A 144,179-nucleotide genomic window follows, 5' to 3' on the forward strand; every position below is an offset into this window, starting at 1 on the left:
ATCACTCAAACTGGCCCTGTGGTAAAGACAGCGATTATTCGGATGGCTCTGCCGTCTCCGAATCACAGCACATCCAGTCTGAAGCAATCAGAATTGAAAGTTGCTTCTCAAACTTGCACTGGTCAGGACACCACAAATGCTGCAAGTTAGAAATCAGATGCCAACTATTTTTTGACAAAAGCCGTAACTCGAATACGAGAAAAATCCCTTTCTGCACTATTGTGCACAGAGGAACAATTCGCACCTTAGATCTCGCGGGATGCGTCCTAACTAGGCGACGTCCAAGTCGAAGTCCGCTCCCTTCGAAGACGTCTCCAAGTCTGTACCGCTCGATAGCTGAAGGCGAAGTCCTCTTTCTCCACAATTCTCCTGTCTTCCACGCGTACGAAAACGCGGCGGAAGAATCCTCAGTTTTGGCCACTGCCGAACGCTGTAACATCGCCGAAATCCCTCCGACGCCATTTTTGAAATTCTACCCAACGATCGTGTCGGTCATATAGGCAAACGAAATTCCCGTCTTCGCCACGTGCTGCCCAGCACAGGTGGCTCCGGAGGCTGCGCTTCCCCCAAAGGCGTCGTATTGTCCCGCGTTTCCGGTGACCGCTACCTGCCGCCCACGGCGGCCCGGCGAGCTACGGCCAGCTGGAGACTATATATTCTACAATTCTCAACTTCGACACTTTGCACCAACGCTTTAAGTTGGTAATTTAATCACGTAGACATGCAGCGAATACTTCTCGAGAGTGCCTCATTTTCATTATAAGTCAATAAAGTCATGACCTGATGCCCTTGCCAATCCCTTTATTATTAATACTAACGTTGACAAGCTAACGTGTAAGTGCCCAAATCCTGGCACCTTACAAGTAAACACTGCAACATCCTCTGTACAGTGCATATCTTGCACTGTGCGATTTTCACGTCTTTGGCGACCTGAAGAAAGATACGCACGGACGTCGGTTTCAGTCAGATGATTGGGTGTAGTTGTGGATCCATCAACGGCCAACTATATCCTACAAAACAGGAATTGACTGTTTCGTCTGCCTGTGGGATAAATGTCGTGCAGTGTGTGGTGATTATTTTGAATGTAACCATTCTGTGATCCTATTGTGGCAAGTGTTCAGTTTTCATTTGACCGGCCCTCACAGGACTGTAGCATCTGGGGTGCTGCTGCACTGGCATGCCATAGCAGAGACTCCAGACACAGTACACGGGACACAATGGAGCCTCCAGCACCTGGCACCTGGCACCTACCTGGCACCTACCTGGCTACGGCAACTCTGCCGTGGAGCCACTGCTGTGTGATTCTTCCAGCCCAGCAGCGCAGCCACGTGAATGCACAGCAGCTTATAGCTGGTGGTGCACAGGGCGACACCACAGCTGCCAAGCACTTCATGCTACTCACCAGTGTGTAGTTTCCTTTTCCCCCATGAGCGTATAACACTCCCTGTCTTCTACTGCTATACCATAACCTTAAAGTAGGAGGCAGTTTGCAAAACAGAATTATTTTGTTATAGCAATTATGGTACAAAGCAACAGAGCAGTGTTACCCTCTGAGAGGAATTTTGTTATGTTGACCGTGTTGTTCCTAACGGAGGTGGCTAATCGGAAGTGAAAGTCAGAATTACGTAAATATTTGAACAGTAACAAACGAAATTTTGTTATCTGCACTGTTTAATGAATAACGAAACCGGTCGCCAGCCTAACTAGACAAAAGAATGATTAACATTCTCGTTGAAGAAAATAGTTATTAGTAATTATAACGCATAAACACAACCTATCCTTGGCCACACGCGAGTGCAATGAACTCTGACACACTCATATGTTTACGGTAAGATTGAAACTAACAGTTGGAGCAGCACAAACTATTTGCAAAATTATAACAGCTACCGAAACACACTATTACTTTCAGGGCTCACACAAAGTGAATGGTGTTTATAACATTACTATTAATATGCACTTCTAATACACAAGAGAGACAAACACGTAGCAAGCAAGAGTGTATAACGTTTCACAACTGCAGCTTTCTCACTTTTACTACATCGAAACACAATGTTAACAAAATTGCAAGAAACTGACTCACCTTTTAGAATTTACTACAGATATCAAGGTGATCATTAGCTAAGCAAAACTTTAGAAGCCTCAGTCTTAAGAACTTTTAATTTTACGGTTGGCAACAGCACTTTAATAAGCAGTTTTAATAGGAAAATTATTTTCAGCAACAACATTTACTTTAACTCACTCTCTCGCCACATTAACTTTAACTTTCTTTTTACTAAGTTCAAGAGGCATTAATTGGCATAGCATTGTTCATAAAAGTTCTTTCAGTAGGGACACTCGGTGATTACTTTAGTTCAAACGGAAAGGAACCTGAGAGGTGTTATGATGAGGAGAAAAATCAAGGTTGATATATAAATTCAGATATAAATTACCTTATATTTGAGCATAATAACACATCCATTAAGCTGATCCTTCACTGTACATCATTATAACGTTCCGATGCAATGATTGCGCAATGTGGTGGCAACTGCATGTTGGCAGGTGGATTCGCAGCCTTGCTGGACTCTGTTATTTCTTGGTGGTGACGACAGATACAAATTCCAGAATAGTTCCAGCTATTTATCCATCCATCCGAGGCCTTGGAAAGTAGCAGGAAAAACCTCTCTCAGAACTAGCACCATATGTACCTTTTTACATAGCAGTGCACGGACTCGTAGCTTGTCCCCGACTGGTGGCTCGTCCCCGACTGCTTGCTCGTCCCCGACTGACTATCAGTTCGACCTTTTCCACCTGGGCCAACCACAATTTGCGCGCGCTACACAGTTCCGTTCCCAAGGGGAACCACACTACCTCTTATACACAAAATTACTAAGATTCCTAAGTGAGGTTCAGCAGTTTACATAACAGCAAACAAAACGCATTGAATAACACAGAACATTTGCACATATTAACATGTCTACAAAAAATTATTCACACAAAATTACAATTATATACAGTAAGTTTTGTTCCCTCCAAATGGGACAAAGCATTTAAACGACAGATACACCACTTTGCATTGAACCAAAACATGATGTCAAAGTTTGTACAAAGAAAGGAGTATACAATTTTGTGTTATCTATTCAATCAAACACATTTACAGAAGCTCAACGAAGTAACATTAAATAAACAAATAGCAAATAAATCAGTAGAGCATTAGAACTATGGTGTTACACATGCCCCATGTTTCGTTGAAGTTTCCTGTAAGGGATACTTCAAGGAAACATCTATAACACCTAAGTGGTGTTGGCTGCAAACTATATCATCCAACTTCAGTTGGGACAAAAAAAGATACATATTACAGATATACAGTACATACACTAAGGAGATTCATACACTTCTTCCAAAAACATTTTCATAGTACAGCATTTACAGTAATTTTCATCCACAGACTGGTTTAAGGAAATTAATTTTCATCATTTCATACACACACAGTTCAAATAAAAGACAAAACAATACACAAATAATCTGCAAATTAGTAGAAAAGGTATAGCCTTCACATAAAATAAAAAAGTAAACACATATACAATAGCACAGAACATTTTAAGATAACAAAGCAGAAATTTGTCTTTCAATATTTTTAAAGGAATGTAAATATTCAGTCACACAAGCATATTAATGATCATAGTACTTTTCACAAGGTTCAGCAGTTAATGTAATGTTCAAAATTTCAGTTTGCATCCACATATGCACAAATATTTACACAAACAGCTATGAGAACTTTTTCTAACTGACTCTTTAAATACAAAAGTAACTTTTCAAGGTTTTCTCAAAACAATCAACTTTACAGCTGCTCTTCATTAATAGCAGTCCAAAATATTTGTTGCACATAAACACACTGACCTATTCAGAATCTATCTTTAATCATCACTGCTGTATTTTTAAAACAGACAGTCCAAAACTTTAAGTTATTCCCAAAAAAGCTAGCATCAAAACATCTACATCCATTTGAATGAGAATGCATATATATTTTTTGATAAATTTTCACTGACTTCAGAAAGAATAGTCAGTTCATAACACATTGACCAATAAACCTAACTAAGTTCACTGCTTGCCTCAGCACTAGCAGTCCATGTTACACATTCTGCCTCTCATTAGCTTGGCAGTCTCTGTCTATAAATATTTAGGCACAAAACACAATTTAGATTAAAAATACTAAAGAAAACACATTTTTAAATTGACACACTGCCCCATCCTCTAGGTTTGGCAGTTCGTGACAACTTATCAACTTTTTGCCCCACAATGGCAAGTCCTTTGGCTACTGCTCACACAGCATATTTGGTAGCCCTCAACTTCAGGACCACAGCATTTTTGGTTGTTTTGTCTTATTTTTCTGCCCAACAGCATATTTTTGAGCAGTTTATTGTCATTATCTCCAGGTTTTTTCATCTTTATATCACATCTTTGGTAAAATTTGCTTTAATGGTACAAAACATAAAACCTGCAACTTTGAAACAGCAATTAGACACTGGCAACAAAACCATTTCTTTTCAAATGACAACATCAGGTAACATATACATTAATCAAGAAACAATTAAATGTCATACTTTGGGTCAAGTCAGGATTAAGAATTTCTTACTACCCCTTTACCATTGCTTTTCCACACACAGTTAGGTCATTACATACATCAAGTCTAGGACAATAATTTTATATCCTATTGCAAGTGCTTTTTGCCTTTAGTGGCACTAAACATATACATCTCATATCCATCTTACACACATTGGCCAAGTTCATTTCCACAGTTTTTTTTTTTTAACACACAAAGTTTTTTCAACATCATATTTATCCCTATTTTCAAAAACATTTACATTTAGTCATAATATAGTATTCATTTACCCTGTTTTCAGTATTCTAACCTTTTCTCGTCTATACTTCTCTTTCCAATTACTTTTCCATTACATTTTTTTCTTGGTCATTTTCTAGTGTACCCATATTATTTATCCATTACTCTTTTCAAAAACATATATCTTTAGCCATATTGCACAAAGAAAATTTAGCATTATTAAAATTTTTATCATTCACATTCACTCAAAAAAATTATATATATATATGGTTTGGGAACCACACTTTAAAATAACTTTCAATTAATGTTAATTTTCAAGTTTGAAGCAGTTGGTTAGAATTGTGGCTTGAACACTGGGAGTTACTTATTTTAAAGTTAAATTTACAGTTTTTAAAACATGATTCAATATAAAAAGGGAAGAAAGAAAGAAGATAGTCAAAGTTCCGAATGAAGAAGGGGAAGGTTGCCAACACGAAAAGAAACGGAAGTAGCGCTGGCAACGACTCGGGTCCCTGGTGCTCGTCAGGCACCTGACAATGCAAAGAGTGCATGTCCCCTGAGGGTGACTACATTTTATTCATCATTGGTTTCTGTGGACATACAATTTCAGGTCGACTATATTTCTAACTCCTAAGGCTTCCTTGACCTAGGGTACACAAGAAAATAAGCATTTGCATGTGGAGTTCCTTGCACTTCAAAAGGCCCATTGTAAATGTATTTGAATTTAGAAATTTCATTATTAATTTCACTAGATTTTTCATGGGTCTTCACTAAAACATAATCTCCAAGCTTAAATTTAGTTGTTTTGAAGTTATTATCATGCCTTTTAGATCTAGCGGCCGCTTTCTCTTTCATTCTTTTCTTAACTAACTCTTTTTTCTCATGCAGGTTAATTCCTACAATAGGCGGGAATTGCAAGATCTCTTCAATAATACTTTTACTTTTATGGTCCAACAGAATTTCTTCAGGGGTAAAACCGGTGGTTTCATGGTATAAGGTGTTCATGGTTTTTTCAAAGTCATTTACAAATCTGCCCCAAGCCTTATGGTTATGGTGACAGTAGGTTCTACCTAACCTTCCTAATTCATGCATATATCTTTCGACAGGGTTACTAGCTGGGTGGTAAGCTGAAATATATTTAACTTGCACCTCATGTTGCTTCATGCCTTCCTTCCAGATTTTTGAGATAAACTGTGGCCCATTATCAGATAAAACTGCTTTAGGTTTACCAATGGTGTTAAAAAGCCATCTTGCTAAAGACTGCTTTAGCAGTGGCTTTCCTAATTGGATATAATTTAATAAATTTGGAGAATACTTCCAACACTACAACAATTTAAGACCAATTACCTGAGGTTTTTGGTAAAGGACCATACAAATCCACTGACAGTAATTCTAATGTGTCCTCTGGTATTGTATTCTGCATGAAACCTTGATTAACTCTATTTGTTACTTTTGCCCTCTGACATACATCACAAGATCTTATTCTCTCAGTAATTTTCTTAGTAGCACCTACATTAATCGCAACCACATCAGTTAACTTTTCAATACATTTCTTGGGACCAAAATGCCCTAAGGCAAGATGAAAATAATCAATCACTTCAGTCTCAAATTGCCTAGGCCAACACACCTTCCATTCTTCAGAGCTGGTATTCTTTCTCCTGTACAAAACTCCATTAAATATCTTGTAAAATCTACTGATTTGTGGGTAATTAGGATTACTAAAATTAATTTTCACTGACTTCCAAATTTCATCCTCATTCTGATGGAACCTCATACTTTTACAAATTTGCTCAATTCTTTTCCTACCTGGAACCTCCTTAATATATCTTATATGAAATTTGCCATCATTACATTCCCTTGGTAAGTTGTTCATACCCTCAGGCAACCGTAACAAGGCGTCAGCTACATAATTGTCACTACCTTTAATGTATAATATCTCATAATCAAACTGTTGTAAGTACAGGGCCCATCGACTTAACCTGCCGGTAAACAGTCGACGGTTTTTCAAAAAGGTTAATGCTTTGTGGTCTGTATGAATTATAGTTTTATGTCCCCATAAATAAATCCTAAATTTCTTTAATCCCCAAATGATTGCTAAGGCCTCTTTCTCTGAAATAGTATAGTTCTTCTCATATTTAGTTAAAGTCCTACTAGCAAAAGCAATGGTATTATGTTCTGTTTCCCCAGATTCTGTGTTTTCCTGAAATATTTCAACACCAATACCATAAGCACTACTGTCTGTAATCATGTGGAATGGCTCACTTAAAACTGGGTGATGCAAAATGTTTTCCCTTACTAACTCAGTTTTCAAATTTTCAAAATCTTTCTGACATTCAGATGTCCAAATATATACACTATTTTTCTTCAACAAGCTATTCAAATGTGGGCTGTTAAAAGCGTGCCCCTTCACAAATTTGCGGTAAAACCCACAAAGACCTAAAAACGCTTTCAACTGTTTCCTGTTCTTTGGAGGAGGGCACTTTTCAATAGCATTAAGCTTTTCTCGATCCTTGCCAATCCCAGATGTGGTTATTATGTGTCCTAAAACTTAATTTCTTGTCTCACAAATTCACACTTTTTTAACTTTAAAGTCATGCCCCCTGCTTGAAGAGCAATAAGGGTTTTGATTAACAGGTCACAATGCTCCTCCCAGTTATCAGTAGCAATCAATAGGTCATCTACATATACAGTCAATCTGGCACAAAGTTCTTTTCCTAATACAGAATCCAAAGCCCTAATGAAAACAGAAACAGAAGTATTCAAACCAAATGGTACAACTTTGTATTGGTAACATTTTCCTGCAAACAAAAAAGCTGTATATTTCCTAGAATCTTTGTGTAATGGGATCTGCCAATATCCAGCAGTAAGGTCTAAACTAGTTAGATATTTTACATTATGGAACTTTTGTAATAAATCATCTAAATTTTCAGGCCTGTCTACTTCTCTCCTGACAATTTTATTCAATGTCTGTGCATCAATGACTACTCTTACACCTCCATCCTTTTTATTGACTATTGTATTCACTATTGCTTCTTTCTATTACCCCCCATTCCAACATTTTATCAATCTCAGCTTGTACTGCTTCTTTCTTAGCTATAGGTATTGGATATGGTCTGACAAAGAATGGTTCATGTTCCAGGATATCCATACGGTATTCAAAGTTATTTACGATACCTGGTTTAGCAGAGAACACTTTCTTATTATTATTCAAGATATTAAATAAATCATCTTTCTGTTCACATGATATTTCTTGGATAACATCAACAATTTCCCTAAAACTGTCAGTTTTTTTATCATCCTGCAATAAACCTCTCACATGGTAGATTTCATATAGTTGGGATAAACCATCATTTTCAGATTCTATTTTTAACAAAATGGGTTCTACATTCACAGCTTGGACCTGGTTGTCACCTTCAAATTTAATTTCTATTGTTTCGGTTTCCCTATTAATCTTAACAGTTCCACTACCACATTCTAAAATTACTTTTTCTTTGTCTAGCCAATCAATACCTAGAATCATTTCAGCACTTAGTTCAGGGACCACTAAAAAATCATGTTCAAATTTTTGGCTTCCTATTTCAAAGTCCATCAATACTTGTTTTTGAATGGGTTTGCTGGACCTACCAGTAGCTCCTATAATTTTCACTCCACTAACAGACATTATTACTAACCCTGGTTTACATGAAATACGATCAAAGAATGTTTCTGATATGGCACTGATTTGGGATCCTGTGTCTAAAAGTACTTGCAGTTCAGTGTTACAAACATTTACAGGTATTATAGTTTGTTTAATAATTCTCTGTTCCTTTTCCTCCTGTTCTTCCCATAACAAATCCTGCTCAACCATAATGTCCTTCCAAGAAATATTACCTACTGCTTTCAGTTGTATATCAGGTGGCTTTTTGGGTTTGTTGACCTTTACATCTTTACAGATCTTTAACAGTTCATGTTCTACTATATTTATCTCTGTACATTCTGTCATTACATTAAGTAAAGCCTGCCCTAATATAGTGTCATCCGGCGGCGGCTCTTTCGGTTTTGTTTCAGTTACACATTCCGGATTCTGTTTCGAAAAGATGTCATTAATTTTTTCGTAACCTCTTTCAGTAAAAGTATATTCACTTTCGTTTACACCTGAGAATTCATCTTCACTCGAGTCATCACTACTCCCTTCCTCACCATCAGATTCAGTTAAGTATGCGACTTTTGAACAATAGGCAAAGTTAGTATATTCATTCTTATCTGTATTCATATACCCTTCATCATCTGAACTATCACTGATTTCATTTTCGTCATCAGATTCGAGCAGGAAAGCAACTTTTAAACAGTGAGGCAGATTATCACTAGATGTTTCAACCACTTCGTTTTTCGACTGATTTTCTACACAATGCATATCGTTTGGAGGCTCAGGTACTTCTGTTGTATCACTTTGAACGATTTCAGCCTTAACTTCATACTTAGTATAATCGTCATATACTTCGATAACTTTCATTTCATTTTCTTCCATGCTGTCATTTTCAGGTAATCGTGCGAAATTCTTACTAGGCCCTTCTGCATTACAATCATTAAACACCTTTCCATCAACAATAATTTCATCTGCACTGCTTATAATGTCATGATTACTAACGTCCTCCTCTACATCATTTTTACCAATTTTTAATTGTGCACACGTCTTTTGCGTGGCATATTCTACCTCCCTTTCCTCTTTATTCATCATAACTTCCCCCACATCTACGTCCTTTACCTCATACACATAATTAACAGTGCCAATATTTCCCTTTTTACTCGCCTTTTCTGTCTCCCTTTCATTCTTTAATAAAGTCTTTTCGCACGAATCCGATACTGAGTTATCTTTATCATATGACATATTAACTTTATTTTCATTTCTACATTCATCTACTACTGAAACCGGCCATCGGAAGTGTCCGATCCCGCCTCTTCTGTCTCTCTCTACGGCAGCCATCTTGTTCTGACGTCTGCCATTTGTGTCTGCTGCCAAGTGCAATGTACGCTGCTCCGGCAACCGCTGGCCCGAGCACGAACGGTCACGTGACTTCGCACTGGGAACGCCACTATGTAGCACTCCGCGCCCGTCTGCTAATAGGCGCGTCCTTAACCTTTCTGCCCCGTAGTTTACATCTTTCCTTCTCGAATCTATTATTTGATGTCTTTTCTTTGGGCCCAAAACCGGTTTCCGCGTGAATCTGGCCCGTAACACACGCGGTTTTTAGTTTTCCATTTCTTCTCTATTTTGGAAATTCCGCGTCATATATCCTCTACCGCGCGTAGTATAATTTCCCCTGCCTCTTGCACGACCTCTTTGAATCGTGTTTACACGATATCTATCGTTTTCAGGTCGTTCGTTTTGGTCATTGCTTTCGCGCGAATAATTGTTGTTATGATGGGGACGGGACTCGCAATTTCTTCGCCAGTGATCTTCATCCTCTACTCTTTCCAGAAACGCAGAAAAACTTCTGTGTGTACTCCCAACATATCGTTTAGAATCCTCAGGCAGTTTTTGCCAAAGAACCCAAACGATCTCAGCTTCAGTCCTTCTAGCCTTCGTATGTATCAGTTTTCTGTACCATGATTCGCAGAATTCTTTCATGGTTTGCCTACCTCTGACATCATACAGTCTGGTCATTAGAAATTCACGCCACAACTGGTCTTGTTTTTGTTCTGACCAGTACTCGTCTATAAATTTTTGTTTAAAGGTCTCAAAAGACATCTGGTTATTATCCAGATTCAACCCCCACCTTTTTGCTTCTCCCGTTAATGCACTGATTACAACATTAATTTTTTGCTGGTCAGATAAATATTCAGGAAAGTTCCTTTCGCAGTTCTTTACAAAATCAAGGGGGTGCCATCCATTATGTCTCTTTGCAGGGTCGAATTTTTCCTCGCCCTCTAATATTTTACTGAAAGGGATCCTTTCTGTAAATTGTGTAGGTCCTGTTTGTATCTTTCTTTCCGTCATACATTTTGCCTTGGATTTGTGAAATGTTATGGTCACACTTCTTTTCGCAATTAACAATCTGTTTAGTTAGTTCCCTACTTTTTTCTGTTACAGATTGTTTAATCTGTGCAAATTCTACGTTACATTCTGTTTGTATCTCGGATTTAATACCGAATACCTTTTCATCCACTTTAGTACAGACTAAGGGTTCTATTTGATCTTGGATTTTAATTACTTCAGTGTCAAATTTTTCGTTAATGTCATCAATTTGTCCTTGTACATTGGCAATATTACCATTGATGACAGTAATTTCGCTTTTAATACTTTTGATTTCATTACTCACTGTTCCTACCCTTGAGTTAACTTCTTCAATTTGTTTACTAAGATTTTTGCCTTGCTCTTGCATTTGTTTACTAATATCGCTACCCTGTGTTGCAATTAGTTGTCTTTGTTCTACATTTTGTTGCCCCAGTGCTGCGATTTGTGCATTAATATTGTCATTTTGCGCAGACAGTATTCTAAGCAAGTCAGTCAGATCAAGTGTCTTTTCACTTTTAGATTCTACTGCCTTTTCTTGTTCAGATCCTACACCCCTTTCTGTTTTTGGTGATTCAAACATATCCCGCGATTCATTAACATAACCACTGTCTTCCACAACATCACTCATATTGTCTTGCTTAGTACGCGCGACACACATAGCTTCGATCTGTTTATTGACGTCTGCGTGATAATGTACGTAATTTAACTCGCGCGTAATGCCATCTGTTGGTGTGCTGCCTGAACTGCTCTCGATCGCATTCTGTTCTCGCGTGTCTAGATTTATTTCTAGTTTCCTGTCCATTTTAGCTATTATTAAGTACTGATACCTTTTATTTTCAATTTAAACTGAACTTTCACTATCCGTTCTGTCAAATAATGTACAGGTTCGTGCCGCTGGACGTTTTATGTTCACTCTATGTTTGTAAAATGAAAACTACTTATACTTTTTTCCGTCTGTAGGTAGAAATTGAACAACGTCCTGTCACTCCCTGTCTTCTACTGCTATACCATAACCTTAAAGTAGGAGGCAGTTTGCAAAACAGAATTATTTTGTTATAGCAATTATGGTACAAAGCAACAGAGCAGTGTTACCCTCTGAGAGGAATTTTGTTATGTTGACCGTGTTGTTCCTAACAGAGGTGGCTTATCGGAAATGAAAGTCAGAATTACGTAAATATTTGAACAGTAACAAACGAAATTTTGTTATCTGCACTGTTTAATGAATAACGAAACCGGTCGCCAGCCTAACTAGGCAAAAGAATGATTAACATTCTCGTTGAAGAAAATAGTTATTAGTAATTATAACGGATAAACACAACCTATACTTGGCCACACGCGAGTGCAATGAACTCTGACACACTCATATGTTTACGGTAAGATTGAAACTAACAGTTGGAGCAGCACAAACTATTTGCAAAATTATAACAGCTACCGAAACACACTATTACTTTCAGGGCTCACACAAAGTGAATGGTGTTTATAACATTACTATTAATATGCACTTCTAATACACAAGAGAGACAAACACGTAGCAAGCAAGAGTGTATAACGTTTCACAACTGCAGCTTTCTCACTTTTACTACATCGAAACACAATGTTAACAAAATTGCAAGAAACTGACTCACCTTTTAGAATTTACTACAGATATCAAGGTGATCATTAGCTAAGCAAAACTTTAGAAGCCTCAGTCTTAAGAACTTTTAATTTTACAGTTGGCAACAGCACTTTAATAAGCAGTTTTAATAGGAAAATTATTTTCAGCAACAACATTTACTTTAACTCACTCTCTCGCCACATTAACTTTAACTTTCTTTTTACTAAGTTCAAGAGGCATTAATTGGCATAGCATTGTTCATAAAAGTTCTTTCAGTAGGGACACTCGGTGATTACTTTAGTTCAAACGGAAAGGAACCTGAGAGGTGTTATGATGAGGAGAAAAATCAAGGTTGGTATATAAATTCAGATATAAATTACCTTATATTTGAGCATAATAACACATCCATTAAGCTGATCCTTCACTGTACATCATTATAACGTTCCGATGCAATGATTGCGCAATGTGGTGGCAACTGCATGTTGGTAGGTGGATTCGCAGCCTTGCTGGACTCTGTTATTTCTTGGTGGTGACGACAGATACAAATTCCAGAATAGTTCCAGCTATTTATCCATCCATCCGAGGCCTTGGAAAGTAGCAGGAAAAACCTCTCTCAGAACTAGCACCATATGTACCTTTTTACATAGCAGTGCACGGACTCGTAGCTTGTCCCCGACTGGTGGCTCGTCCCCGACTGCTTGCTCGTCCCCGACTGACTATCAGTTCGACCTTTTCCACCTGGGCCAACCACAATTTGCGCGCGCTACACAGTTCCGTTCCCAAGGGGAACCACACTACCTCTTATACACAAAATTACTAAGATTCCTAAGTGAGGTTCAGCAGTTTACATAACAGCAAACAAACGCATTGAATAACACAGAACATTTGCACATATTAACATGTCTACAAAAAATTATTCACACAAAATTACAATTATATACAGTAAGTTTTGTTCCCTCCAAATGGGACAAAGCATTTAAACGACAGATACACCACTTTGCATTGAACCAAAACATGACGTCAAAGTTTGTACAAAGAAAGGAGTATACAATTTTGTGTTATCTATTCAATCAAACACATTTAGAAGCTCAACGAAGTAACATTAAATAAACAAAAAGCAAATAAATCAGTAGAGCATTAGAACTATGGTGTTACAAGCGCTATGGATAATTCTGAAACTGAATATTTCAACTGCTAGACTCAGATGAGCGTGAATCAAGGCTAGTGAAGCCTTGGGACACTTAATCTCGGAGATCTTCAAACCAAAAATTAAAAAAAAAAGAAAAGAGTGTTTGGAATCATGAGCAACATAAATGACTCCCATTTCAACGACAGGCACAGGCTGGTTGGAGAAAAGGGCATAATTATCGATCTTCAATTTCCTCACAGCCTGTTCCTGATCCTTCACACTAACCACAATAACTTTATTATCTGAGATGTATACGTTTTCCTCAAAACCTACTTCCTGACCCAAATAACACAGCTGCAACTCCTTGTACAGCAAGTGATTGGTCTGAGACATCATATACAGCTGTGTTATTTTAAGAAATGATATGTAAGTAAATGAGGTTGGTTTCAACCTTATCGTCCAAAATGTTTATTTTTAATACTGAATTTGCTTCTAAAGTAAAGTACGGGGTGTTCAGAAAGTCTCTCCGCAGCTCCGTACGATTGTTCGCCTGCCTGGGTTACTTCCCTTGAAGTGGACTCTCCCAACAATCCAGTGTTTCGTTTATCTCAGCCAGCGTCAGTGGTATCGCTGGTGTTTGTCGTTACGTGTTGACGTGAACGTTCAAGTTAAGCTCCTTTGTTCGTTTGTTTCGTTTTTGTCACTGTTTCAATGCTAACCGTTGAAGAACGTATGTTTTTAGTCGAACAAGTGTGCAAAGCTGGCGGTAAATACACGGTTTCAGTTCGTCAAACGTTTAATTCATTTTTCCCGGAGGCAACACTTCCACATCGCGATACTGTGCGCGATTTGACTAACAAATTCCGAAGTCCGGGTTCAGTGACAGATGCACCGAGAAGTGGTCGTCCTAGCGTTTTGTCTGAGGATAAACTACTCGATATTTCCCATAAAATGTACATCAGTCCGAACAAATCAGTAAGAAAACTCGCCCAGTAAATCGATGTTAGTGTCGGAACGGCCCACACAGCTGTGAGGAAAAAATTAGAACTTTTCCCATACAAAGTGACAGTCGTGGAAGAACTGAAAAATACTGATCATGGCAAGAGACTGCATTATTGTAAATGGTGCAAAAAATCCGTTCAACAAAATGGAACGTTTTGCACTGATGAGGCGTGGTTTCATTTGTCCGGGTACATGAACACGCAAAATTCTCGTATGTGGAGTACCGCAACTCCATTGTGTATGCGTGAGGAACCACTTCATTCTGTGAAAACAGAAGTTTGGATTGCAATTTCTAGACGTCGGATTGTGAGTCTCATACTTTTCACCGAAACAATAAACGCACAACGATACTGCAGTGATATTCTGTACCCATTCATAGGAGAACTTGTGTTAAGTGAAACAATGAATGGTTATTTTCAACAAGATGGTGGAACCGCGCATACAGCTCGCGTTTCAATGTCACTGCTTGCTGATGTTTTTGATGATCGCGTAATTTCACAGGGACTCTGGCCTCCACGATCGCCTGACCTAACACCACCTCACTTTTTCTTCTGGGGTGCAGCGAAAGCAACTGTCTATAAAAACCGTCCAAAACCCACCGATGAAGTGAAAACTCTAATATCCACTTTCACTGCTTCTGTTACAGAAGAAATGTTACAGCTTGTGTTTGGTAACATGATTAGACGAATTGTGTATTCAACAACAGGGGGAGACTTTCAACATTTAATGTGAAAATCTGTAAGTAAAAATGAATATTCAGTAAATTAATAACTTGTATTTCACTGAGTTTCATTTCAGTATATTCACTGCGTCATACGGCGCGCGCGGCTAACAATCATAGGCACTGCGGAGAGACTTTTTGAACACCCCGTACTTTCAAAACAGAAACGGAAAAATAACTTCTGTACATACATTACAGTTACAACTGATATTGTAAGTAAAACTGTAAACAAATAACGACTAGCTACTGATTACACAGGCAGTTAGCTCAACGTCATGAATACCTTTTCTTCTGGTGAGATGACCTGCGTAGAACTGTGTCCTCTTTATTGAGTTCATCACATTAGATCTCCACCAACTTTGACATTATCTCACAATTGAAATTTATCGCTATAATTTGTTAGATCATTGTATATTGTGTGAAATAACCTGTGTGTCATGATCACCAATAAATGGATGTACCTAGAACAGCTGCTTCTTCTTCTGCATTCTTTTTCTATTTTGACGTCACACACAAAGCGTAGCTACTAGCTCCTCTGCGTTGATTTCTATACTGCGTGGGAACTGAAGAAACCACGCTTGGGGCTCTGCTGCCAGATGTTGCATGGTTGCCACATGAGCTGCCCTGGAGTCCCAGTGCGGTATGGCCCCAGCTGACAGTGGGCCACGCCGCTGACCTGTGCGAGTAGCCATAACAGCCGTTTTCCTTGAGGCATTCAGTGCGTAGCGCGCTCCCGAACAGAACGCTTTATCGTTGATGTGCAACATCGACTATGTGGACAGTGAGGTCTTAAATGTGGGTACCAAAATACATGATGTGTATTTTTGACAGAAGGTGCCCAACTATAATAGCAGGTGCAATGCATTGCTATCAATTGCCATAGAACTTAATAAGACAGAGTGGCAGAAAATGAAACTAGAAGACAGGAAGATGATAGACACATAAACAATGAATAAGTTTGATTTTTCTTCTTCTCTTATACGTACAAGCACGTTCGTCTTCATATTCAGGTTAGGAAATCCATTTAAGATTTATTCCTTGCAGCAGTTTCTCCAAGGCACTGACATTACTAGAACACAAACACTCTGCAAAATCATCTGTGACAAATTTTCCTTTGTGTTCCTTCTAGCTCCACATGCAGACATACGTATGCACATGTCAGGGTCTCCTCAGATCTTTAACCATCAACAATCTTCACATAATTGCGATTCACACAACATATTGCAACTATGCAACATTTATCAGCTAGTGTTATATCCGCCACTTACTTGCTGAAATACCTTCAACAAAACTGGTAGATACTGATAATTTAAAAAAAAAACGATCAAGTGTCACGTTTTTGTCTGGAAAATATCTTGAGAGATTTTTTGGTTGGGGCAAATGTCTCATCAGCCATAAATGCAAACAGGGGTCCGGGAAAGACAGTTTGCAAGACTGATAGACCGATAGCGAAAAAATTCGTGTGCGTGTAAATTGTTTTCTCTCTACCAGAAGCCTTGAAAAATTTGTACCCCTTCACGAGCATAGCCTCTCACATTAATATATGTAGAAGAGTAACTAATATCACGCGTACTAGAATGATCGAAAAGAATAATCCTTAAAAAAAAAAACACAGTATTTGTTGCGGAAATGTCAGTTTTGACGACAGATAATAGTGTTTTCGATTGAATTAACTGACATTCGATAATACTGAAAAACATATCGAAATATTCCCTCAGTTTCTAGTTTATAGGCTGTATTCACCATTTCATCCGCTGTCTTTGACTTCCACACTGCGAGTAATAAACAAAGTAGTAGAGGTGAATTCTATCCAACGGACCATTGTCAATTGCTATTCTCCAGACTTTGCTTCATGGCCCTAACAAGAAAATCATCGTGCTATGGGTAAAGGGGCACCATACTATCAGAGGCAATGAACTCGTCTATGCTCTTGCTATGACTGCTGTCCACCATGGGGTAAAGAAGTGTGAACACATTCCTCACGAGGACATTCTGCCTGAAAAAAAAAAATGGAAGTGAGCGTACTGCATTCTCTGCTGGGAGTCCCCCATTCGGGGAAGTTGGGCCGCCAAGGGCAAGTAGTTACTGCATTCGACGGTACATCGACCAACTTGCGTGTCGGGTATGGGGATGTAATGATGATGAGGACAACACAACACCCAGTCCATGAGCGAAGAAAAACTCCGGGAATCGAACCCGGGCCCCTTGGCGTGGCATTCCGCCGTGCTGACCACCCAGCTAACGGGGGCGGACTCAGCTTGACGTGTGGCAGCACATAACTACCTTGTGGAACAATAAGTAGCACCTGTCGTCTCAGCTAAGTGTACATTATTATGCAACAATACTACCGACCATAGCTGTGCGGCCGTCATATCGCCTTCCTTGTTGTTGTTGTTGTTGTGGTCTTCAGTCCTGAGACTGGTTTGATGCAGCTCTCCATGCTACTGTATCCTGTGCAAGCTTCTTCATCTCCCAGTACCTACTGCAACCTACATCCTTCTGAATCTGCTTAGTGTATTCATCTCTTAGTCTTCCTCCACGCTGCCCTCCAATACTAAATTGGTGATCCCTCGATGTCTCAGAACATGTCCTACCAACCGATCCCTTCTTCTAGTCAAGTTGTGCCACAAGCTCCTCTTCTCCCCAATTCTATTCAATACCTCCTCATTAGTTATGTGATGTACCCATCTAATCTTCAGCATTCTTCTGTAGCATCACATTTCGAAAGCTTCTATTCTCTTCTCGTATAAACTATTTATCGTCCACGTTTTACTTCCATACATGGCTACACTCCATACAAATACTTTCAGAAACGACTTCCTGACATTTAAATCTATACTCGATGTTAACAAATTTTTCTTCTTCAGAAATACTTTCAGAAACGACTTCCTGACATTTAAATCTATACTCGATGTTAACAAATTTTTCTTCTTCAGAAACGCTTTCCTTGCCATTGCCATCTGCTTTCTGTACAAATTGTAAATAGCCTTTTGCTCCCTGTATTTTACCCCTGCCACCTTCAGAATTTGAAAGAGAGTATGCCAATCAACATTGTCAAAAGCTTTCTCTAAGTCTACAAATGCTAGAAACGTAGGTTTGCCTTTCCTTAATCTTTCTTCTAAGATAAGTCGTTGGGTCAGTATTGCCTCACGTACTCCAACATTTCTACGGAATCCAAACTGTTCTTCCCCGAGGTCGGTTTCTATCAGTTTTTCCATTCGTCTGTAAAGAATTCCCGTTAGTATTTTGCAGCTGTGACTTATTAAACTGATAGTTCGGTAATTTTCACATCTGTCAACCCCTGCTTTCTTTGGGATTGGAATTATTATATTCTTCATGAAGTCTGAGGGTATTTCGCCTGTCTCATACATCTTGCTCACCAGATGGTAGAGTTTTGTCAGGACTGGCTTTCCCAAGGCTGCCTTCGTACATGCCACAGAAAGTTTCTGGTCATCATGTTCCACCTGCACTTCAGCCATGGACTGTTCTGGTACTCCCTTGGTACATACCACAGAAAGTTTGTGGTCACCATGTTCCCACCTGCACTTGAACCACAGACGATACTGGCTGCATCTGTATCGCCTACACCTGTGTGATTGTGGCGTGGAGGAGGACATCGATCGCATTGTCTTCAGCTGTCCACTGAGATAACAAGTGGTGACCAGTTTCCTGCAGTGTAGAGTGCTTCTGGGACAACAGCTCCCCAAGAGAATGACGACGCAACTCACAGCGCATGATGCGTGTCACTGTATTAACATATACGCAAGGGGTCTCTCCTAATGGTTGTCATGCACACTTTCTCTAGTGTTTCGGCTGGTATTTGCTATTTCGATTTTGCTGTGTGCAGCTGGAACAGCCCAGACAAATGCTGGTCGTCGCATCTGTCATGCAGCTCCCAGTATTGATAGAAAAAGCCTGTTTTTTTTCCATTTACAAACAAAATGAATTTTAAAGCAGAATTTTACATGCTCATTCGACCGAGCGGTCCTAATTCAGTCTGGGGCGATATTTGTTGTATCGAGACGTATTAACAGGGACAGTAAGGCTCGAAGAATAACGAGTACTCTAGCACCGCCCTGGCCCGTGCTGAGCTGCTCAGTCGCTGCTAGAGTACTCGTTATTCTTCGAGCCTTACTGTCCCTGTTAATACGTCTCGATACAACAAATATCACCCCAGACTGAATTAGGACTGCTCGGTCGAATGAGCATGTAAAATTCCGCTTTAACGCTTTCCTAGGTGCATTTTCTGTAGCAAATCAGCGAAGACAATTTTTTTGCTATCCTGATAGAATTGTGATCAACGGACTATATTTATCTTTTGGTAATTTTATTTTTGTGATTTAGGACCAAAAACTATGGTGGTACATATATCACCACTGCACCATTTTGAGGTAGTAAAACTGTGGTAGTAGATGGATTTCCGATACTAAAGTTTACTCACCTCAATGTGAAAACAATCCTTGAAATTTTATCGCACACTAAAGGTATGAGCTGATACAGGTCACAATAATGTATATTGCAGAAGCGAATCAATGTGTTCCGACAACAGTAGTGACCCAACGACAAACAGAAACTGATTATTGTGGTAGTTTTCATACACCTGGTGCAGTGCGCCATCACAAGTTATATATAACTGTGGCAAGACGTACTCCCAAAAGCTTTGCATTAGGCCTACATTGGTGGTCAGTATGGTTCCCAAGGACCACAAGCGACAGATTAATTTTGTAGTAAGCCGCGCGGGATTAGCCGAGCGGTCTCAGGCGCTGCAGTCGTGGACTGTGCGGCTGGTCCCGGCGGAGGTTCGAGTCCTCCCTCGGGCATGGGTGTGTGTGTGTGTTTGTCCTTAGGATAATGTGGCATGCACGAAGGCAGTATGGCGGCCACGCAGCTATGGTCGTTAGTAGTGTTGCATAATAATGTACACTTAGCTGAGACGAAAGGTGCTACTTATTGTTCCATAAGGTAGTTACGTGCTGCTACACGTCAAGCTGAGTCCGCCCCCGTTAGCTGGGTGGTCAGCGCGGCGGAATGCCACGCCAGGGGGCCCGGGTTCGATTCCTGGAGATTTTCTTCGCTCAGGGACTGGGACTGATGACCTTAGCAGTTAATTCCCATAAGATTTCACATACAGTTTTGTGGTAAGCATACTTCCCAAGCCCCTTCCTGAAACTACTTTGGTGCTAACCATACTTCCTAATAACCATTTAAACACCGTTGTTTAGTGGGACATATATTTCCCACAGTCCTGAACGCAACAAACAGAAACTACAGCAGGTGCAGCGGAATGCCACTAGACGTCAGGAGCGTACAGAAGTGTTAACACATACACTCCTGGAAATTGAAATAAGAACACCGTCATCATCATTACATCCCCATACCCGACACGCAAGTTGGTCGATGTACCGTCGAATGCAGTAACTACTTGCCCTTGGCGGCCCAACTTCCCCGAATGGGGGACTCCCAGCAGAGAATGCAGTACGCTCACTTCCATTTTTTTTTTTTTCAGGCAGAATGTCCTCGTGAGGAATGTGTTCACACTTCTTTACCCCATGGTGGACAGCAGTCATAGCAAGAGCATAGACGAGTTCATTGCCTCTGATAGTATGGTGCCCCTTTACCCATAGCACGATGATTTTCTTGTTAGGGCCATGAAGCAAAGTCTGGAGAATAGCAATTGACAATGGTCCGTTGGATAGAATTCACCTCTACTACTTTGTTTATTACTCGCAGTGTGGAAGTCAAAGACAGCGGATGAAATGGTGAATACAGCCTATAAACTAGAAACTGAGGGAATATTTCGATATGTTTTTCAGTATTATCGAATGTCAGTTAATTCAATCGAAAACACTATTATCTGTCGTCAAAACTGACATTTCCGCAACAAATACTGTGTTTTTTTTTTAAGGATTATTCTTTTCGATCATTCTAGTACGCGTGATATTAGTTACTCTTCTACATATATTAATGTGAGAGGCTATGCTCGTGAAGGGGTACAAATTTTTCAAGGCTTCTGGTAGAGAGAAAACAATTTACACGCACACGAAATTTTTCTCTGTCGGTCTTTCAGTCATGCAAACTCTCCTTCCCGGATCCCTGTTTGTATTTATGGCTGATGAGACATTTGCGCCAACCAAAACATCTCTCAAGACATTTTCCAGACAAATACGTGACCCTTAATTTTTTTTTAATTATCAGTATCTAGCAGTTTTGTTGAAGGTATTTCAGCAAGTAAGTGGCGGATATAACACTAGCTGATAAATGTTACATAGTTGAAATATGTTGTGTGATTCGCAATTATGTGAAGATTGTTGATGGTTACTGATCTGAGTGGACTCTGACATGTGTAAACTTAGGGACTGATGACCTTAGCAGTTAATTCCCATAAGATTTCACATACAGTTTTGTGGTAAGCATACTTCCCAAGCCCCTTCCTGAAACTACTTTGGTGCTAACCATACTTCCTAATAACCATTTAAACACCGTTGTTTAGTGGGACATATATTTCCCACAGTCCTGAACGCAACAAACAGAAACTACAGCAGGTGCAGCGGAATGCCACTAGACGTCAGGAGCGTACAGAAGTGTTAACACATACACTCCTGGAAATTGAAATAAGAACACCGTGAATTCATTGTCCCAGGAAGGGGAAACTTTATTGACACATTACTGGGGTCAGATACATCACATGATCACACTGACAGAACCACAGGCACATAGACACAGGCAACAGAGCATGCACAATGTCGGCACTAGTACAGTGTATATCCACCTTTCGCAGCAATGCACGCTGCTATTCTCCCATGGAGACGATCGTAGAGATGCTGAATGTAGTCCTGTGGAACGGCTTGCCATGCCATTTCCACCTGGCGCCTCAGTTGGACCAGCGTTCGTGCTGGACGTGCAGACCGCGTGAGACGACGCTTCATCCAGTCCCAAACATGCTCAATGGGGGACAGATCCGGAGATCTTGCTGGCCAGGGTAGTTGACTTACACCTTCTAGAGCACGTTGGGTGGGACGGGATACATGCGGACGTGCATTGTCCTGTTGGAACAGCAAGTTCCCTTGCCGGTCTAAGAATGGTAGAACGATGGGTTCGATGACGGTTTGGATGTACCGTGCACTATTCAGTGTCCCCTCGACGATCACCAGTGGTGTACGGCCAGTGTAGGAGATCGCTCCCCACACCATGATGCCGGGTGTTGGCCCTGTGTGCCTCGGTCGTATGCAGTCCTGATTGTGGCGCTCACCTGCACGGCGCCAAACACGCATACGACCATCATTGGCACCAAGGCAGAAGCGACTCTCATCGCTGAAGACGACACGTCTCCATTCGTCCCTCCATTCACGCCTGTCGCGACACCACTGGAGGCGGGCTGCACGATGTTGGGGCGTGAGCGGAAGACGGCCTAACGGTGTGCGGGACCGTAGCCCAGCTTCATGGAGACGGTTGCGAATGGTCCTCGCCGATACCCCAGGAGCAACAGTGTCCCTAATTTGCTGGGAAGTGGCGGTGCGGTCCCCTACGGCACTGCGTAGGATCCTACGGTCTTGGCGTGCATCCGTGCGTCGCTGCGGTCCGGTCCCAGGTCGACGGGCACGTGCACCTTCCGCCGACCACAGGCGACAACATCGATGTACTGTGGAGACCTCACGCCCCACGTGTTGAGCAATTCGGCGGTACGTCCACCCGGCCTCCCGCATGCCCACTATACGCCCTCGCTCAAAGTCCGTCAACTGCACATACGGTTCACGTCCACGCTGTCGCAGCATGCTACCAGTGTTAAAGACTGCGATGGAGCTCCGTATGCCACGGCAAACTGGCTGACACTGACGGCGGCGGTGCACAAATGCTGCGTAGCTAGCGCCATTCGACGGCCAACACCGCGGTTCCTGGTGTGTCCGCTGTGCCGTGCGTGTGATCATTGCTTGTACAGCCCTCTCGCAGTGTCCGGAGCAAGTATGGTGGGTCTGACACACCGGTGTCAATGTGTTCTTTTTTCCATTTCCAGGAGTGTATTTCCTTAAAAGCTGTACAGAAATACATTTAGTGGTAAGTATATACGCCAAGCCCTGCGAAAGGGTTAAACTCATTTTGCTTGTAAAGGGAAACAAACCGACGTGTTCCATCGACGTGGGACGTCATGACCAGTATTTCTTTGAGCTGTTTCCAGCTACCCACTGCAAAAACTAAACTGCAAATATCTGCTGAAACCAGAGAAGATCCGCCTGACGAGTCTTAGGAGAGACACGCTGTATAACTTTTTAGTGGCTGAGAGTAGAGTAAGTAAGACCTAACATTCTAGACGTGCTAAGTACCATTTTTTTAAAAATTTATTTTTTTCATTCTAAAGGCGCTGCATCGATGCGAGTATATTATACTAATAGCGCTCTATCATATGCCGAAGGTAACGAATCGTAACAGTGATTAACAGGTGTCGCCGGTGCTAGCTCCACGGCCTCGTTCATTCTAAGCGTGCTTCGGAATTCAATACATCAGTTTAACGCGCGAACGTTTTGGCTGCCATATTGTTTGTCGTGTTGTGTTGGAGTAACACTCGTACATTTTCAATCGATTTGAAACAAGTATTGTTTGAGCCGACTCTTACACACTCGGGTAGGTTCTACTTATTCCAGCTTTCATATCACAACTTCTGTATTCTTGCTAAGATCGACGTGAGGGTGAAGTGTCTCGTGGAGCTAACAGCATAGCAATTTGTCTATCCTATGTCCTGAACTGCGCTAAAATTACCGTCAGTGCAATTGGTAAGAAAAGGAAACTCGTGATTTGGAGTGACAACTGTTGTGGACAAATCAAAAACCGTGTACTTATATATGTGTGTACATGTTCACAGTGTCTTGCGAGCTACTGGGCTGCATATAACCCAAGTATCTGGTTTCAGACCACAGTTGTTCAAAAATGGCTCTGAGAATTATGGGACTTAACATCTGAGGTCATCAGTCCCCTAGAACTTAGAACTACTTAAAGCTAACTAAGGACATCACACACATCTATGCCCGAGGCAGGATTCGAACCTGCGACCGTAGCAGCAGTTGTGATAGGTATTTTGCCATAATAGAAAGGCATGATAAGATAGTCCAGTATTGAGTATCTGATGATTACAGGTAGCAACTACTTCAGCACTCCCTTATTTACCATTCAACACACTCAAGACGGACGAAAAGTACCGACTTCCAGACTGCTGCTGATAAAATCATCAACACAACAAAGCTAGAGAACAGTCTTGGTGCACAAATTAAAAGAACCTTACCTGAAATACTGCACATCAAAAGGACATTCCGTGACGTTGAACAGCGGAAAAGTGTAAACATCCTAATGAAATGCAAAGCTGTTAGCGATATCATTTATACACAACTGTCAGTAGTGGAAAATATTTCACGATTTCCTGCTGAAAAGAAAGAGGATATTCTTGCTATTGTACCCATTATGCCACATCACCATCGGCAATTTTTTACTGTTTTGTTTAATGGCGCTGCAAGCTGATGATTTTTGTTTCGTACTGTTTACATGTCTTAAGATATTTGTATTTAAATATGTTTTGACAATGCTATATTGTCTAAAACTGACATGGTGAGACCGTAGCTGTGTACAGTTAACGTAGGTTGATGTTTACAAAGAAGAAGACAGCAACCAGTCGCTATTAATAATGCTATTTATTTAAGTAAATAGCGCCGTAACCGGTTTCGAACGGACAAGTTCATCATCAGACTGCTGTTCGCAAGAATCACAAGATGCACTTTACATAATCGTCAGTTTTCGATTTTTATTCTCCCACTGCAGCGAAATATTCTTGGTGTGTTTGTGCCATCGAAAATTCCGCGAAATTTTGTTGCAAAGTTGAAGGATTGTATTTTTGAGATACTGCAAAGTATATGGAGCACTTATATGATTTGCATATCACCATATTGTGCAAAGCACCACGCAGACACACACAAACACACCAACACACCAAAAAGTATTTGCTGCATCTTTGTGTCAACTTCACATGAGGCAAATAATTTTTGGTGTGTGTGTGTGTGTGTGTGTGTGTGTGTGTGTGTGTGTCTCGTGCTTTGCACAATATGGAGATATGAAAATCATATAAGTGCTGCATATACTTTGCAATGTTTGAAAATTACAATCCTGCAACTTTGCAACAAAATTTCGCGGAATTTTCTATGGCACCAACACGTCAAGAATATTTCGCTGCAGTGGGAGTATAAAACTCTAAAACTGACGATTATGTAGAGTGCATCTTGTCAATCTTGCGAACAGCCGTCTGATGATGAACTTGTCAGTTCGAAACCAGTTACTGCTCTATTTACATAAATAAATAGCATTATTAATAGTGGCCGGTTGCTGTCTTCTTCTTTTTTAGAATCAACCTGCACTAATATTTTGTCAACTATTACTGTATGATATCTCTATTGGACTTTGCTCATTTAGTCTGAATAGGGCAATGATTAAGACACCTTCCGCTCTCAAGGTTTTAATATTCCTTTTCTAGACAGTTTACTGCAATTTTCTCTCGCCTTGCAGCACAGTTTATATTTCAGGCTGATAATAAATGTTTAATTGTATAAAAACGTGCATGCTAATTTTGCGTATCAGACAATATTGTGTTTTTGTTGTACCTTAAGAAATTAATCTTGGTCCTTAGCATGTTTAGAAGTTAGGTCTTCAATTACTGTATACAACACGTCAGTGTTCTACGTGATTCATGGGTGTATGTGACTATGATAGTACATGCACACTACTGGCCATTAAAATTCCTACACCAAGAAGAAATGCAGATGATAAACAGGTATTCATTGGACAAATATATTATATTAGAACTGATATGTGATTACATTTTCACGCAATTTGGGAGCATAGATCCTGAGAAATCAGTACCCAGAACAACCACCTCTGGCCGTAATAATGGCCTTGATACGCCTAAGCATTGAGTCAAACAGAGCTTGGATGGCGTGTACAGGTACAGCTGCCCATGCAGCTTCAACACGATACCACAGTTCATCAAGAGTAGTGACTGGCGTATTGTGACGAGCCAGTTGCTCGGCCACCATTGACCAGAAGTTTGCAATTGGTGAGAGATCTGGATAATGTGCTGGCCAAGGCAGCAGACGAACTTTTCTGTATCCAGAAAGGTCCGTACAGGACCTGCAACATGCGGTCGTGCATTATCCTCCTATAATGTAGGGTTTCGCAGGGATCGAATAAAGGGTAGAGACACGGGTGGTAACACATCTGAAATGTAACGTCCACTGTTCAAAGTGCCGTCAATGCGAACGAGAGGTGACCGAGACGTATTACCAATGGCACCCCATACTATCACGCCGGATGATACGCCAGTATGGCGATGACGAATAGACGCTTCCAATGTGCGTCCACCGCGATGTCGCCAAACACGGATGCGACCATCCTGATGCTGTAGACAGAACCTGGATTCATCTGAAAAATTGCATTGCCACTCGTGCACCCAGGTTCGTCGTCGAGTACACCATCGCAGGCGCTCCTGTCTGTGATGCAGCGTCAAGGTCAACCTCAGTCGTGGTCTCCGAGCTGATAGTCATTGCTGCTACAAACGTCGTCGAACTGTTCGTGCAGATGGTTGTTGTCTTGCAAACGTCCCCATCTGTTGACTCAGGGATCGAGACGTGGCTGCACGATCCGTAACAGCCACCGTGGATAAGATGCCTCTCATGTCGACTGCTAGTGATACGAGGCCGTTGGGATCCAGCACGGCGTTCCGTATTACCCTTCTGAACCCACCGATTCCATATTGTGCTAACAGTCATTGGATCTCGACCAACGCGAGCAGCAATGTCGCGATACGATAAACCGCAATCGCGATAGGGTACATTCCGACCTTTATCAAGTTGGAAACGTGATGGTACGTATTTCTCCTCCTTACACGAGGCATCACAACAACGTTCTACCAAACAACGCCGGTCAACTGCTGTTTGTGTATGAGAAATCGGTTAGAAACTTTCCTCTTCTAAGCACGTTGTAGGTGTCGCCACCGGCGCCAACCTTGTGTGAATGCTCTGAAAAGCTAAAAAAATGTTTCAAATGGCTCTGAGCACTATGGGACTTAACTGCTGTGGTCATCAGTCCCCTAGAACTTAGAACTACTTAAACCTAGCTAACCTAAGGACATGACACACATCTATGCCCGAGGCAGGATTCGAACCTGCGACCGTAGCGGTCGCTCGGTTCCAGACTGTAGCGCGTAGAACCGCTCGGCCACTCCGGCCGGCCTCTGAAAAACTATTCATTTGCATATCACAGCATCTTCTTCCTGTCGGTTAAATTTCGCGTCTGTAGCACGTCAACTTCGTGGTGTAGCAATTTTAATGGCCAGTAGTGTAGTTTAATTGGTTACATTTCATATATCAAAGGCTGCCTGCGATAAATAAGGAAAAAAGAAAAATATTGCTTCTCCGATGCGTGTGTCTGGCTATCTCACTGCCAACGCCTTACAATTTTTCCTGCTCTTTGTGACTGGGACACTTGCTAAAATTTCGGCCGCGTTTTTTGCAGCTCAGATTGCGCTGGAATAGACGACCACAGCCTCAGTCACGGGATGAAAGGATTCTCTCGGCTTCAGACACCAAAATTTGCACGAAGCACCATTTATTTGCGTCACGTTACAGACGTGAGAGACAGGACAGTTCACTCCTGGCCGCTGGCTGGTGTGGGGCGGAGCCTCAGGTGGCGGTGAAGCCGCCGTCGACCGGCAGAGAGACGCCGTTGATCATGGCCGCCTTGTCGCTCAGCAGGAACAGCACCGCATTCGCCACGTCCGTGGTTTCTGCAACACCACACCACACAGTAACCGACCAGTCTAGATCTCCTCCCCGTACATCAACAGCTTCTATCACACCACTACCGAACTGAGAATCTGATGGGTTTGGCTTTAGGAAACGTAAAGGCACCAAAGCTCGACCCCCCCCCCCCCCCCTCCTAGAACGATGGACCATAGACTTTGCCGTAGGTGGAGAGGCTTGTATACCTCAGCGATACAGAAAACTGTACCGTAGGTGCAACCACCACGGAGGGGTATCTGTTGAGAGGCCAGACAAACGTGTGGTACCTGAAATGGGGCAGTAGCCTTTTCAGTAGATGCAGGGGCAACAGTCTGGATGGTTCACTGATCGGGCCTTGTAACTGTTGTGTAAGATGCGGAACTATGAGCCTCATGGAAAAAGGGTGACCCAGCTGAGTCACGGAATTTGACTCTTAACCTGATCACGACGTGTAGCCATTGCACCCGTTGATCACGTAGGCTGACGTGAGGATCAATGAAGTATACTTGACGGGATGTATCTGGAACATCTTAGGTGCTTAGAAGTTGTTGTTGTTGTTGTGGTCTTCAGTCCTGAGACTTGTTTGATACAGCTCTCCATGCTACTCTATCCTGTGCAAGCTTCTTCATCTCCCAGTACTTACTGCAACCTACATCCTTCTGAATATGCTTAGTGTATTCATCTCTTGGTCTCCCTCTACGATTTTTACCCTCTACGCTGCCATCCAATGCTAAATTTCTGATCCCTTCATGCCTCAGAACATGTCCTACCAACCGGTCCCGTCTTCTTGTCAAGTTGCGCCACAAACTCCTCCCCAGTTCTATTCGATACCTCCTCATCAGTTACGTGATCTATCCATCTAATCTTCAGCATTCTTCTGTAGCACCACATTTCGAAAGCTTCTGTTCTCTTCTTGTCCAAACTATTTATCGTCCATGTTTCACTTCCATACATGGCTACACTCCATACAAATACTTTCAGAAACGACTTCCTGACATTTAAATCTATACTCGATGTTAACAAATTTCTCTTCTTCAGAAACGCTTTCCTTGCCATTGCCAGTCTACATTTTATATCCTCTCTACTTCGACCATCATCAGTTATTTTGCTCCCCAGATAGCAAATAGAAGTTAGTAGACAGGAATACCATTAAATACTTAGCTTTAATTCAGCATCAGCGGTGAACGTCTATCTGTACAATAATTTACAAGTGCAGTTATAGACTGAACTGCGAATACTTCTTTACAATTCTGATTGCTTCACACATATAGATCAATTGTCAATGCATAAACTGAATGTGGCGCCTGGCTAGGCGCCTGAAGGCTGATAACTAGCGTCTCTGCGAATGAGATCTCTGAAGCCATGACAAGTGAACCATTGCTGTTAAAGTCCGCTGTAGAACTGGCCAGTGCGCTAGCTTGTCTCGTAAGACCAGCCGATTGGCGGCGCTCGGTCTGCTAGCGTCGACAGTGGCGACTCGCGGGTCAGATGTGTACTGACGGACCGCAGCCGATTTCAAGCCTACACCCTAGCCAGTGTGGTGCTTTGCGGTGACACCACAGTAACACCTTGTAACATCAACGAAAATGGCCTTGCTGTGCTGGTACTGCGAATGGCTGAAATCGAGGGGAAGCTACAGCTATAATTTTTCCCGACGTTATGAAGCTCTCCTGAACGGTTAAATGATGATGGCATCCTCTTGGGTAAAATACTCAGGAGGTAAAATAGTTCCCCATTCGGATCTCTGAGTGAGGACTACTCAGGAAGACATCGTTATCAGAAGAAATGAAACTGGCGTTCTATGAATTGGAGTGTGGAATGTCAGATCCCTTAATCGTGCTGGTAGGTTAGAAAATTTAAAAACTGAAATGGATAATGAAGTTAGATATCGTGGGCGCTAGTGAAGTTCTGTGGCAGGAGGAACAGGACTTCTGGTCAGGTGAATAAGGGGCTATAAAAACAACATCAGATAGGGGTAATGCAGGAGTAGCTTTAATAATGAATAAAAAATAGGAACGTGGGTAAGCTACTGTGAACAGCATAGTGAACGCATTATTGTGGCCAAGACAGACACGAAGCCCACACCCAGCACACTACCGCAAGTTTAAATGGCAACTAGCTCAGCAGATGTAGAAGAGAGTGAAGAAATGTATGATGAAATAAAAAAAAAAAAATTATTCAGATAGCTAACGGAAACGAAAATTTAATAGCCATGGGTGACTGGAATTCGATTGTAGTAAAAGAAAGAGAAAAATGGTTCAAATGGCTCTTAGCACTATGGGACTTGACTTCTAAGGTCATCAGTCCCCTAGAACTTAGAACTACTTAAAACTAACAAACCTAAGGACATCACACACATCCATGCCCGAGGCAGGATTCGAACCTGCGACCGTAGCGGTCGCGCAGTTCCAGACTGTAGCGCCTAGAATCGCTTGGCCACCCCAGCCGGCAAAGAAAGAGAAGAGATGAAAAATTATAGGTGAGTATGGACTGGAGGAAAGGAATGAAAGATGAAGCCGCCTGGTAGAATTTTACACAGAGCATAATTTAATCATAGCTAACACTTGTTTCAAGAATCATGAAAGAAGGTTGTATACGTGGAAGAGACATGGAGACACCAGACGTTTTCAGACTGATTATATGATAGCTAAGCAGAGATTTCGGAACTATATTTCAAATTCTAAGACATTTCCAGAGGCTGATTGTACTCTGGCCAGAATTTACTAGTTATGAACTACAGGTTAAAACTGAAGAAGCTGCAAAAGGGTAGGAAATTAGATTAGAGAGTAATTGACAAGAACAGGAGAAAGAAATACATTATAAGAATAATGGGTAACTCGGACAGTTGAAATAGTGAAGGCAGCAGAGGATCAAATAGGTAAAGAGCGAGCGCTAATAGAAATCCTTAGGTAAGACAAAAGACACTGAATGGAATCGATGAAAGGGGAAATACAACAATGCTATTCACGAAGCAGGCAAAGCGGAATACAATCATCTCAAAAATGAGATTGAAACTTATAAAATGTTTTCGACAGATCTGACATGAGTAACGACTGTCGAACTGTAAACGTTATATTATCACTTGATAATGTGAATTACCACTTTCGACTGCGAGAGCGCAGCATTGAAAATAACATCGTTGGCTTGTTAGTGTTCCGCGATTTTTAACACACTTGTGTATTCCGTGACTTTACTAATGATTTTTTTCTGATAGTAGACTGGACTACGGAAGGAAGAATATAAGAAGCTGAATATATACTGTAATAGTTGAGCACTGAAAAATACGTTTTTATGAAATAATAATTGTTATCTTAAAAGGTAACATTTTTCTCATTTCTGAAGTGAATATTATGCTCATCTTTCCACTTATAGTAATTAGGATACAAAGTGCAAGCAAGCAGAAGACTTGCTAGTTAGTACTGTGCGATATCTGTTTAATAACACGGTGTTTTGGAATGAACATATTCTCTTTCGTGAAAAGCGAAAATTTGAGGAGCTTGCCCTACCGACACAGGTATCCGTCTGATTTGCTCTTCAATAACAGCGTCAAGAATTTTTCAGAGCTATATTACGACGCAGATCTTGCAAAGCTGTTTCTTACGATGGCTGCTAAGAGGAACTTTAACCTTGGGTGCGCTCGATTGCACCCCGGAGACGCCACGCATTACTGAAAAATTAATAATCTACTATTTTTCAGCCAAGAAGACAGTAATTAAGATCCTCACAGCACTAAATATTATATTTTTGATGAAAAGGTCAGTTTCAATATTTATATTCAAAAGTAACACCAAAGGAAATATTTATTTAAATAATTTAATACTGGGAAGGAAAGAGGACACGGAAAGAATGGGGAACAGTAGTTACAATTAATTTTGCAGCGGAAAGTTTCGAGGCTGCCTGTCTGTTCTTTTTGCTCTTATCAGGAATACTTAATAATTTTTCTAGTGGCCAAGGGAGGGTCATTAGAAGGTTGTTGTTGTTGTGGTCTTCAGTCCTGAGACTGGTTTGATGCAGCTCTCCATGCTACTCTATCCTGTGCAAACTTCTGCATCTCCCAGTACCTACTGCAACCTACATCATTCTGAATCTGCTTAGTGTATTGATCTCTTGGTCTCCCTCTACGATTTTTACCCTCCACGCTGCCCTCCAATGCTAAATTTGTGATCCCTTGATGCCTCAAAACATGTCCTACCAACCGATCCCTTCTTCTAGACAAGTTGTGCCACAAACTTCTCTTCTCCCCAATCCTATTCAATACCTCCTCATTAGTTACGTGATCTACCCACCTTATCTTCAGTATTCTTCTGTAGCACCACATTTCGAAAGCTTCTATTCTCTTCTTGTCCAAACTGGTTATCGTCCATGTTTCACTTCCATACACGGCTACACTCCATACAAATACTTTCAGAAACGACTTCCTGACACTTAAATCTATACTCGATGTTAACAAATTTCTCTTCTTCAGAAACGATTTCCTTGCCATTGCCAGTCTACATTTTATATCCTCTCTACTTCGGCCATCATCAGTTATTTTACTCCCTAAATAGCAAAACTCCTTTACTACTTTAAGTGTCTCATTTCCTAATCTAATCCCCTCAGCATCACCCGATTTAATTTGACTACATTCCATTATCCTCGTTTTGCTTTAGTTGATGTTCATCTTATATCCTCCTTTCAAGACACTGTCCATTCCGTTCAACTGCTCTTCCAAGTCCTTTGCTGTCTCTGATAGAATTACAATGTCATCGGCGAACCTCAAAGTTTTTACTTCTTCTCCATGAATTTTAATACCTACTCCAAATTTTTCTTTTGTTTCCTTTACTGCTTGCTTGATATACAGATTGAATAACATCGGGGAGAGGCTACAACCCTGTCTCACTCCTTTCCCAACCACTGCTTCCCTTTCATGCCCCTCGACTCTTATAACTGCCATCTGGTTTCTGTACAAATTGTAAATAGCCTTTCGCTCCTTGTATTTTACCCCTGCCACCTTCAGAATTTGAAAGAGAGTATTCCAGTTAACATTGTCAAAAGCTTTCTCTAAGTCTACAAATGCTAGAAACGTAGGTTTGCCTTTTCTTAATCTTTCTTCTAAGATAAGTCGTAAGGTTAGTATTGCCTCACGTGTTCCAACATTTCTACGGAATCCAAACTGATCTTCCCCGAGGTCGGCTTCTACCAGTTTTCCCATTCGTCTGTAAAGAATTCGCGTTAGTATTTTGCAGCTGTGACTAATTAAGCTGATAGTTCGGTAATTTTCACATCTGTCAACACCTGCTTTCTTTGGGGTTGGAATTATTATATTCTTCTTGAAGTCTGTGGGTATTTCGCCTGTCTCATACATCTTGCTCACCAGATGGTAGAGTTTTGTCACGACTGGCTCTCCCAAGGCCATCAGTAGTTCTAATGGAATGTTGTCTACTCCCGGGGCCTTGTTTCGTCTCAGGTCTTTCAGTGCTCTGTCAAACTCTTCACGCAGTATCTTATCTCCCATTTCATCTTCATCTACATCCTCTTCCATTTCCATAATATTGTCCTCAAGTACATCGCCCTTGTATAAACCCTCTATATGCTCCTTCCACCTTTCTGCCTTCCCTTCTTTGCTTAGAACTGGGTTGCCATCTGAGCTCTTTATATTCATACAAGTGGTTCTCTTTTCTCCAAAGGTCTCTTTAATTTTCCTGTAGGCAGTATCTATCTTAACCCTAGTGACACAAGCCTCTACATCCTTACATTTGTCCTCTAGCCATCCCTGCTTAGCCATTTTGCACTACCTGTCGATCTCATTTCTGAGACGTTTGTATTCCTTTTTGCCTGCTTCATTTACTGCATTTTTATATTTTCTCCTTTCATCAATTAAATTCAATATTTCTTCTGTTACCCAAGGATTTCTATTAGCCCTCGTCTTTTTACCTACTTGATCCTCTGCTGCCTTCACTACTTCATCCCTCAGAGCTACCCTTTCTTCTTCTACTGTATTTCTTTCCCCCATTCCTGTCAATTGTTCCCTTATGCTCTCCCTGAAACTCTCTACAACCTCTGGTTCTTTCAGTTTATCCAGGTCCCATCTCCTTAAATTCTCACCTTTCTGCAGTTTCTGCAGTTTCTTCAGTTTCAATCTGCAGTTCATAACCAATAGATTGTGGTCAGAATCCACATCTGCCCCTGGAAATGTCTTACAATTTAAAACCTGGTTCCTAAATCTCTGTCTTACCATTATATAATCTATCTGATACCTTTTAGTATCTCCAGGATTCTTCCAGGTATACAACCTTTTTTTATGATTCTTGATTAGAAGGTGGCATGGGTAAAATACACGGAACGAAAGGTTATTTACCATTTATACAGAAACCAGACGGCAGGGGGACGAAACGGAATTAGTAGTTGAGAAGGGAGAGACGGGGTCATAGCTTGTCCCCGATGTTATTCAATTTGTATATTGAACAAGCAGTAAAGGAAAGAAAAGAAAAATTTGGAGTAGGAATTAAAATCCAGGGAGAAGAAACAAAAACCCTGAGGTTTGCCGATGACACTGCAGTTCTGTCAGAGACAGCAGAGAATTTGGAAGACAAGTTGAAAACAATGGACAGTGTCTTGAATGGAGGCTATAAGATGAACATCAACAAAGGCAAAACGAGGATAATGGAATGCTGCTGAGCGAATTAAATTAGGAAATGAGACACTTAAAGTAGTAAATGAGTTTTTTTTATTTGGGGAGCAAAATAAGTGATGATGGCTGAAGTAGAGAGGACATAAAATGTTTACTGGCTATGGCAAGAAAAGCGTTTCTGAAGAAGAGAAATTTGTTAACATCGAATATAGAGTTAAGTGTCAAGAAGCCTTTTTTGAAAGTATTTGTATGGAAGCGAAACGTGGATGATAAACACTTTAGACAAAAAGAGAATAGAAGCTCTTGAAATGCGGTGCTGCAGAAGAATGATCAAGATTAGGTAGGTAGATCACGTAGCTAACGAGGAGGTACTGGGGAGAAAAGGAATTTGTGGTATTACGTGAATAGAAGAAGGGATGTTTAATACGATTCACTCTGATACATCATGGGATCACCAGATTAGTACTGGAGTGTAACATGGGAGTAAAAATCGTAGAGGGAGACCAAAAGATTTATGCAGTAAGCAGATTCAGAAGGATGTACGTTGCAGTAGTTGCTCGGAGATGAAGATCCTTGCAGAGGATTGGATAGCGTGGATAGCTACATCAATCCAGACTTTATACTGAAGATCGCAATAGTAACAACAACAAAGGCACCAAAGAGGCAGTTCTGATGTTGCAATTGATAATGGAAGCAAGACTGAAGGAAATGTCAAGACACCTACACAGGCTCTGCCAACATGGAAAAAGCGTTCGACAGTGTAAGTCGATGCAACACGCCCTAAACTCTTGTAAGAAAAGACAATCCACAGCTGCACGAAATAGTTCGAAATTGTTTGCCGACTGCAAATTCTTTGACATCTACTGTGTTAGGTACTCATATGAAAACTTGTGCCGGATGGGGATTCGAACTCGGATTTCCCCCTTATCGCGAATGGTCGTCTAAACCACTTCTGCTATCCCTACACTCTCCCATGACCGGCCCAAACTACCATAAGTCATATGTCTACATCTCTATGCCGCAGTCCACTAAATTTATGACCTAATGCTCGCCAACATTATTAATTGCATTCGCGGGCCAGGAAGAATTAGGCTACGGGGATTAGAGGCCATTGTTATCGTCGTGTGCCCGTGTAGGCTTGTAATACTTGAATGCATTATTTTCTTGTTGAATGGGTCCACATCTCCCATAAAATTTCTGAAAGATTTCATATTGGTTTTAGCTGTTAGAATTTTATTTCGCGATAGGAGTTTCACCATTAAGCTATTTTCAAGCATCTACAAAAATAATACAACGTGATGAGAACAATCTACAGTGGGATGAACAGTAGGTACAACCAGTTTTGTAGTTTTTTGAGATTCATATACCGAACTTACAAGATTTTAAAATATACACAGAGATAACAACGCCGTATGCACAACTGCACCACATCAGAGAACAACTAGTCACCAATATTAGTCAATAGTCCATTTTATGTGCTCCCATTTTGAGTGGATTGTATATATTACACAAGTGTGCACTTACAATACATTAGAGTATATGTCTAAAACAGTCGAGACGATTTTTATTTCTGGGGTCCATTGTTCACTGGGTACGTATTGAGGTTGTTCTTTGAAGGCGCTATAAATTACAATTTCTTCTAGAGCGTCAATTAATCTGCCTTTATATACCGTGTGTAGTACATTTCCTCAATGGTGTTGGTATTATGATTATAGTTTATGTGATGTGCAGTTGTACATATTACGTTGTTATCTCTCCCTATACGTCAAAATCTTGTAAGTTCAGTATATTAATGTCAAAAAACTACAAGACTGGTTGTACCTCCTGTTAATCCCACTGTAAATTGTTCTCATTACGTTGTATTATGTATTGCAGATGCTTGAAAATGGCTTAATACCGAGACTGCAATCGCAAAATAAAATTCTGCCAGATGAAGGCAAGATGCAAACCATTCTTTAAAACGAACTTGCATGTCTGAAAGAACAGATCTTGGTGACGAGTCACGGGCGTGCGGTAACAACATTAGTCTGGATTCCACGTAGTCTAGCTACCCTTGAAGTGGGAATTGAATTAATAATGTTGACGAGCATTACGTGAGGAATATAGTGGACAATGTCTTAAGGGGACATTATATGTCGCCAATTTTAAATTATCGAATTTTGTGACCCATTATCTTGGAAACTCTTTAAGACACCAACTTACGATTTTCCATAATTATTGAATGCACCTTTCTAGATACACTGAACTAGAATTATTACTTAAGTTGTATTGTGGGGCATGTTATCTTTTTTTTTCAAACACTCAATTTTTTGACAAATTTTATAAATAAGTGAACGTAAAAACCAAACAACTCAGGATATTTTAATTATTCTAGTTCAATATCTGTTGAATCTCACACTTGACATGCTGTGAAAATTTCATGTCTCTACCATAAAGATTTTTTTAGAAAACGGTTCATTTGTTGCAAAAAATATAATTAATTTTAAGCTTAGTCATTTTATTTCCATATTAAAAACAACACAGAAATAGCCGATAATCACACTACTTTCAAGGAAAACTAGTATCAGAAACAAAGGACTGATTTGTTAATTCATAATGCCAACTTCTGAGACGTAGCAGTAGGCACAAAACAAAGTAATTCACAGCCTTCTAGAATGTGTAGTACCCAAGATATGACAGCTCAACTGTGACAGTATATGCGTAGTCGCGAAATTTGACAGTCACACGTCAACGTTCAAAATATTATTTGACAGTCTCACAATAGTCTGATTTTAATGTATTATATACCAAAATGTTCAACGTACATTATGGAGTAGAAATCAGAAAAGTCACATTTCAACGAATTTCATGTATACAATGTCCCCTTAATGATGTGATATGTTACATATAGAGGGTCGGACCGTTCCGGTGAGCGTGCACGGATAGCCGAAGTGGTCCTTGCGAACACTAGGAATAAGCGGGAAATCCGGCAGCCAGTCCTGGGGCGGCACAATTTTTCATAGGCCTAAGTCACTACCATGCACTACATCGATACGTAATGCAGCTGACACAATATGTATAACAACAATAAGAATGGATGGCCAAGAACCAACTACTCGGATTTAAGGGTGGTATGACGTCAAACGGGCCGACTTGGAGCAGGAGAAGCACCACAGGTTCAAATGGTTCAAATGGCTTTGAGCACTATGCGAATTAACTTCTGAGGTCATCAGTCGCCTAGAACTTAGAACTAATTAAACCTAACTAACCTAAGGACATTACACACATCCATGCCCGAGGCAGGATTCGAACCTGTGACCGTAGCGGTCGCTCGGCTCCAAACTGTAGCGCCTAGAACCGTACGGTCACTCCGGCCGGCAAGCACCACAGGACATTTCAATTTCCACTGTCTACACTTTTACAAATAACTTTATAAAGCTTTGTCACCATGACCAGGAAGGATTCAGAAGTCACACTCATGGTTCGAAAACATAACAAAATAAATTTTTTTACGTGTATGAAACTAGAATGTTCCAAATCTTTAAAAATTGAGGTAATTAACTGCAAAATTTGTGTTTTTTCTAAACACGAAGTTTAAAATACAACAGCTCATTCGTTTTTTCATGAATTAAATAAATTCTAGAGTTTCATACACCTCTAAGTATGGTATGTATGCTGTGCAAAATTCATCGAAGAATCTCTCCAACTTACGAAGAAAAGTGTACCTATAGCAACAAATGCAGCCATTAGTAAGTGAAAAAATGATGAAATTCCACACTTAAAAAAAATTATTTTGTTATGTTTTTGAACTTCCACTGCAATGAGTGTGAATCCTGAATCCTTCCTGGTCATGCTGACAAAGTTCTATGAATTTATTTGTAAAAGTATAGACACTGGAAATTAAAATGTCCTGTGGTGCCTCTCCTGCTCCAAGTCGGCCCGTTTGATGTCCTACCCCCCCCCCCCCACCCCCACCCCTCTTAAAAGGCTGTAAGTTAGTGATGCAGCTTTTCTCCCCTACTATTCTATATGTACAGCGAAGAAACACTGACGGGAATAAAGGATTGGTTCAGTAGTGAGATTAAAACTCAGATACGATTCGTTGATGAAATTACTAACTGAAGCATCATATGGACAGACCCACGTAATTTTGTGTAAATGTAGTAACGGAAAGTACAGAAATGCGCATTAGTCTTTGGTTTTAGTGTGTATAACCTCACGTCGAAGTAACTTATGTACAATAATTTTGTGAAATGTAATTATAATTTCATAAATAACATGTCAAATATATCTAGGCTGTCAGCCTGTAGCTGATTGCGATCGATTATAATACGCTTCCTTGTTTTATAAAATAAGTGGAGAGCGTTCCTGCTCTGATCTCTCGCTCTTGTCTGTCAGCCTTTCTAGTGATAGGACGCACTATAGCTGCGTTCCTTGAGTACAAGTTACTAACCTTACTTTCGTGTAGACAGATATCATGCAAGCGTACCTTTAGCGCCATCTGTTATTAAATTAATGTAAATTAGTTAATTGTTGAGGCTTTCGTGGCCACTTGTTGACAAACTGCCTATTGGCTTCTGTCTCGGGTTCTTCGGCCGACGTTCATCTAATGATTTTTCTGACGTTTCGCCAGCACGAGTGGCTGGCATTGTTAAAGCTTCACCCTCCATTGCCGGTGGTGAACTGGAGCCGAGCTCGCGGGCGCAGACTATATGTACCTGGCGCGCCAACGTCCGAGGGCTTCTCCGCGGTCATTTCCGGTGCGGTTCTCCTCTTGCTACCTGCGACGGTCGTTCGCTGCAGTACGGGAAGCCAGGATCCGTTGACCTTAAGGCTTTCCTCTTTCTTGTTCAAACTGTTCGCGTGTTTTTGTATTTCTACAGCTTCTCTGAACAAGCGCGTGTGATAGTGGTTCTCTACAGCCAGAACTTCCGTGTCGGCGAATTTTATTACGTGGTCGGTCTCATTCAGTGCGTGTTCTGCCACGGCCGATTTCTCCACCTGCCCCAACCTGCAATGTCGCTTATGCTCCTTGATCCTGGTGTTAATGGATCGTCCAGTCATCCCGACATAAACTTTTCCGCATGTGCATGGTATGCGGTATATTCCCGACATTGCAAGTGGGTCTCTTTTCTCCTTCGCCGATCTAAGACACTCTTTGATCTTCCTTGTCGGTTTGAAGATCGTCTTTACGCCATGTTTGCGCAATATACGGCCGATTCTGTCCGTCACTCTGGGAATGTATGGCAGAAAGGCCGTACCCGACATTTCTTTTTCTGGTTCCTTACTTCGCCGAATGTTTGGCTCAGTTACACTTCTAATATAATTTGTGGAGTACCCATTGCTCCTCAGGACTGTTTCCAGGTGTTGCATTTCTCGTTTGAGGTGTTGCGGCTCACATATTCGTCCTGCTCTCGTTACGAGCGTACTAATCATGCCCCTTTTCTGGCTTGGGTGGTGGTTTGACAGTTTGTGCAGGTATCGGTCCGTGTGAGTCGGTTTTCGATACACGCTGTGTCCCAGGTTTTCGCCGTCCCTTGTGACCAGCACATCTAGAAATGGCAGTTTCTTGTCCTTTTCTACTTCCATGGTAAATGTTATGTTGGCATGGAGGCTGTTCAAGTGTCTTAGGAAGTCACCGAGCTGTTCTTCACCATGGCTCCACACCACGAAAGTATCATCGACGTACCTGTACCACACCTTAGGTTTGCAAGTCGCCGAGTCCAGTGCCTGTGCTTCGAATTGTTCCATGAAGAAGTTGGCCACCACTGGACTGAGAGGACTACCCATGGCGACGCCTTCCAGCTGTTCGTAGAAGTCGCCATTCCACGTGAAATAGCTCGTGGTGAGACATGCATGGAAGAGCTTTCTGATGTCTAGCGGGAAAATGGAACCGATGTGCTCCAGAGCGTCACTGAGTGGCACTTTCGTAAATAACGAAACAACATCAAAGCTGACCAGGATGTCGTTTGGTGCAAGTTTCAGTTTCTTCAGCTTCTCAATGAAATGTCCTGAGTCCTTAATGTATGTGTCGGTCTTCCCCACGTGTGGTTGGAGCAGAGAGGCCAAGTGTTTTGCCAGCTTATATGTCGGTGATCCAGGAGCGCTAACGATCGGTCTCAGTGGAACGTTGTTCTTATGGATCTTGGGTAATCCATACAGCCGAGGTGGTAGGGCTTCTGTGTTGCGCAGGTTTCTCTGTATGTCCGCCGGCAGAGAAGACGCCTTGATCAATCGATTCGTATTCCGTGTGATACGTTGCGTTGGATCTGCGCTTAGTTTTCGGTACGTCGTCGGATCTAATAGGTCTCGGATCTTTTGCTCATAATCTTCGGTCTTCATTACGACGGTCGCATTCCCCTTATCGGCAGGCAGTACCAATATACTCTTGTCGGCGTTGAGATTCTTAATGGCTTGTACCTCTTCTTTCTTCAGGTTGCAAGCTGGCGGTTTTGCTCGGCGCAGTATCCTGGCTGTTTCCGTGCGTATTTCCTCTGCCCTTTCACAAGGAAGGGCACGAATGGCTGCTTCGGTGTTGGCAATGATGTCCTCCATAGGTATGGTTCTCGGGATGATAGCGAAATTCCCTCCTTTTTGAAGAACAGACACTTCCTCTTCGGTCAATTGTCGTTCAGTGAGGTTGACCACTGTGTGTGACATGTCGGGAGTCGCCTTGTCGGTCTGCTTCCGGCATCTTTCAAACTTTTTCTTCTGTCGCTCGGTGCAGCGCTCGAGTTCGTTCTGCATGCTCCTGTGAGTGATGCTGTCGATCTTGTCCCAGTCGTCTCGATGCATTCTGCTACTTAGTTGATAGAAAATGTCCAGAAGTTCCTGATCCGTTCTTGCCAAGTCTCTCCGTGTTGTATGTATTCGCTCACGAAGAAAAGCTCGTTCCATTCTGTCGTAGATACGATGTGCTTGGGCGGTGGTGAATAGGCGCTTGCATCTCAAGAACTTCGGTGTAGCACATTCATCTCGGCACCGTGACAGAAAGGCGAGAGAGGACATCAGTCGCGCTTTCTTCTTCCGTCGTTGGTCAAGGCGTCGGTACAATCTGCAAATCTCCTCCCCGTAGAGGCGTAATACAAAATTGTTGAGGCTTTCGTGGCCACTTGTTGACAAACTGCCTATTGGCTTCTGTCTCGGGTTCTTCGGCCGACGTTCATCTAATGATTTTTCTGACGTTTCGCCAGCACGAGTGGCTGGCATTGTCAAAGCTTCACCCTCCATTGCCGGTGGTGAACTGGAGCCGAGCTCGCGGGCGCAGACTATATGTACCTGGCGCGCCAACGTCCGAGGGCTTCTCCGCGGTCATTTCCGGTGCGGTTCTCCTCTTGCTACCTGCGACGGTCGTTCGCTGCAGTACCGCATACCATGCAAATGCGGAAAAGTTTATGTCGGGATGACTGGACGATCCATTAACACCAGGATCAAGGAGCATAAGCGACATTGCAGGTTGGGGCAGGTGGAGAAATCGGCCGTGGCAGAACACGCACTGAATGAGACCGACCACGTAATAAAATTCGCCGACACGGAAGTTCTGGCTGTAGAGAACCACTATCACACGCGCTTGTTCAGAGAAGCTGTAGAAATACAAAAACACGCGAACAGTTTGAACAAGAAAGAGGAAAGCCTTAAGGTCAACGGATCCTGGCTTCCCGTACTGCAGCGAACGACCGTCGCAGGTAGCAAGAGGAGAACCGCACCGGAAATGACCGCGGAGAAGCCCTCGGACGTTGGCGCGCCAGGTACATATAGTCTGCGCCCGCGAGCTCGGCTCCAGTTCACCACCGGCAATGGAGGGTGAAGCTTTGACAATGCCAGCCACTCGTGCTGGCGAAACGTCAGAAAAATCATTAGATGAACGTCGGCCGAAGAACCCGAGACAGAAGCCAATAGGCAGTTTGTCAACAAGTGGCCACGAAAGCCTCAACAATTTTGTATTACGCCTCTACGGGGAGGAGATTTGCAGATTGTACCGACGCCTTGACCAACGACGGAAGAAGAAAGCGCGACTGATGTCCTCTCTCGCCTTTCTGTCACGGTGCCGAGATGAATGTGCTACACCGAAGTTCTTGAGATGCAAGCGCCTATTCACCACCGCCCAAGCACATCGTATCTACGACAGAATGGAACGAGCTTTTCTTCGTGAGCGAATACATACAACACGGAGAGACTTGGCAAGAACGGATCAGGAACTTCTGGACATTTTCTATCAACTAAGTAGCAGAATGCATCGAGACGACTGGGACAAGATCGACAGCATCACTCACAGGAGCATGCAGAACGAACTCGAGCGCTGCACCGAGCGACAGAAGAAAAAGTTTGAAAGATGCCGGAAGCAGACCGACAAGGCGACTCCCGACATGTCACACACAGTGGTCAACCTCACTGAACGACAATTGACCGAAGAGGAAGTGTCTGTTCTTCAAAAAGGAGGGAATTTCGCTATCATCCCGAGAACCATACCTATGGAGGACATCATTGCCAACACCGAAGCAGCCATTCGTGCCCTTCCTTGTGAAAGGGCAGAGGAAATACGCACGGAAACAGCCAGGATACTGCGCCGAGCAAAACCGCCAGCTTGCAACCTGAAGAAAGAAGAGGTACAAGCCATTAAGAATCTCAACGCCGACAAGAGTATATTGGTACTGCCTGCCGATAAGGGGAATGCGACCGTCGTAATGAAGACCGAAGATTATGAGCAAAAGATCCGAGACCTATTAGATCCGACGACGTACCGAAAACTAAGCGCAGATCCAACGCAACGTATCACACGGAATACGAATCGATTGATCAAGGCGTCTTCTCTGCCGGCGGACATACAGAGAAACCTGCGCAACACAGAAGCCCTACCACCTCGGCTGTATGGATTACCCAAGATCCATAAGAACAACGTTCCACTGAGACCGATCGTTAGCGCTCCTGGATCACCGACATATAAGCTGGCAAAACACTTGGCCTCTCTGCTCCAACCACACGTGGGGAAGACCGACACATACATTAAGGACTCAGGACATTTCATTGAGAAGCTGAAGAAACTGAAACTTGCACCAAACGACATCCTGGTCAGCTTTGATGTTGTTTCGTTATTTACGAAAGTGCCACTCAGTGACGCTCTGGAGCACATCGGTTCCATTTTCCCGCTAGACATCAGAAAGCTCTTCCATGCATGTCTCACCACGAGCTATTTCACGTGGAATGGCGACTTCTACGAACAGCTGGAAGGCGTCGCCATGGGTAGTCCTCTCAGTCCAGTGGTGGCCAACTTCTTCATGGAACAATTCGAAGCACAGGCACTGGACTCGGCGACTTGCAAACCTAAGGTGTGGTACAGGTACGTCGATGATACTTTCGTGGTGTGGAGCCATGGTGAAGAACAGCTCGGTGACTTCCTAAGACACTTGAACAGCCTCCATGCCAACATAACATTTACCATGGAAGTAGAAAAGGACAAGAAACTGCCATTTCTAGATGTGCTGGTCACAAGGGACGGCGAAAACCTGGGACACAGCGTGTATCGAAAACCGACTCACACGGACCGATACCTGCACAAACTGTCAAACCACCACCCAAGCCAGAAAAGGGGCATGATTAGTACGCTCGTAACGAGAGCAGGACGAATATGTGAGCCGCAACACCTCAAACGAGAAATGCAACACCTGGAAACAGTCCTGAGGAGCAATGGGTACTCCACAAATTATATTAGAAGTGTAACTGAGCCAAACATTCGGCGAAGTAAGGAACCAGAAAAAGAAATGTCGGGTACGGCCTTTCTGCCATACATTCCCAGAGTGACGGACAGAATCGGCCGTATATTGCGCAAACATGGCGTAAAGACGATCTTCAAACCGACAAGGAAGATCAAAGAGTGTCTTAGATCGGCGAAGGAGAAAAGAGACCCACTTGCAATGTCGGGAATATACCGCATACCATGCACATGCGGAAAAGTTTATGTCGGGATGACTGGACGATCCATTAACACCAGGATCAAGGAGCATAAGCGACATTGCAGGTTGGGGCAGGTGGAGAAATCGGCCGTGGCAGAACACGCACTGAATGAGACCGACCACGTAATAAAATTCGCCGACACGGAAGTTCTGGCTGTAGAGAACCACTATCACACGCGCTTGTTCAGAGAAGCTGTAGAAATACAAAAACACGCGAACAGTTTGAACAAGAAAGAGGAAAGCCTTAAGGTCAACGGATCCTGGCTTCCCGTACTGCAGCGAACGACCGTCGCAGGTAGCAAGAGGAGAACCGCACCGGAAATGACCGCGGAGAAGCCCTCGGACGTTGGCGCGCCAGGTACATATAGTCTGCGCCCGCGAGCTCGGCTCCAGTTCACCACCGGCAATGGAGGGTGAAGCTTTGACAATGCCAGCCACTCGTGCTGGCGAAACGTCAGAAAAATCATTAGATGAACGTCGGCCGAAGAACCCGAGACAGAAGCCAATAGGCAGTTTGTCAACAAGTGGCCACGAAAGCCTCAACAATTTTGTATTACGCCTCTACGGGGAGGAGATTTGCAGATTGTACCGACGCCTTGACCAACGACGGAAGAAGAAAGCGCGACTGATGTCCTCTCTCGCCTTTCTGTCACGGTGCCGAGATGAATGTGCTACACCGAAGTTCTTGAGATGCAAGCGCCTATTCACCACCGCCCAAGCACATCGTATCTACGACAGAATGGAACGAGCTTTTCTTCGTGAGCGAATACATACAACACGGAGAGACTTGGCAAGAACGGATCAGGAACTTCTGGACATTTTCTATCAACTAAGTAGCAGAATGCATCGAGACGACTGGGACAAGATCGACAGCATCACTCACAGGAGCATGCAGAACGAACTCGAGCGCTGCACCGAGCGACAGAAGAAAAAGTTTGAAAGATGCCGGAAGCAGACCGACAAGGCGACTCCCGACATGTCACACACAGTGGTCAACCTCACTGAACGACAATTGACCGAAGAGGAAGTGTCTGTTCTTCAAAAAGGAGGGAATTTCGCTATCATCCCGAGAACCATACCTATGGAGGACATCATTGCCAACACCGAAGCAGCCATTCGTGCCCTTCCTTGTGAAAGGGCAGAGGAAATACGCACGGAAACAGCCAGGATACTGCGCCGAGCAAAACCGCCAGCTTGCAACCTGAAGAAAGAAGAGGTACAAGCCATTAAGAATCTCAACGCCGACAAGAGTATATTGGTACTGCCTGCCGATAAGGGGAATGCGACCGTCGTAATGAAGACCGAAGATTATGAGCAAAAGATCCGAGACCTATTAGATCCGACGACGTACCGAAAACTAAGCGCAGATCCAACGCAACGTATCACACGGAATACGAATCGATTGATCAAGGCGTCTTCTCTGCCGGCGGACATACAGAGAAACCTGCGCAACACAGAAGCCCTACCACCTCGGCTGTATGGATTACCCAAGATCCATAAGAACAACGTTCCACTGAGACCGATCGTTAGCGCTCCTGGATCACCGACATATAAGCTGGCAAAACACTTGGCCTCTCTGCTCCAACCACACGTGGGGAAGACCGACACATACATTAAGGACTCAGGACATTTCATTGAGAAGCTGAAGAAACTGAAACTTGCACCAAACGACATCCTGGTCAGCTTTGATGTTGTTTCGTTATTTACGAAAGTGCCACTCAGTGACGCTCTGGAGCACATCGGTTCCATTTTCCCGCTAGACATCAGAAAGCTCTTCCATGCATGTCTCACCACGAGCTATTTCACGTGGAATGGCGACTTCTACGAACAGCTGGAAGGCGTCGCCATGGGTAGTCCTCTCAGTCCAGTGGTGGCCAACTTCTTCATGGAACAATTCGAAGCACAGGCACTGGACTCGGCGACTTGCAAACCTAAGGTGTGGTACAGGTACGTCGATGATACTTTCGTGGTGTGGAGCCATGGTGAAGAACAGCTCGGTGACTTCCTAAGACACTTGAACAGCCTCCATGCCAACATAACATTTACCATGGAAGTAGAAAAGGACAAGAAACTGCCATTTCTAGATGTGCTGGTCACAAGGGACGGCGAAAACCTGGGACACAGCGTGTATCGAAAACCGACTCACACGGACCGATACCTGCACAAACTGTCAAACCACCACCCAAGCCAGAAAAGGGGCATGATTAGTACGCTCGTAACGAGAGCAGGACGAATATGTGAGCCGCAACACCTCAAACGAGAAATGCAACACCTGGAAACAGTCCTGAGGAGCAATGGGTACTCCACAAATTATATTAGAAGTGTAACTGAGCCAAACATTCGGCGAAGTAAGGAACCAGAAAAAGAAATGTCGGGTACGGCCTTTCTGCCATACATTCCCAGAGTGACGGACAGAATCGGCCGTATATTGCGCAAACATGGCGTAAAGACGATCTTCAAACCGACAAGGAAGATCAAAGAGTGTCTTAGATCGGCGAAGGAGAAAAGAGACCCACTTGCAATGTCGGGAATATACCGCATACCATGCACATGCGGAAAAGTTTATGTCGGGATGACTGGACGATCCATTAACACCAGGATCAAGGAGCATAAGCGACATTGCAGGTTGGGGCAGGTGGAGAAATCGGCCGTGGCAGAACACGCACTGAATGAGACCGACCACGTAATAAAATTCGCCGACACGGAAGTTCTGGCTGTAGAGAACCACTATCACACGCGCTTGTTCAGAGAAGCTGTAGAAATACAAAAACACGCGAACAGTTTGAACAAGAAAGAGGAAAGCCTTAAGGTCAACGGATCCTGGCTTCCCGTACTGCAGCGAACGACCGTCGCAGGTAGCAAGAGGAGAACCGCACCGGAAATGACCGCGGAGAAGCCCTCGGACGTTGGCGCGCCAGGTACATATAGTCTGCGCCCGCGAGCTCGGCTCCAGTTCACCACCGGCAATGGAGGGTGAAGCTTTGACAATGCCAGCCACTCGTGCTGGCGAAACGTCAGAAAAATCATTAGATGAACGTCGGCCGAAGAACCCGAGACAGAAGCCAATAGGCAGTTTGTCAACAAGTGGCCACGAAAGCCTCAACAATTTTGTATTACGCCTCTACGGGGAGGAGATTTGCAGATTGTACCGACGCCTTGACCAACGACGGAAGAAGAAAGCGCGACTGATGTCCTCTCTCGCCTTTCTGTCACGGTGCCGAGATGAATGTGCTACACCGAAGTTCTTGAGATGCAAGCGCCTATTCACCACCGCCCAAGCACATCGTATCTACGACAGAATGGAACGAGCTTTTCTTCGTGAGCGAATACATACAACACGGAGAGACTTGGCAAGAACGGATCAGGAACTTCTGGACATTTTCTATCAACTAAGTAGCAGAATGCATCGAGACGACTGGGACAAGATCGACAGCATCACTCACAGGAGCATGCAGAACGAACTCGAGCGCTGCACCGAGCGACAGAAGAAAAAGTTTGAAAGATGCCGGAAGCAGACCGACAAGGCGACTCCCGACATGTCACACACAGTGGTCAACCTCACTGAACGACAATTGACCGAAGAGGAAGTGTCTGTTCTTCAAAAAGGAGGGAATTTCGCTATCATCCCGAGAACCATACCTATGGAGGACATCATTGCCAACACCGAAGCAGCCATTCGTGCCCTTCCTTGTGAAAGGGCAGAGGAAATACGCACGGAAACAGCCAGGATACTGCGCCGAGCAAAACCGCCAGCTTGCAACCTGAAGAAAGAAGAGGTACAAGCCATTAAGAATCTCAACGCCGACAAGAGTATATTGGTACTGCCTGCCGATAAGGGGAATGCGACCGTCGTAATGAAGACCGAAGATTATGAGCAAAAGATCCGAGACCTATTAGATCCGACGACGTACCGAAAACTAAGCGCAGATCCAACGCAACGTATCACACGGAATACGAATCGATTGATCAAGGCGTCTTCTCTGCCGGCGGACATACAGAGAAACCTGCGCAACACAGAAGCCCTACCACCTCGGCTGTATGGATTACCCAAGATCCATAAGAACAACGTTCCACTGAGACCGATCGTTAGCGCTCCTGGATCACCGACATATAAGCTGGCAAAACACTTGGCCTCTCTGCTCCAACCACACGTGGGGAAGACCGACACATACATTAAGGACTCAGGACATTTCATTGAGAAGCTGAAGAAACTGAAACTTGCACCAAACGACATCCTGGTCAGCTTTGATGTTGTTTCGTTATTTACGAAAGTGCCACTCAGTGACGCTCTGGAGCACATCGGTTCCATTTTCCCGCTAGACATCAGAAAGCTCTTCCATGCATGTCTCACCACGAGCTATTTCACGTGGAATGGCGACTTCTACGAACAGCTGGAAGGCGTCGCCATGGGTAGTCCTCTCAGTCCAGTGGTGGCCAACTTCTTCATGGAACAATTCGAAGCACAGGCACTGGACTCGGCGACTTGCAAACCTAAGGTGTGGTACAGGTACGTCGATGATACTTTCGTGGTGTGGAGCCATGGTGAAGAACAGCTCGGTGACTTCCTAAGACACTTGAACAGCCTCCATGCCAACATAACATTTACCATGGAAGTAGAAAAGGACAAGAAACTGCCATTTCTAGATGTGCTGGTCACAAGGGACGGCGAAAACCTGGGACACAGCGTGTATCGAAAACCGACTCACACGGACCGATACCTGCACAAACTGTCAAACCACCACCCAAGCCAGAAAAGGGGCATGATTAGTACGCTCGTAACGAGAGCAGGACGAATATGTGAGCCGCAACACCTCAAACGAGAAATGCAACACCTGGAAACAGTCCTGAGGAGCAATGGGTACTCCACAAATTATATTAGAAGTGTAACTGAGCCAAACATTCGGCGAAGTAAGGAACCAGAAAAAGAAATGTCGGGTACGGCCTTTCTGCCATACATTCCCAGAGTGACGGACAGAATCGGCCGTATATTGCGCAAACATGGCGTAAAGACGATCTTCAAACCGACAAGGAAGATCAAAGAGTGTCTTAGATCGGCGAAGGAGAAAAGAGACCCACTTGCAATGTCGGGAATATACCGCATACCATGCACATGCGGAAAAGTTTATGTCGGGATGACTGGACGATCCATTAACACCAGGATCAAGGAGCATAAGCGACATTGCAGGTTGGGGCAGGTGGAGAAATCGGCCGTGGCAGAACACGCACTGAATGAGACCGACCACGTAATAAAATTCGCCGACACGGAAGTTCTGGCTGTAGAGAACCACTATCACACGCGCTTGTTCAGAGAAGCTGTAGAAATACAAAAACACGCGAACAGTTTGAACAAGAAAGAGGAAAGCCTTAAGGTCAACGGATCCTGGCTTCCCGTACTGCAGCGAACGACCGTCGCAGGTAGCAAGAGGAGAACCGCACCGGAAATGACCGCGGAGAAGCCCTCGGACGTTGGCGCGCCAGGTACATATAGTCTGCGCCCGCGAGCTCGGCTCCAGTTCACCACCGGCAATGGAGGGTGAAGCTTTGACAATGCCAGCCACTCGTGCTGGCGAAACGTCAGAAAAATCATTAGATGAACGTCGGCCGAAGAACCCGAGACAGAAGCCAATAGGCAGTTTGTCAACAAGTGGCCACGAAAGCCTCAACAATTTTGTATTACGCCTCTACGGGGAGGAGATTTGCAGATTGTACCGACGCCTTGACCAACGACGGAAGAAGAAAGCGCGACTGATGTCCTCTCTCGCCTTTCTGTCACGGTGCCGAGATGAATGTGCTACACCGAAGTTCTTGAGATGCAAGCGCCTATTCACCACCGCCCAAGCACATCGTATCTACGACAGAATGGAACGAGCTTTTCTTCGTGAGCGAATACATACAACACGGAGAGACTTGGCAAGAACGGATCAGGAACTTCTGGACATTTTCTATCAACTAAGTAGCAGAATGCATCGAGACGACTGGGACAAGATCGACAGCATCACTCACAGGAGCATGCAGAACGAACTCGAGCGCTGCACCGAGCGACAGAAGAAAAAGTTTGAAAGATGCCGGAAGCAGACCGACAAGGCGACTCCCGACATGTCACACACAGTGGTCAACCTCACTGAACGACAATTGACCGAAGAGGAAGTGTCTGTTCTTCAAAAAGGAGGGAATTTCGCTATCATCCCGAGAACCATACCTATGGAGGACATCATTGCCAACACCGAAGCAGCCATTCGTGCCCTTCCTTGTGAAAGGGCAGAGGAAATACGCACGGAAACAGCCAGGATACTGCGCCGAGCAAAACCGCCAGCTTGCAACCTGAAGAAAGAAGAGGTACAAGCCATTAAGAATCTCAACGCCGACAAGAGTATATTGGTACTGCCTGCCGATAAGGGGAATGCGACCGTCGTAATGAAGACCGAAGATTATGAGCAAAAGATCCGAGACCTATTAGATCCGACGACGTACCGAAAACTAAGCGCAGATCCAACGCAACGTATCACACGGAATACGAATCGATTGATCAAGGCGTCTTCTCTGCCGGCGGACATACAGAGAAACCTGCGCAACACAGAAGCCCTACCACCTCGGCTGTATGGATTACCCAAGATCCATAAGAACAACGTTCCACTGAGACCGATCGTTAGCGCTCCTGGATCACCGACATATAAGCTGGCAAAACACTTGGCCTCTCTGCTCCAACCACACGTGGGGAAGACCGACACATACATTAAGGACTCAGGACATTTCATTGAGAAGCTGAAGAAACTGAAACTTGCACCAAACGACATCCTGGTCAGCTTTGATGTTGTTTCGTTATTTACGAAAGTGCCACTCAGTGACGCTCTGGAGCACATCGGTTCCATTTTCCCGCTAGACATCAGAAAGCTCTTCCATGCATGTCTCACCACGAGCTATTTCACGTGGAATGGCGACTTCTACGAACAGCTGGAAGGCGTCGCCATGGGTAGTCCTCTCAGTCCAGTGGTGGCCAACTTCTTCATGGAACAATTCGAAGCACAGGCACTGGACTCGGCGACTTGCAAACCTAAGGTGTGGTACAGGTACGTCGATGATACTTTCGTGGTGTGGAGCCATGGTGAAGAACAGCTCGGTGACTTCCTAAGACACTTGAACAGCCTCCATGCCAACATAACATTTACCATGGAAGTAGAAAAGGACAAGAAACTGCCATTTCTAGATGTGCTGGTCACAAGGGACGGCGAAAACCTGGGACACAGCGTGTATCGAAAACCGACTCACACGGACCGATACCTGCACAAACTGTCAAACCACCACCCAAGCCAGAAAAGGGGCATGATTAGTACGCTCGTAACGAGAGCAGGACGAATATGTGAGCCGCAACACCTCAAACGAGAAATGCAACACCTGGAAACAGTCCTGAGGAGCAATGGGTACTCCACAAATTATATTAGAAGTGTAACTGAGCCAAACATTCGGCGAAGTAAGGAACCAGAAAAAGAAATGTCGGGTACGGCCTTTCTGCCATACATTCCCAGAGTGACGGACAGAATCGGCCGTATATTGCGCAAACATGGCGTAAAGACGATCTTCAAACCGACAAGGAAGATCAAAGAGTGTCTTAGATCGGCGAAGGAGAAAAGAGACCCACTTGCAATGTCGGGAATATACCGCATACCATGCACATGCGGAAAAGTTTATGTCGGGATGACTGGACGATCCATTAACACCAGGATCAAGGAGCATAAGCGACATTGCAGGTTGGGGCAGGTGGAGAAATCGGCCGTGGCAGAACACGCACTGAATGAGACCGACCACGTAATAAAATTCGCCGACACGGAAGTTCTGGCTGTAGAGAACCACTATCACACGCGCTTGTTCAGAGAAGCTGTAGAAATACAAAAACACGCGAACAGTTTGAACAAGAAAGAGGAAAGCCTTAAGGTCAACGGATCCTGGCTTCCCGTACTGCAGCGAACGACCGTCGCAGGTAGCAAGAGGAGAACCGCACCGGAAATGACCGCGGAGAAGCCCTCGGACGTTGGCGCGCCAGGTACATATAGTCTGCGCCCGCGAGCTCGGCTCCAGTTCACCACCGGCAATGGAGGGTGAAGCTTTGACAATGCCAGCCACTCGTGCTGGCGAAACGTCAGAAAAATCATTAGATGAACGTCGGCCGAAGAACCCGAGACAGAAGCCAATAGGCAGTTTGTCAACAAGTGGCCACGAAAGCCTCAACAATTTTGTATTACGCCTCTACGGGGAGGAGATTTGCAGATTGTACCGACGCCTTGACCAACGACGGAAGAAGAAAGCGCGACTGATGTCCTCTCTCGCCTTTCTGTCACGGTGCCGAGATGAATGTGCTACACCGAAGTTCTTGAGATGCAAGCGCCTATTCACCACCGCCCAAGCACATCGTATCTACGACAGAATGGAACGAGCTTTTCTTCGTGAGCGAATACATACAACACGGAGAGACTTGGCAAGAACGGATCAGGAACTTCTGGACATTTTCTATCAACTAAGTAGCAGAATGCATCGAGACGACTGGGACAAGATCGACAGCATCACTCACAGGAGCATGCAGAACGAACTCGAGCGCTGCACCGAGCGACAGAAGAAAAAGTTTGAAAGATGCCGGAAGCAGACCGACAAGGCGACTCCCGACATGTCACACACAGTGGTCAACCTCACTGAACGACAATTGACCGAAGAGGAAGTGTCTGTTCTTCAAAAAGGAGGGAATTTCGCTATCATCCCGAGAACCATACCTATGGAGGACATCATTGCCAACACCGAAGCAGCCATTCGTGCCCTTCCTTGTGAAAGGGCAGAGGAAATACGCACGGAAACAGCCAGGATACTGCGCCGAGCAAAACCGCCAGCTTGCAACCTGAAGAAAGAAGAGGTACAAGCCATTAAGAATCTCAACGCCGACAAGAGTATATTGGTACTGCCTGCCGATAAGGGGAATGCGACCGTCGTAATGAAGACCGAAGATTATGAGCAAAAGATCCGAGACCTATTAGATCCGACGACGTACCGAAAACTAAGCGCAGATCCAACGCAACGTATCACACGGAATACGAATCGATTGATCAAGGCGTCTTCTCTGCCGGCGGACATACAGAGAAACCTGCGCAACACAGAAGCCCTACCACCTCGGCTGTATGGATTACCCAAGATCCATAAGAACAACGTTCCACTGAGACCGATCGTTAGCGCTCCTGGATCACCGACATATAAGCTGGCAAAACACTTGGCCTCTCTGCTCCAACCACACGTGGGGAAGACCGACACATACATTAAGGACTCAGGACATTTCATTGAGAAGCTGAAGAAACTGAAACTTGCACCAAACGACATCCTGGTCAGCTTTGATGTTGTTTCGTTATTTACGAAAGTGCCACTCAGTGACGCTCTGGAGCACATCGGTTCCATTTTCCCGCTAGACATCAGAAAGCTCTTCCATGCATGTCTCACCACGAGCTATTTCACGTGGAATGGCGACTTCTACGAACAGCTGGAAGGCGTCGCCATGGGTAGTCCTCTCAGTCCAGTGGTGGCCAACTTCTTCATGGAACAATTCGAAGCACAGGCACTGGACTCGGCGACTTGCAAACCTAAGGTGTGGTACAGGTACGTCGATGATACTTTCGTGGTGTGGAGCCATGGTGAAGAACAGCTCGGTGACTTCCTAAGACACTTGAACAGCCTCCATGCCAACATAACATTTACCATGGAAGTAGAAAAGGACAAGAAACTGCCATTTCTAGATGTGCTGGTCACAAGGGACGGCGAAAACCTGGGACACAGCGTGTATCGAAAACCGACTCACACGGACCGATACCTGCACAAACTGTCAAACCACCACCCAAGCCAGAAAAGGGGCATGATTAGTACGCTCGTAACGAGAGCAGGACGAATATGTGAGCCGCAACACCTCAAACGAGAAATGCAACACCTGGAAACAGTCCTGAGGAGCAATGGGTACTCCACAAATTATATTAGAAGTGTAACTGAGCCAAACATTCGGCGAAGTAAGGAACCAGAAAAAGAAATGTCGGGTACGGCCTTTCTGCCATACATTCCCAGAGTGACGGACAGAATCGGCCGTATATTGCGCAAACATGGCGTAAAGACGATCTTCAAACCGACAAGGAAGATCAAAGAGTGTCTTAGATCGGCGAAGGAGAAAAGAGACCCACTTGCAATGTCGGGAATATACCGCATACCATGCACATGCGGAAAAGTTTATGTCGGGATGACTGGACGATCCATTAACACCAGGATCAAGGAGCATAAGCGACATTGCAGGTTGGGGCAGGTGGAGAAATCGGCCGTGGCAGAACACGCACTGAATGAGACCGACCACGTAATAAAATTCGCCGACACGGAAGTTCTGGCTGTAGAGAACCACTATCACACGCGCTTGTTCAGAGAAGCTGTAGAAATACAAAAACACGCGAACAGTTTGAACAAGAAAGAGGAAAGCCTTAAGGTCAACGGATCCTGGCTTCCCGTACTGCAGCGAACGACCGTCGCAGGTAGCAAGAGGAGAACCGCACCGGAAATGACCGCGGAGAAGCCCTCGGACGTTGGCGCGCCAGGTACATATAGTCTGCGCCCGCGAGCTCGGCTCCAGTTCACCACCGGCAATGGAGGGTGAAGCTTTGACAATGCCAGCCACTCGTGCTGGCGAAACGTCAGAAAAATCATTAGATGAACGTCGGCCGAAGAACCCGAGACAGAAGCCAATAGGCAGTTTGTTAAATTAGTTAAGTCTCGCGAGTTTTCATTTAACATGAAATGTTTTATTGTTCCAGTCGACGACCAATAGGAGCTTAACGGATCGTGGCGAAGAGACGCAATGCCCGAATACAATTAGTATTCTGCCATTTATTCATTTCCAAGTTGCTACAGATAGCCTGAGGTTCACTGCCGATCATGACGAAGCGGTTAGCAAACTTGAATGCAAGCGTGGAACCTTAAACGATCTGGCGAATGTCTCCAAGCTGCGATTCTATTGCGCCCATAACTAACAGATACCGGCCGCGAAAAACTGATAGTGGTATTATTAGATGTAATCTTCTCCAAATCTTACAGCATTTTTCTAGAAGTGAATTTGGCCGCCAACGGAAATGCACACACCATCAACAATGACCGTCTGCTCCAGTTAATTTCAATAGTTTTCTTTCCAGCGATTAATTCCTGTTTCTATTTAAAATCAAATTTTAGTTCTCTTGCATGAGCAGGCGCGTCATAATCTAAGTTAAAGCAGAAAGAATTACGCTCTGGTTAGCACAGAATATGGACTCAGAGTAAATCGAACAAAGATGAAAGTGATGAGGAAAAACAGAAATGGAATTAGCAATCAGACTGCAGCGAAATTGCGATATTCAGAGAAGACGAAGTGAAGTGATTCCACTACCTTGGAAGCAAGATAACGTAAATGAAGCAAAGAGGACACAAAAGGCATACTGGCACAGATTTCTGACCAAAAGAGGTCTAGTAGCATAAAAGACAGATCAAAGTTTGATGAAGGAAGTTCTGAGGATTTGTGTCAGGTGCACCAGCAATGTAAGAGAATGAGTCGGGGAAGCTGAGAAGAAGAGAAACGATGGGTGCTGAAAATTGTGAAGGCTGATGAGGAATGAGGAGGTTCTCCGCAGGATCGACCAGATTACAATATGCGGATAGCACTGATTAAAAGTAGGGACAGGATGATGGGACTTGCATTAAGAAAGCCAGGTGTAACTTCTCGGTACTGGAGGGACCAATAGAGGATAATAACTGTGAGGGAAGACAGAGATTCGAATATATCCAGCAAATAATTGAGGACATAGTATGCACGGGCTGCTCTGAGATGAAGACTTTGGCACAGGAGACAAAGTAGTGATGGGCAGCATCAGAGCAATCAGAAAACTGACTGAAGAAAAAACAACGAAAAAAATTCCGTTGTGAATGTTGGAACTTCTTTCTTGTAAAATAAGCACACGAAACCATAAAAAGTTCTTGTCTTAGTATACCGCAACTAGTTTCGACCTAACCAGTCATATCCCAGCAATCAAGAAGCGGATTTCTGTTATCGAGGACTTACTGAACGATTGACAGAACCTTCTAACCGTTCTGTAGAGAGACTTGGAGACTGTTGACAAATAGTGCCACGTATCTGTGTTACTTTAAAGTGTAGTGTAGCATTCAACAAAAGTTACTTGGCCTGCCATATTGATGTGTAACTTACTTTTTGAGGTCCTCTCTTAGTTCTTGAATTTATACATCACCAATAGCAAGTACTACTGCTGATAACATTGTTTGACAGTTGCTTCTAAATTTTATCCTGAACAAAGGTACGAAATTATTCCGGTCGATAAAGTTTCTCAGGAACAAATTACAATCACAGAGTTTGTAAAGCGATACTAACAGTTAAAAGTGACAACGGAGTGCCTTAAAGAGTTTAATTACTACGTCGGCATATATCGACTGAAATTATGTCAGAAAAAAGAGAGATCTGTATTTGGCCCTCTATGGACGAGCTCAACAAATTTGCAACGCATAGCGCATAGCAAATTTGCATCTGCATAGCGCGAAGCATTTTCTCACAATCGCCGTTCGTAACAGATTCGTGACGCTTCAGACTAAAAGCATGGGAATTTGCTTTGCACTGTGAGAATTTCTTGGACTATTTGAACAGTTGAATCTTTGGAGCACCGTCTAGCGTGGCCGCGTGTGTTTCAGCTGTTGACATTTATTGTTACTGATGTTGAAAAACGTAAGTTATCAACTTTAAATAAATATTATGTGATGGAGGTAACTTTGAAGTGTACCAGGACAAAAAATTATTGTAGTAGACATTATTCCTAGAATTTGTCATCCTATTTTTAAAACGTTAGTCAACTTAGGAATTTGCAAGCAAATTGTGTCACGGATGTTTAACGCTGGATAACTGATGCCAGTAAGAACCGAAATTACTAATGTTGCGTAGGTCGACAACACAAAATTTTTAAACTACGGAAACTTGGCGCCACGCTCTCCGATTGTCCCAAAGATTGCCCTGTTGTCGGATGCTCTGGACAACGCATGGCCGCGAAAGCTTTGTCTGACGGAGATTGCGATATTCAGTCCCCACTCTGGGGGACAGCATCCCGACACATGCATTGTAGTTTGATGATAAGACGTACCGGGAACAAACCCGCCCACAGTTGTTACTTCGCGTACAGAAAGTCTTTTACAAATTGTGTCGGCCATGAAAAGAGCCTTTTTGTAGCTAGGACACTGTTTACTTAAAGCAGGTGCTCGAACTGGCGACCCTCTGACGCGACAAAATCTCGATAACGTCGAACGGTGTTTTGCCGAACTCTTTCGAAGATCCCAGGAATTGCACTGATGTGATTGGCAGCACGTTGAATGCTATCCATTAATTCCTCTTCGTTTCTAGGTGGTTCGCGTCCACGTGGGTAAACTAGAACCTTGAAGAATCCCCACAAGAAAGAATCCTGTGGCGTGAGGTCAGGTGATCGCGGGGGTCATGTCCTACGAACACCTCTGCCAATTGCCCGGCCGTCGAAAAGTACATTTAAATATCCGCGCACAGCCCGACTGTTAAGTGCAGGCGCCCCATCACGCTGCAACCACTTGCCCCAGCAAGTCGAGGAGGTAGACGGACCGGCCCAATCAGATGGTCTCCCGCAATGCTTGCCCAAATGTCGAGCGAAAATCTCCTGATGTCCGTGGACGTACGTGACGTGAGGATATCCCCTTGCCCAGTAATGACCGTTTCGTGTGCTGTAAAGGCCATCCCAATGGAAGGTGTAATCTTCGGTAAACAACACAATGGCTGGGAAGTTGGGATCTCGTGTAATACGTCGTCAGAATCGACCGGCAAAATCGTGGCCTGTGTTCATAGTCCACCACAGAATTTACGTTTTGGACAGGTTGGAAAACTAAATGAACGCTGACTCCCTCGAAACCTCTCAGACTAAACGACATAAGACCCCATGTGGTGTCCAACTGCTCGAGTGCTTGTCGTAGCTGCTTCCTCGAAGCGCTCGACAACAGTCTCTTCAAATGCAGCATCCCGTCGTGTTCGAGGTCTTACAGCATCACCATTATATCTTGCTAACGAGCCTGTTTCGCCAAGTCGCCAGTGAATTGCTGTAAACGTTTGCGGGTGTGGATGGTGTCTTGCTGGGTACCGTTCCTCATACAACCGTCGAGCTTCATGCGCATTACCTATCGTCGGCTAGTCCATAAACAAAAACCGTATCTCGTTTCTCTTGAAACGAATACCGTGCCGCCATGTTTACGGTATGACTAAATCGCAGGTGACGTGTGTCTGCTCCGAAACGAAGCTTACGTGTGAATGCCTCTGACGTGAGGTGGAGATAAACAGCAAGAGCTATTCGACACGTGTGCGTATCACGTTCGGGCAGTGACGGGGCGAGGGACGTTTGTATGTGTGAACAGACAACCATAGCGCTGCCCGTCAGACGACGAACGGCAACAGGGCAATCCCACGGGCAATCGAAGCGCGTGGCTCCAAGTTCCGTAGTTTAAAAATGGTGCCTTGTCGACCTACGCAACATTAGTACTTTTGATTCCTACTGGCATCAGCTATCCAGGGTTAAAATTTAGCGCCACAATTTTTCTCCACCCTGTATATTGTGAATGCTGCAGTATATTATGAAAAGAAGAGGAGTGTTGTCGCTCATGAGATTGGTGGAGAGAATGACGACTGTTGCATGGGTGACCCCTCTAGTGATAACGCTAAGTAAGGTGAAACGTTTGGATAAGAAGACCAAAGTAAGGTTTGAATTTGCTATCTATCAATTAGATTTCTCTACAGCGAGTTAATGGGAAGAGTGCATAATTGAATTATACGGAATACAGATCAACGAAGTACTACCATTGGCTTCTGATCCTTGCTATGATGATAGTATATGCATGGCTATTGCACAGGAGGGAATGTGACTATTTTGGTGTACCCAAGAACAAGGCGAGGCGAGGCCAGTTCAAAGTTCAGCGATGAAATAGCTCATGCCCTGTGCAAAATGAACAGGAATGTAAGTGGAGGAAATAGAGTAAGACCTTCTTCAAGTGTAGATACTGAATATGCAACGAAGAAGAAAACAGGGCGTGCATCAGAGGCTGTACCCCAGAAGGTAGTTCGTCAGACAGAGTTGGATATCGGTCGGTAGTGTCTGAGAAGTAGATGCAAGATGTTAAACTGCAAAGGAAGTCCATCAGTTATCTGCAAGTAGAGTAACGTTAATTTGAGTATCGAGAACAAAAGAAAAAAATCTATGAAATTCTTAGATATTTCCATCTGTTCAGAAAAGTACTTATATATATGTAATTATTCACAAGGCAAAATTTAATTCATCTGAATCTTTAAATGCCTGACATAAAAAATATGTAACGCTATAAGATATATTATATAAACATGACTTAAAACATTTTTATCAATATATGTTTATTGTGATTTTTAAGTAACACAAATATAGCAATAATGATAGAAGCTGGACTTGAACCTGGGTCTCCTGCCTAATAGGCAAATGTGTCTGCCATTTCATCTGTGAAGTAGTATAGGTAACGTAGCTACATGCCTCCCCTAACATAAACGTAAAGTCACGCCTTTTATCAGTTTTGTGTTAGGGAGGGCATTGGACTAGGGTTGTCTGTGTATCTGTGTTACCTATGTTGGTATGATGGTGCAAGCCGGCCGGAGTGGCCGAGCGGTTCTAGGCACTACAGTCTGGAACCGCGCGACCGCTACGGTCGCAGGTTCAAATCGGACCTCGGGCATGGATGTGTGTGATGTCCTTAGGTTAGTTAGGTTTAAGTAGTTCTACGTTCTAGGGGACTGATGACCTCAGAAGTTAAGTGCCATAGTGCTCAGAGCCATTTTTTTACTGTGGTGTAATAGCTACCTCATTTGCCTAGTAAGCAAGGAAAAAAAGTAAGCAGGAGACCTGGGTTCAAGTGATGACTGAGGTACAAATCTTAATTCATTTCTTCAGCTTCTATTACTGTTGCAGATAAAGTTGAGAATTGTATGTCTCAAGGAAAATTTAGGTTATCAGATTTGCAGTAAAACATTCAGAATTTTTTATCTTTGTCGTTTCATAATTCTGTTCATTGGTGGTTAAAATAAATAACTGCAAAGAGGTTAAAATGCTCGTAACGAAAGTTTCTGCTGAATTAATGCAGTTTCTAACTGGCCTTATTGAAAACCAGGAGCATGAGTAATTCAGTGGAATCATCCCATACTGGCCTCACATTGGAAGACTCGTGGCTGAAACCCCCAGCCAGTCATACTGACATAGCCTCGTTTCTCCTCCTTCCACTCCTCATCTTCCCCCTCCCCCTCCCAACCCCACCTCAGGATCCCCCGAAACAACTTGTTTCATTCGTGGGCAGAACAGCCTGACTACGTTGCCCAATCAGAGTGGAGTGGACAGTGGTCTGGTACCTGCCAGCTTCCCGAGCGGTATCTTGGAGATCATGGCGGCGAGCTTGTCAGGGTCGCGCCAGCCCTTCTTGGTCATCTCGGTCCAGACGACGGTGGGGTTGACGCAGTTGGTGCGGATGTTGTGCGGGCCCAGCTCGAGCGCCATGGCCCGCGACAGCTGGTCCAGCCCGCCCTTGGTGGCCGAGTAGACCGCGTGGTTGGGGATGGCCACCTGCACAGAAGCACAGGCCGGTGCTCAGCAGTGGCCAGGAGGAGACCCTGGGGATGGCGTCAAGGTGGCGCAGCTGGGGCACCCACCATGGCGGTCTGCGACGACACGTTGACGATGCTGCCACCCTTCCCGCTCTTGATCATCCCGTCCGAGACGACCTGGCTGATGTTGATCACCGCCTTCAGGTTAACTTCGAAGCTCCTGTAAGCGACAAAACATCTCGTTAGGGACCTGGAGCACACGTGTTACAGTTGCAAGACAGTGAACATACTACCACCCAACGGAATAAACAGGCACAGAACTTACAGAAAAGTGGAAGGTTCTAAACATGAGAATCTACATCTGTACACTGAAAGCTACCATACGGAACGTGGCGGAGGGTGCATACTGTTCCAGATACCTTTTACCTACCGCTACATCTACAACCACATCTCTTTCAGAATAAAATTCTGTCGGAAGTTGCAAATATATTTTTATTTCGTTTTACCAATTTCGACATCTTCAGAAGCCTACAAAACTAGGGACTTCATAAATATTTAGAACTTGCAAAAAATGGTTCAAATGGCTCTGAGCACTATGGGACTCAGCTTCTAAGGTCATCAGTCCCCTAGAACTTAGAACTACTTAAACCTAACTAACCTAGAGCCCGAGGCAGGATGCGAACCTGCGACCGTAGCGTCGCGCGGTTCCAGATTGTAGCGCCTAGAACCGCTCGGCCACCACGGCCGGCTAGAACTTGCATAAAAATATATCTGAAAGATAAGAAATCTACACTACTGGCCATTAAAATTGTTACACCTCGAAGATGACGTGCTACAGACGCGAAATTTAACCGACAGGAAGAAGATGCTGTGATATACAAATGATTAGCTTTTCAGAGCATTCACACAAGGTTGGCGCAGGTGGCGACACCTACAACGTGCTGTCATGAGGAAACTTTCCAACCGATTTCTCACACACAGCAGTTGACCGGCGTTGCCAGGTGAAACGTTGTTGTGATGCCTCGTGTAAGGTGGAGAAATGCGTACCATCACGTTTCCGACTTTGATAAAGGTCGGATTGTAGCCTATCGCAATTGCGGTCTATCGTATCGCGACATTGCTGCTCGCGTTGGTCGAGATCCAATGACTGTTAGCAGAATATGGAATCGGTGGGTTCAGGAGGGTAATACGGAACGCCGTGCTGGATCCCAACGGCCTCGTATCACTAGCAGGCGAGATGACAGGCATCTTATCCGCATGGCCGTAACGGATCGTGCAGCCGCGTCTCGATCCCTGAGTCAACAGATTCAGACGTTTGCAAGACAACAACCATCTGCACGAACAGTTCGACGACGTTTCCAGCAGCATTGACTATCAGCTCCGAGACCATGGCTGCGGTTACCCTTGACGCTGCATCGCAGACACGAGCGCCTGCGATGGTGTACTCAACGACGAACCTGGGTGCGCAAATGGCAAAACGTCATTTTTACGGATGAATCCAGGTTCTGTTTACAGCATCATGATGGTCGCATCCGTGTTTGGCGACATCGCGGTGAACGCACATTGGAAGCGTGTATTCGTCATCGCCATACTGGCGTATCACCCGGCGGGATGGTATGGGTTGCCATTGGTTACATGTCTCGGTCACCCCTTGTTCGCATTGACGGCACTTTGAACAGTGGACGTTACATTTCAGACGTGTTACGACCCGTGGCTCTACCCTTCATTCGATCTCTGCGAAACCCTACATTTCAGCAGGATACCGCACGACCGCATGTTGCAGGTCCTGTACAGGCTTTCTGGATACAGAAAATGTTCGACTGCTGCTCTGGCCAGCAATTTCTCCAGATCTCTCACCAATTGAAAACGTCTGGTCAATGGTGGCAGAACAACTGGCTCGTCACAATACGCCAGTCACTACTCTTGATGAAGTGTGGTATCGTGTTGAAGCTGCATGGGCAGCTGTACCTGCACACGCCATCCTAGCTCTGTTTGACTCAATGCCCAGGCGTATCAAGGCCGTTATTACGGCCAGGGGTGGTTGTTGTGGGTACTGATTTCTCAAGATCTATGCACCCAAATTGCGTGAAAATATAACATGATGTGAGTTCTAGTATAATATACTTGTCCAATGAATACCCGTTTATCATCTGCATTTCTTCTTGGTGTAGCAATTTTAATGGCCTGTAGTGTATTACAGAAACTCACTCAGTATTGGTTTAGCAGGTGTTTCTTCCCAAAAGCGCAATGCCGTGATATGTTCAAAAATGTACATATTGTATGTGATTACTGCAATCACAGATAGACACTTTACAGTAAGTGAATCGCATCTACATACATGACAAGCTGTTGTGCTAGCTGCGACGAACATATATAAAAGCACATAAAAATTATAAATAAGATATATAAAGAAGTTATATATAATATATTTGAAAAAAAACATGGCACACAGATCTAATATATAAAAGGAATGTGATAATTTTCAAATTTTATGAGAGATACTATGCAATCAACACAGTGTCTGTTTTTAATGGAAGTTGATCATTCAACAAATCTTTGGAATTTAAGTGGGAATATTTCTATAAAACTTCCTGGCAGATTAAAACTGTGTGCCCGACCGAGACTTGAACTCGAGACCTTTTCAAAGGTCCCGAGTTCGAGTTTCGGTCGGGCACACAGTTTTAATCTTCCAGGAAGTTTCATATGAGCGCACACTCCTCTGCAGAGTGAAAATCTCATTCTGGAGTATTTCTATACTTCAGATTCTTCATTTTATGTTGGGTTGAATCACTTCGTTTATGAGGACAGTGATGAACAGAACACCGCCAGGGGCTCGACGCTAAGTGTGCATTGCAGAGAATATTGAAAGAGTTCGGCAAGCTATATTCCGTAGTCCTGATTGATCTGCCAGGAGTCACCTGCTGAACTGAGCCTCAGCGATCGTTCAGTAAGGCGTCTTTTGCATGCTGATCTAGCATTTCATCCCTACAAAATGGCCAAGGTGCAGCAATTGAACCCTAGAGATTATGTACAGCTTTTAAATTTTGCTCAAGAAATGGAGGACATACTTGAGCAAAATGACAGCATTATTTTGTTTAAGAGTGATGAAGCTCATGTTCATTCGAACAGCATAGTAAATCATCAGAACTATCGTTACTGGGCCAGTGAAAATCCTAAACTAATGCATGAGAGACCATTACATAGTACCAAGGTGACTGTGGTGTGTTGTAACTAGTGCAGATGTTACTGGTCCTTACTTTCCAAGAGGATAATGAGAACACTGCAACTGTAACCTCAGAAAGTTATAGAGAGATGATCACTGAATTATTCCTACCTGAATTAAGAAGAAAACGTATTCCTATCCGGCGAGTTTGGTTTCAGCAGGACGGGGCCACAGCTCACGCAACAAGAATTTCAATGGAAGCTATTCGGACTATTATTCGTGGTCACGTCATTTATCAGCTTGGTGACAGTAGATGGCCTGGTCATTTCCCAGCAAATGCCGGGATGGTTCCTTTGAAGGTGCACGACGAACTTTCTTCCCCATCCTTCCCTAATCCAATGAGACCGATGACCTCGCTGTGTGGTCTCCTCACCCAAACAACCCAACCTAACCCAACCCAACCCCTCATTCCCCAGATGTGTCCATGTGCGACTGTGCTTCATTGGCTTACCTCAAGTCACATGTATACGAGCATGAACCACGTGCACATGAAGAACTGAAGGAAGCAGTTCGTGTGGCAGTCGTTTAAATTGACAGAGTAATGTTGGGCAGAGTGGAAGTCAACTTCTGAGAGCGCCTTGAGAAGTTCATCGCTGACAACGGCTGTCACCTGGGAGACCATGTTTTCAGGCATTAATTTTGTAAAACGGAAACATCATTTGAGTATTATTTTGCTAACAAATGTTTTTGAAGCACAAGTAACGATATATATATATATATATATATATATATATATTAAACGTCCGTCCTTTATCCCTCAGCCGATATAAGCTGACCACAATATTATGGCAGTTGGGAGAAAGTGCGCTCTGGTCGACTAGTCGTGAGTCAGCGCATAGTCGGGGCTGACAGCGTGTACACAACTCACCTGAAAGCATTGACACTGCGATGAGTTTTCCTTAGTGGCCTCTGTAGTTGTAAACTGTAACATCGCCGCGTGTTTCAGACAGGTAATAATTTCGCGGTTAAGTGACAGAGTACGCTGAAAGTGGGTCTTAATCGCAAGGCGTTGTAAAGAACAGTCATTATCACAGAATGAATTTCTTTTATTTCCATCAGTGGTCACAAAAGTACCGGTTTCGGTTAGCAACGATCATCTTCAGATCTGCAGCAAAATATGGGAGAGGAAAGACAAACAATAAACACTTTACATCTTAAAAGAAAAAAATATATATGCGATAATGAATATTATTATTTTCATAGACGTGGGAATACGTACTTAAAATGTAAGGAGGCATACTTATTCTTCAATATGTCCTAATTGAAAGGAAGCAAAATGGCATCGTCACAAATTACACGCAAAGTCAGCCTATCTTCGTAGTGGATACACTGATCAGCCGAAACATCATGACGACTGCCCACAGCAACGCTGGATGCTAACTGGTGCTGTTGCGGGCACGTGACGCGGTAGCAAAAGTATGTAAGTGGAGCAGACACGTAAGGGTGAACACCCTAGCGAAGATATGGACTGAAAACGGGGAAATCAATTGAGAAAAGCGACATTAACAAAGAGCAGACTATTGTTACTCTGAGCCTGTGGAGGACTACCTAAAAAACGGCGAAGCTTGGCGAATGTTCATGTGCTACTGTCGTGAGCATCTACGGAAAGAGGTAGTAGGACAGTGAAACTACCACTAGGTACTAAATGGCTGCACGTCCATGACTTCACAAAACGTGGCGTTTGTAGCCTTGTTCGCTCAACAGAGTAGGATAGATTGTGGCATCACTGCCAAAGGCGTACAACGCTAGTGCAGTCACACGTGTTTCGGAGCACACCATTCATCGTACACTGTCGAACATGGAGCTCTGCAGCAAACCATCCCTATGTGTTGACATGCTGACCCAACGACATCGTCAATTACGACTGCAGTGGACAAGAGACCATCGGGATTCGACCGTCCAGCAATGGAAACGCGTCGGCTCTTCAGATGAACCACATTTCCGCTACGACAGCTCGATGGTCTTCTTCACAAACGCCGTCAACGAGGTGGACGACGGCTCGGAACATGCAGCACGCCGTGGACACAGGCTGGTGGGAGCAGTATTATGCTATGAGAGACATTCTCCTGCAGTTGCATGGCATCTGTGGTAGAAATCGAAGACACGCTGACAGCTGCAAACCACCTGCATCCCTTCATGCTCGATGCCTTCCAAGACGCCTATGTCATCTTTCAGTAGTACAAATGTCCATGTCTCGGAGCCCGAACGGTGGTACAGTGATTCGAGGAACATTATAGTGAAGTCATGTTGGCGTTTCGGACAAATTCGCCTGATGTAAATCCTGCTGAACCCATCTGGGTTGCTATCGGGTGCCATCACCGCGTACACAAATCAACGGTCCATGATTTACGCGAGTTACATGACCTATGCGTAGACATCTAATGCTACATAAATCCACAAATTTGCCAAAAATCTTTCGGATTCCTGATACGCAGAATCAGTGTTATTTTTCGTTCCAGAGACATACGAACAAGCTATTAAGCAGATGGTGTTAATGGTTTGGCTCGTCAGTGTATTTAAAATATGGGGTAAACCAGGCTGGTGGGATCATACTGCTAATAGCGTTACCGCTCACATCAAGCTGTTGTACAGTACCCACAACGTATGTTTGAATCGTAAGCTCTTTAGATGTCGGTACTGAAGTCTACACATATTCCTCAATTATAAAATTGTTCAACATTCAATAAAATGAAAAAGTGTAATAGGTAAAGTCTGTTGTGAACTTACCCAGTGTATAAGTTATATCAGTGATGAAATGCAGTAAATTAAAAACACCAATAAAGGTAGGTTTTAAATTGTTAAGAAGAAATTGGTTCTGAGACGTTCTTGCGGTCATTTTACATAAAAGTAATGACAAATACAAGAAAAAGATTATGTAGTTGATAAAGTAAATAAAACTGATAAAATAATTAGTGAAAGACGCGAAATGGATGACAATAAAAGACTCAATCCAGACAGATCAACGCCATCTGTTGGTACAGCCATTAGAATGCAGCGTAGGCGAGAAGTCGGAGGAAATTAACCACCAGAGGGCCTCTCGTGCCATGAGATACGCCGATCCAAGGAAAGTATAATAAAATATTGAACACTCACTCAATAATGTTATTATGTTGCTAATGAACTACATTACATATACAGAGAAGGAACAATCAAACACGAGAATAATATGTACAATGTAAGAAAACTAATCCAATACGTGATGTACTCTATACTACCGAGCGAGGTGGCACAGTGGTTAGACACTGGACTCGTATTGGGGAGGACGACGGTTCAATCCCGCGTCCGGCCTCCTGATTTAGGTTTTCTGTGATTTCCCTAAATCACTTCAGGCAAATGTCGGGATGGTTCCTCTGAAAGGGCACAGCCGACTTCCTTCCCCATCCTTCACTAATCCGATGAGACCGATGACCTCGCTGTCTGATCTCATTCCCCAAACAACTCCCCCAACCCCCAACTCTATACTAGGCACATAAGGGCAAGATATACACAAGAGAGGTGTTCAATAATTCATCAGGTAATCACCATAGGTCGTACCGCTCGCTCCTTGATTTTTCCCTTGCCAGCTGCGCTCGTCTTGTCCGCCTCTCCCCCACCCTCACCTACCTTGGACTCACCATTGACCGTCACCTCATCTGGATCCCTCATCTACGCTCTATCCAATCCAAAGCTCACAACTGCCTCCATCTCCTTAAACTCCTCTCTGGCCGGACATGGGGTTTGAACCCCTCTACCATCCTCCACACCTAAAAATCCTTAATCTGTCCCGTCCTCTGTTATGCCAGTCCTGCTTGGATGTCCACCCTCCCACCCCACCCACCCCCAAAATTCTATAATTCCCCCCAGATTATTGAGCACCATGCATTCCACCTCGCCTTCTGTATATGCCTCCTGTCCCCCACGCAGATCCTCTATGATCTGATTCCTTTCCCCCATCTGCTCCTTTTGCTTGGACGTGTCAGTGTCCTCTACACCTCCTGCCGACTTGATCCCCCTCATCCCCTGGTTGCTCCTCCCCAACACCCACCAAAGTTGCACCTTCACCATTGTCCCCCCCCCCCCCCAGCCTCCGCCTCGACACCTTTCATCTCCTTACCCAAGGTGGCTCTCGTCAATTCCGCCTCCCAGATGATGCCCTCTCTCCCTCCATTTATCCCTCCGATCAACTATGATCCTCACCTCCTCCTCCGTCCCTCTGTCCTTTTCCTGGGATACCTCTCCCCCCCTTCCATTCTTTCTCCCACTCCTTGGCTCCATTCTTTCCCCTCCACTATCTTCCCCACTCCTTTCTCGCGTCCTCTCTGCTCCCCCCTTTTTCTGTTCCCTCTCCCTCCATCGCCTCCCCCTCTCCCCCTCATCTGTCCGCGTCCTCCCCACCCCCACACCGATATGCCTTTGTACTCACTAGTGCAGTGTTTTCCGTGAGTGTTCAGTGTTGTGCGTCCCCTTTATAAAGTGCTGTGAACAGAAGCCAGATTGTCGCCATGTTTTTTAATTGTTCCTGTCTATTTCCTAAGTGTTTTTAATCAGCATCGCTGACCTCTTTTATATTATGTTCTCTTCAGGACTTTTTCGCCATGTACCAGTCTTAAACAGTCACCGTTTTATCACCTTTTAATTGATATATCCCCTCATTATGTTTTTTTTTAACTTTATCTGTTGGCTACAGAGCGGCGTCTTACGGTGCTGCAAGCCCGACCTCCCTCTAGGGGGTCGGGGGGAGGAGGGGAACCAAATCATAATAAGAAAATAATTCATATGTACGATTATGAAGTAAAGCAAAGTGGGCATTAGGTACAAAACCGCGTTGCCCATTGAGTCTTTTGCTGGCTCCTGTTTTTTTGGCTCTGTCAATTTCATGCTCTTCCAGTAATCTGAGAGCATCTCCTTTTTGCTCTCTGTGAAGAATGAGCCTAATTGTGTCAATACTGCCTCTACTATAGCCGGTTTCTAATAATTCAACCCAAAGGCAGTTTTGTTACTTGGCTGTCAATGCTCAACTTAAACCTTATATTAAAAGAGCGGATGGTCTGGCCAACGTAATACTAAACACAAACATTGATCTCCTGTGTACACCACAACCGTCAAATTTGACATATGCGCTTCTCAACCTATGATTTACGTGAAGTTTTAGAGTTTATTAACTTGAAAACCACATCTAAATTTAGATTTGATGAAACTTGTCTCTATTTGTTTGGCCACATTACTGTGAAATTGCAGCGGGATGGTTTTCATCTTTTCCTTATTAGTACTGTTTTATGGCTGAGCCAAGCTTTTGCCCACTACGATTTACACAATAACCATCGGCTATTGTAAACTGCTTTAAAATACTGAGTTATTTCCGTATTTCATTGTCGGTCAAGGGTGAACGAAAGAGGTCTAGAAGCCTGTTTTATATCGTGGACGAAGGAGTGAACTGACGTTGATGATAAATACAGGATGATTCACCAAGATATACAAATATTTTAATGTTTTATTCTACAAGTAAAACGAAAGAAAAAGTTCATATAAACATACGACCGCAAATTTTTAGTTACGGAGTTTCGGATAGTAAAAGATTTTTCCAGAAATTTAGCAACTTTGCTAATATCAAGGCATCGCAAAACTGTGTGAGGTTAAAGAAAAGCACGATTTCCATTTTTTTATTGTTATTGGTTTGGTGAATCTAATAATACATTTCCCAGATGTGTATCTGGAGTAGTTTTCCAGAACATCCAGAGTAGCAAAGAAGTAATGTCGTAAATTTTTTAATTTATTAACTACTTGGCCCAACTTGTTTTTTTTTTTTTTTTAATTCCAGACAATTACACAAAGTTTTCCACAGAACGAGGTACTGGCAGAAGTGAAGCTGTGAGGACGGGGCGTGAGTCGTGCTTGGGTAGCTCACGTGGTAGAGCACTTGCCCGCGAAAGGCAAAGGCCCGAGTTCGAGTCTCGGTCCGGCCCACAGTTTTAATCTGCCAGGAAGTTTCATATTAGCGCACACTCCGCTGCAGAGTAAAAATCTCATTCGTTTCCACAGAAGTTTTACAGAATTTAATTTAGGAAATATGATGATAATAACATTAACTGAAACTGTATGAATGTGTCAGATAATCTGCTCTTATTAATACCACAGCACACGTGAATTCATGTTAAACCGGAAAAAACAAAGCTCAATGTTAAGGAAGTTGTACAGTGTACATACAATTTTGCAATACATTCACAATAAATGTTCAAAAATGTCTCTACCGAGTTCAATGCATTTAGCTGCACGTGATTGAACAGATGTTGTTGCTCGTATCAATTTCACAGGGTTGTTCTTAATTTCGCCTATTGCATTCATAATGCCAGCAAGTAATGCCTCGCGTGTATTGACTTTGCCCTCATAAACTATGTCTTTCATCCGTTCCCATACACAAAAATCCATTGGTGTTAAATCGGGCGATCTGGATGGCCACAGATGTGTAGCAACACGACCAATTCATTTCTGGGGAAAATGTTCATTTAAATCTGTAGTAGCGGCGTTGGTGAAATGTGGAGGCGCGCCGTCATTTTGAAAATACGTTTGCAATCGCGTAGCAAGTGGAACATCTTCGAGCAAGCGGGGCATTTCTTCTTGAAGGAATTGTAAGTACGTCTCACCAGTTAGACGTCCTAGGAAAATGAATGGTTCAATAAAGTGTATGTTGATTATACCAATCCACACATTTACACTAAATCGCTGCTGGAAATTGCGTTGCACTGTTGCATGTGGGTTTGCTTCAGACCAACGTGCTCGTCACGTAAATTGTTTATACCATCTCGAGTAAACTGAACCTCATCAGTAAACAACATGTACTTGTGTAGCTGTCGATTAGTATTTAATCAGTTGCACAACTCAAAGTGAAGGGCAGGATCTCCCGGATGTAAATGATGCACTTTTGGTTATGGTAAGGACACAGATTATTGTACTTCAGTGTACACTTTACCTTAGATTGTGAAATGTCTAATCGTTGAGAGGTACGTCGTGTACTGGTATCAGGGCTACGATGAACAGCATCCATAATATCCTCATCATCGTCTTTACGTATCGAGCGCCCGTACTGATTATAAACACTATGTAGAAAACCTGTCTCCCGTAACATTCGAAATACTCGAATAACGGTTCTAGCATTCGGAATCCTCCGAGTTGGATGACGTACGTGATATTCGTTAACTGCAGCAGTTGCATTACTATCACATTTGCCATATCGGCGCATTCCTCGTCGTAAATTTGAAAGGCATCCCTATTTCGTAAATAGTCTACAAACTACAACAGTTAGTATTTGGTTTCACTTAAATGCACTGTTGTTATGGTATTTCACTGAACAATACAGAAAACTAACTCGTTTCAAGGTTAGGAAACGACTGAATTAACTCACTAACGGTTGCCAACAATGACATAAAAGTTTCTACATTCTTAATGGAAAGTAAACAAATTTACTTGTATAATAATCTTTGCTTCTCTGAACGTTCTGGAAAACTACTGCAGATACATGCCTGGGACATGTTTTATTATATTCACCAGACCAATAACAACATAAATGGAAATCGTGCTTTAGTTTAACCTCATACAGTTTTGCGATGGCTTCATACTAGCGAAGTTACTAAATTTCAGGCAAAATCTTTTATTAGCCGTTACTCCGTAACTAAACATTTGCGGACATACGTTTATATGAACTTTTGTATTTACTTTTACTTGCAGAATAACATATTAAAATAATTGCGTATCTTCGTGAGACACCCTTTATATGTGCATGTGGGTTTTTTGAAAATGGAAAGTTTATGTCCATTGAAACTTCCTGGCAGATTAAAACTGTGTGCCCAACCGAGACTCGAACTCGGGACCTTTGCCTTTCGCGGGCAAGTGCTCTACCATCTGAGCTACCGAAGCACGACTCACACCCGGTACTCACAGCTTTACTTCTGCCAGTATCTCGTCTCCTACCTTCTAAACTTGACAGAAGCTCTCCTGCGAAACTTTTATGTCCATTGTTTATTTTTTTAATGGTAAGGCCTAGGTAATTAGTAGAGTTCTCGTTTTGTACTTCTGCAGTAAAAGATAGTTTTGGATGCCTACTGCCTATTGTTTGGGCAAATGCGTTTATGTATTTGGTGTCACATTCTATAAGTAATAAGGAATCGTCGACATAATGTTTATCGTATATAGTTTTTTTTCTTTTAGCTGTGGAAACTTGGCAAAAAACTGTCATTATAAATCATTCAAAAAGTATATCAAGGTGCCAGCGCATCTCAAAGCTATCTTATTCATAAACTCTAAAAATTAAATTATTCTGTACATTCTGCAGTAGTAATCTTATTATGGGTTATCAGATAACAACTGATAATTTCAATTACTTATTTTATTAGGATATTACTGGAGAGGATTTTTATCTTCAGAAATGCTATTGTTGCATTATTTGGTATTAGCATATCCTTGATTGCCTTTGCTATCTCAGAACTTTTTTTAATCCTGTAAATAGGTACTAAATCTGTAAACAGATTTATATTTCTTATTACTTCTACCGCAGTAAAAACACTTATTCATAATGTTTACTGGTGTCGGTCATGGTCACATTCTGACCAAAACCTGTACCATTATAAAGACATTTTTTATTGCAGTTGAGACGGTTTTAATCCATTTTTAGCCAGACAGCTGTTACTCCAAGAGAAATGTTCTCAAAAATTATTGTTGCTGTTAAGAAAGTTATCTAGTTTACACCATGATAATGACATGTTGTTGAGGGTCCGGCGAATCATGTGTAGATTATGGGATCCGAAACAAAAGGCATTTTGGTGAAAATGTTCACATTAGTACCGTGCCTACTGAAGTGTGTTGCTCTCGATTAGTCTCTAAGTCGATAACAAGGGCACTCATCGAAAGATCCATATACATGTGTTTGGCATATCTTCCCCTTCAATTCTGTCAGTTATTGCCACACTTTAATCTTACTTTCAAGAGATGTATGTATACAAAAGAACAAGCTGAACTAAACTAAACTCTGTCCGAAAGGGCCATGAAGGCCCAACGATACCGAGCGGTCGCTGTGTGATCCTCAGCCCACAGGCTTCGCTGGATGCGGATATGGGGGGGCGCGTGACCAGCACACCGCTCTTCCGAGACCGGAGCCGCCACTTCTTGATCAAGCAGCTCCTCTGTTTGCCTTACAAGGTCTGAGTGCACCCCGCTTGCCAAGAGCGCTCGGCAGACCAGAAGGTCACCCATCCAAGTGCTAGCCCAGCCCGACAGTGCTTAACTTCGCTCACCTTACGGGAACCGTTGTTACCGTTGCCTGCAATGGAATAACGATTTTGCTTATTTGAGTGACACTTCGGCATTTGTGCCATTTTCAAGCATTTACACTATCTGATCAGAAGTGTCTGGACATCATGTGTATTTCAGAATTGACCACCAGATGTCATGAGAAGTGGACACGCCAGTATAAAAGGATGCGGTGTAAGACGTCGCGGTCTCCTGACCTTCATTGCTTACATATTCCGCCCTCACAATCATATTCCGCACATCAAGACGCTTCATTCGAACCCAAACTCGGTAAGATAAAGTCAACGATATGCAAATAACTAATAAATCGCAAATGCGCTCCAAGATTGAAATACTCGAGGCTGGTGTACACACACACATTCAAGACACGACGGTCACAGGGGCTTTTAGTTCGGGAGAGAAACTGCACAAAGGGACGCCGGTCCCTTCAGATGACGACCCAGCGTATGTCGACCGGTGACCGCCCATGTAGCGACAGGGTGGGCCCGAGTGAAAAGGGGGAACTACCCCGTGTTCGGCTTAAAAGCAAATTCCGCTACATTCTGTGGGAGCGGCGAGCCTATGCATTCTTTACAAATAGCACGCAGTTTCAGAGATTTTCACAGGGAGACAGCAAACGCCAAAAGCTACAGGTTTCCGGATTGGTCGCCTTAAACGAAACGTCATTCTCCAGTTTTAGAAGGGCAATGCTGATTGGCAGACGATATTTCTGACGCCTTGAGCTGAAGGAATAATGGGAGAGACCGAAATATATCCCCCTTCATGTCTGGCGTGGAGAGGCGCCATTCCGTTGTCACTCTTGGAGTGAGGAACAAGTCTCTACTCTTTATTGAGTCCTTGCAATTAAGCGTTGTTCACTGTGTTGGCCGCCACACTTATTGTGCGGTGTGAACGGACACAGTTATAGTTAAACGCCTGCGAGCGAATTTTGAGTGGCATCGCGGTGGACTGGTTATCTGACCGGTGTACCACACCAATAGTTAGACTAGGGGCGAATAGGAGTCCTTGACTTCATCAAGGTGTAGGGAGAGTTTGATTGGCAAAGGTCAATCCAGATAGAACGAGAGTTATCTTATTTTTCAGCAGCGAGCGGCGCAGACAGCAGTCATCGCAGCTTACGGTATTGTGCGCTACAGCTCTTGCGGGCCCCATATTTCCTCCACAACAGTACACTTCACTGCATTTCACACGCGACAGCCTCGACCGTACCTAGCAACATTCTAAAGGATAATTATTCAAGTTGAGTAGGCGTGCCTCTCAGCCATTCTGCCAAGTCAACAACCATCTTAAACTTTGAGAGGTAACTTCACATTCCAAAAAGAACCAGGATATAACTTGTTCAGTTCATAACTAAAAGTGCCATTGTGATTTTTTCAGAATTTTTGCAAGATAAACAATAACTTTCGTTAGTTTCATGTTTTTCTTACACTAACTAGCACTACTCCAGTACCCAAGAATGCCACCAGTTACGTAAGAAATTTTGTGAATTTTTGTGTCATTTCCTTACAGCGGACGACTCCAGAAGATATTTATTGCTGAAAGTTTTTCACGCATTTCTCTTTAGAACGTTAGGAGCGTCTGTCTGACTTCTGTAGTAGTGTGGGGGTGGAAATTGCATCTTGCAGGAGCCACAGGGTAAAGGGTACATCTCAGATTAATCCGTTGCGCAGAATAACAGATCAACCCCACACATGAGAGCGGGTATTGATGCTTTGACTGGGTTCTCTTCTGATTTGCCTTCCATCTCCCACCCCGTCCATCTCCCGCCTCTTCGTGCTCCCCTGACACCCTGTTTTTTCTTTTCCTCTCACCCTGGCGGATTGTGCCGCTGCCAGCCCTCCCCTGCTCATATGGGGCAAGGGAATGGAATCACAATAAAGAAAAAGAATGCGTTGTCAGTAGAGAAGCAGTGAGAACACGGTAGATCGGTCAGGACAGCTCAGTGCACTGGTCGTTGGACGCCACCTGAGTAATCAATCCTTCAAGGATATTTCAATACTTGTAAAGCTGCCCAAGTCAGCTGTTGGTGGTGTGATCGTGAAGTGGAAACGGGATGAAACGGCCACAGCTAAACCGAGATGAGGGGAGACCTGATATACTGATGGGCAGAACCATCTGTCATCGTGGTTGGTGACTGTATAAAGTCGCGCGAAATCGGTGGAAAGAATCCCTCATGAGTTCCAAACTGCTACCAGCAGTCCAGGTAATACAGTGACAGGAAGTTAAAAAAGAATCAGGTCCAACGGTCGAGCAGCTCCGCATAAGTCTCACGTTTCTGCAGTCAGTGCTAAGCGATACTTGAGATGATGTAACGAACAGCGCCACTGGGCAGTGGATGATTGAAACGAATGATTTCGAGTCTCACGCTACACCTAAGAAAACGCTAAATGTGGAAAGATATGAACACATCTAACAGGCTTGTGTACTGCGTGTAGTAGATGAACTGTTTGGAGACGGTGATCGTTTGTGTCAGCATGACTCCCGTAAAGTAGCATCTGCGACGATATGGTTTGTGAACGATAACAATTTAGAAATGGACAGGCCCACCCAGAGCCCTGACTTGAACACCGTGGAATACCTTTTCGATAAATTAGAAGATCGACTCAGCTCCAGGCACCAGTTTGCAACATCACTCTCTTCTCTCTTAATTAAGAATGGGCTACCATTTCTCCACAGAGATTGAGACACTTCATTGAAAGCGCTCACAGCGGAGATCAAGCCTTTATGAAGGCAAAGAGTGAAAACAACCAACAATAATATCCACTAAGAGATCTGCGGATACTTTTGATGAGATAGTGCACAAAGCATGATGCAATATATTGAGAACCATACAGTATCAGGTTAGCAGCAGGGGAAGGTGGAGTGAAGTGAGTTCTCCAAGAAAAATCGAATTTTCAACAACTCGTGTTTCTTGGCAAATGCTTGCTACTTATACTTTTTAAATCTGCATATAATTAGGTATCACACCAAGTATTTTTAATAGAAAATTAAAGGGTCGTGTGGCATTGCTGGCTAGGAGGCCCCATCTGGGAAGTACGGCTGCCAGGTTGCAAGATTTATTGCAGGGACGCCAAATTGGGCGACTTGAGCGTCGGTGATGATGAAATGACGATGAGGGTAATACAACACGCAGTGCATGAGCAGAAAAAAATCTCCAATCCGGCTGGGAGTCGAACCCAGGCCCACTGCATGGTAGGCAAAGACGTTAGCACTTAGCTAAGTAGGCGGACGTTTTAATAGAAAAAATGATATATAGAAACAATACACATTTTTCTGAAGGCTTACACAGTTTCCCCACCCTAAGGGAGTAATGGCCAATGCAAGTGAAACAGGATCCCATGTTTGTTGTTCTCATTTACGGACATATTTTCTACGAATGTTTATGCCCTAATACCTGAAAACAATGCGAAGCAGCTGCAGTAAACCGTTTTCAGTCGAATTTTTGTATCAGACCGAACGTAAGAACAGATTTTAGACAATACAAATTAATCATGTGAAATTCGTCACAAGGGGGCAGAATGGCGGATGACAGCCTTACACACGAGAGAAGTCGATTTGACCTGGAGTGTTAAGCGTGATGTAGGGAAGCAGCTAACTCTTACTGGGCCATATTTCCTGATCGGGCGCCATGTCGGTATTGGTGGTTCACAAATGACTACCGAAACGGGGGAAAAAAACAACCAACTACATATGTAGCGAAAAAGTGTTGTTTGAACACGGCAGTGACCTAGCTCCTCAACCGCTAATTTGCATTTGTCTTCAACGTCCCTTGCTCGCAATGTGTTGTTAGTGCCGTGCGTGTTCGAGTAATACAGTGAAACGAACGACCCAAGGGTGTCTATACAAGTGCAGCCAGAAGAAGATACATCGGAGGTACAGGAGTTGAATAAACCATCAAGAGGTGAAATCACTAACGCCATCAACTACGCTAAAAATTTGCTTCGTCATTTAAATTTTCTAGCAAATATGCCTCCCAGCACGAGCTTTGTTAATTCATTTGCAATTGGCAATGAGATATGTATCGCAATACAAGACCTGTTGGCCCAGAGGCGGATCATCGATGGCGATGAATGAAGAGCACGAGGTGCACTAATATGAGGCGGTTAGTTTCACTTTTCTGTGGACGTTCTCTTTCTTGCGGACTATTCGACATAATACAAAGCTACTTACTTTGCAGTGTACGCTAGTAGAGGGAGATGCCGACTTCGCATGATGGCGACGAATTCGCACATGAACCAGCAGATTATGTGCCTCCATCCTACAAAGAACGAGCAGTCGCTCTTGCAGTAGCTCATCCGAAATGGGGCCTAAAGAGTTTGCAGTCCCGCGGTGTCTCTCCATTACAACATCAATCAATGCTATATCGATGGAAAGAGGGTGTGAAACGAGGTGGAACTCGTCGTGATAAACGGAGTTATCGTGAGACGTATGAACGGTTCGTCGAAGCGAGGCAGAATTTGGAACAGGCAAATCATATCAAAATATATGTCAAATACATTGTAAGAAAGAGACTGGCTTGCGAAGATAATATAATTTCTTCTGCGAGCGGGTGACAACCAGAACTTAACAGCAATGACCGATGAACGCTGCTGTTCCACTGTTATCGGATACCTTTAATTTCGTGGCCAGCTCGTCTTGGGTCGAACGACTTAAACAAAAGCATAAAATCAGACAAAGGAAGGTTAACAAGTTCATCGGTTTCAAAGAATGTTCAACGATGGAAGAAATGTTAGTAGCTGCGGAAGAATTTCGCACACAAGCGAAAATACTTATTGATAATTTTAACCTCGACTACGTAGTCAACACGATCAACGTACAATAGATCCCTCTCGGAAAAAGGGTCGAGAACCATTCTCGTGCAGAGAAAAGATTGAAACAAGATAACTCATTCGTACACAGCACACTACTCTCTAACAGCGTCAGGAAAGGTGATCCAGTACGTTTTTTTATGTATGCAGGAACCGTCGGGAAAATTTGTTTAGAGTGGATGAATTAAACCTCGAACTTAAAAACGTAATTGTGTCCTCCACGAAATCAGGGAAGTTCACGAAACTGGTGTATGAAGACTTTTTAAATCTGTAATTCTCCCGTGCGTGGGACAGGTAAAATTTCTATATAAATTACAATGAAATGAACACCCTTAGCTGCTTACAGGCGTTGACATACGTCAACGGGGACAGATGAAAATGTGTGCCCCGACCGGGACCCGAACCCGGGATCTCCTGCTCACATGGCAGACGCTCTATCCATCTGAGACACCGAAGACACAGAGGATAGCGCGACTGCAGGGATTTATCTCTGGCATGCCTCCCGCGAAACCCACATTCTCAACGTATTGTCTCGCACTACATTCGTAGTGCCGTCGCCCATTAAGCAGGAGATCACGGGTTCGAGTCCCGGTCGGGGCACACATTTTCATCTGTCCCCGTTGACGTATGTCAACGCCTGTAAGCAGCTAAGGGTGTTCATTTCATTGTAATTTAATTCTAACGAGCTGCTTGGTCACCGATGGTATCTGTTCTTTCGGACATGTAAAGAACAGATACCATCTTAGTATATATATATAGTTAAGGCTCACCGGCCACTTGACCATCTTCTTCTTCTGTGCGAATGCACAAACAGTGGTGTCACCGCCAGACACCACACTTGCTAGGTGGAAGCCTTTAAATCGGCCGCGGTCCGTTAGTATACGTCGGACCCGCGTGTCGCCACTATCAGTGATTGCAGACCGAGCGCCGCCACACGGCAGGTCTAGGCTAGAGAGACTCCCTAGCACTCGCCCCAGTTGTACAGCCGACTTTGCTAGTGATGGTCACTGCCTACATACGTTCTCATTTGCCGAGACGATAGTTTAGCATAGCCTTCAGCTACGTCATTTGCTACGACCTAGCAAGGCGTCATTATCAGTTACTATTGATATTGTGAATCATGTACCGTCAAGACCGACGTTCATCATTAATTGATTAGTTAAGTATTCCACCAGCTACGTCCGGTTTTCTGAAATTCTGATTTCCTTGTCCCAGACCTCACGCCAGCCTGCGGGAGCTAAAACGCGTGCCTTTCGGCCTCCTCTAGTAACACGGTGTTGGCTCTCCTGCCAACCACAACACAAACAGTGCCCGAACTCTTACGGGAATCGGCAACGCGCCGCGAGTAATGAGTATAATGGGCGGGGGCACTACGACTGCAGTGCGGGACAATACATTGAGAATGTGGGTTTCGCGGGAGGCGTGCCAGAGATAAATCCCTGCAGACGCGCTATCCTCAGACGCGCTATCCTCTGTGTCCTCGGTGGCTCAGATGGATAGAGCGTCTGCCATGTAAGGGGGAGATCCCGGGTTCGAGTCCCGGTCGGGGCACACATTTTCATCTGTCCCCGTTGACGTGTGTCAACGCCTGTAAGCAGCTAAGGGTGTTCATTTCATTGTAATTTAATTCTAGCGAGCTGCTTGGTCACCGATGGTATCTGTTCTTTCGGACATGTCGGAAAGAACAGATACCATCTTAGTAAATAAATTTCTATATATCGTTGATACGTGGGGAGGGCAAACCGATCTGGCCTATACGATTACATCTTCGTGGATGAGGGGAAAACGTGCACCTGCACAGTAAAAATTATCCCACCGAAGTGTACTCCACTTTTCTAGTCTTGTGGCGTATATTTTTACCGCCAGGTTAAAATTTTCACGAAGAAAATTCAGAATGCTCCCGATTTGTTGAAGCCCAACAGAGTAATAGCGTCCTGAGACGATTCAATAAACCTACACTCATTAATTTTGCATCAATTCAGGGCAGCCATTTTTTCGAATATAATCAAATACGCCTAGTACGCATTAAAGCTAAAGGATGAAAAATAAAACTTTTTGAACGTAAATGAACAATGTCTTCCGCTATCTCTCTTAATAACTCCGTGCGCAAGAAAGACAATAGCTTTTATGAAATGTGCTCGGTGCCGTATGACATTGTGATTCGGTTGCTTTTACGACAAACATCATCCGGATTTCTGTTGTGGCATAGCAAGTGACATAGGCGATAGCGAGTAAGAGTTCGTAATAATGACGTGAAAATTAAATTACTACGGCAAAATAGAATATTTCTTAATAATTTCACACAATGTACACAGTTGATATTTTGTAAAATAAAATGGAAAAATGTCGGACTATTCTGATTTAAAAAAAAAAAAAAACACAAAGGATCTAAACATGGTACCTTCAGCGCGGTAGCTGTAGACCTTAACCGATGCGCCACTCTCGCTGCCTTGGGACGTGCCTAATGTGCATATTACAGCGCGCAGTCAACTTCAAAATCAATTTTCTCTAAAACCAAGGACCGTCGCTAAACAAGCGCATAGCCTTGTACTCAGGGCATGTCCCTCTACAACATATCCGAGACCCATCAAAATATGTTATTTACACTTTTGATGGTCTCCTTGTTTTGATAGTGTAGATGACAGCACTGGAGGCTGCTCAGCCTTTGTCTCGGGTTGGATCTTTCGTAACGACCCACGTCCAATTTTTGTATCGATCTGTTGTTCGGTTTCAGGACACGAAATGCAGAGTACATTTGGCGTCACTGTCTCTGAATGGGCGCTTCATTATTGCATGCACAACGGCTCGGTTGGCTAACTTCAGTGCAAATTAACTCGGAAAGGATGCAGCGTACCCAATTCTTTTCTTAAAAATTATTTATCAGCACCGCCTATCCTCTAATACCCTTACAAGTTTTTCAGACTGGTTCTGACCACCCTGTATAAGCAGCACACACTGCTGTAACAGAGAGAAGAAGGGAGCCAGCTGAAAATTCGTCCTGTCAGTGCGCAAGAAAAGGTGAATATGTTCTCTGCAAGGACTGACAGAAAAGTGGAGAGCCAGCTGCCTGAAACCTCATTCCATTTCTTCACCAAAAACTTTGAAAAGTGAACATATTCATGCTCTTTTGCGCTGAAAGAGACGCTGACGCTGGAAGAAAGAGCAGACAATGCCAGTGGGAGAGAAGCAGACAGTGAAGGATGGAGAGAGAAAGTGGCATTGGAAGAGAAACAGAGATGGATGAAGACAACAGCAGTGGAAGTGAAAGACGGAGGAGGTAATGATAGTCAGTGAGAGGCAGTGGCAGTAAAGGAGAAAAATATATGGATGGAGGCAGCAGCAGTGGGAGCAAAAAAAGGTCAGCAGAAACAAAAAAGAGACCATACATTGGCTTGGGGGTCGTGGGCTCCCCCACACTGGTGAACACCAACACGAAAGGACTTTTCCTCTTTCGTCTACCCTCTATACTTGTTAAAGTTTCCTGGTCTAGGGCTCAAAACCCCGAGCAAAACATCGTGAAGGACGTGTGTGGAGAGGAGACAATGGTGACTGAAGCGGAAGACAGCAGAGTGTAAGCGAGGAAGAAAGAGCTAGTGGCAATGGGACAGAAAAGTAATGGGGCAAAGACAATGGCTGTGGTGCAGAGAGACAGTGAAACTAGCAGAGAAGGAGACAATACTAAGAAGAGTGACAACAAGGGATGAAGGCAGTGACAGTGTGAGAGACAGACGAGAGAAAAAGGAAACAGTGGGAGAGAGACGGATGTGGGCAGTGGTAGCAGGAGGGAAATGCTGGGTATGAAGGCTGTAACCTCCCCACAAAATTTCGTAATACAATATTTAAATGTTAATGGGAATAGAACCTAGTGTAACCTGCCAGCAAATAAAATAATTTATTGACAATGACAATTAAATGACAACTAGCAATCTGAGCCATGTGTAAGCTCCTCACAAAAATGAAAGTCAATTCAATAAAATGAAATCTCAGTGACAATGAAAACGCAAATAGACCGAAATGTCGATCTTAGGCCCTGTTCTTACCTCAGTAAAATTGCATCTGCTCTTATTTTTCACCATAGCTTGGAGGAAATGCATCGCAAAAATTCTTTGAACTTAAGTAATTTTTTTTTTCTTTAAGGAAATGCATGGGAAACTTTCTTTCAATAAAATGATTATTTTCTTAAAAAATTGCTTTCAGAACAAAATTATTATTGGGGCGATTCTTGAACAAATTAATTACAGTTAAGATGCATTACATTATCAGATGAGCGCAATGCTGCTTCATTACCTTATTTAAAAAATATACCTCGTCCTGAATCTTGACCAGAGCCCCATGTCGACGCCCGCCGACCCCTCACACACAACTCCGACTGTCTCTCGCGCGCTACTACATGCTCTCGCGACTCGCTACGTACAACAACTGCCTCGCAACTGCAACTACCGACTCCCTACATGCAACTGAACTCTCGCGCGGTCAAGCGCAGACTAGCAACGATAAATAACTCTCTGGTCAGAGATTCTGTCATGCCTCGCCATCGCTGTACTAAATACATACGCGTTTCAAGGCTTCACTACAAAAACATGCGAATACGTTCACGTGGCAAAATATTTGGTGAGGAAGGCAGAATGAAGGTTCAGGAAGCTGATTCTCTACTTTTCCGTCAGATTCGTTTAAACAGGACAGTGTTTGCTATTTTTGTGCACCGTCACAAGGTTAACTAACAAATAATGGACACGTTAATTATCTCACTGATAAATATAACGAGAAAGCTAATGACTACAGCAAAATTCCAATGGAACCACAGGAGAGTCACTGGAATTCTGGTTTTATTTCGTGTCTAATATGCGTAGTAGCAATAAGTTAAATGCAACAACGGATCGTTTCTATTTAAGGGCGACGGCCATATTGGGTACTTTTTTTTTTTTTTTGGGTTTAAGGGCGCTCAACTACTGAGGTCATTAGCCCCAGTCACCGTTAGAGCACATGGAATCTAGTAAAACTCAAGGGGAGAGGGGGACACCAGAATGACCTGACAAAGATGCAGATAAAATAAGTAAAAAGGTTAGATGTCTTTGGACAAGCCAGTCAAAGTTATAAAACGCAGAACACGAGCAGCTGCTCGAGCGTCATCAGCTAAAATATCCGGTAAAGTAGATGGCAGGGACAGGACAACACGAAATTGACTAAAACGGGGACACGACAATAAAACATGGCGCACTGTCAATGCCTGTCCACAAGGGCACTGCGGGGCTGGGTCACCGGAGAGCAGGTAGCGGTGGCTAAATCGGCAATGCCCAATCCGCAACCTGGTCAGAAGGACCTCCTCGCGCCGAGATGGTCGGGAGGATGTTGTCCAAGGAGTTGGGAGTGGTTTCACTGCCCAGAGCTTGTTTCCTTGGAGGGATGACCAAGCATCCCACCACAACGACACAAGCCTCTTACAGACATCCCCCCGAACGTCCGATGACGGGACACAATGGGAGGCTGGCCGAGGCAGGAGGACTGCAGCCTTGGCTGCAGCATCCGCAGCCTCATTCCCAGGCACTCCTACATGTCCGGGGACCCACAGAAAGCTGACAGAACCACCATTATCAGCGAAAGAATGAAGGGACTGCTGTATCCGTTGAATCAAGGGATGGACCGGATAGGGAGCTCCAAGGCTCTGAAGAGCACTTAGTGAGTCAGAGCAGAGTACATACGATGAATGGCGGTGGCGGCGGGCATACTGAACGGCCTGATGGAGAGCAAAAAGCTCGGCCGTAAAGCTGGAACATTGGTCGAGGAACCGGTATATAAAGGTGGCGGCCCCGACGACAAAGGCACAGCCGACACCATCGTCAGTTTTGGAGCCATCGGTGTAAATAAAGGTGTGTCCGGCAAGTCCAGCACGAAGTTCGACAAACCGCGAGCAATACACTGCAGCCGGAGTACCCTCCTTCGGGAGTGAGCTGAGGTCGAGATAAATATGAACCGGAGCCTGGAGCCAAGGTGGTGTCGGGCTCTCACCCTCTCTGAAGGTGGTAGGGAGGGCAAAATCCAATTGTCGAAGCAAGCGACGGAAGCGGACTCCGGGGGGCAGCAGGGCAGACACATACAACCCGTACTGACGATCGAGAGAATCGGCGAAGAAGGACTTGTAAGAGGGGTGGTCGGGCATAGACAACAGCCGGCAGGCATACCGACACAGCAGTACGTCGCGCCGGTAGGTCAATGGTAACTCGGCAGCTTCAGCATAAAGACTCTCGACAGGACTAGTGTAGAAGGCTCCGGTCGCAAGACGTATCCCCCGATGGTGGATGGAGTTGAGCCGGCGTAAGAGGGATGGCCGAGCGGACGAGTAGACGAAGCTCCCATAATCCAGCTTCGATCGGACTATGGACCGATACAAGCGAAGCAGGACAGTGCGATCCGCTCCCCAAGATGAACCGCTAAGAACTCTGAGGACATTAAGGGAACGTGTACAACGGGCCGCCAAATAAGTGACATGTGGAGACCAACACAGTTTATATATTGGGTACAGACAGCTTGCTTAGAGCAATCACTGAAGAAGGATGGGCGTAGCAGCGGCAGCTTAACTCACTGAAAGTTTTCAGCCAGCACTTTCACGGACTTGAGAAGTTTACTACAGAAAATCTTAAACTTAAAAAGTGTCGGTCGACTGGTAGCATGCTGAACTTTATACAGAATTCTTCATTTGTGTCACCATTTGTCCACATTTGCAGTATAATTATCGAAGGTATTGTAATTGATTCTTTGCAACCACAAGGAAATACGTGCTTTGGTGAACAAATGGGTTCCGTATCATTGATATAAAACGTCATCTATGGCCTGTAACGAGATTTAAAAACAGTTCGTTGCCTAAAAAATGTGCAACCAGAAGGCCATTCCTGGTAAGAGCAGAAACCAGGCTTGAAACTCTGGAAGTGAAATCAACATGGTTTTTAACGGACAGGATTCGATTTAGAAGGAAAGTCGATTTGTAAATACCTCTCATAACATATCACGGATATTTTTTTATTTCAATAATGCAAAATTTTTTGAGCGACAAAAACACAAATTTTCCTGTAGTTACAAAGATGGAATTAAAATACTTTGAATAACTAAACAGAATGGCGTTTGGACTTGTGAATTTTTCGAGATCTAGCTTCAGGAACTTTAAAGGGCGTTTCGTTTGTATTTGTGACTTCTTCATTTAGCTTCATGAACTTTTAACTCTTAACATTATGGTGGTGTGCCAGACTTAGCAACATGTGTGAACATATCAACACATAGCTTCGTGAACTTAAACTCTGAACAGTATTGTTGTGTCGTGAACTTTAGTAGTCCAGCTACACTAAAGCACCAAATGAATTGGTATAGGCGTGCGTCTTCAAATACATAGATACGGCAGAATGCGGCGCTGCAGTCGGCAAAGCCTGCATAAGACAACAAGTGTCTGGCGCAGTTATTAGATCGGTTACTGCTGCTGTAGTGGCAGGTTATCAATATTTAAGTGAGTTTGAACGTGGTGTTATAGTCGGCGCACGAGCGGTGGGACACAGCATCTCCGAGACAGTGATGATGTGGAGAATTTCCCGTACGACCATTTACACGAGTGTACCATGTACATCAGGAATCCGGTAAAACATCAAATTTCCGACATCGCTATGACGCGAAAAAGATTCTGCAAGAACGGGACCAACGATGACTGAAGAGAATCATTCAACGTGACAGAAGTCCAACACATCCACAATTTGCTGCAAATTTTAATGCTGGGCCGTCAACTAGTGTCGCGTGCGAACCATTCAAGGAAACATCATCAATATGGGCTTTCGGAACCGAAGGCCCACTTGTGTACCCTTGATGATTGCACGAGACAAAGCTTTACGCCTCGCCCGGGGCCTGTCAACGCCGACATTTGACTGTTGATGATTGGAAACATGTTGCCTGGTCGGACGAGTCTCGTTTCAAATTGTATCCAGTGGATGAACGTGTACCGGTATGGAGACAACGTCATGAATCCATGGACCCAGCATGTGGGCAGGGGACTGTTCAAGCTGGTGGAGGCTCTGTAATGGTGTGGGGCGTGTGCAGTTGAAGTGATATTTGACCCTAGATACGTCTAGATACGACTCTGACAGGTGAAATATCCATTGTGCATTCCGACGGACTTGGGCAATTCCTGCAGGACAATGCTACACCACACACGTCCAGAATTGCTACAGAATAGCTCCAGGAATACACATCTGACTTTAAACGCTTCCACTGGCCACCAGACTCCCCAGACATAAACCTTGTTGAGGGTATCTGGGATGCCTAGCAATGTGCTGTTGAGAAGACATCTCTACCCCCTCGTATGCTTACGGATTTATAGACAGGCCTGCAGCACTCCCTCAGACATTAGTGGAGTTCACACCACATCGTGTTGCAGCACTGCGTGCTCGCGGAAGCCCTACACGATATTAGGCAGGTGTGCCAGTTTCTTCAGTGTAGTTGGTACACAGTCAGCATACACTGAACGGCTAAAGCTGAGAGGCGAGCGCCCTACTTGTCGACGTCGTCCTTGGTGGCGTTGGCGAAGTGGTTGAGGCAGGCGATGCCCGCGTTGTTGACGAGCCCGTCGAAGGGCGGCTGCCCGCCCAGCAGCTCCCTGGTGCGCGCCCAGTCGGCCACGTCCACACACAGGGGGGTGATGGAGAAGCCCTCGGCCTTAGCCTCGGCCACCAGCGTGTCCAGGTGGTGTTGGGTGCGGGACAGCGCCACCACCTGCGCGCCGCACCGAGCCAGGGACAGCGCCACCTCCCGGCCGATTCCTGCAAGGCACAGGCATTGGCCCGTCACAGGTAAACGGTAACAACAGTGCCAGATCTGAAATCCAAAAAACAATTATTGTCCACAAACAAGTGTTACCACGGTCTGAAGCTGGCCAGAGTGGCCCAGCGGTTCTAGGCGCTACTGTCTGGAACCGCACGACCGCTACAGTCGCAGGTTCGAATCCTGCCTCAGGCACGGATGTGTGTGATGTCCTTAGCTTAGTTAGCTTTTTTTTTTTTTTTTTTTTTTGGTCATCAGTATACTGACTGGTTTGATGCGCCCCCCACGAATTCCTTTCCTGTGCTAACCTCTTCATCTCAGAGTAGCACTTGCAAGCTACGTCCTCAATTATTTGCTTGACGTATTCCAATCTCTGTCTTCCTCTACAGTTTTTGCCCTCTACAGCTCCCTCTAGTACCATAGAAGTCATTCGCTCATGTCTTAGCAGATGTCCTATCATCCTGTCCCTTTTCCTTATCAGTGTTTTCCACATATTCCTTTCCTCTCCGATTCTGCATAGAACCTCCTCATTTCTTACCTTATGAGTACACCTAATTTTCAACATTCGTCTACAGCACCACATCTCAAATGCTTCTATTCTCTTCTGTTCCGGTTTTCCCACAGTCCATGTTTCACTACCATACAATGCTGTACTCCAGACGTACATCCTCAGAAATTTCTTCCTCAAATTATGGCCGGTATTTGATATTAGTAGACTTCTCTTGGCCAGAAATGCCTTTTTTGCCATATCGAGTCTGCTTTTGATGTCCTCCTTGCTACGTCCGTCATTGGTTATTTTACTGCCTAGGTAGCAGAATTCCTCAACTTCATTGACTTCGTGACCATCAATCCTGATGTTAAGTTTCTCACTGTTCTCATTTCTACTACTTCTCATTACCTTCGTCTTTCTCCGATTTACTCTCAAACCATACTGTGTACTCATTAGACTGTTCATTCCGTTCAGCAGATCATTTAATTCTTCTTCACTTTCACTCAGGATAGCAATGTCATCAGCGAATCGTATCATTGATATCCTTTCACCTTGTATTTTAATTCCACTCCTGAACCTTTCTTTTATTTCCATCATTGCTTCCTCGATGTACAGATAGAAGAGCAGGGGTGAAAGGCTACAGCCTTGTCTTACACCCTTCTTAATACGAGCACTTCGTTCTTGATCGTCCACTCTTATTATTCCCTCTTGGTTGTTGTACATATTGTATATGACCCGTCTCTCCCTATAGCTTACCCCTATTTTTTTCAGAATCTCGAACAGCTTGCACCACTTTATATTGTCGAACGCTTTTTCCAGGTCGACAAATCCTATGAAAGTGTCTTGATTTTTCTTTAGCCTTGCTTCCATTATTAGCCGTAACGTCAGAATTGCCTCTCTCGTCCCTTTACTTTTCCTAAAGCCAAACTGATCGTCACCTAGCGCATTCTCAATTTTCTTCTCCATTCTTCTGTATATTATTCTTGTAAGCAGCTTCGTTGCATGAGCTGTTAAGCTGATTGTGCGATAATTCTCGCACTTGTCAGCTCTTGCCGTCTTCGGAATTGTGTGGATGATGCTTTTCAGAAAGTCAGATGGTATGTCGCCAGACTCATATATTCTACACACCAACGTGAATAGTCGTTTTGTTGCCACTTCCCCCAATGATTTTAGAAATTCTGATGGAATGTTATCTATCCCTTCTGCCTTATTTGACCGTAAGTCCTCCAAAGCTCTTTTAAATTCCGATTCTAATACTGGATTCCCTATCTCTTCTAAATCGACTCCTGTTTCTTCTTCTATCACATCAGACAAATCTTCACCCTCATAGAGGCTTTCAATGTATTCTTTCCACCTATCTGCTCTCTCCTCTGCATTTAACAGTGGAATTCCCGTTGCACTCTTAATGTTACCACCGTCGCTTTTAATGTCACCAAAGGTTGTTTTGACTTTCCTGTATGCTGAGCCTGTCCTTACGACAATCATATCTTTTTCGATGTCTTCACATTTTTCCTGCAACCAATTCGTCTTAGCTTCCCTGCACTTCCTATTTATTTCATTCCTCAGCGATTTGTATTTCTGTATTCCTGATTTTCCCGGAACATGTTTGTACTTCCTGCTTTCATCAATCAACTCAAGTATTTCTTCTGTTACCCATGGTTTCTTCGCAGCTACCTTCTTTGTACCTATGTTTTCCTTCCCAACTTCTGTGATGACCCTTTTTAGAGATGTCCATTCCTCTTCAACTGTACTGCCTACTGCGCTATTCCATATTGCTGTATCTATAGCGTTAGAGAACTTCAATCGTATCTCGTCATTCCTTAGTACTTCCGTATCCCACTTCTTTGCGTATTGATTCTTCCTGACTAACGTCTTCAACTTCAGTCTACTCTTCATCACTACTATACTGTGATCTGAGTCTATATCTGCTCCTGGGTACGCCTTACAATCCAGTATCTGATTTCGGAATCTCTGTCTGACCATGACGTAATCTAATTGAAATATTCCCGTATCTACCGGCCTTTTCCAAGTATACCTCCTCCTCTTGTGATTCTTGACCAGGGTATTCGCTATTACTAGCTGAAACTTGTTACCGAACTCAATTAGTCTTTCTGCTCTTTCGTTCCTTGTCCCAAGCCCATATTCTCCTGTAACCTTTTCTTCTACTCCTTCCCCTACAACTGCATTCCAGTCGCCCATGACTATTAGATTTTCGTCCCCCTTTACATACTGCATTACCCTTTGAATATCCTCATACACTTTCTCTATCTGTTCATCTTCAGCTTGTGACGTTGGCATGTATACCTGAACTATCGTTGTCGGTGTTGGTCTGCTGTCGATTCTGATTAGAACTACCCGGTCACTGAACTGTACACAGTAACACACCCTCTGCCCTACCTTCCTATTCATAACGAATCCTACACCTGTTATACCATTTTCTGCTGCTGTTGATATTACCCGATACTCATCTGACCAGAAATTGTCTTCCTTCCACTTCACTTCACTGCCCCTACTATATCTAGATTGAGCCTTTGCATTTCCCTTTTCAGATTTTCTAGTTTCCCTACCACGTTCAAGCTTCTGACATTCCACGCCCCGACTCGTAGAACATTAACCTTTTGTTGGTTATTCAATCTTTTTCTCATGGTAACCTCCCCCTTGGCAGTCCCCTCCCGGAGATCCGAATGGGGGACTATTCCGGAATCTTTTGCCAATGGAGAGATCATCATGACACTTCTTCAAATACAGGCCACATGTCCTATGGATACACGTTACGTGTCTTTAATGCAGTGGTTTCCATTGCCTTCTACATCCTCATGTCGTTGATCATTGCTGATTCTTCCGCCTTTAGGGGCAATTTTCCACCCCTAGGACAAGAGAGTGCCCTGAACCTCTATCCGCTCCTCCGCCCTCTTTGACAAGGCCGTTGGCAGAATGAGGCTGATTATTTATCAAAATTTAGGCAGTGGCAGGGATCGAACCCGGCACCGAAGACGTTTTTTTGATTACGAATCAAAGACGCAACCCCTAGACCATGGGTGCAACCTAGTTAGCTTTAAGTACACTCCTGGAAATGGAAAAAAGAACACATTGACACCGGTGTGTCAGATCCACCATACTTGCTCCGGACACTGCGAGAGGGCTGTACAAGCAATGATCACACGCACGGCACAGCGGACACACCAGGAACCGCGGTGTTGGCCGTCGAATGGCGCTAGCTGCGCAGCATTTGTGCACCGCCGCCGTCAGTGTCAGCCAGTTTGCCGTGGCATACGGAGCTCCATCGCAGTCTTTAACACTGGTAGCATGCCGCGACAGCGTGGACGTGAACCGTATGTGCAGTTGACGGACTTTGAGCGAGGGCGTATAGTGGGCATGCGGGAGGCCGGGTGGACGTACCGCCGAATTGCTCAACACGTGGGGCGTGAGGTCTCCACAGTACATCGATGTTGTCGCCAGTGGTCGGCGGAAGGTGCACGTGCCCGTCGACCTGGGACCGGACCGCAGCGACGCACGGATGCACGCCAAGACCGTAGGATCCTACGCAGTGCCGTAGGGGACCGCACCGCCACTTCCCAGCAAATTAGGGACACTGTTGCTCCTGGGGTATCGGCGAGGACCATTCGCAACCGTCTCCATGAAGCTGGGTTACGGTCCCGCTCACCGTTAGGCCGTCTTCCGCTCACGCCCCAACATCGTGCAGCCCGCCTCCAGTGGTGTCGCGACAGGCGTGAATGGAGGGACGAATGGAGACGTGTCGTCTTCAGCGATGAGAGTCGCTTCTGCCTTGGTGCCAATGATGGTCGTATGCGTGTTTGGCGCCGTGCAGGTGAGCGCCACAATCAGGACTGCATACGACCGAGGCACACATGGCCAACACCCGGCATCATGGTGTGGGGAGCGATCTCCTACACTGGCCGTACACCACTGGTGATCGTCGAGGGGACACTGAATAGTGCACGGTACATCCAAACCGTCATCGAACCCATCGTTCTACCATTCCTAGACCGGCAAGGGAACTTGCTGTTCCAACAGGACAATGCACGTCCGCATGTATCCCGTGCTACCCAACGTGCTCTAGAAGGTGTAAGTCAACTACCCTGGCCAGCAAGATCTCCGGATCTGTCCCCCATTGAGCATGTTTGGGACTGGATGAAGCGTCGTCTCACGCGGTCTGCACGTCCAGAACGAACGCTGGTCCAACTGAGGCGCCAGGTGGAAATGGCATGGCAAGCCGTTCCACAGGACTACATCCAGCATCTCTACGATCGTCTCCATGGGAGAATAGCAGCGTGCATTGCTGCGAAAGGTGGATATACACTGTACTAGTGCCGACATTGTGCATGCTCTGTTGCCTGTGTCTATGTGCCTGTGGTTCTGTCAGTGTGATCATGTGATGTATCTGACCCCAGGAATGTGTCAATAAAGTTTCCCCTTCCTGGGACAATGAATTCACGGTGTTCTTATTTCAATTTCCAGGAGTGTAGTTCTAAGTTCTAGGAGACTGATGACCTCAGCAGTTAAGTCCCATAGTGCTCAGAGCCATTTGAACCATGGTCTGAGAAAACATCTTAAATCTATTAGCTTTTGGTCTGCGTTTTGGAGAAGGAGATATTATCGTCACCTTTGACGTGGCGTTACCATTTGCTGCGGTGCAGGAGCAGCGCCAGGCGGGCGCGGACCGCGGGATGGGCCTCTGACAGCCGCCACGACCGCAGATGATGGACGAGCCGGGCGCGGACGTCCGTGGGAGCACCTGGGAGGGGCCAAAAGCTCAGGAGGAGCGCCAAGCGGGCGCGGACCGCGATGGGAACGCCTGACACAGGACGGGCCTCAGAGAGCTGCCACAGATGCCGACCAAGTCGGGCGCGGACGTCCGAGGGAGCACCGGGGAAGAGACACCTAACCAGCAGCGCCAGGCGGGCGCGGACGGCAAAGAGAGCACCCAACGCACTCTGGGCATAAATACTGGACAAGATCCTCCCTGAGCTGGCGAGGTGAGCGCATCGCTGGTGTTGCGCGCTTCGCTTACTCGGCCGTTGAGAGCTCGTGAAGAGGTTTTCTGTGCTGTGGGCGCTGCGGAGAGCAAATTGTCGTGCGTTGTTTTGACAACGCGTGCAAATTGTCGTGTTCCGCGCCTCGCAGCATGGGAAAGAAGCGTGCGCAGAGGAAACCTGCCGCTACGAAGGGTCCTTCGGTTGTGCAACTCACCGAGTCTGCCGACCGTGCAAGGAACTCTCGAGAAGACGAGTCGTGGCCTGTCCCCCCTTTGTACGTCAAGTGCAAAGGCGGGTGGACAGCGCTGTTCGACACCATGACGAACTGCGCTCGGAACGAGGTGGTCTACGAGTCTGTCGATACAGACTCGCTGATCTGCGTTCGAGCCGCAAACGTGGCCGACCACAGGGCGATCGAGGTCGCAGTGGCCGACCACATCGTCGACGCGCCGCCGGCGCGTGAGAAGGCACCTTCCGTAGGAAGGATGAAGACGACTAAGGCACTCCTCAGGGGGTTGCCTTGGTGCTGTGATGAGGCAGCGGTCCGGGAAGGGCTGCTGCGAGCCGGGTTTGGTAGTGCAGCCGCAAGGTTGCACAACCGAACCAACAGGAAGAGGGCGCCGCTCTATGCCGTGACCGTGCAAACGGTCGACGGCGGGAGTGACATCTTCGACTTGCGGAAGTTGCTGGGCTTCCCGGTTACGACAGAGGCTCTCCCGACCGCCATGGATCCTCAGCCCCAGTGCTTCAGGTGCCAGGGCGAGGGCCACGTTGCGAAGTATTGCCGCAACGCGGCGCGGTGCGTCAAGTGCTCAGGTGAGCACGACAGCCGCGCCTGCGACCGCGGCAGCAACGCTCTGCCGACATGTGTCCGGTGTGGCGGCCCGCACGTCGCCAGTTGGCGCGGCTGTTCGGCTTTCTCAAGCCGCAGCCGTGCCGGGGGCGGCGAAGCGGCCGCGGCCGCACCGACGCAGCAGCAGAAGAGAAGACGACGCCGGAAACGGCGTAGGGCGCAGAACAGCCCGGCGCAGCTGAGGGACGGCGCAGCAGCAGATCCACCTGCCAGGGGCAGGGACGGCCGCTCGGAAACGAGCAGCCAGGACACAGCTCGCCTTCCTGCGAAGAGATGTGACCTCGAACTCGGCACCGCCGTGAAGGAGGCCACAGCAGCCCTCAAAGCCGTCATGGCGGCGGAGAGGGCTGCCTTCGCAGCCGCCGTGACTGCAGAGAAGGAAGAGGCCTTGAGGCAACTGCGAGCAGTTTTCGCCCAAGGCCTCAGCGCAGTCGTACCTGCGAACACTCCTGCGACCTCGCAGAAGGACGTTCGCGCGCCTATCCCAGCTCTTGTTCCAGCAGCAGCGCGGGTGAGAGGCGCGAAGAAGAAGAAGACAACCGCCGCCGCAAAGGAGCCGCTGGCGACGCCGACTGCTACGGGACCGGGCCCCGCAAGGGGTCGAGGAGCCAATAGGCCAGTCTTCATCGCAGAAGCGTCGCCGCCCTGCCGCGCCGAATTTTTATGTTACAGGGAGTAAGCCACTGCGGCCGGCCCAGGAGACTACAAGCGAGCCCAGCCGCAGCACCGGACTGCCCCAGCTAACAACCACGCAGTACATAGGTAACGTTGCACGATACCTCACGCTAACCCCCCTCACCTTGCATGCTCTGTCGCAGCTAGCAAGCCGCTACTGCCATTACCACCCGTCCTACTGTCGCAGTGGTTTTTTTCCCTTGGCGCTGGCCTTGGCACTTTTTTTCCTCTGCTCTTAAAACCGCTACCCTTCGATCGTTTTCGACCACTACTATCTCCTGATGGACCATGTTAATGAGTAGTCTTACCCAGACGCATGGATAACATCACAGCCTGCATCCTGTGACGCCTGATTCAAAACTAACATGCTTACGGAGGTGACAGTAAAACTTTTGTGTTGGTCACCACGTTGGTGCGGGCGTGGAGGGGCCCCATCCTATGCTCCCATTCGAGCCGTGGCAGTCAAAGCGAGCAGGTCGTCATAGCAGAGCGCTGAGGGGTCGCCAGCCACCGTTAACCCCCACCACCGGACAAAGGCAGCAGCGGCCAGCGAACGAGTCGAAGCATCCAGACAAAGGAGATAGGCCGGGAAGCAACGACAGCTGTTGCCGCTAAAACGGTAACATGCACGAAAGCAATTGTCGTGGAATTCAAAAAAATCAAGTGTCGAATACAGTTTTGCGCCGGATTCGAAAAACTATACTCCTAGGAGAACGACCAAAAGGTGCTCGGGGCAGCAATAGTACCTCGGAGACAATTCGACTGGAGGACGATGTATTGAATCGCGACGCAATTTGTGTGTTCCATCGTCATTAAGAGGCTCTGAACGTTACAATGAACTGTCAGTTTTGCGCCTGTTTCGATAAACTAGACTCATAGGAGTACGAACAAAAGGTGCCCGGGACAGCAATAGTACCTCGGAGACAAGTCGGCTGGAGGACGATGTATTGAATCGCGACGCAAATTGTGTGTTCCATCGTCATTATCAGGCTCTGAACGTTACAATTAACTGTCAGTTTTGCGTCGTTTTCGGAAAACTAGACTCACAGGAGAACGACCATAAGGTGCCCGAGGCAGCGCTAGACCCTTGGAGACAAGTCGGCTGGAGGACGATGTATTGAATCGCAACGCAATTTGTGTGTTCCATCGTCATTAAGAGGCTCTGAACGTTACAATTAACTGTCAGTTTTGCGTCGGATTCGAAAATCTAGACTCACAGGAGAAGGACCATAAGGTGCCCGAGGCAGCAATAGACCCTTGGAGACAATTCTGCTGGTGGACGATGTATTGATTCGCGACGCAATTTGTGTGTTCCATCGTCATTATCAGGCTCTGAACGTTACAATTAACTGTCAGTTTTGCGTCGGATTCGAAAAACTAAACTCACAGGAGAACGACGATAAGGTGCCCGAGGCAGCTATGGACCCTTGGAGACAAGTCGGCTGGAGGACAATGTATATAATCGCGACGCAATTTGTGTGTTCCATCGTCATTAAGAGGCTCTGAACGTTACAATTAACTGTCAGTTTTGCGTCGGATTCGAAAATCTAGACTCACACGAGAACGACCATAAGGTGCCCGAGGCAGCAATAGACTCTTGGAGACAATTCGGCTGGAGGACGATGTATTGAATAGCGACGCAAATTGTGTGTTCCATCGTCATTATCAGGCTCTGAACGTTACAATTAACTGTCAGTTTTGCGTCGGATTCGAAAATCTAGACTCACAGAAGAACGACCATAAGGTGCCCGAGGCAGCACTAGACCCTTGGAGACAAGTCGGCTGGAGGACGATGTATTGACCCGAGACGCAATTTGTGTGTTCCATCGTCATTAACAGGCTCTGAACGTTACTATTAACTGTCAGTTTTGCGTCGGATTCGAAAAACTAAACTCACAGGAGAACGACGATAAGGTGCCCGAGGCAGCTATAGACCCTTGGAGATAAGTCGGCCGGAGGACGATGTATTGAAACGCGACGCAATTTGTGTGTTCCATCGTCATTAACAGGCTCTGAACGTTACAATTAACTGTCAGTTTTGCGTCGTATTCGAAAAACTAAACTCACAGGAGAACGACGATAAGGTGCCAGAGGCAGCTATAGACCCTTGGAGACAAGTCGGCTGGAGGACGCTGTATTGAATCGCGACGCAATTTGTGTGTTCCATCGTCATTAAGATTCTCTGAACGTTACAATTAACTGTCAGTTTTGCGTCGGATTCGAAAATCTAGACTCACAGGAGAACGACCATAAGGTGCCCGAGGCAGCAATAGACTCTTGGAGACAATTCGGCTGGAGGGCGATGTATTGAATAGCGACGCAAATTGTGTGTTCCATCGTCATTATCAGGCTCTGAACGTTACAATTAACTGTCAGTTTTGCGTCGGATTCGAAAATCTAGACTCACAGGAGAACGACCATGAGGTGCCCGAGGCAGCACTAGACCCTTGGAGACAAGTCGGCTGGAGGACGATGTATTGAATCGCGACGCAATTTGTGTGTTCCATCGTCATTAAGAGGCTCTGAATGTTACAATTAACTGTCAGTTTTGCGCCGGATTCGAAAAACTATACTCCTAGGAGAACGACCAAAAGGTGCTCGGGGCAGCAATAGTACCTCGGAGACAATTCGACTGGAGGACGATGTATTGAATCGCGACGCAATTTGTGTGTTCCATCGTCATTAAGAGGCTCTGAACGTTACAATTAACTGTCAGTTTTGCGCCTGTTTCGATAAACTAGACTCATAGGAGTACGAACAAAAGGTGCCCGGGACAGCAATAGTACCTCGGAGACAAGTCGGCTGGAGGACGATGTATTGAATCGCGACGCAATTTGTGTGTTCCATCGTCATTAAGATGCTCTGAACGTTACAATTAACTGTCAGTTTTGCGTCGGATTCGAAAATGTAGACTCACAGGAGAACGACCATAAGGTGCCCGAGGCAGCAATAGACCCTTGGAGACAATTCTGCTGGTGGACGATGTATTGAATCGCGACGCAATTTGTGTGTTCCATCGTCATTATCAGGCTCTGAACGTTACAATTAACTGTCAGTTTTAAGTCGGATTCGAAAAACTAAACTCTCAGGAGAACGACGATAAGGTGCCCCACGCAGCTATAGACCCTTGGAGACAAGTCGGCTGGAGGACAATGTATATAATCGCGACGCAATTTGTGTGTTCCATCGTCATTAAGAGGCTCTGAACGTTACAATTAACTGTCAGTTTTGCGTCGGATTCGAAAATCTAGACTCACACGAGAACGACCATAAGGTGCCCGAGGCAGCAATAGACTCTTGGAGACAATTCGGCTGGAGGGCGATGTATTGAATAGCGACGCAAATTGTGTGTTCCATCGTCATTATCAGGCTCTGAACGTTACAATTAACTGTCAGTTTTGCGTCGGATTCGAAAATCTAGACTCACAGGAGAACGACCATGAGGTGCCCGAGGCAGCACTAGACCCTTGGAGACAAGTCGGCTGGAGGACGATGTATTGAATCGCGACGCAATTTGTGTGTTCCATCGTCATTAAGAGGCTCTGAATGTTACAATTAACTGTCAGTTTTGCGCCGGATTCGAAAAACTATACTCCTAGGAGAACGACCAAAAGGTGCTCGGGGCAGCAATAGTACCTCGGAGACAATTCGACTGGAGGACGATGTATTGAATCGCGACGCAATTTGTGTGTTCCATCGTCATTAAGAGGCTCTGAACGTTACAATTAACTGTCAGTTTTGCGCCTGTTTCGATAAACTAGACTCATAGGAGTACGAACAAAAGGTGCCCGGGACAGCAATAGTACCTCGGAGACAAGTCGGCTGGAGGACGATGTATTGAATCGCGACGGGAATTGTGTGTTCCATCGTCATTATCAGGCTCTGAACGTTACAATTAACTGTCAGTTTTGCGTCGTTTTCGGAAAACTAGACTCACAGGAGAACGACCATAAGGTGCCCGCGGCAGCGCTAGACCCTTGGAGACAAGTCGGCTGGAGGACGATGTATTGAATCGCAACGCAATTTGTGTGTTCCATCGTCATTAAGAGGCTCTGAACGTTACAATTAACTGTCAGTTTTGCGTCGGATTCGAAAATCTAGACTCACAGGAGAACGACCATAAGGTGCCCGAGGCAGCAATAGACTCTTGGAGACAATTCTGCTGGTGGACGATGTATTGAATCGCGACGCAATTTGTGTGTTCCATCGTCATTAACAGGCTCTGAACGTTACTATTAACTGTCAGTTTTGCGTCGGATTCGAAAAACTAAACTCACAGGAGAACGACGATAAGGTGCCCGAGGCAGCTATAGACCCTTGGAGATAAGTCGGCTGGAGGACGATGTATTGAATCGCGACGCAATTTGTGTGTTCCATCGTCATTAAGAGGCTCTGAACGTTACAATTAACTGTCAGTTTTGCGTCGTATTCGAAAAACTAAACTCACAGGAGAACGACGATAAGGTGCCAGAGGCAGCTATAGACCCTTGGAGACAAGTCGGCTGGAGGACGCTGTATTGAATCGCGACGCAATTTGTGTGTTCCATCGTCATTAAGATTCTCTGAACGTTACAATTAACTCTCAGTTTTGCGTCGGATTCGAAAATCTAGACTCACAGGAGAACGACCATAAGGTGCCCGAGGCTGCACTAGACCCTTGGAGACAAGTCGGCTGGAGGACGATGTATTGAATCGCGACGAAATTTGTGTGTTCCATCGTCATTAAGAGGCTCTGAACGTTACAATGAACTGTCAGTATTGCGCCGGATTCGAAAAACTATACTCCTAGGAGAACGACCAAAAGGTGGCCGGGGCAGCAATAGTACCTCGGAGACAATTCGGCTGGCGGACGATGTATTGAATCGCTACGCAATTTGTGTGTTCCATCGTCATTAACAGGCTCTGAACGTTACTATTAACTGTCAGTTTTGCGTCGGATTCGAAAAACTAAACTCACAGGAGAACGACGATAAGGTGCCCGAGGCAGCTATAGACCCTTGGAGACAAGTCGGCTGGACGACGATGTATTGAATCGCGACGCAATTTGTGTGTTCCATCGTCATTAAGAGGCTCTGAACGTTACAATTAACTGTCAGTTTTGCGTCGGATTCGAAAATGTTGACTCACAGGAGATCGACCATAAGGTGCCCGAGGCAGCAATAGACCCTTGGAGACAATTCTGCTGGTGGACGATGTATTGAATCGCGACGCAATTTGTGTGTTCCATCGTCATTAACAGGCTCTGAACGTTACTATTAACTGTCAGTTTTGCGTCGGATTCGAAAAACTAAACTCACAGGAGAACGACGATAAGGTGCCCGAGGCAGCTATAGACCCTTGGAGATAAGTCGGCTGGAGGACGATGTATTGAATCGCGACGCAATTTGTGTGTTCCATCGTCATTAACAGGCTCTGAACGTTACAATTAACTGTCAGTTTTGCGTCGTATTCGAAAAACTAAACTCACAGGAGAACGACGATAAGGTGCCAGAGGCAGCTATAGACCCTTGGAGACAAGTCGGCTGGAGGACGCTGTATTGAATCGCGACGCAATTTGTGTGTTCCATCGTCATTAAGATTCTCTGAACGTTACAATTAACTGTCAGTTTTGCGTCGGATTCGAAAATCTAGACTCACAGGAGAACGACCATAAGGTGCCCGAGGCTGCACTAGACCCTTGGAGACAAGTCGGCTGGAGGACGATGTATTGAATCGCGACGAAATTTGTGTGTTCCATCGTCATTAAGAGGCTCTGAACGTTACAATTAACTGTCAGTATTGCGCCGGATTCGAAAAACTATACTCCTAGGAGAACGACCAAAAGGTGGCCGGGGCAGCAATAGTACCTCGGAGACAATTCGGCTGGCGGACAATGTATTGAATCGCTACGCAATTTGTGTGTTCCATCGTCATTAACAGGCTCTGAACGTTACTATTAACTGTCAGTTTTGCGTCGGATTCGAAAAACTAAACTCACAGGAGAACGACGATAAGGTGCCCGAGGCAGCTATAGACCCTTGGAGATAAGTCGGCTGGAGGACGATGTATTGAATCGCGACGCAATTTGTGTGTTCCATCGTCATTAACAGGCTCTGAACGTTACAATTAACTGTCAGTTTTGCGTCGTATTCGAAAAACTAAACTCACAGGAGAACGACGATAAGGTGCCAGAGGCAGCTATAGACCCTTGGAGACAAGTCGGCTGGAGGACGCTGTATTGAATCGCGACGCAATTTGTGTGTTCCATCGTCATTAAGATTCTCTGAACGTTACAATTAACTCTCAGTTTTGCGTCGGATTCGAAAATCTAGACTCACAGGAGAACGACCATAAGGTGCCCGAGGCTGCACTAGACCCTTGGAGACAAGTCGGCTGGAGGACGATGTATTGAATCGCGACGAAATTTGTGTGTTCCATCGTCATTAAGAGGCTCTGAACGTTACAATGAACTGTCAGTATTGCGCCGGATTCGAAAAACTATACTCCTAGGAGAACGACCAAAAGGTGGCCGGGGCAGCAATAGTACCTCGGAGACAATTCGGCTGGCGGACGATGTATTGAATCGCTACGCAATTTGTGTGTTCCATCGTCATTAACAGGCTCTGAACGTTACTATTAACTGTCAGTTTTGCGTCGGATTCGAAAAACTAAACTCACAGGAGAACGACGATAAGGTGCCCGAGGCAGCTATAGACCCTTGGAGACAAGTCGGCTGGACGACGATGTATTGAATCGCGACGCAATTTGTGTGTTCCATCGTCATTAAGAGGCTCTGAACGTTACAATTAACTGTCAGTTTTGCGTCGGATTCGAAAATGTTGACTCACAGGAGATCGACCATAAGGTGCCCGAGGCAGCAATAGACCCTTGGAGACAATTCTGCTGGTGGACGATGTATTGAATCGCGACGCAATTTGTGTGTTCCATCGTCATTAACAGGCTCTGAACGTTACTATTAACTGTCAGTTTTGCGTCGGATTCGAAAAACTAAACTCACAGGAGAACGACGATAAGGTGCCCGAGGCAGCTATAGACCCTTGGAGATAAGTCGGCTGGAGGACGATGTATTGAATCGCGACGCAATTTGTGTGTTCCATCGTCATTAACAGGCTCTGAACGTTACAATTAACTGTCAGTTTTGCGTCGTATTCGAAAAACTAAACTCACAGGAGAACGACGATAAGGTGCCAGAGGCAGCTATAGACCCTTGGAGACAAGTCGGCTGGAGGACGCTGTATTGAATCGCGACGCAATTTGTGTGTTCCATCGTCATTAAGATTCTCTGAACGTTACAATTAACTGTCAGTTTTGCGTCGGATTCGAAAATCTAGACTCACAGGAGAACGACCATAAGGTGCCCGAGGCTGCACTAGACCCTTGGAGACAAGTCGGCTGGAGGACGATGTATTGAATCGCGACGAAATTTGTGTGTTCCATCGTCATTAAGAGGCTCTGAACGTTACAATTAACTGTCAGTATTGCGCCGGATTCGAAAAACTATACTCCTAGGAGAACGACCAAAAGGTGGCCGGGGCAGCAATAGTACCTCGGAGACAATTCGGCTGGCGGACAATGTATTGAATCGCTACGCAATTTGTGTGTTCCATCGTCATTAACAGGCTCTGAACGTTACTATTAACTGTCAGTTTTGCGTCGGATTCGAAAAACTAAACTCACAGGAGAACGACGATAAGGTGCCCGAGGCAGCTATAGACCCTTGGAGACAAGTCGGCTGGACGACGATGTATTGAATCGCGACGCAATTTGTGTGTTCCATCGTCATTAAGAGGCTCTGAACGTTACAATTAACTGTCAGTTTTGCGCCTGTTTCGATAAACTAGACTCATAGGAGTACGAACAAAAGGTGCCCGGGACAGCAATAGTACCTCGGAGACAAGTCGGCTGGAGGACGATGTATTGAATCGCGACGCAAATTGTGTGTTCCATCGTCATTATCAGGCTCTGAACGTTACAATTAACTGTCAGTTTTGCGTCGGATTCGAAAATGTAGACTCACAGGAGAACGACCATAAGGTGCCCGAGGCAGCAATAGACCCTTGGAGACAATTCTGCTGGTGGACGATGTACTGAATCGCGACGCAATTTGTGTGTTCCATCGTCATTATCAGGCTCTGAACGTTACAATTAACTGTCAGTTTTGCGTCGGATTCGAAAAACTAAACTCACAGGAGAACGACGATAAGGTGCCCCAGGCAGCTATAGACCCTTGGAGACAAGTCGGCTGGAGGACAATGTATATAATCGCGACGCAATTTGTGTGTTCCATCGTCATTAAGAGGCTCTGAACGTTACAATTAACTGTCAGTTTTGCGTCGGATTCGAAAATCTAGACTCACAGAAGAACGACCATAAGGTGCCCGAGGCAGCACTAGACCCTTGGAGACAAGTCGGCTGGAGGACGATGTATTGAATCGCGACGCAATTTGTGTGTTCCATCGTCATTAACAGGCTCTGAACGTTACTATTAACTGTCAGTTTTGCGTCGGATTCGAAAAACTAAACTCACAGGAGAACGACGATAAGGTGCCCGAGGCAGCTATAGACCCTTGGAGATAAGTCGGCTGGAGGACGATGTATTGAATCGCGACGCAATTTGTGTGTTCCATCGTCATTAACAGGCTCTGAACGTTACAATTAACTGTCAGTTTTGCGTCGTATTCGAAAAACTAAACTCACAGGAGAACGACGATAAGGTGCCAGAGGCAGCTATAGACCCTTGGAGACAAGTCGGCTGGAGGACGCTGTATTGAATCGCGACGCAATTTGTGTGTTCCATCGTCATTAAGAGGCTCTGAACGTTACAATTAACTGTCAGTTTTGCGTCGGATTCGAAAATCTAGACTCACAGGAGAACGACCATAAGGTGCCCGAGGCAGCACTAGACCCTTGGAGACAAGTCGGCTGGAGGACGATGTATTGAATCGCGACGCAATTTGTGTGTTCCATCGTCATTAAGAGGCTCTGAACGTTACAATTAACTGTCAGTTTTGCGCCGGATTCGAAAAACTATACTCCTAGGAGAACGACCAAAACGGGGCGGGGCAGCAATAGTACCTCGGAGACAATTCGGCTGGCGGACGATGTATTGAATCGCTACGCAATTTGTGTGTTCCATCGTCATTAACAGGCTCTGAACGTTACTATTAACTGTCAGTTTTGCGTCGGATTCGAAAAACTAAACTCACAGGAGAACGACGATAAGGTTCCCGAGGCAGCTATAGACCCTTGGAGACAAGTCGGCTGGAGGACGATGTATTGAATCGCGACGCAATTTGTGTGTTCCATCGTCATTAAGAGGCTCTGAACGTTACAATTAACTGTCAGTTTTGCGTCGGATTCGAAAATCTAGATTCACAGGAGAAAGACCATAAGGTGCCCGAGGCAGCACTAGACTCTTGGAGACAAGTCGGCTGGAGGACGATGTATTGAATCGCGACGCAATTTGTGTGTTCCATCGTCATTAAGAGGCTCTGAACGTTACAATTAACTGTCAGTTTTGCGTCGGATTCGAAAATCTAGAATCACAGGAGAACGACCATGAGGTGCCCGAGGCAGCACTAGACCCTTGGAGACAAGTCGGCTGGAGGACGATGTATTGAATCGCGACGCAATTTGTGTGTTCCATCGTCATTAAGAGGCTCTGAACGTTACAATTAACTGTCAGTTTTGCGCCGGATTCGAAAAACTATACTCCTAGGAGAACGACCAAAAGGTGCTCGGGGCAGCAATAGTACCTCGGAGACAATTCGACTGGAGGACGATGTATTGAATCGCGACGCAATTTGTGTGTTCCATCGTCATTAACAGGCTCTGAACGTTACAATTAACTGTCAGTTTTGCGTCGGATTCGAAAATCTAGAATCACAGGAGAACGACCATGAGGTGCCCGAGGCAGCACTAGACCCTTGGAGACAAGTCGGCTGGAGGACGATGTATTGAATCGCGACGCAATTTGTGTGTTCCATCGTCATTAACAGGCTCTGAACGTTACAATTAACTGTCAGTTTTGCGCCTGTTTCGATAAACTAGACTCATAGGAGAACGACCAAAAGGTGCCCGGGACAGCAATACTACCTCGGAGACAAGTCGGCTGGAGGACGATGTATTGAATCGCGACGCAAATTGTGTGTTCCATCGTCATTATCAGGCTCTGAACGTTACAATTAACTGTAAGTTTTACGTCGTTTTCGGAAAACAAGACACACAGGAGAACGACCATAACGTGCCCGAGGCAGCAATAGACCCTTGGAGACAATTCTGCTGGTGGACGATGTATTGAATCGCGACGCAATTTGTGTGTTCCATCGTCATTATCAGGCTCTGAACGTTACAATTAACTGTCAGTTTTAAGTCGGATTCGAAAAACTAAACTCACAGGAGAACGACGATAAGGTGCCCCAGGCAGCTATAGACCCTTGGAGACAAGTCGGCTGGAGGACAATGTATATAATCGCGACGCAATTTGTGTGTTCCATCGTCATTAAGAGGCTCTGAACGTTACAATTAACTGTCAGTTTTGCGTCGGATTCGAAAATCTAGACTCACACGAGAACGACCATAAGGTGCCCGAGGCAGCAATAGACTCTTGGAGACAATTCGGCTGGAGGGCGATGTATTGAATAGCGACGCAAATTGTATGTTCCATCGTCATTATCAGGCTCTGAACGTTACAATTAACTGTCAGTTTTGCGTCGGATTCGAAAATCTAGACTCACAGGAGAACGACCCTGAGGTGCCCGAGGCAGCACTAGACCCTTGGAGACAAGTCGGCTGGAGGACGATGTATTGAATCGCGACGCAATTTGTGTGTTCCATCGTCATTAAGAGGCTCTGAATGTTACAATTAACTGTCAGTTTTGCGCCGGATTCGAAAAACTATACTCCTAGGAGAACGACCAAAAGGTGCTCGGGGCAGCAACAGTACCTCGGAGACAATTCGACTGGAGGACGATGTATTGAATCGCGACGCAATTTGTGTGTTCCATCGTCATTAAGAGGCTCTGAACGTTACAATTAACTGTCAGTTTTGCGCCTGTTTCGATAAACTAGACTCATAGGAGTACGAACAAAAGGTGCCCGGGACAGCAATAGTACCTCGGAGACAAGTCGGCTGGAGGACGATGTATTGAATCGCGACGGGAATTGTGTGTTCCATCGTCATTATCAGGCTCTGAACGTTACAATTAACTGTCAGTTTTGCGTCGTTTTCGGAAAACTAGACTCACAGGAGAACGACCATAAGGTGCCCGCGGCAGCGCTAGACCCTTGGAGACAAGTCGGCTGGAGGACGATGTATTGAATCGCAACGCAATTTGTGTGTTCCATCGTCATTAAGAGGCTCTGAACGTTACAATTAACTGTCAGTTTTGCGTCGGATTCGAAAATCTAGACTCACAGGAGAACGACCATAAGGTGCCCGAGGCAGCACTAGACTCTTGGAGACAAGTCAGCTGGAGGACGATGTATTGAATCGCGACGCAATTTATGTGTTCCATCGTCATTAACAGGCTCTGTACGTTACTATTAACTGTCAGTTTTGCGTCGGATTCGAAAAACTAAACTCACAGGAGAACGACGATAAGGTGCCCGAGGCAGCTATAGACCCTTGGAGACAAGTCGGCTGGAGGACGATGTATTGAATCACGACGCAATTTGTGTGTTCCATCGTCATTAAGAGGCTCTGAACGTTACAATTAACTGTCAGTTTTGCGTCGGATTCGAAAATGTAGACTCACAGGAGATCGACCATAAGGTGCCCGAGGCAGCAATAGACCCTTGGAGACAATTCTGCTGGTGGACGATGTATTGAATCGCGACGCAATTTGTGTGTTCCATCGTCATTAACAGGCTCTGAACGTTACTATTAACTGTCAGTTTTGCGTCGGATTCGAAAAACTAAACTCACAGGAGAACGACGATAAGTTGCCCGAGGCAGCTATAGACCCTTGGAGATAAGTCGGCTGGAGGACGATGTTTTTGAATCGCGACGCAATTTGTGTGTTCCATCGTCATTAACAGGCTCTGAACGTTACAATTAACTGTCAGTTTTGCGTCGTATTCGAAAAACTAAACTCACAGGAGAACGACGATAAGGTGCCAGAGGCAGCTATAGACCCTTGGAGACAAGTCGGCTGGAGGACGCTGTATTTAATCGCGACGCAATTTGTGTGTTCCATCGTCATTAAGATTCTCTGAACGTTACAATTAACTGTCAGTTTTGCTTCGGATTCGAAAATCTAGACTCACAGGAGAACGACCATAAGGTGCCCGAGGCAGCACTAGACCCTTGGAGACAAGTCGGCTGGAGGACGATGTATTGAATCGCGACGCAATTTGTGTGTTCCATCGTCATTAAGAGGCTCTGAACGTTACAATTAACTGTCAGTATTGCGCCGGATTCGAAAAACTATACTCCTAGGAGAACGACCAAAAGGTGGCCGGGGCAGCAATAGTACCTCGGAGACAATTCGGCTGGCGGACGATGTATTGAATCGCTACGCAATTTGTGTGTTCCATCGTCATTAACAGGCTCTGAACGTTACTATTAACTGTCAGTTTTGCGTCGGATTCGAAAAACTAAACTCACAGGAGAACGACCAAAAGGTGCCCGAGGCAGCTATAGACCCTTGGAGACAAGTCGGCTGGAGGACGATGTATTGAATCGCGACGCAATTTGTGTGTTCCATCGTCATTAAGAGGCTCTGAACGTTACAATTAACTGTCAGTATTGCGCCGGATTCGAAAAACTATACTCCTAGGAGAACGACCAAAAGGTGGCCGGGGCAGCAATAGTACCTCGGAGACAATTCGGCTGGCGGACGATGTATTGAATCGCTACGCAATTTGTGTGTTCCATCGTCATTAACAGGCTCTGAACGTTACTATTAACTGTCAGTTTTGCGTCGGATTCGAAAAACTAAACTCACAGGAGAACGACGATAAGGTGCCCGAGGCAGCTATAGACCCTTGGAGACAAGTCGGCTGGAGGACGATGTATTGAATCGCGACGCAATTTGTGTGTTCCATCGTCATTAAGAGGCTCTGAACGTTACAATTAACTGTCAGTTTTGCGTCGGATTCGAAAATCTAGATTCACAGGAGAAAGACCATAAGGTGCCCGATGCAGCACTAGACTCTTGGAGACAAGTCGGCTGGAGGACGATGTATTGAATCGCGACGCAAATTGTGTGTTCCATCGTCATTATCAGGCTCTGAACGTTACAATTAACTGTAAGTTTTACGTCGTTTTCGGAAAACAAGACACACAGGAGAACGACCATAACGTGCCCGAGGCAGCAATAGACCCTTGGAGACAATTCTGCTGGTGGACGATGTATTGAATCGCGACGCAATTTGTGTGTTCCATCGTCATTATCAGGCTCTGAACGTTACAATTAACTGTCAGTTTTAAGTCGGATTCGAAAAACTAAACTCACAGGAGAACGACGATAAGGTGCCCCAGGCAGCTATAGACCCTTGGAGACAAGTCGGCTGGAGGACAATGTATATAATCGCGACGCAATTTGTGTGTTCCATCGTCATTAAGAGGCTCTGAACGTTACAATTAACTGTCAGTTTTGCGTCGGATTCGAAAATCTAGACTCACACGAGAACGACCATAAGGTGCCCGAGGCAGCAATAGACTCTTGGAGACAATTCGGCTGGAGGGCGATGTATTGAATAGCGACGCAAATTGTGTGTTCCATCGTCATTATCAGGCTCTGAACGTTACAATTAACTGTCAGTTTTGCGTCGGATTCGAAAATCTAGACTCACAGGAGAACGACCCTGAGGTGCCCGAGGCAGCACTAGACCCTTGGAGACAAGTCGGCTGGAGGACGATGTATTGAATCGCGACGCAATTTGTGTGTTCCATCGTCATTAAGAGGCTCTGAATGTTACAATTAACTGTCAGTTTTGCGCCGGATTCGAAAAACTATACTCCTAGGAGAACGACCAAAAGGTGCTCGGGGCAGCAACAGTACCTCGGAGACAATTCGACTGGAGGACGATGTATTGAATCGCGACGCAATTTGTGTGTTCCATCGTCATTAAGAGGCTCTGAACGTTACAATTAACTGTCAGTTTTGCGCCTGTTTCGATAAACTAGACTCATAGGAGTACGAACAAAAGGTGCCCGGGACAGCAATAGTACCTCGGAGACAAGTCGGCTGGAGGACGATGTATTGAATCGCGACGGGAATTGTGTGTTCCATCGTCATTATCAGGCTCTGAACGTTACAATTAACTGTCAGTTTTGCGTCGTTTTCGGAAAACTAGACTCACAGGAGAACGACCATAAGGTGCCCGCGGCAGCGCTAGACCCTTGGAGACAAGTCGGCTGGAGGACGATGTATTGAATCGCAACGCAATTTGTGTGTTCCATCGTCATTAAGAGGCTCTGAACGTTACAATTAACTGTCAGTTTTGCGTCGGATTCGAAAATCTAGACTCACAGGAGAACGACCATAAGGTGCCCGAGGCAGCACTAGACTCTTGGAGACAAGTCAGCTGGAGGACGATGTATTGAATCGCGACGCAATTTATGTGTTCCATCGTCATTAACAGGCTCTGTACGTTACTATTAACTGTCAGTTTTGCGTCGGATTCGAAAAACTAAACTCACAGGAGAACGACGATAAGGTGCCCGAGGCAGCTATAGACCCTTGGAGACAAGTCGGCTGGAGGACGATGTATTGAATCACGACGCAATTTGTGTGTTCCATCGTCATTAAGAGGCTCTGAACGTTACAATTAACTGTCAGTTTTGCGTCGGATTCGAAAATGTAGACTCACAGGAGATCGACCATAAGGTGCCCGAGGCAGCAATAGACCCTTGGAGACAATTCTGCTGGTGGACGATGTATTGAATCGCGACGCAATTTGTGTGTTCCATCGTCATTAACAGGCTCTGAACGTTACTATTAACTGTCAGTTTTGCGTCGGATTCGAAAAACTAAACTCACAGGAGAACGACGATAAGGTGCCCGAGGCAGCTATAGACCCTTGGAGACAAGTCGGCTGGAGGACGATGTTTTTGAATCGCGACGCAATTTGTGTGTTCCATCGTCATTAACAGGCTCTGAACGTTACAATTAACTGTCAGTTTTGCGTCGTATTCGAAAAACTAAACTCACAGGAGAACGACGATAAGGTGCCAGAGGCAGCTATAGACCCTTGGAGACAAGTCGGCTGGAGGACGCTGTATTTAATCGCGACGCAATTTGTGTGTTCCATCGTCATTAAGATTCTCTGAACGTTACAATTAACTGTCAGTTTTGCTTCGGATTCGAAAATCTAGACTCACAGGAGAACGACCATAAGGTGCCCGAGGCAGCACTAGACCCTTGGAGACAAGTCGGCTGGAGGACGATGTATTGAATCGCGACGCAATTTGTGTGTTCCATCGTCATTAAGAGGCTCTGAACGTTACAATTAACTGTCAGTATTGCGCCGGATTCGAAAAACTATACTCCTAGGAGAACGACCAAAAGGTGGCCGGGGCAGCAATAGTACCTCGGAGACAATTCGGCTGGCGGACGATGTATTGAATCGCTACGCAATTTGTGTGTTCCATCGTCATTAACAGGCTCTGAACGTTACTATTAACTGTCAGTTTTGCGTCGGATTCGAAAAACTAAACTCACAGGAGAACGACCAAAAGGTGCCCGAGGCAGCTATAGACCCTTGGAGACAAGTCGGCTGGAGGACGATGTATTGAATCGCGACGCAATTTGTGTGTTCCATCGTCATTAAGAGGCTCTGAACGTTACAATTAACTGTCAGTATTGCGCCGGATTCGAAAAACTATACTCCTAGGAGAACGACCAAAAGGTGGCCGGGGCAGCAATAGTACCTCGGAGACAATTCGGCTGGCGGACGATGTATTGAATCGCTACGCAATTTGTGTGTTCCATCGTCATTAACAGGCTCTGAACGTTACTATTAACTGTCAGTTTTGCGTCGGATTCGAAAAACTAAACTCACAGGAGAACGACGATAAGGTGCCCGAGGCAGCTATAGACCCTTGGAGACAAGTCGGCTGGAGGACGATGTATTGAATCGCGACGCAATTTGTGTGTTCCATCGTCATTAAGAGGCTCTGAACGTTACAATTAACTGTCAGTTTTGCGTCGGATTCGAAAATCTAGATTCACAGGAGAAAGACCATAAGGTGCCCGATGCAGCACTAGACTCTTGGAGACAAGTCGGCTGGAGGACGAGGTATTGAATCGCGACGCAATTTGTGTGTTCCATCGTCATTAAGCGGCTCTGAACGTTACAATTAACTGTCAGTTTTGCGTCGGATTCGAAAATGTAGACACACAGGAGAACGACCATAAGGTGCCCGAGGCAGCAATAGACCCTTGGAAACAATTCTGCTGGTGGACGATGTATTGAATCGCGACGCAATTTGTGTGTTCCATCGTCATTATCTGGCTCTGAACGTTACAATTAACTGTCAGTTTTAAGTCGGATTCGAAAAACTAAACTCACAGGAGAACGACGATAAGGTGCCCCAGGCAGCTATAGACCCTTGGAGACAAGTCGGCTGGAGGACAATGTATATAATCGCGACGCAATTTGTGTGTTCCATCGTCATTAAGCGGCTCTGAACGTTACAATTAACTGTCAGTTTTGCGTCGGATTCGAAAATCTAGACTCACACGAGAACGACCATAAGGTGCCCGAGGCAGCAATAGACTCTTGGAGACAATTCGGCTGGAGGGCGATGTATTGAATAGCGACGCAAATTGTGTGTTCCATCGTCATTATCAGGCTCTGAACGTTACAATTAACTGTCAGTTTTGCGTCGGATTCGAAAATCTAGACTCACAGGAGAACGACCATGAGGTGCCCGAGGCAGCACTAGACCCTTGGAGACAAGTCGGCTGGAGGACGATGTATTGAATCGCGACGCAATATGTGTGTTCCATCGTCATTAAGAGGCTCTGAATGTTACAATTAACTGTCAGTTTTGCGCCGGATTCGAAAAACTATACTCCTAGGAGAACGACCAAAAGGTGCTCGGGGCAGCAATAGTACCTCGGAGACAATTCGACTGGAGGACGATGTATTGAATCGCGACGCAATTTGTGTGTTCCATCGCCATTAAGAGGCTCTGAACGTTACAATTAACTGTCAGTTTTGCGCCTGTTTCGATAAACTAGACTCATAGGAGTACGAACAAAAGGTGCCCGGGACAGCAATAGTACCTCGGAGACAAGTCGGCTGGAGGACGATGTATTGAATCGCGACGGGAATTGTGTGTTCCATCGTCATTATCAGGCTCTGAACGTTACAATTAACTGTCAGTTTTGCGTCGTTTTCGGAAAACTAGACTCACAGGAGAACGACCATAAGGTGCCCGCGGCAGCGCTAGACCCTTGGAGACAAGTCGGCTGGAGGACGATGTATTGAATCGCAACGCAATTTGTGTGTTCCATCGTCATTAAGAGGCTCTGAACGTTACAATTAACTGTCAGTTTTGCGTCGGATTCGAAAATCTAGACTCACAGGAGAACGACCATAAGGTGCCCGAGGCAGCACTAGACTCTTGGAGACAAGTCAGCTGGAGGACGATGTATTGAATCGCGACGCAATTTATGTGTTCCATCGTCATTAACAGGCTCTGTACGTTACTATTAACTGTCAGTTTTGCGTCGGATTCGAAAAACTAAACTCACAGGAGAACGACGATAAGGTGCCCGAGGCAGCTATAGACCCTTGGAGACAAGTCGGCTGGAGGACGATGTATTGAATCACGACGCAATTTGTGTGTTCCATCGTCATTAAGAGGCTCTGAACGTTACAATTAACTGTCAGTTTTGCGTCGGATTCGAAAATGTAGACTCACAGGAGATCGACCATAAGGTGCCCGAGGCAGCAATAGACCCTTGGAGACAATTCTGCTGGTGGACGATGTATTGAATCGCGACGCAATTTGTGTGTTCCATCGTCATTAACAGGCTCTGAACGTTACTATTAACTGTCAGTTTTGCGTCGGATTCGAAAAACTAAACTCACAGGAGAACGACGATAAGGTGCCCGAGGCAGCTATAGACCCTTGGAGATAAGTCGGCTGGAGGACGATGTTTTTGAATCGCGACGCAATTTGTGTGTTCCATCGTCATTAACAGGCTCTGAACGTTACAATTAACTGTCAGTTTTGCGTCGTATTCGAAAAACTAAACTCACAGGAGAACGACGATAAGGTGCCAGAGGCAGCTATAGACCCTTGGAGACAAGTCGGCTGGAGGACGCTGTATTGAATCGCGACGCAATTTGTGTGTTCCATCGTCATTAAGATTCTCTGAACGTTACAATTAACTGTCAGTTTTGCGTCGGATTCGAAAATCTAGACTCACAGGAGAACGACCATAAGGTGCCCGAGGCAGCACTAGACCCTTGGAGACAAGTCGGCTGGAGGACGATGTATTGAATCGCGGCGCAATTTGTGTGTTCCATCGTCATTAAGAGGCTCTGAACGTTACAATTAACTGTCAGTATTGCGCCGGATTCGAAAAACTATACTCCTAGGAGAACGACCAAAAGGTGGCCGGGGCAGCAATAGTACCTCGGAGACAATTCGGCTGGCGGACGATGTATTGAATCGCTACGCAATTTGTGTGTTCCATCGTCATTAACAGGCTCTGAACGTTACTATTAACTGTCAGTTTTGCGTCGTATTCGAAAAACTAAACTCACAGGAGGACGACCAAAAGGTGCCCGAGGCAGCTATAGACCCTTGGAGACAAGTCGGCTGGAGGACGATGTATTGAATCGCGACGCAATTTGTGTGTTCCATCGTCATTAAGAGGCTCTGAACGTTACAATTAACTGTCAGTATTGCGCCGGATTCGAAAAACTATACTCCTAGGAGAACGACCAAAAGGTGGCCGGGGCAGCAATAGTACCTCGGAGACAATTCGGCTGGCGGACGATGTATTGAATCGCTACGCAATTTGTGTGTTCCATCGTCATTAACAGGCTCTGAACGTTACTATTAACTGTCAGTTTTGCGTCGGATTCGAAAAACTAAACTCACAGGTGAACGACGATAAGGTGCCCGAGGCAGCTATAGACCCTTGGAGACAAGTCGGCTGGAGGACGATGTATTGAATCGCGACGCAATTTGTGTGTTCCATCGTCATTAAGAGGCTCTGAACGTTACAATTAACTGTCAGTTTTGCGTCGGATTCGAAAATCTAGATTCACAGGAGAACGACCATAAGGTGCCCGAGGCAGCACTAGACTCTTGGAGACAAGTCGGCTGGAGGACGATGTATTGAATCGCGACGCAATTTGTGTGTTCCATCGTCATTAAGCGGCTCTGAACGTTACAATTAACTGTCAGTTTTAAGTCGGATTCGAAAAACTAAACTCACAGGAGAACGACGATAAGGTGCCCCAGGCAGCTATAGACCCTTGGAGACAAGTCGGCTGGAGGACAATGTATATAATCGCGACGCAATTTGTGTGTTCCATCGTCATTAAGCGGCTCTGAACGTTACAATTAACTGTCAGTTTTGCGTCGGATTCGAAAATCTAGACTCACACGAGAACGACCATAAGGTGCCCGAGGCAGCAATAGACTCTTGGAGACAATTCGGCTGGAGGGCGATGTATTGAATAGCGACGCAAATTGTGTGTTCCATCGTCATTATCAGGCTCTGAACGTTACAATTAACTGTCAGTTTTGCGTCGGATTCGAAAATCTAGACTCACAGGAGAACGACCATGAGGTGCCCGAGGCAGCACTAGACCCTTGGAGACAAGTCGGCTGGAGGACGATGTATTGAATCGCGACGCAATTTGTGTGTTCCATCGTCATTAAGAGGCTCTGAATGTTACAATTAACTGTCAGTTTTGCGCCGGATTCGAAAAACTATACTCCTAGGAGAACGACCAAAAGGTGCTCGGGGCAGCAATAGTACCTCGGAGACAATTCGACTGGAGGACGATGTATTGAATCGCGACGCAATTTGTGTGTTCCATCGTCATTAAGAGGCTCTGAACGTTACAATTAACTGTCAGTTTTGCGCCTGTTTCGATAAACTAGACTCATAGGAGTACGAACAAAAGGTGCCCGGGACAGCAATAGTACCTCGGAGACAAGTCGGCTGGAGGACGATGTATTGAATCGCGACGGGAATTGTGTGTTCCATCGTCATTATCAGGCTCTGAACGTTACAATTAACTGTCAGTTTTGCGCCTGTTTCGATAAACTAGACTCATAGGAGTACGAACAAAAGGTGCCCGGGACAGCAATAGTACCTCGGAGACAAGTCGGCTGGAGGACGATGTATTGAATCGCGACGGGAATTGTGTGTTCCATCGTCATTAAGAGGCTCTGAACGTTACAATTAACTGTCAGTTTTGCGTCGTTTTCGGAAAACTAGACTCACAGGAGAACGACCATAAGGTGCCCGCGGCAGCGCTAGACCCTTGGAGACAAGTCGGCTGGAGGACGATGTATTGAATCGCAACGCAATTTGTGTGTTCCATCGTCATTAAGAGGCTCTGAACGTTACAATTAACTGTCAGTTTTGCGTCGGATTCGAAAATGTAGACTCACAGGAGAACGACCATAAGGTGCCCGAGGCAGCACTAGACTCTTGGAGACAAGTCGGCTGGAGGACGATGTATTGAATCGCGACGCAATTTATGTGTTCCATCGTCATTAACAGGCTCTGTACGTTACTATTAACTGTCAGTTTTGCGTCGGATTCGAAAAACTAAACTCACAGGAGAACGACGATAAGGTGCCCGAGGCAGCTATAGACCCTTGGAGACAAGTCGGCTGGAGGACGATGTATTGAATCACGACGCAATTTGTGTGTTCCATCGTCATTAAGAGGCTCTGAACGTTACAATTAACTGTCAGTTTTGCGTCGGATTCGAAAATGTAGACTCACAGGAGATCGACCATAAGGTGCCCGAGGCAGCAATAGACCCTTGGAGACAATTCTGCTGGTGGACGATGTATTGAATCGCGACGCAATTTGTGTGTTCCATCGTCATTAACAGGCTCTGAACGTTACTATTAACTGTCAGTTTTGCGTCGGATTCGAAAAACTAAACTCACAGGAGAACGACGATAAGGTGCCCGAGGCAGCTATAGACCCTTGGAGATAAGTCGGCTGGAGGACGATGTTTTTGAATCGCGACGCAATTTGTGTGTTCCATCGTCATTAACAGGCTCTGAACGTTACAATTAACTGTCAGTTTTGCGTCGTATTCGAAAAACTAAACTCACAGGAGAACGACGATAAGGTGCCAGAGGCAGCTATAGACCCTTGGAGACAAGTCGGCTGGAGGACGCTGTATTGAATCGCGACGCAATTTGTGTGTTCCATCGTCATTAAGATTCTCTGAACGTTACAATTAACTGTCAGTTTTGCGTCGGATTCGAAAATCTAGACTCACAGGAGAACGACCATAAGGTGCCCGAGGCAGCACTAGACCCTTGGAGACAAGTCGGCTGGAGGACGATGTATTGAATCGCGACGCAATTTGTGTGTTCCATCGTCATTAAGAGGCTCTGAACGTTACAATTAACTGTCAGTATTGCGCCGGATTCGAAAAACTATACTCCTAGGAGAACGACCAAAAGGTGGCCGGGGCAGCAATAGTACCTCGGAGACAATTCGGCTGGCGGACGATGTATTGAATCGCTACGCAATTTGTGTGTTCCATCGTCATTAACAGGCTCTGAACGTTACTATTAACTGTCAGTTTTGCGTCGTATTCGAAAAACTAAACTCACAGGAGAACGACCAAAAGGTGCCCGAGGCAGCTATAGACCCTTGGAGACAAGTCGGCTGGAGGACGATGTATTGAATCGCGACGCAATTTGTGTGTTCCATCGTCATTAAGAGGCTCTGAACGTTACAATTAACTGTCAGTATTGCGCCGGATTCGAAAAACTATACTCCTAGGAGAACGACCAAAAGGTGGCCGGGGCAGCAATAGTACCTCGGAGACAATTCGGCTGGCGGACGATGTATTGAATCGCTACGCAATTTGTGTGTTCCATCGTCATTAACAGGCTCTGAACGTTACTATTAACTGTCAGTTTTGCGTCGGATTCGAAAAACTAAACTCACAGGTGAACGACGATAAGGTGCCCGAGGCAGCTATAGACCCTTGGAGACAAGTCGGCTGGAGGACGATGTATTGAATCGCGACGCAATTTGTGTGTTCCATCGTCATTAAGAGGCTCTGAACGTTACAATTAACTGTAAGTTTTGCGTCGTTTTCGGAAATCTAGATTCACAGGAGAAAGACCATAAGGTGCTTGAGGCAGCACTAGACTCTTGGAGACAAGTCGGCTGGAGGACGATGTATTGAATCGCGACGCAATTTGTGTGTTCCATCGGCATTAAGCGGCTCTGAACGTTACAATTAACTGTCAGTTTTGCGTCGGATTCGAAAATGTAGACTCACAGGAGAACGACCATAAGGTGCCCGAGGCAGCAATAGACCCTTGGAGACAATTCTGCTGGTGGACGATGTATTGAATCGCGACGCAATTTGTGTGTTCCATCGTCATTATCAGGCTCTGAACGTTACAATTAACTGTCAGTTTTAAGTCGGATTCGAAAAACTAAACTCACAGGAGAACGACGATAAGGTGCCCCAGGCAGCTATAGACCCTTGGAGACAAGTCGGCTGGAGGACAATGTATATAATCGCGACGCAATTTGTGTGTTCCATCGTCATTAAGCGGCTCTGAACGTTACAATTAACTGTCAGTTTTGCGTCGGATTCGAAAATCTAGACTCACACGAGAACGACCATAAGGTGCCCGAGGCAGCAATAGACTCTTGGAGACAATTCGGCTGGAGGGCGATGTATTGAATAGCGACGCAAATTGTGTGTTCCATCGTCATTATCAGGCTCTGAACGTTACAATTAACTGTCAGTTTTGCGTCGGATTCGAAAATCTAGACTCACAGGAGAACGACCATGAGGTGCCCGAGGCAGCACTAGACCCTTGGAGACAAGTCGGCTGGAGGACGATGTATTGAATCGCGACGCAATTTGTGTGTTCCATCGTCATTAAGAGGCTCTGAATGTTACAATTAACTGTCAGTTTTGCGCCGGATTCGAAAAACTATACTCCTAGGAGAACGACCAAAAGGTGCTCGGGGCAGCAATAGTACCTCGGAGACAATTCGACTGGAGGACGATGTATTGAATCGCGACGCAATTTGTGTGTTCCATCGTCATTAAGAGGCTCTGAACGTTACAATTAACTGTCAGTTTTGCGCCTGTTTCGATAAACTAGACTCATAGGAGTACGAACAAAAGGTGCCCGGGACAGCAATAGTACCTCGGAGACAAGTCGGCTGGAGGACGATGTATTGAATCGCGACGGGAATTGTGTGTTCCATCGTCATTATCAGGCTCTGAACGTTACAATTAACTGTCAGTTTTGCGTCGTTTTCGGAAAACTAGACTCACAGGAGAACGACCATAAGGTGCCCGCGGCAGCGCTAGACCCTTGGAGACAAGTCGGCTGGAGGACGATGTATTGAATCGCAACGCAATTTGTGTGTTCCATCGTCATTAAGAGGCTCTGAACGTTACAATTAACTGTCAGTTTTGCGTCGGATTCGAAAATCTAGACTCACAGGAGAACGACCATAAGGTGCCCGAGGCAGCACTAGACTCTTGGAGACAAGTGGGCTGGAGGACGATGTATTGAATCGCGACGCAATTTATGTGTTCCATCGTCATTAACAGGCTCTGTACGTTACTATTAACTGTCAGTTTTGCGTCGGATTCGAAAAACTAAACTCACAGGAGAACGACGATAAGGTGCCCGAGGCAGCTATAGACCCTTGGAGACATGTCGGCTGGAGGACGATGTATTGAATCACGACGCAATTTGTGTGTTCCATCGTCATTAAGAGGCTCTGAACGTTACAATTAACTGTCAGTTTTGCGTCGGATTCGAAAATGTAGACTCACAGGAGATCGACCATAAGGTGCCCGAGGCAGCAATAGACCCTTGGAGACAATTCTGCTGGTGGACGATGTATTGAATCGCGACGCAATTTGTGTGTTCCATCGTCATTAACAGGCTCTGAACGTTACTATTAACTGTCAGTTTTGCGTCGGATTCGAAAAACTAAACTCACAGGAGAACGACGATAAGGTGCCCGAGGCAGCTATAGACCCTTGGAGATAAGTCGGCTGGAGGACGATGTATTGAATCGCGACGCAATTTGTGTGTTCCATCGTCATTAACAGGCTCTGAACGTTACAATTAACTGTCAGTTTTGCGTCGTATTCGAAAAACTAAACTCACAGGAGAACGACGATAAGGTGCCAGAGGCAGCTATAGACCCTTGGAGACAAGTCGGCTGGAGGACGCTGTATTGAATCGCGACGCAATTTGTGTGTTCCATCGTCATTAAGATTCTCTGAACGTTACAATTAACTGTCAGTTTTGCGTCGGATTCGAAAATCTAGACTCACAGGAGAACGACCATAAGGTGCCCGAGGCAGCACTAGACCCTTGGAGACAAGTCGGCTGGAGGACGATGTATTGAATCGCGACGCAATTTGTGTGTTCCATCGTCATTAAGAGGCTCTGAACGTTACAATTAACTGTCAGTATTGCGCCGGATTCGAAAAACTATACTCCTAGGAGAACGACCAAAAGGTGGCCGGGGCAGCAATAGTACCTCGGAGACAATTCGGCTGGCGGACGATGTATTGAATCGCTACGCAATTTGTGTGTTCCATCGTCATTAACAGGCTCTGAACGTTACTATTAACTGTCAGTTTTGCGTCGGATTCGAAAAACTAAACTCACAGGAGAACGACGATAAGGTGCCCGAGGCAGCTATAGACCCTTGGAGACAAGTCGGCTGGAGGACGATGTATTGAATCGCGACGCAATTTGTGTGTTCCATCGTCATTAAGAGGCTCTGAACGTTACAATTAACTGTCAGTTTTGCGTCGGATTCGAAAATCTAGATTCACAGGAGAAAGACCATAAGGTGCCCGAGGCAGCACTAGACTCTTGGAGACAAGTCGGCTGGAGGACGATGTATTGAATCGCGACGCAATTTGTGTGTTCCATCGTCATTATCAGGCTCTGAACGTTACAATTAACTGTCAGTTTTGCGTCGGATTCGAAAATGTAGACTCACAGGAGAACGACCATAAGGTGCCCGAGGCAGCAATAGACCCTTGGAGACAATTCTGCTGGTGGACGATGTATTGAATCGCGACGCAATTTGTGTGTTCCATCGTCATTATCAGGCTCTGAACGTTACAATTAACTGTCAGTTTTGCGTCGGATTCGAAAAACTAAACTCACAGGAGAACGACGATAAGGTGCCCCAGGCAGCTATAGACCCTTGGAGACAAGTCGGCTGGAGGACAATGTATATAATCGCGACGCAATTTGTGTGTTCCATCGTCATTAAGAGGCTCTGAACGTTACAATTAACTGTCAGTTTTGCGTCGGATTCGAAAATCTAGACTCACACGGTAACGACCATAAGGTGCCCGAGGCAGCAATAGACTCTTGGAGACAATTCGGCTGGAGGACGATGTATTGAATAGCGACGCAAATTGTGTGTTCCATCGTCATTATCAGGCTCTGAACGTTACAATTAACTGTCAGTTTTGCGTCGGATTCGAAAATCTAGACTCACAGAAGAACGACCATAAGGTGCCCGAGGCAGCACTAGACCCTTGGAGACAAGTCGGCTGGAGGACGATGTATTGAATCGCGACGCAATTTGTGTGTTCCATCGTCATTAACAGGCTCTGAACGTTACTATTAACTGTCAGTTTTGCGTCGGATTCGAAAAACTAAACTCACAGGAGAACGACGATAAGGTGCCCGAGGCAGCTATAGACCCTTGGAGATAAGTCGGCTGGAGGACGATGTATTGAATCGCGACGCAATTTGTGTGTTCCATCGTCATTAACAGGCTCTGAACGTTACAATTAACTGTCAGTTTTGCGTCGTATTCGAAAAACTAAACTCACAGGAGAACGACGATAAGGGGCCAGAGGCAGCTATAGACCCTTGGTGACAAGTCGGCTGGAGGACGCTGTATTGAATCGCGACGCAATTTGTGTGTTCCATCGTCATTAAGAGGCTCTGAACGTTACAATTAACTGTCAGTTTTGCGTCGGATTCGAAAATGTAGACTCACAGGAGAACGACCATAAGGTGCCCGAGGCAGCACTAGACCCTTGGAGACAAGTCGGCTGGAGGACGATGTATTGAATCGCGACGCAATTTGTGTGTTCCATCGTCATTAAGAGGCTCTGAACGTTACAATTAACTGTCAGTTTTGCGCCGGATTCGAAAAACTATACTCCTAGGAGAACGACCAAAACGTGGCCGGGGCAGCAATAGTACCTCGGAGACAATTCGGCTGGCGGACGATGTATTGAATCGCTACGCAATTTGTGTGTTCCATCGTCATTAACAGGCTCTGAACGTTACTATTAACTGTCAGTTTTGCGTCGGATTCGAAAAACTAAACTCACAGGAGAACGACGATAAGGTGCCCGAGGCAGCTATAGACCCTTGGAGACAAGTCGGCTGGAGGACGATGTATTGAATCGCGACGCAATTTGTGTGTTCCATCGTCATTAAAAGGCTCTGAACGTTACAATTAACTGTCAGTTTTGCGTCGGATTCGAAAATCTAGATTCACAGGAGAAAGACCATAAGGTGCCCGAGGCAGCACTAGACTCTTGGAGACAAGTCGGCTGGAGGACGATGTATTGAATCGCGACGCAATTTGTGTGTTCCATCGTCATTAAGAGGCTCTGAACGTTACAATTAACTGTCAGTTTTGCGTCGGATTCGAAAATCTAGAATCACAGGAGAACGACCATGAGGTGCCCGAGGCAGCACTAGACCCTTGGAGACAAGTCGGCTGGAGGACGATGTATTGAATCGCGACGCAATTTGTGTGTTCCATCGTCATTAAGAGGCTCTGAACGTTACAATTAACTGTCAGTTTTGCGCCGGATTCGAAAAACTATACTCCTAGGAGAACGACCAAAAGGTGCTCGGGGCAGCAATAGTACCTCGGAGACAATTCGACTGGAGGACGATGTATTGAATCGCGACGCAATTTGTGTGTTCCATCGTCATTAACAGGCTCTGAACGTTACAATTAACTGTCAGTTTTGCGCCGGATTTGAAAACTATACTCCTAGGAGAACGACCAAAAGGTGCCCGGGGCAACAATAGTACCTCGGAGACAATTCGGCTGGAGGACGATGTATTGAATCGCGACGCAATTTGTGTGTTCCATCGTCATTAAGAGGCTCTGAACGTTACAATTATCTGTCAGTTTTGCGCCTGATTCGATAAACTAGACTCATAGGAGAACGACCAAAAGGTGCCCGGGACAGCAATACTACCTCGGAGACAAGTCGGCTGGAGGACGATGTATTGAATCGCGACGCAAATTGTGTGTTCCATCGTCATTATCAGGCTCTGAACGTTACAATTAACTGTAAGTTTTGCGTCGTTTTCGGAAAACAAGACACACAGGAGAACGACCATAACGTACCCGAGGCAGCAAGAGACCCTTGGAGACACGGCGGGTGTAGGACGATGTATTGAATCGCGACGCAATTTGTGTGTTCCATCGTCATTAAGAGGCTCTGAACGTTACAATTAACTGTCAGTTTTGCGCCTGTTTCGATAAACTAGACTCATAGGAGTACGAACAAAAGGTGCCCGGGACAGCAATAGTACCTCGTAGACAAGTCGGCTGGAGGACGATGTATTGAATCGCGACGCAAATTGTGTGTTCCATCGTCATTATCAGGCTCTGAACGTTACAATTAACTGTCAGTTTTTCGTCGTTTTCGGAAAACTAGACTCACAGGAGAACGACCATAAGGTGCCCGACGCAGCGCTAGACCCTTGGAGACAAGTCGGCTGGAGGACGATGTATTGAATCGCGACGCAATTTGAGTGTTCCATCGTCATTAAGAGGCTCTGAACGTTACAATTAACTGTCAGTTTTGCGTCGGATTCGAAAATCTAGACTCACAGGAGAACGACCATGAGGTGCCCGAGGCAGCACTAGACCCTTGGAGACAAGTCGGCTGGAGGACGATGTATTGAATCGCGACGCAATTTGTGTGTTCCATCGTCATTAAGAGGCTCTGAATGTTACAATTAACTGTCAGTTTTGCGCCGGATTCGAAAAACTATACTCCTAGGAGAACGACCAAAAGGTGCTCGGGGCAGCAATAGTACCTCGGAGACAATTCGACTGGAGGACGATGTATTGAATCGCGACGCAATTTGTGTGTTCCATCGTCATTAAGAGGCTCTGAACGTTACAATTAACTGTCAGTTTTGCGCCTGTTTCGATAAACTAGACTCATAGGAGTACGAACAAAAGGTGCCCGGGACAGCAATAGTACCTCGGAGACAAGTCGGCTGGAGGACGATGTATTGAATCGCGACGGGAATTGTGTGTTCCATCGTCATTATCAGGCTCTGAACGTTACAATTAACTGTCAATTTTGCGTCGTTTTCGGAAAACTAGACTCACAGGAGAACGACCATAAGGTGCCCGAGGCAGCGCTAGACCCTTGGAGACAAGTCGGCTGGAGGACGATGTATTGAATCGCAACGCAATTTGTGTGTTCCATCGTCATTAAGAGGCTCTGAACGTTACAATTAACTGTCAGTTTTGCGTCGGATTCGAAAATGTAGACTCACAGGAGAACGACCATAAGGTGCCCGAGGCAGCACTAGACTCTTAGAGACAAGTCGGCTGGAGGACGATGTATTGAATCGCGACGCAATTTGTGTGTTCCATCGTCATTAAGAGGCTCTGAACGTTACAATTAACTGTCAGTATTGCGCCGGATTCGAAAAACTATACTCCTAGGAGAACGACCAAAAGGTGGCCGGGGCAGCAATAGTACCTCGGAGACAATTCGGCTGGCGGACGATGTATTGAATCGCTACGCAATTTGTGTGTTCCATCGTCATTAACAGGCTCTGAACGTTACTATTAACTGTCAGTTTTGCGTCGGATTCGAAAAACTAAACTCACAGGAGAACGACGATAAGGTGCCCGAGGCAGCTATAGACCCTTGGAGACAAGTCGGCTGGAGGACGATGTATTGAATCGCGACGCAATTTGTGTGTTCCATCGTCATTAAGAGGCTCTGAACGTTACAATTAACTGTCAGTTTTGCGTCGGATTCGAAAATCTAGCTTCACAGGAGAAAGACCATAAGGTGCCCGAGGCAGCACTAGACTCTTGGAGACAAGTCGGCTGGAGGACGATGTATTGAATCGCGACGCAATTTGTGTGTTCCATCGTCATTAAGAGGCTCTGAACGTTACAATTAACTGTCAGTTTTGCGTCGGATTCGAAAATCTAGACTCACAGCAGAACGACCATAAGGTGCCCGAGGCAGCGCTAGACCCTTGGAGACAAGTCGGCTGGAGGACGATGTATTGAATCGCGACGCAATTTGTGTGTTCCATCGTCATTAAGAGGCTCTGAACGTTACAATTAACTGTCAGTTTTGCGTCGGATTCGAAAAACTAAACTCACAGGAGAACGACGATAAGGTGCCCGAGGCAGCTATAGACACTTGGAGACAAGTCGGCTGGAGGACGATGTATTGAATCGCGACGCAATTTGTGTGTTCCATCGTCATTAACAGGCTCTGAACGTTACAATTAACTGTCAGTTTTGCGTCGGATTCGAAAACCTAGAATCACAGGAGAACGACCATAAGATGCCCGAGGCAGCACTAGACCCTTGGAGACAAGTCGGCTGGAGGACGATGTATTGAATCGCGACGCAATTTGTGTGTTCCATCGTCATTAACAGGCTCTGAACGTTACAATTAACTGTCAGTTTTGCGCCGGATTTGAAAACTATACTCGTAGGAGAACGACCAAAAGGTGCCCGGGGCAACAATAGTACCTCGGAGACAATTCGGCTGGAGGACGATGTATTGAATCGCGACGCAATTTGTGTGTTCCATCGTCATTAAGAGGCTCTGAACGTTACAATTATCTGTCAGTTTTGCGCCTGTTTCGATAAACTAGACTCATAGGAGTACGAACAAAAGGTGCCCGGGACAGCAATAGTACCTCGGAGACAAGTCGGCTGGAGGACGATGTATTGAATCGCGACGGGAATTGTTTGTTCCATCGTCATTATCAGGCTCTGAACGTTACAATTAACTGTCAGTTTTGCGTCGGATTCGAAAATCTAGACTCACAGAAGAACGACCATAAGGTGCCCGAGGCAGCACTAGACCCTTGGAGACAAGTCGGCTGGAGGACGATGTATTGAATCGCGACGCAATTTGTGTGTTCCATCGTCATTAACAGGCTCTGAACGTTACTATTAACTGTCAGTTTTGCGTCGGATTCGAAAAACTAAACTCACAGGAGAACGACGATAAGGTGCCCGAGGCAGCTATAGACCCTTGGAGATAAGTCGGCTGGAGGACGATGTATTGAATCGCGACGCAATTTGTGTGTTCCATCGTCATTAACAGGCTCTGAACGTTACAATTAACTGTCAGTTTTGCGTCGTATTCGAAAAACTAAACTCACAGGAGAACGACGATAAGGGGCCAGAGGCAGCTATAGACCCTTGGAGACAAGTCGGCTGGAGGACGCTGTATTGAATCGCGACCCAATTTGTGTGTTCCATCGTCATTAAGAGGCTCTGAACGTTACAATTAACTGTCAGTTTTGCGTCGGATTCGAAAATCTAGACTCACAGCAGAACGACCATAAGGTGCCCGAGGCAGCGCTAGACCCTTGGAGACAAGTCTTTGGAGGACGATGTATTGAATCGCGACGCAATTTGTGTGTTCCATCGTCATTAAGAGGCTCTGAACGTTACAATTATCTGTCAGTTTTGCGCCTGATTCGATAAACTATACTCCTAGGAGAACGACCAAAAGGTGCCCTGGACAGCAATACTACCTCGGAGACAAGTCGGCTGGAGGACGATGTATTGAATCGCGACGCAATTTGTGTGTTCCATCGTCATTAAAAGGCTCTGAACGTTACAATTAACTGTCAGTTTTGCGTCGGATTCGAAAATCTAGATTCACAGGAGAAAGACCATAAGGTATCCCGAGGCAGCACTAGACTCTTGGAGACAAGTCGGCTGGAGGACGATGTATTGAATCGCGACGCAACTTGTGTGTTCCATCGTCATTAAGAGGCTCTGAACGTTACAATTAACTGTCAGTTTTGCGTCGGATTCGAAAATCTAGAATCACAGGAGAACGACCATGAGGTGCCCGAGGCAGCACTAGACCCTTGGAGACAAGTCGGCTGGAGGACGATGTATTGAATCGCGACGCAATTTTTGTGTTCCATCGTCATTAAGAGGCTCTGAACGTTACAATTAACTGTCAGTTTTGCGCCGGATTCGAAAAACTATACTCCTAGGAGAACGACCAAAAGGTGCTCGGGGCAGCAATAGTACCTCGGAGACAATTCGACTGGAGGACGATGTATTGAATCGCGACGCAATTTGTGTGTTCCATCGTCATTAACAGGCTCTGAACGTTACAATTAACTGTCAGTTTTGCGTCGGATTCGAAAAACTAAACTCACAGGAGAACGACGATAAGGTGCCCGAGGCAGCTATAGACCCTTGGAGACAAGTCGGCTGGAGGACGATGTATTGAATCGCGACGCAATTTGTGTGTTGCATCGTCATTAACAGGCTCTGAACGTTACAATTAACTGTCAGTTTTGCGTCGGATTCGAAAACCTAGAATCACAGGAGAACGACCATAAGATGCCCGAGGCAGCACTAGACCCTTGGAGACAAGTCGGCTGGAGGACGATGTATTGAATCGCGACGCAATTTGTGTGTTCCATCGTCATTAAGAGGCTCTGAACGTTACAATTAACTGTCAGTTTTGCGCCGGATTTGAAAACTATACTCCTAGGAGAACGACCAAAAGGTGCCCGGGGCAACAATAGTACCTCGGAGACAATTCGGCTGGAGGACGATGTATTGAATCGCGACGCAATTTGTGTGTTCCATCGTCATTAAGAGGCTCTGAACGTTACAATTATCTGTCAGTTTTGCGCCTGATTCGATAAACTAGACTCATAGGAGAACGACCAAAAGGTGCCCGGGACAGCAATACTACCTCGGAGACAAGCTGGCTGGAGGACGATGTATTGAATCGCGACGCAAATTGTGTGTTCCATCGTCATTATCAGGCTCTGAACGTTACAATTAACTGTAAGTTTTGCGTGGTTTTCGGAAAACAAGACACACAGGAGAACGACCATAACGTGCCCGAGGCAGCAAGAGACCCTTGGAGACACGGCGGGTGTAGGACGATGTATTGAATCGCGCCACAATTTGTGTGTTCCATCGTCATTAAGAGGCTCTGAACGTTACAATTAACTGTCAGTTTTGCGTCGGATTCGAAAATCTAGATTCACAGGAGAAAGACCATAAGGTGCCCGAGGCAGCACTAGACTCTTGGAGACAAGTCGGGTGGAGGACGATGTATTGAATCGCGACGCAATTTGTGTGTTCCATCGTCATTAAGAGGCTCTGAACGTTACAATTAACTGTCAGTTTTGCGTCGGATTCGAAAATCTAGAATCACAGGAGAACGACCATGAGGTGCCCGAGGCAGCACTAGACCCTTGGAGACAAGTCGGCTGGAGGACGATGTATTGAATCGCGACGCAATTTGTGTGTTCCATCGTCATTAAGAGGCTCTTAACGTTACAATTAACTGTCAGTTTTGCGCCTGTTTCGATAAACTAGACTCATAGGAGTACGAACAAAAGGTGCCCGGGACAGCAATAGTACCTCGGAGACAAATCGGCTGGAGGACGATGTATTGAATCGCGACGCAAATTGTGTGTTCCATCGTCATTATCAGGCTCTGAACGTTACAATTAACTGTCAGTTATTCGTCGTTTTCGGAAAACTAGACTCACAGGAAAACGACCATAAGGTGCCCGAGGCAGCGCTAGACCCTTGGAGACAAGTCGGCTGGAGGACGATGCATTGAATCGCGACGCAATTTTTGTGTTCCATCGTCATTAAGAGGCTCTGAACGTTACAATTAACTGTCAATTTTGCGTCGTTTTCGGAAAACTAGACTCACAGGAGAACGACCATAAGGTGCCCGAGGCAGCGCTAGACCCTTGGAGACAAGTCGGCTGGAGGACGATGTATTGAATCGCAACGCAATTTGTGTGTTCCATCGTCATTGAGAGGCTCTGAACGTTACAATTAACTGTCAGTTTTGCGTCGGATTCGAAAATCTAGACTCACAGGAGAACGATCATAAGGTGCCCGAGGCAGCACTAGACTCTTGGAGACAAGTCGGCTGGAGGACGATGTATTGAATCGCGACGCAATTTGTGTGTTCCATCGTCATTAAGAGGCTCTGAACGTTACAATTAACTGTCAGTATTGCGCCGGATTCGAAAAACTATACTCCTAGGAGAACGACCAAAAGGTGGCCGGGGCAGCAATAGTACCTCGGAGACAATTCGGCTGGCGGACGATGTATTGAATCGCTACGCAATTTGTGTGTTCCATCGTCATTAACAGGCTCTGAACGTTACTATTAACTGTCAGTTTTGCGTCGGATTCGAAAAACTAAACTCACAGGAGAACGACGATAAGGTGCCCGAGGCAGCTATAGACCCTTGGAGACAAGTCGGCTGGAGGACGATGTATTGAATCGCGACGCAATTTGTGTGTTCCATCGTCATTAAGAGGCTCTGAACGTTACAATTAACTGTCAGTTTTGCGTCGGATTCGAAAATCTAGCTTCACAGGAGAAAGACCATAAGGTGCCCGAGGCAGCACTAGACTCTTGGAGACAAGTCGGCTGGAGGACGATGTATTGAATCGCGACGCAATTTGTGTGTTCCATCGTCATTAAGAGGCTCTGAACGTTACAATTAACTGTCAGTTTTGCGTCGGATTCGAAAATCTAGACTCACAGCAGAACGACCATAAGGTGCCCGAGGCAGCGCTAGACCCTTGGAGACAAGTCGGCTGGAGGACGATGTATTGAATCGCGACGCAATTTGTGTGTTCCATCGTCATTAAGAGGCTCTGAACGTTACAATTAACTGTCAGTTTTGCGTCGGATTCGAAAAACTAAACTCACAGGAGAACGACGATAAGGTGCCCGAGGCAGCTATAGACCCTTGGAGACAAGTCGGCTGGAGGACGATGTATTGAATCGCGACGCAATTTGTGTGTTCCATCGTCATTAACAGGCTCTGAACGTTACAATTAACTGTCAGTTTTGCGTCGGATTCGAAAACCTAGAATCACAGGAGAACGACCATAAGATGCCCGAGGCAGCACTAGACCCTTGGAGACAAGTCGGCTGGAGGACGATGTATTGAATCGCGACGCAATTTGTGTGTTCCATCGTCATTAACAGGCTCTGAACGTTACAATTAACTGTCAGTTTTGCGCCGGATTTGAAAACAATACTCCTAGGAGAACGACCAAAAGGTGCCCGGGGCAACAATAGTACCTCGGAGACAATTCGGCTGGAGGACGATGTATTGAATCGCGACGCAATTTGTGTGTTCCATCGTCATTAAGAGGCTCTGAACGTTACAATTATCTGTCAGTTTTGCGCCTGATTCGATAAACTAGACTCATAGGAGAACGACCAAAAGGTGCCCGGGACAGCAATACTACCTCGGAGACAAGTCGGCTGGAGGACGATGTATTGAATCGCGACGCAAATTGTGTGTTCCATCGTCATTATCAGGCTCTGAACGTTACAATTAACTGTCAGTTTTGCGTGGTTTTCGGAAAACAAGACACACAGGAGAACGACCATAACGTGCCCGAGGCAGCAAGAGACCCTTGGAGACACGGCGGGTGTAGGACGATGTATTGAATCGCGCCACAATTTGTGTGTTCCATCGTCATTAAGAGGCTCTGAACGTTACAATTAACTGTCAGTTTTGCGTCGGATTCGAAAATCTAGACTCACAGCAGAACGACCATAAGGTGCCCGAGGCAGCGCTAGACCCTTGGAGACAAGTCGGCTGGAGGACAATGTATTGAATCGCGACGCAATTTGTGTGTTCCATCGTGATTAAGAGGCTCTGAACGTTACAATTAACTGTCAGTTTTGCGTCGGATTCGAAAATCTAGATTCACAGGAGAAAGACCATAAGGTGCCGAGGCAGCACTAGACTCTTGGAGACAAGTCGGCTGGAGGACGATGTATTGAATCGCGACGCAATTTGTGTGTTCCATCGTCATTAAGAGGCTCTGAACGTTACAATTAACTGTCAGTTTTGCGTCGGATTCGAAAATCTAGAATCACAGGAGAACGACCATGAGGTGCCCGAGGCAGCACTAGACCCTTGGAGACAAGTCGGCTGGAGGACGATGTACTGAATCGCGACGCAATTTGTGTGTTCCATCGTCATTAAGAGGCTCTGAACGTTACAATTAACTGTCAGTTTTGCGTCGGATTCGATAAACTAGACTCATAGGAGTACGAACAAAAGGTGCCCGGGACAGCAATAGTACCTCGGAGACAAGTCGGCTGGAGGACGATGTATTGAATCGCGACGCAAATTGTGTGTTCCATCGTCATTATCAGGCTCTGAACGTTACAATTAACTGTCAGTTTTGCGTCGTTTTCGGAAAACTAGACTCACAGGAGAACGACCATAAGGTGCCCGAGGCAGCGCTAGACCCTTGGAGACAAGTCGGCTGGAGGACGATGTATTGAATCGCGACGCAATTTGTGTGTTCCATCGTCATTAAGAGGCTCTGAACGTTACAATTAACTTTCAGTTTTGCGTCGGATTCGAAAATCTAGACTCACAGGAGAACGACCATGAGGTGCCCGAGGCAGCACTAGACCCTTGGAGACAAGTCGGCTGGAGGACGATGTATTGAATCGCGACGCAATTTGTGTGTTCCATCGTCATTAAGAGGCTCTGAATGTTACAATTAACTGTCAGTTTTGCGCCGGATTCGAAAAACTATACTCCTAGGAGAACGACCATAAGGTGCTCGGGGCAGCAATAGTACCTCGGAGACAATTCGACTGGAGGACGATGTATTGAATCGCGACGCAATTTGTGTGTTCCATCGTCATTAAGAGGCTCTGAACGTTACAATTAACTGTCAGTTTTGCGCCTGTTTCGATAAACTAGACTCATAGGAGTACGAACAAAAGGTGCCCGGGACAGCAATAGTACCTCGGAGACAAGTCGGCTGGAGGACGATGTATTGAATCGCGACGGGAATTGTGTGTTCCATCGTCATTATCAGGCTCTGAACGTTACAATTAACTGTCAATTTTGCGTCGTTTTCGGAAAACTAGACTCACAGGAGAACGACCATAAGGTGCCCGAGGCAGCGCTAGACCCTTGGAGACAAGTCGGCTGGAGGACGATGTATTGAATCGCAACGCAATTTGTGTGTTCCATCGTCATTAAGAGGCTCTGAACGTTACAATTAACTGTCAGTTTTGCGTCGGATTCGAAAATCTAGACTCACAGGAGAACGACCATAAGGTGCCCGAGGCAGCACTAGACTATTGGAGACAAGTCGGCTGGAGGACGATGTATTGAATCGCGACGCAATTTGTGTGTTCCATCGTCATTAAGAGGCTCTGAACGTTACAATTAACTGTCAGTATTGCGCCGGATTCGAAAAACTATACTCCTAGGAGAACGACCAAAAGGTGGCCGGGGCAGCAATAGTACCTCGGAGACAATTCGGCTGGCGGACGATGTATTGAATCGCTACGCAATTTGTGTGTTCCATCGTCATTAACAGGCTCTGAACGTTACTATTAACTGTCAGTTTTGCGTCGGATTCGAAAAACTAAACTCACAGGAGAACGACGATAAGGTGCCCGAGGCAGCTATAGACCCTTGGAGACAAGTCGGCTGGAGGTCGATGTATTGAATCGCGACGCAATTTGTGTGTTCCATCGTCATTAAGAGGCTCTGAACGTTACAATTAACTAACAGTTTTGCGTCGGATTCGAAAATCTAGCTTCACAGGAGAAAGACCATAAGGTGCCCGAGGCAGCACTAGACTCTTGGAGACAAGTCGGCTGGAGGACGATGTATTGAATCGCGACGCAATTTGTGTGTTCCATCGTCATTAAGAGGCTCTGAACGTTACAATTAACTGTCAGTTTTGCGTCGGATTCGAAAATGTAGACTCACAGGAGAACGACCATAAGGTGCCCGAGGCAGCAATAGACCCTTGGAGACAATTCTGCTGGTGGACGATGTATTGAATCGCGACGCAATTTGTGTGTTCCATCGTCATTATCAGGCTCTGATCGTTACAATTAACTGTCACTTTGCGTCGGATTCGAAAAACTAAACTCACAGGAGAACGACGATAAGGTGCCCCAGGCAGCTATAGACCCTTGGAGACAAGTCGGCTGGAGGACAATGTATATAATCGCGACTCAATTTGTGTGTTCCATCGTCATTAAGAGGCTCTGAACGTTACAATTAACTGTCAGTTTTGCGTCGGATTCGTAAATCTAGACTCACACGGTAACGACCATAAGGTGCCCGAGGCAGCAATAGACTCTTGGAGACAATTCGGCTGGAGGACGATGTATTGAATAGCGACGCAAATTGTGTGTTCCATCGTCATTATCAGGCTCTGAACGTTACAATTAACTGTCAGTTTTGCGTCGGATTCGAAAATCTAGACTCACAGAAGAACGACCATAAGGTGCCCGAGGCAGCACTAGACCCTTGGAGACAAGTCGGCTGGAGGACGATGTATTGAATCGCGACGCAATTTGTGTGTTCCATCGTCATTAACAGGCTCTGAACGTTACTATTAACTGTCAGTTTTGCGTCGTATTCGAAAAACTAAACTCACAGGAGAACGACGATAAGGTGCCAGAGGCAGCTATAGACCCTTGGAGACAAGTCGGCTGGAGGACGCTGTATTGAATCGCGACGCAATTTGTGTGTTCCATCGTCATTAAGAGGCTCTGAACGTTACAATTAACTGTCAGTTTTGCGTCGGATTCGAAAATCTAGACTCACAGGAGAACGACCATAAGGTGCCCGAGGCAGCACTAGACCCTTGGAGACAAGTCGGCTGGAGGACGATGTATTGAATCGCGACGCAATTTGTGTGTTCCATCGTCATTAAGAGGCTCTGAACGTTACAATTAACATTCAGTTTTGCGCCGGATTCGAAAAACTATACTCCTAGGAGAACGACCAAAAGGTGGCCGGGGCAGCAATAGTACCTCGGAGACAATTCGGCTGGCGGACGATGTATTGAATCGCTACGCAATATGTGTGTTCCATCGTCATTAACAGGCTCTGAACGTTACTATTAACTGTCAGTTTTGCGTCGGATTCGAAAAACTAAACTCACAGGAGAACGACGATAAGGTGCCCGAGGCAGCTATAGACCCTTGGAGACAAGTCGGCTGGAGGACGATGTATTGAATCGCGACGCAATTTGTGTGTTCCATCGTCATTAAGAGGCTCTGAACGTTACAATTAACTGTCAGTTTTGCGCCGGATTCGAAAAACTATACTCCTAGGAGAACGACCAAAAGGTGCTCGGGGCAGCAATAGTACCTCGGAGACAATTCGACTGGAGGACGATGTATTGAATCGCGACGCAATTTGTGTGTTCCATCGTCATTAACAGGCTCTGAACGTTACAATTAACTGTCAGTTTTGCGTCGGATTCGAAAAACTAAACTCACAGGAGAACGACGATAAGGTGCCCGAGGCAGCTATAGCCCCTTGGAGACAAGTCGGCTGGAGGACGATGTATTGAATTGCGACGCAATTTGTGTGTTCCATCGTCATTAACAGGCTCTGAACGTTACAATTAACTGTCAGTTTTGCGCCGGATTTGAAAACTATACTCCTAGGAGAACGACCAAAAGGTGCCCGGGGCAACAATAGTACCTCGGAGACAATTCGGCTGGAGGACGATGTATTGAATCGCGACGCAATTTGTGTGTTCCATCGTCATTAAGAGGCTCTGAACGTTACAATTAACTGTCAGTTTTGCGCCTGATTCGATAAACTAGACTCATAGGAGAACGACCATAAGGTGCCCGGGACAGCAATACTACCTCGGAGACAAGTCGGCTGGAGGACGATGTATTGAATCGCGACGCAAATTGTGTGTTCCATCGTCATTATCAGGCTCTGAACGTTACAATTAACTGTAAGTTTTGCGTCGTTTTCGGAAAACAAGACACACAGGAGAACGACCATAACGTGCCCGAGGCAGCAAGAGACCCTTGGAGACACGGCGGGTGTAGGACGATGTATTGAATCGCGCCACAATTTGTGTGTTCCATCGTCATTAAGAGGCTCTGAACGTTACAATTAACTGTCAGTTTTGCGTCGGATTCGAAAATCTAGACTCACAGCAGAACGACCATAAGGTGCCCGAGGCAGCACTAGACCCTTGGAGACAAGTGGGCTCTGAACGTTACAATTATCTGTCAGTTTTGCGTCGGATTCGAAAATCTAGACTCATAGAAGAACGACCATAAGGTGCCCGAGGCAGCACTAGACGCTTGGAGACAAGTCGGCTGGAGGACGAAGTATTGAATCGTGACGCAATTTGTGTGTTCCATCGTCATTAAGAGGCTCTGAACGTTACAATTAACTGTCAGTTTTGCGCCGGATTCGAAAAACTATACTCCTAGGAGAACGACCAAAAGGTGCCCGGGGCAGTAATAGTACCTCGGAGACAATTCGGCTGGAGGACGATGTATTGAATCGCGACGCAATTTGTGTGTTCCATCGTCATTAACAGGCTCTGAACGTTACAATTAACTGTCAGTTTTGCGTCGGATTCGAAAAACTAAACTCACAGGAGAACGACGATAAGGTGCCCGAGGCAGCTATAGACCCCTGGAGACAAGTCGGCTGGAGGACGATGTATTGAATCGCGACGCAATTTGTGTGTTCCATCGTCATTAAGAGGCTCTGAACGTTACAATTTACTGTCAGTTCTGCGTCGGATTCGAAAATGTAGACTCACAGGAGAACGACCATAAGGTGCCCGAGGCAGCAATAGACCCTTGGAGACAATTCGGCTGGAGGACGATGTATTAAATCGCGACGAAAATTGTGTGTTCCATCGTCATTATCAGGCTCAGAAAGTTACAATTATCTGTCAGTTTTGCGACGGATTCGAAAATCTAGACTCACAGAAGAACGACCGTAAGGTGCCCGAGGCAGCACTAGACGCTTGGAGACAAGTCGGCTGGAGGACGAAGTATTGAATCGCGACGCAATTTGTGTGTTCCATCGTCATTAAGAGGCTCTGAACGTTACAATTAACTGTCAGTTTTGCGCCTGATTCGATAAACTAGACTCATAGGAGAACGACCAAAAGGTGCCCGGGACAGCAATACTACCTCGGAGACAAGTCGGCTGGAGGACGATGTATTGAATCGCGAAGCAAATTGTGTGTTCCATCGTCATTGTCAGGCTCTGAACGTTACAATTAACTGTCAGTTTTGCGTCGTTTTCGGAAAACTAGACTCACAGGAGAACGACCATAAGGTTCCCGAGGCAGCGCTAGACCCTTGGAGACAAGTCGGCTGGAGGACGATGTATTGAATCGCGACGCAATTTGTGTGTTCCATCGTCATTAAGAGGCTCTGAACGTTACAATTAACTGTCAGTTTTGCGTCGGATTCGAAAATCTAGACTCACAGGAGAACGACCATAATGTGCCCGAGGCAGCACTAGACCCTTGGAGACAAGTCGGCTGGAGGACGATGTATTGAATCGCGACGCAATTTGTGTGTTCCATCGTCATTAAGAGGCTCTGAACGTTACAATTAACTGTCAGTTTTGCGCCGGATTCGAAAAACTATACTCCTAGGAGAACGACCAAAAGGTGCCCGGGGCAGCAATAGTACCTCGGAGACAATACGGCTGGAGGACGATGTATTGAATCGCGACGCAGTTTGTGTGTTCCATCGTCATTAACAGGCTCTGAACGTTACTATTTACTGTCAGTTTTGCGTCGGATTCGAAAAACTAAACTCACAGGAGAACGACGATAAGGTGCCCGAGGCAGCTATAGACCCTTGGAGACAAGTCGGCTGGAGGACGATGTTTTGAATCGCGACGCAATTTGTGTGTTCCATCGTCATTAAGAGGCTCTGAACGTTACAATTAACTGTCAGTTTTGCGTCCGATTCGAAAATGTAGACTTACAGATGAACGGCCATAAGGTGCCCGAGGCAGCACTAGACCCTTGGAGACAAGTCGGCTGGAGGACGATGTATTGAATCGCGACGCAATTTGTGTGTTCCATCGTCATTAACAGGCTCTGAACGTTACAATTAACTGTCAGTTTTGCGCCGGATTCGAAAACTATACTCCTAGGAGAACGACCAAAAGGTGCCCGGGGCAACAATAGTACCTCGGAGACAATTCGGCTGGAGGACGATGTATTGAATCGCGACGCAATTTGTGTGTTCCATCGTCATTAAGAGGCTCTGAACGTTACAATTAACTGTCAGTTTTGCGCCTGATTCGATAAACTAGACTCATAGGAGAACGACCAAAAGGTGCCCGGGACAGCAATACTACCTCGGAGACAAGTCGGCTGGAGGACGATGTATTGAATCGCGACGCAAATTGTGTGTTCCATCGTCATTATCAGGCTCTGAACGTTACAATTAACTGTAAGTTTTGAGTCGTTTTCGGAAAACAAGACACACAGGAGAACGACCATAACGTGCCCGAGGCAGCAAGAGACCCTTGGAGACACGGCGGCTGTAGGACGATGTATTGAATCGCGCCACAATTTGTGTGTTCCATCGTCATTAAGAGGCTCTGTACGTTACAATTAACTGTCAGTTTTGCGTCGGATTCGAAAATCTAGACTCACAGCAGAACGACCATAAGGTGCCCGAGGCAGCACTAGACCCTTGGAGACAAGTCGGCTGGAGGACGATGTATTGAATCGCGACGCAATTTGTGTGTTCCATCGTCATGAAGAGGCTCTGAACGTTACAATTATCTGTCAGTTTTGCGTCGGATTCGAAAATCTAGACTCATAGAAGAACGACCATAAGGTGCCCGAGACAGCACTAGACGCTTGGAGACAAGTCGGCTGGAGGACGAAGTATTGAATCGCGACGCAATTTGTGTGTTCCATCGTCATTAAGAGGCTCTGAACGTTACAATTAACTGTCAGTTTTGCGCCGGATTCGAAAAACTATACTCCTAGGAGAACGACCAAAAGGTGCCCGGGGCAGTAATAGTACCTCGGAGACAATTCGGCTGGAGGACGATGTATTGAATCGCGACGCAATTTGTGTGTTCCATCGTCATTAACAGGCTCTGAACGTTACAATTAACTGTCAGTTTTGCGTCGGATTCGAAAAACTAAACTCACAGGAGAACGACGATAAGGTGCCCGAGGCAGCTATAGACCCCTGGAGACAAGTCGGCTGGAGGACGATGTATTGAATCGCGACGCAATTTGTGTGTTCCATCGTCATTAAGAGGCTCTGAACGTTACAATTAACTGTCAGTTTTGCGTCGGATTCGAAAATGTAGACTCACAGGAGAACGACCATAAGGTGCCCGAGGCAGCAATAGACCCTTGGAGACAATTCGGCTGGAGGACGATGTATTAAATCGCGACGAAAATTGTGTGTTCCATCGTCATTATCATGCTCAGAACGTTACAATTATCTGTCAGTTTTGCGTCGGATTCGAAAATCTAGACTCACAGAAGAACGACCGTAAGGTGCCCGAGGCAGCACTAGACGCTTGGAGACAAGTCGGCTGGAGGACGAAGTATTGAATCGCGACGCAATTTGTGTGTTCCATCGTCATTAACAGGCTCTGAACGTTACAATTAACTGTCAGTTTTGCGCCTGATTCGATAAACTAGACTCATAGGAGAACGACCAAAAGGTGCCCGGGACAGCAATACTACCTCGGAGACAAGTCGGCTGGAGGACGATGTATTGAATCGCGACGCAAATTGTGTGTTCCATCGTCATTATCAGGCTCTGAACGTTACAATTAACTGTCAGTTTTGCGTCGTTTTCGGAAAACTAGACTCACAGGAGAACGACCATAAGGTGCCCGAGGCAGCACTAGACCCTTGGAGACAAGTCGGCTGGAGGACGATGTATTGAATCGCGACGCAAATTGTGTTTTCCATCGTCATTATCAGGCTCTGAACGTTACAAGTAACTGTCAGTTTTGCGTCGTTTTCGGAAAACTAGACTCACAGGAGAACGACCATAAGGTGCCCGAGGCAGCGCTAGACCCTTTTAGACAAGTCGGCTGGAGGACCATGTATTGAATCGCGACGCAATTTGTGTGTTCCATCGTCATTAAGAGGCTCTGAACGTTACAATTAACTGTCAGTTTTGTGTCGGATTCGAAAATCTAGACTCACAGGAGAACGACCATAAGGTGCCCGAGGCAGCACTAGACCCTTGGAGACAAGTCGGCTGGAGGACGATGTATTGAATCGCGACGCAATTTGTGTGTTCCATCGTCATTAAGAGGCTCTGAACGTTACAATTAACTGTCAGTTTTGCGCCGGATTCGAAAAACTATACTCCTAGGAGAACGACCAAAAGGTGCTCGGGGCAGCAATAGTACCTCGGAGACAATTCGACTGGAGGACGATGTATTGAATCGCGACGCAATTTGTGTGTTCCATCGTCATTAACAGGCTCTGAACGTTACAATTAACTGTCAGTTTTGCGTCGGATTCCAAAAACTAAACTCACAGGAGAACGACGATAAGGTGCCCGAGGCAGCTATAGACCCTTGGAGACAAGTCGGCTGGAGGACGATGTATTGAATCGCGACGCAATTTGTGTGTTCCATCGTCATTAACAGGCTCTGAACGTTACCATTAACTGTCAGCTTTGCGTCGGATTCGAATACCTAGACTCACAGGAGAACTACCATAAGGTGCCCGAGGCAGCGCTAGACCCTTGGAGACAAGTCGGCTGGAGGACGATGTATTGAATCGCGACGCAATTTGTGTGTTCCATCGTCATTAACAGGCTCTGAACGTTACAATTAACTGTCAGTTTTGCGCCGGATTCGAAAACTATACTCCTAGGAGAACGACCAAAAGGTGCCCGGGGCAACAATAGTACCTCGGAGACAATTCGGCTGGAGGACGATGTATTGAATCGCGACGCAATTTGTGTGTTCCATCGTCATTAAGAGGCTCTGAACGTTACAATTAACTGTCAGTTTTGCGCCTGATTCGATAAACTAGACTCATAGGAGAACGACCAAAAGGTGCCCGGGACAGCAATACTACCTCGGAGACAAGTCGGCTGGAGGACGATGTATTCAATCGCGACGCAAATTGTGTGTTCCATCGTCATTATCAGGCTCTGAACGTTACAATTAACTGTAAGTTTTGCGTCGTTTTCGGAAAACAAGGCACACAGGAGAACGACCATAACGTGCCCGAGGCAGCAAGAGACCCTTGGAGACACGGCGGCTGTAGGACGATGTATTGAATCGCGCCACAATTTGTGTGTTCCATCGTCATTAAGAGGCTCTGAACGTTACAATTAACTGTCAGTTTAGCGTCGGATTCGAAAATCTAGACTCACAGCAGAACGACCATAAGGTGCCCGAGGCAGCACTAGACCCTTGGAGGCAAGTCGGCTGGAGGACGATGTATTGAATCGCGACGCAATTTGTGTGTTCCATCGTCATGAAGAGGCACTGAACGTTACAATTATCTGTCAGTTTTGCGTCGGATTCGAAAATCTAGACTCATAGAAGAACGACCATAAGGTGCCCGAGGCAGCACTAGACGCTTGGAGACAAGTCGGCTGGAGGACGAAGTATTGAATCGCGACGCAATTTGTGTGTTCCATCGTCATTAAGAGGCTCTGAACGTTACAATTAACTGTCAGTTTTGCGCCGGATTCGAAAAACTATACTCCTAGGAGAACGACCAAAAGGTGCCCGGGGCAGTAATAGTACCTCGGAGACAATTCGGCTGGAGGACGATGTATTGAATCGCGACGCAATTTGTGTGTTCCATCGTCATTAACAGGCTCTGAACGTTACAATTAACTGTCAGTTTTGCGTCGGATTCGAAAAACTAAACTCACAGGAGAACGACGATAAGGTGCCCGAGGCAGCTATAGACCCCTGGAGACAAGTCGGCTGGAGGACGATGTATTGAATCGCGACGCAATTTGTGTGTTCCATCGTCATTAAGAGGCTCTGAACGTTACAATTAACCGTCAGTTTTGCGTCGGATTCGAAAATGTAGACTCACAGAAGAACGACCATAAGGTACCCGAGGCAGCAATAGACCCTTGGAGACAATTCGGCTGGAGGACGATGTATTAAATCGCGACGAAAATTGTGTGTTCCATCGTCATTATCATGCTCAGAACGTTACAATTATCTGTCAGTTTTGCGTCGGATTCGAAAATCTAGACTCACAGAAGAACGACCGTAAGGTGCCCGAGGCAGCACTAGACGCTTGGAGACAAGTCGGCTGGAGGACGATGTTTTCCATCGTCATTATCAGGCTCTGAACGTTAAAATTAACTGTCAGTTTTGCGTCGTTTTCGGAAAACTAGACTCACAGGAGAACGACCATAAGGTGCCCGAGGCAGCGTTAGACCCTTTTAGACAAGTCGGCTGGAGGACGATGTATTGAATCGCGACGCAATTTGTGTGTTCCATCGTCATTATGAGGCTCTGAACGTTACAATTAACTGTCAGTTTTGCGCCGGATTCGAAAAACTATACTCCTAGGAGAACGACCAAAAGGTGCTCGGGGCAGCAATAGTACCTCGGAGACAATTCGACTGGAGGACGATGTATTGAATCGCGACGCAATTTGTGTGTTCCATCGTCATTAACAGGCTCTGAACGTTACAATTAACTGTCAGTTTTGCGTCGGATTCGAAAAACTAAACCCACAGGAGAACGACGATAAGGTGCCCGAGGCAGCTATAGACCCTTGGAGACAAGTCGGCTGGAGGACGATGTATTGAATCGCGACGCAATTTGTGTGTTCCATCGTCATTAACAGGCTCTGAACGTTATAATTAACTGTCAGTTTTGCGTCGGATTCGAATACCTTGACTCACAGGAGAACGACCATAAGGTGCCCGAGGCAGCACTAGACCCTTGGAGACAAGTCGGCTGGAGGACGATGTATTGAATCGCGACGCAATTTGTGTGTTCCATCGTCATTAACAGGCTCTGAACGTTACAATTAACTGTCAGTTTTGCGCCGGATTCGAAAACTATACTCCTAGGAGAACGAGCAAAAGGTGCCCGGGGCAACAATAGTACCTCGGAGACAATTCGGCTGGAGGACGATGTATTGAATCGCGACGCAATTTGTGTGTTCCATCGTCATTAAGAGGCTCTGAACGTTACAATTAACTGTCAGTTTTGCGCCTGATTCGATAAACTAGACTCATAGGAGAACGACCAAAAGGTGCCCGGGACAGCAATTCTACCTCGGAGACAAGTCGGCTGGAGGACGATGTATTGAATCGCGACGCAAATTGTGTGTTCCATCGTCATTATCAGGCTCTGAACGTTACAATTAACTGTAAGTTTTGCGTCGTTTTCGGAAAACAAGACACACAGGAGAACGACCATAACGTGCCCGAGGCAGCAAGAGACCCTTGGAGACACGGCGGCTGTAGGACGATGTATTGAATCGCGCCACAATTTGTGTGTTCCATCGTCATTAAGAGGCTCTGTACGTTACAATTAACTGTCAGTTTTGCGTCGGATTCGAAAATCTAGACTCACAGCAGAACGACCATAAGGTGCCCGAGGCAGCACTAGACCCTTGGAGACAAGTCGGCTGGAGGACGATGTATTGAATCGCGACGCAATTTGTGTGTTCCATCGTCATGAAGAGGCTCTGAACGTTACAATTATCTGTCAGTTTTGCGTCGGATTCGAAAATCTAGACTCATAGAAGAACGACCATAAGGTGCCCGAGGCAGCACTAGACGCTTGGAGACAAGTCGGCTGGAGGACGAAGTATTGAATCGCGACGCAATTTGTGTGTTCCATCGTCATTAAGAGGCTCTGAACGTTACAATTAACTGTCAGTTTTGCGCCGGATTCGAAAAACTATACTCCTAGGAGAACGACCAAAAGGTGCCCGGGGCAGTAATAGTACCTCGGAGACAATTCGCCTGGAGGACGATGTATTGAATCGCGACGCAATTTGTGTGTTCCATCGTCATTAACAGGCTCTGAACGTTACAATTAACTGTCAGTTTTGCGTCGGATTCGAAAAACTAAACTCACAGGAGAACGACGATAAGGTGCCCGAGGCAGCTATAGACCCCTGGAGACAAGTCGGCTGGAGGACGATGTATTGAATCGCGACGCAATTTGTGTGTTCCATCGTCATTAAGAGGCTCTGAACGTTACAATTAACTGTCAGTTTTGCGTCGGATTCGAAAATGTAGACTCACAGGAGAACGACCATAAGGTGCCCGAGGCAGCAATAGACCCTTGGAGACAATTCGGCTGGAGGACGATGTATTAAATCGCGACGAAAATTGTGTGTTCCATCGTCATTATCATGCTCAGAACGTTACAATTATCTGTCAGTTTTGCGTCGGATTCGAAAATCTAGACTCACAGAAGAACGACCGTAAGGTGCCCGAGGCAGCACTAGACGCTTGGAGACAAGTCGGCTGGAGGACGAAGTATTGAATCGCGACGCAATTTGTGTGTTCCATCGTCATTAACAGGCTCTGAACGTTACAATTAACTGTCAGTTTTGCGCCGGATTCGAAAAACTATACTCCTAGGAGAACGACCAAAAGGTGCTCGGGGCAGCAATAGTACCTCGGAGACAATTCGACTGGAGGACGATGTATTGAATCGCGACGCAATTTGTGTGTTCCATCGTCATTAAAGGCTCTGAACGTTACAATTAACTGTCAGTTTTGCGTCGGATTCCAAAAACTAAACTCACAGGAGAACGACGATAAGGTGCCCGAGGCAGCTATAGACCCTTGGAGACAAGTCGGCTGGAGGACGATGTATTGAATCGCGACGCAATTTGTGTGTTCCATCGTCATTAACAGGCTCTGAACGTTACCATTAACTGTCAGTTTTGCGTCGGATTCGAATACCTAGACTCACAGGAGAACGACCATAAGGTGCCCGAGGCAGCACTAGACCCTTGGAGACAAGTCGGCTGGAGGACGATGTATTGAATCGCGACGCAATTTGTGTGTTCCATCGTCATGAAGAGGCTCTGAACGTTACAATTATCTGTCAGTTTTGCGTCGGATTCGAAAATCTAGACTCATAGAAGAACGACCATAAGGTGCCCGAGGCAGCACTAGACGCTTGGAGACAAGTCGGCTGGAGGACGATGTATTGAATCGCGACGCAATTTGTGTGTTCCATCGTCATTAACAGGCTCTGAACGTTACAATTAACTGTCAGTTTTGCGCCTGATTCGATAAACTAGACTCATAGGAGAACGACCAAAAGGTGCCCGGGACAGCAATACTACCTCGGAGACAAGTCGGCTGGAGGACGATGTATTGAATCGCGACGCAAATTGTGTGTTCCATCGTCATTATCAGGCTCTGAACGTTACAATTAACTGTAAGTTTTGCGTCGTTTTCGGAAAACAAGACACACAGGAGAACGACCATAACGTGCCCGAGGCAGCAAGAGACCCTTGGAGACACGGCGGCTGTAGGACGATGTATTGAATCGCGACGCAATTTGTGTGTTCCATCGTCATTAAGAGGCTCTGAACGTTACAATTAACTGTCAGTTTTGCGCCGGATCGAAAAACTATACTCCTAGGAGAACGACCAAAAGGTGCCCGGGGCAGTAATAGTACCTCGGAGACAATTCGGCTGGAGGACGATGTATTGAATCGCGACGCAATTTGTGTGTTCCATCGTCATTAACAGGCTCTGAACGTTACAATTAACTGTCAGTTTTGCGTCGGATTCGAAAATCTAGACTCACAGCAGAACGACCATAAGGTGCCCGAGGCAGCACTAGACCCTTGGAGACAAGTCGGCTGGAGGACGATGTATTGAATCGCGACGCAATTTGTGTGTTCCATCGTCATGAAGAGGCTCTGAACGTTACAATTATCTGTCAGTTTTGCGTCGGATTCGAAAATCTAGACTCATAGAAGAACGACCATAAGGTGCCCGAGGCAGCACTAGACGCTTGGAGACAAGTCGGCTGGAGGACGATGTATTGAATCGCGACGCAATTTGTGTGTTCCATCGTCATTAACAGGCTCTGAACGTTACAATTAACTGTCAGTTTTGCGCCGGATTCGAAAAACTATACTCCTAGGAGAACGACCAAAAGGTGCCCGGGGCAGTAATAGTACCTCGGAGACAATTCGGCTGGAGGACGATGTATTGAATCGCGACGCAATTTGTGTGTTCCATCGTCATTAACAGGCTCTGAACGTTACAATTAACTGTCAGTTTTGCGTCGGATTCGAAAAACTAAACTCACAGGAGAACGACGATAAGGTGCCCGAGGCAGCTATAGACCCCTGGAGACAAGTCGGCTGGAGGACGATGTATTGAATCGCGACGCAATTTGTGTGTTCCATCGTCATTAAGAGGCTCTGAACGTTACAATTAACCGTCAGTTTTGCGTCGGATTCGAAAATGTAGACTCACAGAAGAACGACCATAAGGTACCCGAGGCAGCAATAGACCCTTGGAGACAATTCGGCTGG

General features: G+C 45.4%; 1 protein-coding gene across 1 annotated transcript; it reads right to left on the reverse strand.

The window, feature by feature from the left end:
• Positions 1–27,876: 27,876 nt before the first annotated feature.
• Positions 27,877–92,856, reverse strand: LOC126229542 (D-erythrulose reductase-like). The gene is made up of 6 exons (XM_049942307.1): positions 92,800–92,856; positions 92,491–92,605; positions 87,094–87,358; positions 61,362–61,476; positions 61,065–61,275; positions 27,877–28,071 (listed from the first exon to the last, which is right to left on the reverse strand). The coding sequence occupies exons 1-6, from the start codon at positions 92,854–92,856 to the stop codon at positions 27,968–27,970; spliced, it is 867 nt and encodes a 288-aa protein (XP_049798264.1). The 3' UTR covers positions 27,877–27,967.
• Positions 92,857–144,179: the final 51,323 nt, after the last annotated feature.

This window comes from Schistocerca nitens, unplaced genomic scaffold (assembly GCF_023898315.1).
Source record: "Schistocerca nitens isolate TAMUIC-IGC-003100 unplaced genomic scaffold, iqSchNite1.1 HiC_scaffold_373, whole genome shotgun sequence".
In the NCBI taxonomy this organism is placed as follows: domain Eukaryota; kingdom Metazoa; phylum Arthropoda; class Insecta; order Orthoptera; family Acrididae; genus Schistocerca; species Schistocerca nitens.

Excerpts from the sequence above, each read along its gene's own strand:
- LOC126229542 (XM_049942307.1), bottom strand. The coding sequence starts at position 92,856 with ATGCGCTCACCTCGCCAGCTCAGGGAGGATCTTGTCCAGTATTTATGC. Across the intron at positions 92,606-92,799 it reads AGTATTTATGCCCAGAGTGC|GTGCTCCCACGGACGTCCGC; the intron begins GTTGGGTGCTCT and ends GGCCCCTCCCAG. Across the intron at positions 61,477-87,093 it reads ACCAAGGACGACGTCGACAA|GAGCTTCGAAGTTAACCTGA; the intron begins GTAGGGCGCTCG and ends TGTCGCTTACAG.